At 44.6% G+C, this 116,888-nt stretch overlaps 2 protein-coding genes across 2 annotated transcripts; one reads left to right on the forward strand and one right to left on the reverse strand.

The window, feature by feature from the left end:
• Positions 1 to 33,052: 33,052 nt before the first annotated feature.
• Positions 33,053 to 42,618, reverse strand: CKAP4 (cytoskeleton associated protein 4). Its single transcript, XM_082849972.1, has 2 exons — positions 42,032 to 42,618; positions 33,053 to 35,534 (listed from the first exon to the last, which is right to left on the reverse strand). The coding sequence occupies exons 1-2, from the start codon at positions 42,479 to 42,481 to the stop codon at positions 34,203 to 34,205; spliced, it is 1,782 nt and encodes a 593-aa protein (XP_082706098.1). The 5' UTR covers positions 42,482 to 42,618; the 3' UTR covers positions 33,053 to 34,202.
• Positions 42,619 to 73,904: 31,286 nt separating this feature from the next.
• TCP11L2 (t-complex 11 like 2) lies at positions 73,905 to 115,338 on the forward strand. The gene is made up of 10 exons (XM_082850914.1): positions 73,905 to 74,048; positions 82,453 to 82,644; positions 85,993 to 86,128; positions 90,616 to 90,736; positions 91,747 to 91,967; positions 93,852 to 93,988; positions 105,168 to 105,355; positions 105,570 to 105,751; positions 108,040 to 108,212; positions 112,988 to 115,338. The coding sequence occupies exons 2-10, from the start codon at positions 82,488 to 82,490 to the stop codon at positions 113,230 to 113,232; spliced, it is 1,560 nt and encodes a 519-aa protein (XP_082707040.1). The 5' UTR covers positions 73,905 to 74,048; positions 82,453 to 82,487; the 3' UTR covers positions 113,233 to 115,338.
• Positions 115,339 to 116,888: the final 1,550 nt, after the last annotated feature.

Consider the following 116,888-nt stretch of genomic DNA (forward strand, 5'->3'; position numbering starts at 1 on the left):
AATATTGCACCTCTGGGTAAAGCAGGGCCAAATTTATCCTGGACTTCTTAGTTAAATAAACTTTCAACTCCTTTCTCTCTTTTTTTTTTTTTTTTTTTTTTTGGTCTTTTGCCTGTTGAGTTGGGTTTTCTTGAACTTGCAGCCAAAAGAGCCCTAATGGATACAATCAGATCTAGTTTTAGAATGGGCATGCCATCTGTTCGGAGGGGAACGACCAAGAGGCCCTGGAGGCAGGAAGACCCGGAACTTCAAAGCTAGAGACTATACTAACAACCCACTTTCTCTAAGAAAGGCTTGCATAACAGACAGCTGCAAGCTTCCGATGGTCTACAGCAACCAAAATTCATTTCTCATTCATGTTGCTTGTTGGCTGCGGGTGGACTGTGGCCCTGTGGTTCCACTCCAGATGTCTTCCCCATTCCAGGATCCCCAGAATTATAATTTCTTAGACTTTGTTTGATCACCCCTAACCTGCTCTCTCTTCTCACTAAATGCCTGGGAGAAACCAGCTCAGATAATGATTCTGGAGAATGTTCTCTTTTTCCCTGACCATCATCCAGCAATCAGTGCAGGGAAACATACTGTGCGAGTGAGCGGAAGGGAGCAGAGGACTGTGAACATCTCACCTCACTCACCAAAGTGGAACTTCAAGGAAGCAGCCGGGGCGCAGAGAAGAGCTCTAGACTGGGACACAAGAGACCTGGGTCCTCGCCCTCACTCTGCCACTGGTGACCCACGTGACTGCAAGCAAGTTACTTTAATCCGGGACTCAGTTTCTCTATGTGTCAAGTGAAGTGCTTGAATCAAATCACCTCCAAAGTCTTTTTTTTTTTAAGGTTTTTTTAAAATTTATTTATTTTTTGGCTGCGTTGGGTCTTCTTTGCTGCACGCAGGCTTTCTCTAGTTGTGGCGAGTGGGGGCTACTCTTCGTTGTGGTGCACGGGCTTCTCATTGCGGTGGCTTCTCTTGTTACGGAGCACGGGCTCTAGGCACGTGGGCTTCAGTAGTTGTGGCTCACGGGCTCTAGAGCACAGGCTCAGTAGTTGTGGCGCATGGGCTTAGTTGCTCCGCAGCATGTGGGATCTTCCCGGGCCAGGGATCAAACCTGTGTCCCCTGCATTGGCAGGCGGATTCTTAACCACTGCACCACCAGAGAAGTGCTACGTTTTTTTGGTTTGGTTTGGTTTGGTTTTTAATGTGGACCATTTTTAAAGTCTTTACTGAATTTGTTACAATATTGCTTCTGTTTTATGTTTTGGTTTTTCGGCTGCAAGGCATGTGGGATCTTAGCTCCCTGACCAGGGATCAAACCCGCACCCCTTGCATTGGAAGGCGAAGTCTTAATCACTAGACCGTCAGGAAAGTCCCACCTCCAAAGTCTTGACAGTGGATCCTGTTACTGTTCCAATCAGTCGCTGCCTTTCTCGTAAGCGGATTAAACATCCCTGCCCATTGCCACACAGCTTTTCGTGCTTCCACTGATGTTGGGCTTGGGCAGATGTGACAGAGCCACCATTGAGCAGAAGCTTTTAGAGCCATCGTGTAGTTTAGTTACTGCTCTGTTATTTTCTGCCATGAGACTAATAGGAACTGTTCCTCAGTTATAATTCTGCAACATTTAAAAAAAATGGATTTAGATTTGGAATTGGGGGTTGGGGGCTCCTTCCTTTTATTGTGACTTGATTTTTTTTTTACCACCTTTTAATGCCACAGAGGAGAAGAAAAAGTAATAGTTCTTGAATATCTAGAAGGTGTTAGACACTGATAGATTTGATATATGTGTTAACTTTGTTGTATTAGCTTTCCTGGGTAATTAGGAATTTTAAAAAATATTTCTGAAGTGACATGCTTCTCTCCCCTCCCTAATTCCTTTTTGTAGAACCTCTGAGGTTACACAAAATATAAGAGAAGCCCTACCGTCGCATGGTACTACCATCTTAGACTTCTGAACAGCCAAATATTCCATATAACATATTTCAAACACTAACCACAGACATTAAGAATTTTGGAGAAGTCACAGTCTGAAAAACTCATTTACCTTGGTGCCACCAGGACTGATCTTCCAGATCTGGGCAGGGCATTCGGGGTTGTGCTCAGCTTCCCAGTGTCCTGGGATTCCACTGGACCCAGTGACCTGCATCCTGTCCCAGAATCACTTCCAGCAGGGACTCCCTCAGTGGAGTCAGGCAGGAACCTTCTCCAGTCTCCCTAGCTGGACCTCTAAGTCTCTGATCCAGAAAGAGAGGGTAGACCATGCAACCAGTAATGGTTACCAGCTGAGGGAAATGGATACATTCTATACCCTTCACTGGCCCTCACTGTATCTTTGCCTCTCTTCCTACCGTCTCCCCTCCAGCTCTGTTGTCTCTATTTTAATTTCTCCCAGAGTCACCATCAGTTCTAAGGGTCTCTCTCTACCGAATCTTTTCATCAGCTGGTACATTAGCTCATCCAACCCTCAAGATAAGCTCTGTGTGATGGATACTGTTAGCTCCATTATGCAGATAAGGAAGTGAGGCTCAGAAAGGAAACTGATCAATTTTGGCCACACAGCTGTGGAGCCAGCCTTTGAAACCACACCTGGCAGACTCCAAAGCCATAGATGCTGAAATTCATTCATTCAAAGATAGGATAGAGTCCCTACCATCTCCAAATCCTGCGTGAGATGGAAATAAATGGTCGATGAGACCCACTCCTCATGTAGTTTATTCCAAATTCACTCAACAGATATTGCCTGAGTTCCCACCAAGTGCCTGGACCATAGTGGTTTATAAGCTACTAGCAAATCCAGACAAATTCCCAAGCAACTAACAGTACGATTGGCTAAGTGCTACAGTGATGGTAAGTCAAGGGGTGATAACAGAGGGAGTAAGTGAGATCCACCTTCTCCACCACCTGCATTGTACTGGGTTTGACAAACCTTGGAATAAGCCTACCCAGCCCCACTCTCTCCAATTCCAATCGTCCTCTTCCTTAACGGCTCATCAAAAGCAAGGGACCTGCAGGGATTTAGGATATGCTGGCCTTTGGCCTATCCTCTTCAGCTATAGAAAACCATATTGGAGCAGTGCCTTAGGCCAGGATTAATTTCCGTCCAAGAAGTCAGGCAGTGTACTTGCAGCTCAGTCGTGGGAGGGTGCAGGGAGTAAGTCTGAGATGGTTCTGGAGAAATCCAGAGGTGGTTCTGCAGTCAATTACTAATGGTGAGTGAAAAATGAGGTCAGGTCCCTGACAGCAAGGCCCAGGAGAAGCAGCAAAATACCACAGAACCCCCATTCTCTGTGGCCCTGAGGACACAGCGTCTAAAAATAGACACACAATACCACTGGATCTGCTGTGGATTTCACAACTGCTGGCCCAGCACAAAATGTTTGGCTTGGGCCAAGTCAGGATGCAATGAAAACCAGCCGGGAAGCTGAGCATGACCAAGATCAACATTCACCAGGACAACAGCAGCCCCTCCGTCCATCAGGACTGGACCGTGAAAGCAAAGTTACCCACTGCCCTCGGTTCTTGTTCAACTTACAGAAAACTTGCCTCGCGTGCCAGGGACTTTCTAAGACATTGCATTTCAGGGACACTGGGGTGGAGGTACTGGTGGGAGTTTGCCCTGAGAACTGGAAAATTAGTGAGCAATGTCCATAATTTCAGTGTAAGGCGAAACACACTACAAGCGTGGGATGTGGCTGGATGGGATAAGAAAACATTTTAAAGAGAAAATAATTACAAACACATGAGAGGGAGAAAGGGGATTGCCCAGGCTAGAAATGTGTAAGAAAATAAAAGGAAAACAGGAAAAGATTTGGCATTATACTTGTGGGCTTAAAACCCATTTTAAAGTTGACAGCTGTACTCTACTGGCAAACCTCTATTTTTATACTTCGTGAGATATTATTTACTAAGTAGGTAGCATGTGCCAGAAGCTGCTCTCAACTCTTTCCATGTATTATTTCATCTAAACCTCATACCAACCTTGGGGCAGATGCTGAGAATATTCCCATTTTTCAGATAAGGTAAGCGATTTGGACCCTTTAAAGCCTGAAAAGACCTTAGCAATCATCTTACCCAGTGGTTCCAAAGCTGACTGGTATATCAGAATTATCCAGGAAACCCTTCAGAATCTGGAACCCTATTCTAGATACCACCACCCTCAGTTGGAACAAGGATAGGAGAGGGTCCAGGAATCTGTGTTTACAGAGCACCCCAAATGATCCTCATGTACAGCCTTGTTTGGAATCTGCTTGCCAATCCAACCGACCTCTTCATTTTCCAGATCAGAAAACTGAAGCCCGGAGAGTTCTAGTGACATGCTCAAGGTAATCAGCCTGCTGGCAGCAGAATCAGGCCTAGAACCCAGGGCTTGCAATATGGCGCTCTTGCCATCCTATCATACATTCCTCACTGGATCCTAAATGGGGGAAAGGTGGCTTCTTTCTCTCCCACTGAATCACTAGATTTGGCATCACATTCACCCAACTCTTGCCCACACCCTGAGTTCAACTCAATTCAGTGCAATTAAACAAAATTTTGCTGAACACCTGCTGTGAGCTACACACTGTCCTTGGTGCTAGGAATCCCACAGTGAAGGAGACTAACATGCACTCTTGCCCTCATAGAGCTTAAAGAGCAGCAGAAAAGAACCATCTTTTAAAAGGTAACCAGATTCCTGAATGAACTGAAATCAGTCGAAAGCAACTTTATTTTCTCATCGCTGCCTCTTCAAACCTGCTCTATCTTCCTATTCCTTGGAAATCTTAGGTATCTTCAATGGATCCTATATTTATTCTGGCCACTGTTAGATATTAAAGAATAATCTCACGTTCTGGGTAATTTATAAAGTCCCACTTAGTCTAATGGCAAAGTTCCAATCTTTCATCCAGTTAAAAAGTCCTTCCCCAGCCTCATCTTGGTACTGGCTCAGGCTGGGAAGCTGCAATAGGGAAAGGGATTGTATGGGCTCCTTTGCTGACCCTTGCCCTTCTTCCCCACCCACTGTTTCGCTGGCAGGAAGGAGAGGTGAGAGAGGTAAAGAAGGTGAGACGGTCGTATGGAGCCAGGGTCATCTGTACTGGTCGAATGTCCTCATTAATGCAGATGAGCAAACACTGGTTCTTTCTCCCACAGGGACTCCCTCTCCACTCCCTTCTGCCATTGATGGAATTGGTCTCCTGTAATTCCCTGATATGGGCCATGCCTTCCCCAGCTGACCTCTCAACCCCTCACTTCCAGCCATCTGTCCTATTCAGACACTCTATTGGAGTCACCTTGTGCCTCACAAGGGATCTCTTGGATGGAGACCCCTCTCAAGATAACTCAAGTTTGGCTCCTCCTTCTTGGGACAATACTCAGGCTCCCATTGCCATTGGGAGGACTGTTCATACCAGCGTGGCCCTTCTTCCTCTTTCTTTTTTATTTATTTGTTTTTGGCTGCATTGGGTCTTCGTTGCTGTACGCAGGCCTTCTCTAGTTGCGGCGAGCGGGGGCTACTCTTCGTTGCAGTGCATGGGCTTCTCATTGCAGTGGCTTCTCTTGTTGCGGAGCACAGGCTCTAGGCACGTGGGCTTCAGTAGTTGTGGCTCGCGGGCTCAGTAGTTGTGGCTCACGGGCTCTAGAGCGCAGGCTCAGTAATTGTGGCGCACAGGCTTAGCTGCTCCGCGGCATGTGGGACCTTCCCGGACCAGGGCTCGAACCTGTGTCCCCTGCATTGGCAGGCAGATCCCTAACCACGTAGCCACCAGGGAAGTCCCTTTCTTTCTCTTTCTCATCAAGGCAATTCCAGTCTGACTCTCTCTTTAGACACTCCAGGCGTAGTTGTGCACCAGTCACTAAGTCCCTTCAAGGCCAGGGACTTTTCCAAGTGATTCTCAGAAGTCCTCCACATCTGGTTCCAAGGAAGGAGAGAGAAGCATGCCCCTTCCTCTCCCCACTCTGACTACTCACTCTCCAGTCTCTCTTCCTTGATCCCCACTCCCACCCCATTGTTTGTCTTCCATGTGTCTTAGCTCATGTGGGTGATGAGCTAAGAATTTTTTTAAACAAGAACTGATTTCACAATCTCTTAGCATGTACTACACAGATGGTCTCAACCTTGGGTACTTTGCCAAAACACCAAAAGTCAAATGTGACATCCTGTTACACGAGAAATTACAAATTCAGCGTGCCAAGGGAACATACAGCAAGGGCATCTGGGGCCAGCCCACTTTGGTTTACTGAGATATTTCCCTCACAGCCCTCAGCTGAGGAACCGAGTCCCTCCTTTTCTAGGCCTCAGTAGAGACTGGCTTTCCAAAAGGCAAATGAGTAGGTCTTGCTAGAGCGCACAATTCACCCATCCCACTCCACCAAAATAACAGCTGCTTTGCATTCTACAGTATAGATTTAACTTTATACACGTGTGGACTCTATATACATCTGTCCCTATCTTCACAATCATAGATTGTAAATACCTGCGAAGGTGGTCGAGGACGTCTCTAGAATGATGATGACGCTGCTGCTGCTGATAATGATGACAGTAATACTGACGATATCCATTAACCATGACGATAATGATTAGGGGTGAAGAAGCAAAGAGAAATGATTGACTCATACTTCCTATCACTTCTAACTATTAACATATTGCCCAGCCTTCTAGATCCAACTCAAAAATCTAACACTTCCATCGATACCGTTCCAAAGATGTGAAATATCTTACTGAGTACCTTCTCTGTGTCAAAGAGCACATTGTAGTAGCCAGCCTCCAAGATGGTCCCCAATGACCTTCATATTCTGATATTCACACCTTTGTGCAGTTCCTGTCCACACTGAGTAGGGCTGACCTATGTTACCAAAAGAATTTTGTGGAAATGGTGTGTGACTTTTTTGAGTCTAGGCCGTTTTTTTTAAACTGCAATTTCTACCTTGATCTCTCTTTGAACATTCACTCAGTAGAAAGTCAGCTACCACGTTGAGAGGACATAAGCAACCTTCTGGAGAGGTCCACATGGTGAGGAACTGAGGTCTCCTGCCAACAGCCAGCTCAGACCTGTTAGCCATATGCATAAGCCATCTGAGAACAGGGTCCTCCAGCTTCAAGTAAGCCTTCAGACAACTGCAGCCCCAGCTGACACTTTGATTTTAACCTCATGAGATAACTTTAGCACCCAAGGTAAACAGCTCCTGAGTTCCTTACTTAGAGAAACTGTGTGAGATAATAAATATTCCTTGTTGTTTTAAGCTGATAACTTTTGGGATAATTTATGACATAGCAATAGAAAACTAATATATTACGATGGTTAAAAGCATGGCTCTATAATTACAGTGCCTGGATTCAAATTTCATCTCGATCACTGATTACTGTGTGATTTGGACAAATTATTTAATGTCTCTGAATCTAAGTTTCCTCATCTGAAAAATGAGGAAACAAGAATACTTGCTTCATCGACTCAGAGAAGATTCAATTAAATGAGATGAGCCAGTAAGGCACTTAGCACAGGATGTGGCATAAAGAAGGCACCAGATAAATATTAGTTATTATTGTCGAGCCCTGCAGCAGCTTTCCTGATATCCCACATGAAATGAACCCTTCCTTCTCTGAATTCTGAGAGTGTTTGCTACTGTTTTGTCAAAACAGAAAGGGAATGGGAATGGAATTGACATTATCTGACCATGAGTTACTTACTATACTGGGGACTTGACATATATTATCACATTTGATCTTTGCATAGTCCTAGGAATGTAAGGGAGTTGCAACAAAGGCACTTAAGTCTTGTTCAATCTAATATGTTGACGTGTGTGGCTTGTTCAGCAGATCTATGGGACTAGCCTGGCAGAAGTTGATTTGCGTGAGGGACCGGGGAGACCCCTAGGAAACGGACCGCTTAAGAAGCAAAGATTTTTAAAAAGCAAACATTTTACTGTCACCTGATATGACAGATGAAAGATAACCATAAATTCTTTGACACTTCACCCATTGAGAGGTGGGCTCTATTTCACCTCCCCTGACTCTGGGAAGGCCTGTGACTATTTGACAGTAGAGTACAGTGAAAGTGATGCCATGCCAGTTCTTGGTCTAGCCTTCGAAGAGGACTCATAACTTCTTCTTAAAAGCTCTCGGAGCCTCCAGATCAGATTAGTCATAAGACAAATGTCACCACTAAGTGATTCTAGTTCATACCATGTGGAGCAGCAGAATAAAACAGTATTGCTTGAAGCCACTAAGTTTTGAGGTAGCTTATTATGCAGCATAATACATATCTGGAACATCTGGGGTCCACATATCCCGAAGTACCTATAAATAGAACTCAGAGACTCCAAAAAGTTGGAGAAGGAAAACATGCATCTTTATTTTCACTAACCTAGAACTGAAATGTAACATATTTGTCATTTAGAGCGTAGGCAGCAAACCACAGTAGTATTAGCTGCATCTATGACTTTGACACTGAGAAGGGATTTATGGGCTTTTCCAAACCACCAAATGGGTTCAGAATGTGTGTACATGTGAATGTGTGCGTGCACAGACACACACACACAGCTTAAGAACAATGGAAGAGAGTGAAAGCACGGCAGAGAGGGTCCAGAGTGATAGGCCAGTGTTATGGGGGGAGGGTTGATTCTGGGCACGAGGTCCTGTCCCCAAACTGTCTCTGACTCATGCCTGAGACCCGGAAACAAGGGGGCTGCATTGCAAGTCATTAAGGAAGCTGTTTATTGACATAACTGCAAGACTTTAAGAGTCTACAGAGGCACAGATGCAGCAGTGCAAACAGAAGCAGACAACTCAACAAGAGCCAGAGAGAAAAGGAGAACGTGGCCAACATCTCTGGGTGACTACAAGGACTCTGTGAACACAGGATTGATTTGAGGGGAGCTATTTGGAAATCATGGAGGAGAACTCTGAACTGGTCTGTAGTTCCACAAAATTCAAGACAGAAAGAATAGACAGAGATTCTTTGGGACAATTTAGTGACACCATTTTTCTCTCATGGGTTATATGACACAGGCAAAAGTATTACCCTTTTGCAGGGACACAAAAAGTTTCAATCACTTAACAGAAGGCATCCAGGCAGTAAGTAGCAGAATTAGGATTCGAACTCAGGTCTGCCTGACTCCAGAGTGCAGGTTATTTCCACAAGGTTGGTCCAGCCTCACCTCCTATGATTCCTTCTCAAATATTCTTGATCTCCTTAGGCACATCATGAGTTCCCAAACATCTGTGTCTTTGCTCAGTTTGTTCCCCTTGCTGAGGGTTCCACCCCACTCCCTCCTAACCCAACTTCCCCCTCTGAAAATCCCCTTTCGTATGAAACTTTTTCTCAGTCCATCAGAATGTATTGTTCTCTATGTTTCCTTAACCCTTCATTCATTATAGATTGTATCACATTGTAAGATTTGACCTATTTGTCTCCCTGATTAGATAAACAATAGAATTATTGCTAATAATAATAGCTAACATTTACTGAACACTTGCTAGAAACTATTCCAAAGACCTAACAGTTAGGTCATTTTAATAACAACAACCCTATAAGATAGGTCCTACTATTATCCCTACTTTACAGACATGGAAACTAAAACACTGAGTTGGATCAACTTGCCCAAGGTCACCCAGCTATGGAGAGGGCAGATCTGGGATTTGAACTCCCCAGTTCATGTTCTTATCCACTAGGTTATAAGGCAGAGACTGTGTCTTATCAATCTCTGCTTTCCCTGCACCCAAGCCAGGGTCTGGTCCTCTGTGTACACTCAGTAAATAATCATTGAAGGAATGACGGCAGAAATATGTCATCTCTATTTGTGCACTGCTGCACCCCAGTTCCAGGTCTGGTGCCTGGATGAGTGGAAGATGCCATTTGTTGATTCGATTGACTAAATAATTTCATTTTTAGCTCTGATGCCCTGTGATGGTGGGGCAGGAACACAGAAATGAAATCACCTTCCCAGATAAGAGTTGCTATAGCTCTTGATTCCAAAGCCTCTATTCTCTTCTGGAGCCATCACGTCACCACCAGTGATTTCTTTTTTTTTTTTTTTTTTCTGGCCACACTGTGCAGCAGGATCTTAGTTCCCCGACCAGGGATTGAACCCAGGCCATGGCAGTGAAAGCACCAAGTCCTAACCACTGGACTGCCGGGGAATTCAACAATAATTTTTAAAAGCCTAACAGAACCCAAACCCTATCAAGTTTTTGGACTGACTCCCTGATACACTGGGGAGTCCAGTGAGCAAATCCAGGAGGAACTGAGTGTGTAGTCTGTGAAGTTCACGCTCAAGTTCTTTTCCAAGCCAGACCCGGAGGCCTGGTCTTGAAGCAAGTCAGTGTTCATAAAGAACAGACTTAGCATTCTCAAGTCACTACTTCAATAAAACAATCGTAATAATGAGTTGAAAGAATAAGCGCTCTAGGCCATTATGTATGAACCCCTGGGCCAGCCAGGCAGCTTCAGTATAAAATCTTCTAGGTGTCACATGTGACAGGGAAAGATGAGGTGTGAATACAGACAGAAAAGGAGGCCCACTTGGCCCTCTTGGTGTTGTCTTTTCTGGTTTTGCCAGAGGTGCTGGTCCCAGCCAGACCCACATAACAGCCCATTTTTCCTAACCTGGTTTTCATCAAACACCAATGTCCCAGGAGCACCTTTTTACCTGTCAGGTGCACTGCTAAAGTGGGTGCAGAGAGAGGAAAGGGGAGGCCAGGAGGAAAAAGAGTGTTGGGGTATGCAATTTGGGATTATTTTGAAATAAAACAACATAAACCATAAAGTTAAATAATAGGCCCAGCCCAGGACTGGCACCAGGTGAAATACTCAGGAGGTGTGAGTTCCCCTTCCTTCAGCTAATTACAGAGAATTAGCCCTGGCAATGCCTGTTCCCAGAACATGCCTATTTCACTGCAAAAGGGAGAGTATAAGATTCTCAGATGCTGCATTTAGTGTCCCAGCCAGGGCTAATGTTCAGCCAGAATGCCCAGTAGGACTGTGCTGGTTGTTTATAGCAAATATCTACCCCAAGTGGATCAGGCCTCTACTTTCTACTTAGGACATATTTTGAATATTACATCTGGTTCCAAACCTTCATTTATTGAATACACATGCATGAATGCCTACTGTATACCAGAAACTGATCAAACAGCAATGAAGCCTGGACCAAAAAAAAAAAAAAATTGAAAATGCTCTCCCTCTTTATGAAGCTTATATTCCAATGGTTGAGACAAAGCAGCACAATACATAGTTGGTTATATGGTGATAAAAGCTGTGGAGAAGAAGGAGGAAAGAAGACAGCAAGGACAGGAGTACAGTTTTTGAACTTTTTACTGAAATATCATACATGTATGGAAAAGTGAACAAATCATACGTGTTCAGCTCAACAAACTTTCTCCAAGTGCACATACTCAGGTAGCCAGTTGAAGACACAGAACATGACCTGTGCCTATGGGGTTCCAGTTCACAGCCAAGTTCCCCAAGATGTAGGAGTCTCTGGGGATGTTGACCAAATATTTCCGGCTCTCTGCCTCTTGGACCTGAAGACTGCACTGCTCTGCTCCCCGCTACGTGCGGCCATTTATTTGCTCTGGCCTCTGTTGTGTGAGCAGAAGTGGCGAGGGTCACTCCCCATGGTCCATACCAGGCTGTGGTGATTGTGGAATCCATGTGGCCGTGGAACCTCCATCAGCCTGGGTCCCGGGGGCCTCTGATGAGCAAAACACCCCTGCTAAACCCCAGGAGGCATGTGGCATGGGGACAAGTAAGTCTTCCTTGGTTAAGTCACTGAGATAAGCAGCTTGTTACCTCAGCATAACTAACCCATCCTGACTGATAATGAAGGTGATATCTCAGGAGAGATCTGAGGAGGTAAAGGAGTGAGCCTTCTGGAAACCTGGGGGAAGAACAATCCAGAGACAGAAAATGCCAAGGCGGGTGTGAGGTGTGAGGAACAGTGTCTCAGGATGGAACCCCCAGAAGCACTCCCTGAGACAAGGATTTGGATGTGAGTGATTTAGTTGGTAGTCAACCCCAGAAACACTAAGACGAGAATGACGAAGAGAGCCAGGGAAAGGAGGAAGCCATTAGAGGGAGGGTTCTTTCGTGAGCAGGTTACCCCTGGGGCTCAGTCCCACTGGGGGCATCGGGAGATGGTGCAGAAGAGGCCTCAGAGCTGTTCCCCTGGGGTACCAGGAGGCTGGGGGGTTTGTCCTCCAACATCGACTGCTGGCTGAGGCTGCTCCCCGCGTGTTAACTCCAAGGCAGGCCAAGAGCTGTGGGTACCTGTCCCTACCGGGAGGGACAGAGCCATGAACAGAGCACAAACAGCACCCGCTACAAAGAGCAAGAACAGAGGGGCTAGAGGACCAACTGTACGTGTAACATGTATACATTACATCCAAAACCCATGCGCAACATCCCCAGATGTTATTCAGGTTCTCACCCGCTCATCCGGACCATGCAACTCCAATCCTACCTGTTTATCCCTGCTCCAGCCTTTCCCTGATCGAATCCATGCTTCCTACTCAGCCAGAGTGGTCAGTAGAACATGAGAATCTGACAATGACACATCCCTGCCTAAACTCCTTCGTGGTTTTCCATCTCTGTCAGGATAAGCTCTGAGCTATTTGGGTTGGCAGACGAGACCCTGCGTCAGCCTGCCCCACCCAACTCAACACCCCATCTCCTCCACTCACCATCTCAACATTGATGGTCCAGCCACACCAGATGGCTGACTACCCACTGCCCCTTGTTCTCTCAAAGCCCTCGACCTTCACAAACGCTCTTCCCTCTGTCTAGAGTTCTAGTATGTCTCTCCACCACCTGTATTCACCTGGTTGACTTTTATTTGTCATTCAACAAACATTTATTCAGGGCATACCATCTACCAGGCATTAGGAGACACAGCTGTAAATAATCAAACCAACCCTCCTGCACTTAATGAAGCTTACGGGGTGGGGGGGGTGGGGAACGGGACAGGGTAGAGACCAATTATAATGGACTTGAGGACACGGGGAGGGGGAAGGGTAAGCTGGGATGAAGTGAGAGAGTGGCATGGACATATATACATTACCAAATGTAAAATAGATAGCTAGTGGGAAGCAGCTGCATAGCACAGGGAGATCAGCTCAGTGCTTTGTGACCACCTGGAGGGGTGGGTATGGGAGGGTGGGTGGGAGACGCAAAAGGGAGGAGATATGGGGATATATGTATATGTATAGCTGATTCACTTTGTTATACAGCAGAAACTAACACAACAATGTAAAGCAATTATACTCCAATAAAGATGTTAAAAAAAAAGTAAGTAGGAAAATCAAATAGTAGTAGGGACTTCCCTGGTGACTCAGTGGTTAAGAATTCACCTGCCAGTGTGGGGGACACAGATTCAATCCCTGGTCTGGGAAGATCCCACATGCCGCAGAGCAACTAAGCCTGTGTGCCACAACTACTGAGCCTGCGCTCTAGAGCCCACAAGCCACAACTACTGAGCCCGCGGACCACAACTACTGAAGCCGCACGCCTAGAGCCTGTACTCCGCAACAAGAGAAGCCACCACAATGAGAAGCCCACGCAGCGCAATGAAGAGTAGCCCACACTCGCTGCAACTAGAGAAAGCCCGTGCCCAGCAACGAAGACCCAATGCAGCCAAAAAAAAATAAATTAATTAAAAAAAAATCAAATAGTAGTAAATGCAGTGAAGCGAAAAATAACAATGTTCCATGACAGAGAGTGATGGTTAAGGTTGGGAAGTGTTGTGATAATTTTGATTGGGTGATCAGGGAGGGCCTCCTGAGGAGGTGATATTTGAGATGACTGGTTGGAATGAGAAGAGGTTGTCAGCCATGTAAGAACTGGGCCAGTGTGCCCTAGGCAGAGGGGTAATGAGTGCAAAGGCTCTAAATTAGCAAGAATTTTGGAGCGTTGGCATAACTGAAAGAAGGCCAGTGTGATGGGGTATGGCAAGCCAGGGGAGAGAGGCAGGACACGTGCTTGGCAGGTAGAAGCCAGGCCATCATGGAGGGCTTTGCTGGCCATGGCAATGGTGATGCACTTTATCCTACCATCTTCATCCAGGTGACGCCTCTCTGTGCCTCCTTCTCTATCCTGCAGAGAAGGTTGAGGGAGGGAGGAGCCAGTTCTCCTAGTGTCCCTTTCATACCATGAATAATCTTTGACACAGTGGTCTCCACAGAGGCTTCAGGCATCTATTCTTGGCCTGGCCTCTGCCTGGCTGTGTGAATTTTGACAAGTTATTCACCTCTCTGTACCGCGACTTTCTCCATAAATTTCTGTTCTATCCTCTGAGTGGTACTGAATTAACTCAGCCTTGCAGGTAAATTAGGAGGAACAGCAAAATTTTCTCCTGGCAGGAGAGTGTTTCATGAGTCCTCCCTTTGTACCACAGTCATTGAGAACCTGGGTGTGTTTTTTTTTTTAAAGGTAATTTTAATAAAGTTTAATTAATGAAATGGGAGCTTCATAAAGACAGGATTTTATGGGTCCATATATGAGAGACACCTGAGTAGGAAAACCAGGGATTATTTTAATTATTTATTTAGTTAGTTCTTTCTTTATGGCTGTCTTGGGTCTTCGTTACTTTGTGCAGGCTTTCTCTGTTGTGGTAAGCAGGGGCTACTCTTCACTGGGGTGTGAGGGCTTCTCATTGCAGTGGTTTCTCTTGCTGCAGAGCATGGGCCCTAAGAGTGCGGGCTTCAGTAGTTGTGGCACATGGGCTCAGTAGTTGTGGCTTGCTGGCTCTAGAGCACAGGCTCAGTAGTTGTGGCACAGGGGCTTATGTGCTCTGCAGCATGTGGGATCTTCCCGGACCAGGGCTCGAACTCTCGTCCCCTGCATTGGCAGGCAGATTCCTAACCACTGAACCACCAGGGAAGTCCAAGAACCTGGGCTTTGAAGTCAGACAGACCTGATATTGCATCCTGGCTTCACTGCTTTCTTGAGCAAATTCTTTAGTCTCCCTTAGCCTTGGTCTTCTTAGTTGTAGCATGGAGCTTATAATTATCCCTACTGCAGTGTTTTGTCAATGATTTTGTGAAGTAAGGCCTTTAATCACTTACCATAATCTCTGCACAAAGTGAAGTCCAATTATAATTTTTTAACAAACCCTTCCAACGCCATCTGGGCCGTCTCATTGCTTCCTCTCTATGAAGGCTAAGATTTGCTTGGCAAGGATCCCCACCCATCCTCAAAAGGTTACTGTCAAATCCAAATGCCGTGGAAAGACAGGGGTCCTAAACTAGGATTCGAGTCCCATCTCAGTCAATGACAGGCTGTCTGACTTAAAGCCAGTCCCCTCTGTCCTCTGAGTCTCACCACATGACTTAAGGCAAATGCCTTTCCAAGAAGCCTGTGGCAGACAGAATAATGGTCCCCCAAAGATACCCACACCCTAATCCCTGAAGCCTGTGAACATGTTACCCAACAGGGCAAAAAGGATTTTGCAGAGGTAATTAGGTTCAAGACCTTGAGATGGGATGGGGAGATTATTCTGGATCATCTCAGTGAGTCCAATGTCATTACAGGGGTCCTTAATAGAGTTAGAGATGCCGTGATGAAGCAGGGTATCAGAGTGATGCCATGATGATTCGAAGATGCTACGCTGCTGACTGTGAAGACAGATGATGGGCCCATGAGCCTCTAGAAACTGGAAAAGGCAAAGGAAACAGAGGCTCCTCCAGAGCCTCCAGAAGAAACACAGCCCTGCTGATACCTTGATTTCAGCCCAGTGAAACCAATTTACACTCCGACTTCCAGCACCGTGGGAGAAGAGATTGGTGTTGTTTTCAAGCGCTACATTTGCAGTCATTTGTTACAGCAGCCGTGGGGAACCAATACAAAGCCCCTCTGTGCATGTTCTCTAGAAGTGCCTCTGCCTGCTGGCTTTCCTGCCCCTAATTCCCCACCACTAACATCTAAGGTGAGTGACCTGGCAGGTCAGCAGGTAGTTCAAGCTCTCGTAGAGGGGAGAAGTATAAACACAGAGCTTTATTACCCAGAAGCCAGGGGTCACTGAACCTTCATTAGACCAGAGCCAGATGGCACAGAACTGAACCGGGAGCTTCAGAATCTCATCTCCCCAGAGCCCCAGAGCCTGGAGAAGGTCAAGGAATTTATGATCTTTCCAACAAACACTCATTATGCTTTCCACCCTTACTCAGAACAAAAAGAGTTTGCCCCAACCAGATCCATCCTGGCAAAAAAACAGGACCGTCCACAGGAATGTAGCAGAGCCGTGGCTCTTTTGCCTCCAAAGTGAAAAGTGCTAAGGAAAAAAGAAACGACAGCCTGCTTTCACATCACTGACAGCGTTTCCCTCATCCCCCGTCATTACCCTGTGCTGTTGTTGGTTCCATGTGGTTTTCTTTTTTTCTCTATAAAAAATGTAATTTGCCTTTGCTTTTGAGAAAGTTCTTGGAGAAAGTGCAAAAAAAAGTTGTTTTTCGGGATCCCTCCCCGTGGTTTAAAAGTGTCAGGTGCCAGATTTTTCTGCGGAGAAGTTCCATAAGCATTCTGCCACGCGGAGCGCTCTCGCCCGGCACCAGGAGCATTGTTTTTGGCAGCCAGGCGGTTCACCAGGGGCACACCTGCTAAAGGCAGCCGCCCCTGTGCTCAGCCAGAGCTGAGGCTGATAGAGAAAAGGAGTGGGCAGGGCAGCTGGGCAGGGCGGAAATGAGAGCTGGGGGCCGGGGCTGGGCTGGTGGGGTGGGGTGCCCTGGGCTTAATGGGACACACCTGTTGGAAACAGCCTCGCAAGGGAGCCCTCGAGTCAGCCGGGCACTTTTTAAGACCATGTACTTGGAAACTACAAACCAAGAAATAGTGATGATAAAGAAAACAAGAGTCTCCTGTAAGGAGAGAAGGGTGCGTTGGTGGAAGTGGATGGAGCAGGAAAAGGAGTGGGAAAGAGAGACCGTCAAAGGAAGGAGGGAAGGAAGGATGGAAGGGAGGATGGAAGGGAGGAAGGGAGGGAGGAGACAGAAACCATTAATGTTGGGATATACAGATTATTTTTCAGAATGTATAGCTGGGAAAAGTATTCACCCCCCAGCTCTGACATATTCTGAGAGATACAGCGGTCTGTGTAGCTCACATCATTTCAAGATTTTCTCTTTTCTGGGACACTTGAGACATGGGGGGAGGAAGGCAGCCAGTCCCCCTCTTCCTGACTCACCCACCACTGCCGAGGCACTGGGCTCTGCTGGGAGCTGATGCATTGGGGGTGGGGAAGTGGCTCCCAGCCTCTGGGTTTTCCTTCCCTCCACAGGGTTTGCAGTGGATGAAAAATGCTGCCCTGGAGGATGGAAACCCAAATTCCAGGCAAGCCCCTAACTACCAAAATGTGCCCACTGGAATAGGCTAACCAGACCCCATCTAGAAAGATGCTAGGTTAACTGCTGGCGCTAAATGCCCAGCAGAGGATTCGGGACCTCATTAAATTATAGATGATGGGGAGCTGGAGAGAGAGATGCCTTTTAAGGGAATGAAGCTGGTGATCCTTGGCTGGATGGATTACAGAAAAGGTAAAGGAAAAAGTATGGAAAACAGGAGAATTTCATGAATTTTCAAAAGGAGAAGAAAGATACAGAGGCTTTACAAAAACAGATTCATGGGCTTTCTCTTTCCCATCTTCATTCTGGAAAACTTAGAGAAGGATAATGAGGAAAATAAAAGAGATTCATAACCTTACCATCAAGAGATATCGTTTTCTAAAAAAATTTATTTATTTTATTTATTTATTTTTGGCTGTGTTGGGTCTTCGCTGCTGCGCACAGGATTTCCCTAGTTGTGGCGAGCAGGGGCTACTCTTCGGCGCAGTGCGCGGGCTTCTCATTGTGGTGGCTTCTCTTGTTGTGGAGCACGGGCTCTAGGCGCATGGGCTTCAGTAGTTGTAGCACGTCGGCTCAGTAGTTGTGGCTTGTGGGCTCTAGAGTGCCGGCTCAGTAGTTGTGGCGCACGGGCTTGTTTGCTCTGCAGCATGTGCGATCTTCCCAGACCAAGGCTTGAACCCATGTCCCCTGCATTGGCAGGTGTATTCTTAACCACTGTGCCACCAGGGAAGCCCCAAGAGGTATCCTTTTTAATAGCTTTATTGAGTATAACAAAGGGCATATGTTTAAAATGTGCAGCATAGTAAGTTTTGATATATATGTATATACCCGTGAAATCATCACCACGATAATGTAATGATCATATTCATCACCCCCGCCCCAAAGTGTTCTCCTACCCTTTTGGAATCCCTCCTTTCTATCCCTTCACATTTTGTCTCCTCTGTTAGCTTATTAGCTATAATTTAACTCTTTGTATTGTAATTTAGTGGATGCTCTAGGGTTTATAATAATCATCTTTAACTTACCACAGTCTCCCGCCAAGTGATACAACGCCACTTCACATATTCTGTAAGAACCTTACAACAATATCCTTTTATTTCACCCTCCTCCTTTTGGTATACATTTTGCTTCTACATGTTATGAATCCCACAATACATTGTTATTCCTTTTTAAGCAGTCAGTTATATTTTAGAGGGATTTAAATAATATCTATCCATGTAATTAACATTTCTGGGGCTCTTCATTCTTTGTGTAGATCCAGATTTCAACCTGGTATCGTTTTCCTTCTTCCTGAAGGACTTCCCTTAATATTTTTTATAGTGCAAGTTGGCTAATGATAAATTCTTTCAGCTTTTCTGTCCCCTCCTCTTTCAGAGATTCCGATTACATTTACATCAGGTCACTTGTAGTTTTACCACAGCTCACTGAAGCTCTATTTATTTTTTTCAGTCTTTTTTTCTATGTTTTTTGGAATAGTTTTCATTGTTATATCTTCAAGTTCATTCATCTTTCTTCTCAAAATTTAATCTGCTATTAGTTCCCTTTGGGACGTTGTCACTCTCATCTCTAGAAGTTCAATTTCAGCCTTTTTTTTTATAACTTCCGTATCTCTACTTAATATGTTCAATCTTTCCTCTAGCTTTTTAAAAAACATAGAATACAATTAAAATAATTACTCTAATATCCTTGTCTAAAACTTCTAATATCTGAGGCATTTCTAGGTCACTTTCAATTGATTGATTTTTCTTCTAATTATGGTTATATTTTCCTGCTTTTTCAGATACCTCCTAGTGTTTTATAAAATGCCAGACGTTGTGGGTTTTACCTTTTTGGGTGCTGGATGTTTTTGTAGTCTTATAAATACTCTTGAACTTTGTTCTTGAACATAGTTAAGTCACCCAGAAACAGTATGGTATTTTCGAGTCTTGCTTTTAAATTTTGTTAGGCAGGACTCAAGGAGAGTTTAATGTTTAACCTAGGGCTAATTTCTCCTACTACTGAGGCAAAACTCTACTGAGTACTCTACCCAATGCCCTGTGAATTATGAGGTTTTCACTTTGACTGGTGGGAACAGAGACTATTCCCTGCCCTGAGCGAGCTCCCATCTATTTGAGGAGTTCTTTCCCCAACTTTGGGTATTTCCTCAAACATATGAGCTGAAGGCTGTTCACCTGAAGACTTAAGGAGGACTATCTGCAAAATCCCATAGCTCTCTCTCATCCCCGGTACTGTGTCCTGTAAATGCTAGCCACTCCGGACTCCACAGAAGGAGACCTCTGTCTCCTCAACTCGGGGAGACTGCCAAGATCCACCTGGGGTTCCTCTCCCTACACCACAGCCTGGAAACTCTCTTCAGGCTGCAAATTAGGGTAGGTCCAGGGCTCACTTCACTTGTTTCCTTTCTCTCAGGGCTCACTGTCCTTTGTTGTCTGATATCCAATGTCTTGAAAATCGTTGTTTCACACATTTGGTTCAGTTTTTTAGTTGTCTTAGATGGCTGGGTAAATCCAATACTGTTACTCTACCTTGGCCCAGAAGCAGAAGTCGAGATGATGAGGGGTTTTGTTTATTTTCTTGTGGAATTATTTTCCTTGCAAATATTAGTCTCTGTAATGTATACATGTGTGTGTATATTCAACAAATCTTTATCCAGTGCCTACTATGTGCCAGGTACTATAGTAGTATTGAGGATACAGTGCTAATCAAGACAGACATGACTTGCAGTCTAGGAGATACATCAGGCAAACCAATGAATGTATAATTACCGTAGTTCATCAGCTCTAAGATGGCACTGCTTGTAAGTTGCACCATTATTTTATATACAACTAAAAAACAAAAACACTACCAATGATACTTCTGAGGCACGTCCAATTGTAAGATGCATCCTGATTTCAGAGACATTAAAGTGCTTAGAAATATAAGTATTGAAAAATCAAGGAACTAGAGCAATAATTAATAACAATTATGACAAGAGCTGAGACAGAGAAAGCCAGAATGCCAGAAGACCATATATCAGAAGGATCTGACTTAGCCTTGAGAATCAAGGAAGACTTCCATGAAGATGCAGCATTTGAGCTGGGGTCAAAAAGATGACCAAGTGTTGGCCTGGTGAAGGTGGGTAGTGGGAAGAGTATTCTAGACAGAGGGACCAGATTGTGCCAAGTTGCTGAGGTGATAAGGAGTTTTGCATTGGCAGGAAACTGAAAGGTTCATGTGCTTCTAGTGTGAATTTAGGGACTCCAGTGTAATCTTGGACTTTACCCTCAAAGCAACACAGACACTGTAGGTTTGAAGCAAAGGAGTTATAAAATTAGATTTGTCTTGTTAAAATGTCACTCTGGCTTCTGGGGGAAGGATGGACTGGGGAAAGCAAGGACATCAGGCAGGAGGCAATCACAAGAGTCTGGGCAAGAAATGACAGTGGTTTGGACCATAGTCATGGCAGTGGAGAGCAGGAAATGTTCTCGAGAAATGTTTAGAAAGATGTATGAGTGAGATCTGGTGACTGGAGGTAGACAGTGAGGGAGAGGGAGGTGTAGGACTCGTGTTTCTGACCTAAGAAACCAGATAGATGGAGAAGACATTTACTCTGATACAGTTCACTGGAGGAGGAGAGGGTTTCAGAGGAGTAGATAATGGGCTCGTTTGAGGCACAATGAATTTAGTAAGCTTGTACATTTCATGGTCTTGGCTACAATCACCACAAAACAGCCCTGGGTTGGAAGGATAGCTGGTGGCTCACTGGTGCAAAAGAAAGGCTAGAGACCCCGTCACCAAAAACATTCAAACAAGAGAGAAGCAAAGTTCAAGTGAAAACAGCATGTTGTGGACGCTGCCAGGGACATCGCCACCCCTGGATACTTTCCATCTGAGCCCTAGACACTCGATGTCTTCAGTATCACTGTAAATGACCTCTGATTATCTCTGCACCTCAAAGGCTGAGCTGAGAGTTCAACGCTCTAGGCTGAGAGTTTGTAATTTGCTGAGAACTAGAAAAGAGAATATCTGTGCCTCTTCCCCCAAATAGAAAGTGTGTTCCAAAGACAGTCTGCTGTGAGGTCTTTAAATGCCAAGTATGTACTTAAGCAGAGCTGGTCCAGAGCTCAGGAGAGAGGTCTGGGCTTGAGAGAAAACCTTGGTGTCCTCAGCCTATGGAGGTGGCATGCTGAGCCCAGGAGCAGGTGGCAGCACCCAAGAAAAGAGGATAGAGCAAGGAGAAAGGACTGTCCATGACCAAGCCCTTAGGTCTGGGCAAGGAAGAGAAGCAGGCACACATCCCCAGAGGGAGCGGCCAAGGAAGTGAGAAGAAAACCAGAAGCATGAAGTAACTCGGCCACCAGGGGAGGGAGTGGGCACTTGTAGTGAACACAGCTATGAGACGAAGATGAGGATGAGAAGATCTTGGACTTGGAACCCACTGGTGGCTTCCACAGGAACCATGTGACAGCACAGAGGGGAACTCAGATAGCAGGACTGAGGGACGATAAAGAGACAAAAACTGGTGACGCCTTCAAGAAGTTTGCCTGTGGGCAGAGGCAAGAGGTGGAATGGGCACTGGAGGTTTTCTTTTCTTTTCTTTTCTTTGTTTTTCCTGAATAGGAGAGAGAGGAATGTGTTCAAGACTTGACTGGGTAGAGTCAGAGGAGAAGAGGCTGAGGATACGGGAGAGGAGTGGGAGGATGGAGAGTGTCTCATTCCAGGTTGTTGGGGTCATTCATTCAACAAATATCACTGAACACTTGGCTACACACTCAGACATGATAGCACAGTGGTCCGGAACACAGCCTCTAGAATGTTCAGGTCTTGATTCTGCCTCTGACTGACTAGCTAATGGACCTTGGTCAAGTCATGGAAACTCTTGGTTTCCATGGTGGTGCAGTGGTTAAGAATCTGCCTGCCAATGCAGCGGACATGGGTTCGAGCCCTGGTCTGGGAAGATCCCACATGCCATGGAGCAACTAAGCCCGTGCGCCACAACTACTGAGCCTGCGTGCCGCAACTACTGAAGCCTGCGCGCCTAGAGCCCGTGCTCCGCAATAAGAGAAGCCACCGCGATGAGAAGCACATGCAGCACAACAAAGATTAGCCCAGCTCGCTGCAACTAGAGAAAGCCCGCGTGCCGCAACGAAGACCAAACACAGCCAAATAAATAAATAGAAAAACAATTTTAATAAATAAAAAAAATTAAAATGCTTCACACACTTGTGACGAATAAGTGAGTTAAGGCATGAAAACAATAATATTAGCAAATATTTAATAAGCACTTATTATATGTTAGTATTTAGTTGTTTCAGGCAGATGGGCAAATGCAGTCCCCGTATCCACCTCAGCCTGATGTGGAAGTGGAGATAATGGTTTTTTTAATGTGTTTTCTTCTAGGATTTTTTTTCTCTGCATACTTTAGAGTCTGCAATGTAGACATGAATATATATGTTCAACAAATCTTTATCAGGTTCCTACTTATACTGTGCTAAGCACTTGCAACCTCACAAATACTCTGTGAGGCAGGTACTATTATAATCACCCCCATTTTACAGGTGAGGAACTGGGGCAATAAGTTAGGTAACTTGCCCCGAGTCACACACCCAGACAGCTGAGCTCCAGAGCCTGTGTTCCTAGCTACTAGGCTATCCTGTTCCCACTAGCTCCAAGAAGTCCAAGGGTAATAAGAGGAAGTGAGGTAAGAGGTCCACAGCCAACAGATGTAGGAACAGGCTGGGAAATGCGAAGCTTGGTAGGAAGCTCCTGAACAAGGCTCCCTGCCCAGAGTTTATACTTTTACGGCTGGCTTTTGGGTGAGTCTGGCAGAATTAGAGGCCAATGGAGATGCGTAGACACCAAACCACCAGAAATGCCCCTTCATCTCCTAATGACAAGCTAGACCCTTAGTGCTCTCTTAAGATACAACCTCACTGTCCCTGACTTCTGGGGCACCTGACCAGGGCACCTGATCAAGTGAATTCAGTGGAAAAAGACCCTGCCCAAAATTAGCAGGATGGGGTTTCTAAAGCATAGCAAGGCACTTTTAGTGGAGCTGCTGAGCCAGAAAGGGTTTTGCCTGCTGACTTCACTTTTTATCTCTGCCTAGGGGTACCTGAGGCCACCACAGGCTCTGCATCAGCCATTTCTGGAAGGAATTTCCATCAAGAAAAAAAATAGGCTCTGCTGTTACACAATGCAGAGATGGGCAAACCAGCAGCATGTGGTACTTGTAACTGTAAATGTTTTTTCAGGATTAAACAGTGACACCAGCAAGGGCAGAAGCAGGCTACAATGCTGGATTCCAGACGCCTTGGGGTGGTTCGACATGCCTCCCAGCATGAGCATGTGACCCTAAAAGAGCCGTTTTAAGCCTTTGCCCCCTGCTGGATTCACGTAAAGAGGTTTGAACCCTCACAAAAGAAACTTCTCAGCTGCACATACCACCACCCCATTCTCACCCGTCCCCCCACTCCCCTCGTCCATTTCTGGTTTCTTACTTACACAGGCCGACTTGAGTTCTTGGCTAATTCATCCCAATTCTCTCCTGACAGGATCGCAGAACCTTAGAGCTGTACATCAGGAAAAATGAGGCCAAGCTTATTGTGCAGATCACAGCGATGTCCTTCCAAGCAGACTCTGGACTTGAACCTGTGTCTCCCAGACCTAATCTTCTCTGTCCTCTGCACTGCCCTCTTCTGGCAGTGGAGGGAAATTGCCTTTTTGGTCTGCGTGTAGTTTTCAAGACTCTTGGGGCTCTGACACCTCCTCAGGGCAGCCTTTCTCTGCAGAGCGACTGCAGGGATTGGGGCTCTCGGCTGTGTCTGCAAATCTCACTCACTTTCTCTTGTACCCCTTCTTACCTCCGGAGCCTGGTTCTTCCCTGAGAAGGGTGGGAGGAAAGTAGACATCTGTGGAAGGAGGTAAGGTGGAGCTGGAGCTGGCCCTAGTTCGTGGCTAGCAGAGCCCCTGTTCTTGGCAGGAGAAACCATATTGCACGACAGAAGAACCCAAAGGTCTTCTCTGATGTACAGAGCTGTGAATTTGCAGGCCTTGAAAGAGATTTACAAAGAGCCCAAAGTTTCCATTTCTCGGGGTTGGGAGTTTCCATTAATTCATCTCATACACTGCAAGGATCAAAATCCCAAATGCCTTTGAGAGCCAGACAAGGGTCCTAAATGGATGGAGAAGCAGAAGTGAGTTAGTGATGGGAACCGTGAGGATCTAGAGGACACAGGCCCACCTAGAGGTGCTCGGACCCAAAATTCTCAGCCTGTATTTTGTCGGCCAACAACAGGCGAGCTCGTTTCACAGGACTCATATTTTCAACTCCCTGCCTTACAGTCAATTTTGAAGTAATATTTACTGAACACCTTATTGTGTGAAGGGCACTGTTCTCAGCACCTGAGATGTAGTGACTATGTTAAGGGTCACAAAACCCTATGAGGTAGGTGTTATTAGCATCATCCCCATTTATAATGGGAAACTGATGCATGGAGCCCTTGAGTAGCTTTCCCTATGTCCGACAGATAGACATTGTTATGGCTAGGATCTGAACTCAGAGAGTCTGGCTCCAGAGCCCAATCCCTTAACTATCAGTACTATATAAACAATACAAGTATGTAAAGTTGTATCCTTGGACATTATGGGATGCCAGTTATATCACTAAGGCAAAAAGAACGTGATTTTTAGTAGGCGGAGAACAGTCGTTAGAGACAGACCAATGCGAGTCTGAATCCTGGCCCTAACGATTACTGTGTGATGTCAGGGCAAATTAATAAAACTTTCTTAGCTGCTGTGAATGACCAGCAAATCAGAGACTGCCGTTCTCACTTTCTGGGATAATCTCTAGGATTAAGTGAGATAAACGTGTTCTACCTAATGCATGACATAAAACACAGATACACAATTATGAGTGACTGCTACTTATGTTAATGACTAAGCATTCAGCATTGGACTGCTCTAAGGGTCAGCGCCTGCCCTTCTGAACTAGCTGGACGTGGGAAGGTTAAGTCCTTTAGGACTTACTAAGCCTCAACTAACAAAAGATTCCTATTAACAAAACCCTTTATCATTACCTAAGTTTTCAGAGGGAGCTCATTTGGGGGAGAGTATACATATTTTAAAAAGTGTTCATGTCACATAACAATACACTCATGAGTCTTTTAAATAGTGGGTTTTCTGGGTACATTTTAATGGTACAACTGGATTTATCCCTCCTTTCTGAAACACAATACCTAAAAAACTGAAGAAATCATTTCTATGATCCCCAACTTAGACACTAGATGGCGCTAAATTCTCGCTTCAAGTGGCACCTCTGGTTCCTACAGCCATCAGCCCTACAGATTTGGGGTGTGCTGAAAGTTCAAGAGTTTGAGTTCCTGGTGCACCCGGGTATCTTCTAAAAGTTAACAGACTTCGGATAAGGTTATACAAGCTGTCAGCCCAGCCTGGAGGCTATCGCCGATAACAAATCTAACAAATCACTAGCCCCACCCCAGTAAGAAAGACAATATTTGAGCATCCACTGTATGCCAGACACTGATGGAAGCTAGGACCACAGCCTCGGTTAAGACAGAAGTTATCCTTGACCTCCAGGGCTTTCCCACCCTCTAGTTCTTTTTCCCTCAGACCTCCTGCTGCCCACAAGATGCTCCCAAAGAATCATATAAGACGATAAAGTCAAGGAAAGTTGGAGCTGGAACAGAACTTGGAGATCATTTTGTATTTATCACCCACCTCACTTCACACACAGCACGGCAGACAGGGGCCCAGAGAGTGATGAGTTATCCAAAGAAACACTGGCCAGCAGACCAGAACTAAGACCAGCATCCTGACCCCAGGTCCTTTTCTGCCCTGCCTCCTGTCCTTAAAAGTTCAGCCGGGGGTACTTCCCTGGTGGTCCAGTGGTTAGGACTCTGCACTTCCACTGCAGGGGGCACAGGTTCGATCCCTGGTAGGCGAAATATGATCCCACATGCGGGCATGGCCCAAAAAAAAAACTTCAGCTGGGGACTCCCCTAAGGAGAGCAAACCAAGACAATACCAGCTCATGAGAAATGTAGACCTGTGTTCCTGAGTTTCTAAGAGTGACTCCATAGGACAGTAAGCATCTTAATACCAGGCAGCTACACCCGATTGATAACAGGCACTTCAACAGAACATTATCAGGTATTTATACGCACATAGGCTGAGGTTTCCCCACAGCCCATTGCCCAACATGTATTGCTCCTGGCTGTTCATGACCAATACGCTCAGCACGGCCAAGGGGCCACTCGCTTTCCTGCGCAGAATGCAGTTCGCTGCCTGCAGCAACTCAGCTGCCTTGATCCTTTGCTTGCTTCTGGGCATTTCAGAAATTTGCTTAGGCCTGGGATGGAGCCAAAACAACTAGTGGAAGAGAAGAGAAGGAACTAGGCCCTGTCTCCTAAACAGCTAGTCTGTGACTTTGCGGGAGCAACTTCCTCTCTCTGAGACTCAGTCCCCCCTCCCCTGATCTATAAAATAAGGGACATTGGAACCCCTTTTCAGCCTTAGCTCTCTAAGGCCTGCCACATGGCTATTTAGCTTGGCTATCATGAAAAGTAGTTACGTTTAAATATAGCATCTCATGAAGTAGAGAGAGATGATCATTTGTTTTCTGATCTACACTATTTTAAATGATAAAAGTGTGGTTTACGGGCTTCCCTGGTGGCACAGTGGTTGGGAGTATGCCTGCCGATGCAGGGGACACGGGTTCGTGCCCCGGTCCGGGAAGATCCCACATGCCGCGGAGCGGCTAGGCCCGTGAGCCATGGTCGCTGAGCCTGCGCGTCTGGAGCCTGTGCTCCGCAACGGGAGAGGCCACAGCAGTGAGAGGCCCGCGTACCGCAAAAAAAAAAAAAAGTGTGGTTTACCACCTCACACCATCAGAATGACTATCATCAAAAAGACAAGAAACAACAAGTGGCGAGGATGTGGAGAAAAGGGAACGCCTTCCACCGTTGGTGGAAATATAAAGTGGTGAGGCCACTATGGAAAACAGTATGGAGGTTCCTCAAAAAACCAGAAATAGAGCTACCAGATGATCCAGCAATTTCACTTCTGGGTATTTACCTGAAGAAAACAAAAACACTAATTTGAAAAGATATGTGTACCCCTATGTTCACTGCAGCATTATTTACAATAGCCAAGATATGGAACCAACCTAAGTAGATGAATGGATAAAGAAGATGTATATATATGTGTGTATATATATATATATATATATATATACACACACACACAATGAAATATTACTCAGCCATAAAAAAGAATGAAATCTTGCCATTTGTGGCAAGACAAATGTGGATGGGCCTGGAGGGCATTATGCTAAGTGAAATGAGTCAGACAGAGAAAGACAAATAGGATCTCACTATATGTGGAATCTAAAAAACAAAACAAACAAAACAAAGCAGAAACAGAGTCATAGATACAGGGAACAAACTGGTGGTTGCCAGAGGGACAGGGGATGGAGGGAAGAGATGAAACAGGTAAAGGGGAATAAGAGGTACAAACTTCCAGTTATTAAATAAAGAAGTCATGGGGATGTAATGTACAGCATAGGGAATATAATCAATAACATTGTAACAACGTTGGACAGTGATGGATGGTCATTAGACTTGTGGCGATCATTTCATAATGTATAACAATACCAAATCACTGTTGTACACCTGAAACTAATATAATGTTTTATGTTAATTATAATTTAATTTTTTAAAGTATGAGTGTTTCCCTATGTGTTTCATGCCCCTTTTTAAAAATTTTTCATTACAAAACATTTCTGACATGCAAAAAGTATCAAGAATATGAAGAGATTGGGAGTTCCCTGGTGGCCGAGTGGTTAGCTTTCCAGGCTTTTACTGCCATGGCCCAGGTTCAATCCCTGGTCAGGGAACTGAGATCCTTTAAGCCACAGGGCATGATCAAAAAAATATATATGTATGGGGAGATGGATATATATGTGATAGTAAAATGTTCATTGCAGTATCTCAGTGGTAAATGTATGTGTTCACTGCTCAATTCTTCCTATTTTTTGTCTGAATTTTCATAATAAATTGCTGAGAGAAGAAAAAAGATATTAAGAATAATATAATGAATGCCCAGGTAGCCCCCACGTAGCCGAAGAGATCGACATGAATGTGGATAGTCAGTATCCTAGCCATTTCTTGATCCTTTTACTATAATATATAGTATTACTTTGTATGCTTCCTTAATTTTATATACAAGTTTTCATACTATGTATTTTCTTCTGCAGCTTTTTTTTTCATTCAGCATTTAGTTGAGCAATCCATCCACACTGATACACAGGATTCTAGTTTAATTCATTTTTATTATTGTTTTGAGATCCATTGTATGAACAAGTGACAAAGTAGTTATTGATCAGGTTACCAGACTTTTTAGGTGTTCACAATTTTTTTAGTCTTAAGCAGTTGCCACTATGCCCGTCGTTTACATGGTTCCATGTCACCTTGTGTCCATATGAAAGGCACGATGGTGTACAATTCTGTGTGGTAAAGAACATGGCCTGTGGAGCTTCAGGCACAGCTGGATCCAGGTGCTCATACTATGTCATCAGGAATCTGTCTAGTACCATCTCTTGGCTTTGCTTTCCTCTATGCTGGCTTCATTCTCAGTGGTCTCTCCACATAGCGTGGCCCCTAGCAGCTCTGGGCTTATATCCTGCCAGTGGACAGAGGTCACTCCTTTCTAGAAAGTTCCAGCAGCAATGAATAAGATTGGGCTATGTGTTCATCTTGAACAAATCAGACCAGGAGAATGGGATTTCTCACTGGCCGATCCTGGGTCATGTGCTTATTCCAGCCAGTCTCATCAAAGCGCAGTAGACTGAGAATGGGGAAGGGGTGATGTTCTGAAGAAAAACAGAGGAGTTGTTGCCAAACAAGGGAGGACTGATGCTGGGCAGGCAAAAACAGAGGTCCAGGACCTCATTAGTCCCTCCTGTATGCACCCCTTTACCGCAGCACATGTCACACTACATGTGCCATTTACATATCTGTGTCCCTTTTTCAGCTGGGAATCTCTCGAGGAAAGGAGACCTCATCCTTCGTCTCATCTCCCAGAGCGAATGCAATTCTGCCTGGTTCATAATAAACAGCCACTTGTGGAATCCACACTTTAACCAAACACAGCCTGAGGAGGGGGAAGGACTGTCAAAGCCCCTGCCCCTGTAGTTTTCACCTCCTTCCCTGTGGACCCAGCCAGAGAGGCGAGAGGAAGAACATTTCCACCACACCTCACCCTCTTTTTTCATCTCAGAGTCATTGACCAGTAAGATGGAGACCCCAAAATGTGTTATCCAGCTCAAAAATCCTTATGCACTCAAACAGATGCTGTTTATTGAGCACCTACTATGTGCCACATTTTTTTAAATAAGTGACAGAGGCAAGATTTATCAAATAAGAATGTGTCCAGCCTTCTGTAAATATACTAAGAACAATTGTACATTTTAATAGGGTAGATTTTGTAGTATGTGAATTATAACTCTTCGTTGTGGTGCGCAGGCTTCTCATTGCGGTGGTTTCTCTTGTTGTGGAGCACGGGCTCTAGGCGCACGTGCTTCAGTAATTGTGGCATGTGGGCTCAGTAGTTGTGGCTCACAGGCTCTAGAGCACAGGCTCAGTAGTTGTGGCACATGGGCTTAGTTGCTCCACGGCATGTGGGATCTTCACAGACCAGGGATCGAACCCGTGTCCCCTGCATTGGCAGGCAGATTCTTAAACACTGTGCCACCAGTAGAGTCCCAGGACTAGGTATTTTTAAGTGAAGAAAATAAATCAGTTATAGAGTAATTCAGAGCACAGGTTTTTAACTGGGATTTTCTTCTGAAACCAAAGGGGAGACACTGAAGGATTTAGTGGGGAAAGGACCCAGGCTAACTTTTGAGAAAGTCTCTTTCTCAGAGCTTTTGAGAAAGATCACACCAGTTACCCATGGAGGATTCCCTGAATGGGAACCAGGCTGGGGACAGGGGAGGCCAAATAGGGGCTGTTCGAATCCTTCAAGACACGGACTGCAGTTTGTACATTTAGCTCTGTTTCTTTCCACATTTACTGCTGGTCTCCTCCCACCTGGACTGAGCATCGTGAAGGCAGGAGCCCGATCTGTCTTGTTCCTTGTCATCTCCTCCTTGTCCAGCAAAGAGAGGTGCTCTCCGAGTATTGTTGAATGAATATTGAGTGCACAAACCACGTTTCTGTGTTAACAGGCAGGGGGTGCAGTCAGGGGTTGCTGCTGGAATTCAGGCACCATCTGGTGATGGAGTGAAGGCTGCAAGGAATGGGATGGAAGTGGCTGTGTCTGGGCTTCAACCTGAGTGGATGTGGAGGGACAGGAAAAGAGAGAGGTGGGGAGACATGGGTGACTCCTGACCTTCTGGTTCAAGCAATGAGGGAGCAGTGTTTCCACTGACTCCAGGGGAAAGTGATAACTTCGGTTTCGAACCCTGTGAGATGTTAGGCAGTGGGGGCAGGGTGTCCAGATGTTACTGGAAAGAGATCAGTAGCTCAGAATCATGTTTTGAGGAAGACATAGGGTGATTGCAAAATATTTAACCCCTGGCAAAGCATGGGTGCCCACCCATGAGAACTAATGCTTCCATGAGGGTGGAGCACAGTCCTGGAGACCTCACTACACCAAGGTTTTAGCCTATTAGTTGTTGGACTGTAAGGAGGTTAGTGGTCCCGAGGGAGGGCACTCAGGGGGCTCAGGGCTGCAGCTATTTACCAAGCAGCACAGAAGTATTGCAATCTTTCACCCTCTGGTGTGGCTGCACATGAATGAGCACTGGAGCTCTTACTATGTGCCAGATGCTGTGACAAGCTAGACCCTCTCCATCCATGGCCTCATTCAACCCTCACAATCATCCTGTGAGGTGTCATCATCACCATCACCATCATCATCACTATTCTAAGTGACATGGGATGTGGTGGAGCAGTCTCCTTACCAGCGTGCTGCCAGTCTTGCTTGGGGAATTTCACCGCAGCCTATTATCCTGGTGCTGGACCATCTGCAGTTTAATCAATACCTTCAATTACTTGTGCCTATCGCCTGTTCAAAGGCCGGGGCAAACTCATGTTTCCTGAGGGTTCCCATTACTCATGGACACATTCCAAGAGACTTCCCATAGGCCTTTGCAAACCTCTTCTAACCACCCCAGCCCAAGCCTGGCAGAACTGGCCACTCCCTATTCTGTACCCCATTACACCTGGCTATAGCATCTATAATTCCTTATGATATCTACCAGCTTACATGACTGTCACTCCCACTTGGTTACAGGTCCTTTAAGGATAAGGATCCTGTCGAGTGCATCTTGAATTCACTGATACCTAGCAAAATGTCTGGCTATGGGCTCAATAAATGTCCACTGAATGAATGAGTGAGCAGACACGAGCAAGACTGAATTGTGATTGTTATTTGGGGTGAGATCTATCTCATAATGCATTCCTTTTATTTTCACCACTTGAATTTATATCTGACTACTTCTCTGACCCTTGTTTTCAACTATTAATATTAAATGAGAATATATTAAACTACTCCACAGTCTGAGGTTAGACTGCAGAAATGATGGTAAAAGAGCAAGAACATGCCTGATGCAACCAACCAAGCTGAGAAGAAACAAGAATTTAATTGGCTCCACACATGGGAGTTTATGCTGTTCAGCACCTTCCCCCAAAGAGGGCAAAACAAGCTGTTAAAACATAAACTCTTTGACCTCAAAATAAAAATACAGATGATTTCTAACACCTATAAAGGGCCCATCCTGATTGCAAACTGCTTTGGGAGAAAGAGCTGTGAAGCCTTAAGGATCTGCCTCCCTCCAGGACGCAGATGACTGGCAGAGAAGTTCAAAGATGAGGGACCCTCCAGCCAGAAAGGAGGCTTAAAGCTCCGTATGCACTCAGGTCTTGGCCTCCCTCTACTCCCTGAGTGGGAGAGAAAAGAGCTCCTGTAGCCTCTGGCTCTGAAACAATGGACGGCAGGTACTGCACAGGTCAATGTGACCCTGTACTTGTGCTGCTGGAAGCTGGAGGATGCTGTCACAGCTAAGAGCAGGGACTGGGCTCAAACCTCAGTCCTGCCACTTCCTAGCTAGTGATCACACATGATGCTTCTCAGCCTGCTGCCCCTCTGTAAAATGGGGAATGATGCTGCCTACCTCCTGGGAAATATTAGGATTAATAAACAGAGGCCTATGAACTGCTAAGCACCACGCCTGGCATACAGGTACTCAATTCAGTAAACAGTGTCCCTTATTAAGTGGCAGGTGGATGGCAACCTGGCAAGTAAAGGAAACATGCCCAGGTTTACACGGGGGCCAAAGGTCACCAAGATAGTCCAAGACCGTGGTCCTTAAACCTGGCTGTGCATTAGAATCAGCAAGGGAGCCTTTAAAATGCTAGTGCCAGCCCTCTGTACACCCACTGAATCTGAATCCATGGGGATGGGCCCCAGGCATTTCTAAAAGCTCCTATAAGATTCTAACAGGTAGCCAGGGTTGAGACCCTCTGCTATAGCTAAGAGTTGGGGTCAAGCAATGACCTATAAATAAACCTGCTAATAATCAATCAAAACTATGCCCCCAGGCCTAAGAGGGAGTCCGTCTTGGTTTTAGAATTGGAAAAAAATAGTCTTAAAATTGAACACTTACCCATCTTTCTAATCCTGAATACTGCATGTTAATAACATACATCGTTCAAAGTTACTAAATTCTCAGAAAGCAACCACTCTGGAAAAGTCATAACAAAGCTCAAGTGTTTATTAAGAATTAAAAATACTGTAAATAAGCCATACAGTTCATTTCACAGTAAACTAAACAAACCTTTTTTTTCCTTTTTCTTTTCCTTTTTTTTTTTCTTTTTTCTTTTTTAAAGGGCAAGACAGCCATTAAAGGACAGTACAGCTCAAAGGAGAAGGGAAACAGCAAACAGCTACAGAAAATGCACGTGTTCCTCACTGATGGATGGGGTCTGCTGACAGCAAACCTCTTCAGGGACATCGCGGTAAAATGAAGATGTGGCCTCCATTCCCCAGGGAGGCAGCCCATGCCTTTATGAGCAGCTCTCATAATACATTTCTTTAACGAATCCAAGGATTCCCTTTTCAGGAATTCTAAACGCTTACTCTAAACACATTATTTGGGGACCCTACCAAGAGGCGACATAGGTCAGCCACAGGGGACTCTGGGCGGGTTGTGCCTTCACATTCTGAACCGTCTGGATTCTTTTGCATAGTTATCACTGAGATGGAGAAATGGTTCAGGAATGGAAAAGACACGTACCCCACAGACCACCAAGCAGCTGATTCTTTTCAAATAAAGATGGAGGGGCTTGTCCCCCTCCCAATTCAGAGCTGCCATTTATGAACTGTAACCAGTTTAAAGTGGAAGACAAGAAGTGAGTGACATCTCATGAAAACCTTGGCCAAAAGGACTAAAAAAAAAAAAAAAAGTGAAATGAATTTTCCTTAAAGACAATTAGGAAAAAAAATACCTCCTCCCCCTTTTTTTGTTACTTGAAATCCTCCAGCCAGGCAGGGTTTTTGAGGTTAATCTGCTTCCGTTTATCCTCGGTTGCAGCCACTACGGTTCTTCCCTGACACTAGGGAGAAACATCCCTTCTAGAAGGCACCTCTGATGCACAGGGGCTGGGCCTTCGGGAAACCCAACCAAAGCAGAAGCAGAAGGCCTGCGCAACCGATAGCGCGTGGTAACCATCGTAAATAAATTAAACGGGCACAGAAACACAGAAAGCCCCAGTGATCCTGGTGGTGTGGCCGGCTCTTCGGGAGGGACCAGGCCCTGGGGGGAGGGGCGCGGGAGCGAACAACACATTTTTTGGTCGTGAGAAACTGGACTCGCCATCCGCGCCCTGCCCACGCAATCCATTTAGACTTTCTCGTGAATCTTTTCCACTTTCACAAACAACCTATCCAGGTCATTCCTCAGGTCCTCTAGCAAACTTTTGGCTGACTCCAAGTTGTTCTCGTTGGTCTCAATCTTCACTGAGTACGCGACCAAACTGTCCACGGCAGTCCTGAGCATTTTCAAGTCCGACTCCACCTGGCCCACGGAAGCTCTGAGGTTGTCCAGAGAGGAGAGTCTGTCCAGCAGGTCCTGGGGGGGCGCGGCGGCAGCGTCGCGGGTGAGCAGTGTGCGGACCTGCTCCTGCACCTTCTGCAGCGCCTCCACGGCGCCGGGAAGCTCAGCCATGCGACGCTTCAGTTCGTCCACGTCTCCGACCAGGGAGAGCTGGGCCTCACCGAGGTCGCGCACCCTGCCCGCCAGGCCACCGGCGTCGGCGTCAACGTCTGCGTCGTGGGCGGGGCCCAGGCTGGCCACGCGCTCCTGCAGGTCCGCCAGGTGCCGCGCCTGCTCCTCGCTCTGCGAGCGCAGCGCCTCCACCGTCTCGCGGTGGTGCTCCCAGGCCGCCCGCGCCGCCTGCACCCCATCTTCCACGCTCTGCAGCCTTGAGTCCAAGCCCTGGCTCTCCTTCTGAAGCGTTTCGAAGGCCTCGGAGGGTCTGAAGACCCCGTCTTCTTCCGGCCTGAGGGGTGCGGCCTTCAGCTGGCCGAGCTCCTCCTCGAGTCTCCGGATCTCCTCGGGCAGGCGGGCGGCCGACTCCTCCGCCCGGAGGACCTTCTCCATGAGCGCCTGCAGGGTGTGGTGCTCCGAATCGGCCGCCTCCTTGAACCTCTGCTGCTCCTGTTTGAGGCTCACCAGCTCTTTGACCTCCGTGTAGACATCAGACTCCATGGTCTGGACTGTGCTTCTCAGGGCCTCAATGTCCTTCTCTTTGGACTTAACCGAGGTTTGTATTTCCTTCACTGCTTCCCTCAAGGCTTTCAAATCCTGCTTGTATCCCTCCGAGTCTTCCAGAGAGGTGACCTTGGCCTTCACGTCGTTTATTTCCTTCTGGCTCCTCTTCTGGACCTCGGTGAAGATGGCGATGTTGTCGTTGATGGACTTGGTGAGCTCGGTCAGCCTTTCCTCCACCGTGTTCTCCAGGGACGTGAAGTCCCGCTCCCGGGCGTCCTTGACCACGTGGATCCCATCCGAGAGGTCTTTGAGGATCTCATTCTGGAGTTTTTGCAGAACTTCACTGATGCGGTTGATCTCGCTCTCCCCTTGCTTCACGGCTTTCTCTGTGAGATCTTGTTTATGTTGGGAGCTTCTCACGAAGGACTCAAAAGTCCCGAACGTGGCTTGCAGAGACTGCACCTGTAACCAAAATCCAGATGTTAACCATGGAGAAGAGCTGATGGGTTTTATGCAATTCAGCTGTATTTCTTTTCATTTGCCCAGCTTACAGGTCCCTCCTCTTCCAGAATAGTACCATAATTTTTCCTTTAGGGAACCATCCTTGCACATAGCCCATGTGGTTTGGGGGACCAACCCCAAGGCCAGCTCCAAGTGCTCCAGGCCTGACCAATCAATGCTTTCTGTCCACCCACTTCCCACCCGCTCCTGGAACCATAGTGATTAGCCCTTGGATGGGCATGTGGCCTAAACCAGACCAACAAATCGATTCCAAAACTTCTCTTAAAACTATTGGGAAGGGAAACCTCTTTCTACTGGGATTGCTACCTATAGGATGAGGGAGGCCTGGAACAGCTCAGACCAGCACATGACCAATGCCTGCCTACAAATCCAGCCAGCACAGAGGGAAGCAGAACTAAGAGATGGCAAGGTCAAGTTCTGAAGACACAATTTAAATCTCTGTATACAGCTATACTGAAGGAACCTACTCTGGAACTTTTTTGTTTGAGCCAATAAATTCTTTCCCTTCCTCCATCTCTGTTTATGCCAGTTTAAGCTGAATTTTTAGCTCTTGCAACTGAAAGAGTCTCAAGTTTTTGTAGAAACAAAGCTGAGGCACATGGGAGACACTGGGCAGGGAGGCAAGAGACAAGGTTCAGGTCTCTGCTCACTGCCTATAGCTGTGTGGCCCCGAACAAATCACTGTCCTCACCTGAAAATGTGACCAGTGGACCGGTGACCCTTAGCATTTTCTGGCTTTGTGAACACACTATGATCCTATTTGCCACTACACCTTCATTCTAAATAAATTCTACCCTAAACAGGGTCTGACCTGGAAACCACCCCCGGGAGCAGGTTTAATGTACTGAGAGGCTGAGTATGATGATTAATGGTCTGGGCTTCATCCTGATGTGGCACATGGTACCACCTAAAATGCTTTCTTGCCAAAAGAAAGAGAGAGAAGAAAAAAGAATCCAAATCTGTCAAGTTTCTAGCTCTAACCACCAATTCACAGAAAAAATATAAGAGTAGAACATGCCATGAGGATACAGTCAAATCCACAATGTAGAAAATTCTGCAGGACAAATAATCAGGATCTTCAACAAATAAATGGCATATTTAAAGGAGGAAATATAAGAAACTATTACAGATTAAAAGAAACTTAAGAGATTTCTCAATTAAATGCAATGTGTGGACTTATATGGATCCTGCTTCAAACAAACCAACTGTAAAAGAGACATATTTTTGAGAAAGTCAGGGAATCTGATTTTGGACTGGGTATCAGGTGATAATCAAGAACTACTGTTAACTTTGTTAGGTGTAATATACTGTGTTTTGCCAAAAGAAACAAGCAAAGGAGAGGGAAAGGAAAGAACAGAAAGGAACTCTTTATTTGTTAGAAATAAATCCCAGAATACTTTGGGTCAACTAATGTGTCAGTCAAAATTAAAATTAGATCACTATCCACGGGGTCTGCCAGGGCAACAAGGGCCCTTCAGAGGGTCTAGAATTGAACTGACGGTATTTTCTGAAGCCCTGCACCCACCTGTGCCCACTGAATCTTCCAGGGAAGGACAGGCCAGCTTCTCTGCCCATGCTCACGCCGTTCAGCAGACCTGGGCCATTTCCCAATACTGAGAGCATCAGAGCATCTGAGAACAAGACAACCAGGTGTGCATCCAACACGGTGGTGGAATAGAGTGCTTCAGACCCATACTGCTCCACCTCCAGCCCAAAAAGAGCACAACAAAATGGGAGGAGGAAGGGCTGGTGAGGGGATGAAATTAAAATAGCAAAAAATTGATAATTATTGAAAATAGTGTTCCCTATATTGATCTCTTCTTTTGTTTATGCTTGAACATTTCCATGATGGACAGCTAAAAAAATAAAATAGCATGGGTTCTGGAACCAGACTGCCCATGTTCAAATCCTAGCTTGGACACTTCCTATCTGTGTGATCTCGGGCAAGTTATTTAGCATATCTGTGCCTTGGTTTCCTAACCCACAGGATGGAAACAAAGATAGTACTGTTACCTAAGTCATAGGCTTGTCTTGTGAGGATTAAGTGAGCTTAATCCACTTTACGTATTAATATGTAAAGTGCTTAAATTGTGCCTAACACATAATGATCAATAAACAGTAACTGTCACCTTCGTTATCATTTAATCTTTCTTCTGGAGTAGCTCAGAAGTCTGGAGATTCCTAGCCCACCCTTGGCCCAATGCCAAAGGGCAAATGCTATAGGTATGTGAACAGGACCCCGGGCTCTAGTTCCAGCACCAGCTCTGTGAGCACAAGTAAGTCACACTCATATTCCAAGTCCCGAGCTCCTCATCTATTAACAAATAGGTTTCTAAAGTCCTTTCTGGCTTCCACCGGTCTGTGATTTTAAGATAGATTAGAATAAGATTCTCAAGGACTCCAGAATACTAGACGATTTCCCTGCTTAACCAAATATAACCTAGAGCTCAACTCTGAAATTAGGTTATTCAATCACAGAACCTGCCTGTTCTGAGCACAGCATTCAGAACAAAGGTTTGAACAGGTAGGCACACTACCTGCAACATGGCAGGCGTTCATCACTGTTTCCTGAATGAATCAAAGAATGAACGCGTTTACAGAGAAAGGCCTGACGAAGACGGAGCTGGTCCATTTCCCCCGACCCCGGACTGTCACTCCTAACCTGGGCTGGCTCTTTACAAATGGCTAGGAAGGGGACTAGATCAGAAATTATGGATGAAACCAAACAAATCAACCCGTGACACTGAAAAGAGCACAAAAAGTGTCTCCCTATGATGGTGTGAGCTGTTCACCTTCACATGCAAAGACCTCATTATAATCAATATGCAGGGAACTTCCCTGGTGGCACAGTGTATAAGACTCCACGCTCCCAATGCAGGGGGCCCAGGTTCGATCCCTGGCCAGGGAACTAGATCCCACATGCAGGCCACAACTATGGAGCCAGCGAGCCACAACTATGGAGCCAGCGAGCCACAACTAAGGAGCTGGCAAGCTGCAACTAAGGCGCCCACGAGCCACAACTAACACCCAGCGCAACCAAATAAATATTAAAAAAAATAATTATCAATATGCAGTGGATACATGTTTCCCCAACATATGGGGGATACCCACTAAGTAGTGGACAAGATGCCAGAGCAAAGTAATGCTAAGACAGGTTCCCTGTCATCAAGGAGTTCACAGCAGGGGGTAGGAGAAGAGAACAGTGGTGGCTCACATTCAACAGGACACTTGATGTACACCAATGATTATGCAGAGCACTTCAGAGACATCATCCCAATCCACCCTGATAATAATCTCATGAGTTGGTAGCTCCTATTAATCCCCATCTTACAAAGCAGAAGCCTGGGAAGTGGTAGAGCTGAGCATCAAAATCCAAGAATGTCTGCCTTTAGAACCTGCGCTCAGCCTCCAGTGATACGCTCAGGCAGAAGCATGTCCAGAGTGCACTGAGTGCCTGGAGGAGATGCTGCCTCAGCCTCAAGCCTTGACTCCTAGCCCAGAGTCAAGATGAGAAAACAGAAATACGACCAGAGAACTCACTCGTCCACAAATAGCTTTTAGTCTCATTAAACTGTCCCCACCAGGCCTAAGCCTACTCCTATACTCTACGCCACCCTGGATCTGCCAGAGCAACCCAGGCCCTTCAGAGGGCCTACAGCTGAACTACCAACATCTTCTGAAGCCCTGCACCCACGTCTGCCTGCTTAATCTTCAGGATAAGAACAGACCAGGCTCTTGGCCCATTCAGCAGACCTGGGCCGTGTCCCAATACCGAGAGCATCTGAGAACAAGAGAGACCAGGTGGGCACCCAAAAGGGCAGTGGAGTAGCATGTTTCAGAGTCACACTGCTCTGACTCCAGCCCCATCTCCACCGCTGAGGGTCTGCACGTCCCTGAATGAGTAACACAACCACTCCAGGCTCAACTGGCCCATCTACGAAATGGTGCTAACGCCTCAGAGGGTGGCTGGGAATGCCTGACCCACAGTGAAGACTAATTATGAACAAAATAATACAGTAAGAATATGTCCCTGTGAAGAAGCAAACCCCAGCCCCCAACAAACCTCACAGAGAGGGCTGTGAGAGGCTCAAACTTAGGTTGTCAGAGGGCCCATCCATCACTACTCACTCCTCAATGCAGAATAACATTTCCTGGCCACCCCGGAGGTGCAGAGGGAAGTGGCCACACACTGTGGAAGATCCTGTGTGCCAAATGCCCCCGTTCTGGGCATGTTCTGAGTTCCAAGTCAATGAAGTAAGCATTAATTGAACACCTACTAGGTAGCGGGCATGGGAAAGACAGCACAATAAGCAAGCGACTAGTTAAGAGTGTTCTAGGAGTTCACTGCGGTTTGAGTCCTAGCCCTGCCACTTGCTGGGTGTGTAACCACGCAGAGTTCCTTAGCCTCCTTGTAGCTCACTTTTCTCATCTGTGAAAGGGGGATCATAACAGTCTGTACCTGTTGGGCTTGTGACAGTCAAAAGAGATGAGCGCACAGTAAATATGAGGCATTAATTATTAGCTTGATTACGCCACTAAATTAAAAGAAAGGTCATGATTTCAATGGTTTACAGCCAGGTGGACTCTTAAAAATCTGGACAGAGCCCTCCCCTTAATGTGGACATGGGAAAACTGAGTCCCCGAAAGGAAAGGAATCTGTACAAAGCTGTGATGGAGGAGGGGTGGGAACCTGAAAGGAGAATAAGGGAGGGGCAGGGAGGAAGCAGAGAGAATAAAGTTCAATTTCTTCCACCTCAGTTCAAGACCTCCACCATCTTGGCCTCGACCTCCCCCTCCTCCTCACAGCTTCCTACATGTTCCTCTGCTACAGGCAAGGTAGCCACGTGCTGTCCCCCAAACAAACCTGTCTGTTCTTCACTCCTTCTCTCAACAGTTATCCATTACCATCTAGATCTAGACTGGCACTACCCTGGCCACCAGGATACAGGCCTGGGCAAACTCTACCCTCTCTCTCTTCTGAACTCGCACAGCAGTTACCCTCAACTGAAACCCACCTGTGCGCTGCTTCACAAATAGGATTTGTCTTCTGCACCTTCGCACCCTCCACAGGGCCTACGAGGAGCCATATGACCATCAGACTTCACCAAATATTATGACTGATTGGTAAGTGGGTGGATCGAAGAGAGGAAACTGAGAGGCTAGTGATTATACTCCAGCAGTATGTCTACTTTTTAAGAATGATTTGACATTCAGGATAGGCAAAGCAGCACTGCCTACTTAATTCCCTTCGAAAAAGTCACCTCCCTTGGCCTGCAGCATGGAGATGACTCACTCCAGTCGCTCTGCCAGTCTTAAGAGGAAATTCCTAGTCCTGCATATTCCACACAAGTCGATAGAAACTTGGCAGGGCAGGCAGCATGCTGGGAAAAGAAGGCAGCAGTTCCGGGCTCAGAAGTGGTGGCGGGATTTTTTGTTTCGATCATGCAACCACCTTTCATTGAGCAATGACATTAGGGGAGGACGCAGGAATGAGGCTGAGGGAGCTGCACTTGGTGTAGGAAAAAAACAGAAAGGGTGGAACCTAAGCAACTTCGTGTGGAAAGGGAGGTCCATCCATACCTGAAATAGGCCCCTGTGGACCCTGCACTCCGCAGTGGCCTAGACACTGTCATGCAGTCTGCCATTCAAGAGCTGGGGTCTTTATCAATTCACTTGATCTCTAAACCTCAATTTTCTGATCTGGAAAATGGAGTCAAAACTGCCAGTCCTCCCTCCCAGGGCTGCCATGAGAATTAGATAATAAGTGAGTAAGCCCTCTAAACACCATATAAATGTGGTATTATTCACCAGTATGACCTAGTATTTTTGGCTTTTCCTTTCCTCTAAAGCTGAAATATGCTACTTCCAAGGCCCACATAGGTACACTGGTCCAATAAAGGGCAAGGAGCCTAAAGAGATGAGCTATTTCATTAGAACTACACAAATGAGTAAGACTACTAGCTTTTCTTTCCCCAGGCTCCAGGTCTATTGAAATCTGGCTCAGATGTCTCCCACTGGGAGAGGAGAGGTTCGGCCTTGCCCGAGGCTTCCAGGGATGCGCTGGCTTCCCTTCCAACCTCCTCTTCAGACAACTCTGCCCATTCAGCGATTCCTAATCCAAAAAGAATGGGCTTCCCAGAGCCTGCCGGCTTCCTTACAGGTCACCGCTAATGTCCTGTGACAGGCCCTTGGCCCACCCTCCCGGACCGGCCAGACCATCCTCGAAGCGGTCCATCCCTCGGGGCCGATACCTCCGCGGCCATTAACAAAGAGGGTCTGGGGACTGCTTTGGAACTAGGGGGCCGGGGAGGGGGCACCCCGGGCCGCTGGCGGGCCTAGGCCAGAAAGGGGCCCGGCCGGGAGGGCACGAGGGAGCCGGCCGTGGGTGCGTGGGCAAGACGCCGGGCGCACGGCGTTTGGGGGGCCGGGGTACCCACCTTCTGCTCGACGCCCTGCAAGCCCTGACCCAGCTCCTCCCTCTGCCGGGAGAAGTCCTGGTGGCTTCGCTGGACCTGCTGGACCTCCTCCAGGACGTTGTGGACACACCAGCCCGAGAAGGCGGCCGCCGCCACCAAGGCGAGGTAGAAGAGAAAGTTGAGCACCCGGCCGAGCCTGCGCGAGCAGGACGCGGAGGACGAGGCGGCGGCGGCGGCAGCGGCGGAGGACTTGCCTCCGCGGTGGCCGCCCTTGCCGTGCGCTTGGTTCTGCGGAAGCTGCTGCGGGTGCTGCTGCGGGTGCGGCGCGGGCGGCGGCGGCGGGTGTTGCTGCGGCGCCGGCGGCGGCTTCTTCGCCACGTCATCCGCGCCGCCCGACGGGTGGGCGCCCTTCTCCGAGGGACTTGCGGCACCGTGGCCGCCCTTGGAGCCCCTTTGTTTGGCCGAGGGCATGGCGGGCGCGGCGGCGAGTGAAACCGCGGGCTGCGAGGCGAGCGAGCGGGGCGCGCGGCCCAGGAAACTTCCTCGGGTTCCCCCGGGGCTGGGCGAGCGGCACGCGGGCGCTGCTGGCGTCGGAGCGGCAGGGAGAGAGAGAGCGAACGGGCGGGCGAGGAAGGAGGCCGGGCGAGCGAGGAAGGAGGAGGGGGCCTGACTCCGCCGCCGCCGCCGCCGCCGCGGCGCCGACCCCGCCTCCCGGGAAGGGAGGCCGGCAGAGCAGAGCCGGGAGGGCCTGCCACGCACGCTGGGGCCGGCGGGCGGCCCCTCCCCCTGCCGCCACGACCCCAAAGAGGGAGGGCCGAGCGCGGGGCGGCTCCGCAGGGCCTAGGGGGCTGGACCAAGTCGGGGGGAGGGGACGGTCGAGGGAAAGGTGGCGGCCCGGCGGGGTCTACGGGAGCCGGGGTGGGATGGGGGTGGCCGAAGGGAGAGGGACGGCCCAGCAGGGTCCGGGGGTCGGGGGTTGGGGGTTCGGCGGAGGGGAGGGTAGTGGCCGAGCGCGGTCTACTGGGGCCCGGTGGGGGCGGGGGGGCGAGGGTGGTGTCCCAGCAGGGTCACCGGAGGTCGGGGCAGGCGGCTGAGGTGGGGGGGGGGCAGGAGGCAGCCGAGGTGGGGAGCGACCGGGCTGGGTCAACGGAGGCGGGAACCGGCGCCGAGTGACCGAAGGGAGTGGGCGGAGGGCTGGGTCGACTGGGACCGGGACTGGCGACTGAGCTGAGGCCACGGGGGCCCCGGGGATAGGCGGCCGAGATGGGGGTGGCCAGGCGGAGCGGAGAGCCGGGGAAGACCCGGTGCAGTGGGCCACGTGGGAGCCCCGCTCCTTTATGGACCTGTGCGGAGAGAGGAAATGAAGGGGGGCGCCCCAGGAGCCTTGCCCCTGGGAGTGGGAGCAAAGGGGCGGGAACACCCCCCCATTCCTTTCTGCGGGGAGTTGGGGAAATCCCCACCCCCCTTCCCCCATCCCACCCGCCAAGCCTCCGGTGGTTGGACCTTGTCCCTTTCCTGGGGTTTGAAGGCGGAGGCAGAAAGGGCTTTCTGAAAACCAGTTGGCTCCAGGGGCATGTTTAAGGGAAGTTACCAAAGATTCTCGGACTGCGTGAAGACTGTTGAAGAGAAGACTTGAGCGGCCCACTTAGCCCAGCCAGTCCGCCGTCGACGCTGTTGACTTTTTTCTGAAGGCCTTTCAGCTCAATTTTCTCTTTGGGGGCCCACGCTCTGGCGTTAGCCCCTACCACGGACAGGCTCTGGGCTGTACGCTGGGAAACCAGCAGCCTCTGCAATGAGAGGGAAGCAGATCAGGGTCACCCCTCCTTTGGTAGAAGGAAATATAATAATGCCAGGCTCTGTGCTTAGCAACTTACATATATATTCTCCAGACTTCACTGATAGCTTCTAAGGTAGGAATTATTTTACCCACTTTATAGGAAGGAAACTGAGGCTGAGCCCCGCCCCAACTGATTGGCGCAAGGTCTCACACACCGTGATTTAAACCTTGCTCTGCTCCTTTCAGAGCCTGTGCCCTTTAATGGGCCCCAGAGAAATTAAGCAATTTGCCCACTCTCAATAAGGCTAGTTAGTGCTGTGGCAGGGACAGAGCTCCACTCTACAAGCTGCTTTACCCCTGAATCTGGTGTCTGTGTGTGCTTGTGCGTTAGGAACCTTGTTTCTTCTGCCTGGAAACTTCTCCCAATTCCTTCTTTTTAAAAACATATTCCCGGGGTTCCCTGGTGGCACAGTGGTTAAGAATCTGCCTGCCAATGCAGGGGACACGGGTTCGAGCCTTGGTCCGGGAAGATCCCACATGCCAAGGAGCTACTAAGCCCATGCGCCACAACTACTGAGCCTGCGCTCTAGGGCCCGTGCTCCGCAACAAGAGAAGCCACCACAACGAGAAACCCACTCGCCGCAACTAGAGAAAGCCCACTCGCAGTAACGACCCACTGCAGTCAAAGTATAAATAAATAATTTTTTTTTTAAAAAGACGCTTTTAAAAATCACTCGTGAATGAATGAACACATGTGCCTGCCCTCAAGGGGCCTGCATTACATTTGGAGAAATGTGCGAAAACATTTCGAAGACTAAATTGTGTAGTTGAGAATATAAATGTAAAGGGAACTTGGAAAGCAAACCACTGGGCAGCATGTGGGGAAGTCTTCTGAGGCGGAAAGTTCTTGAGCAAAGCCTTGAAGAATGGATTTGCATAGGAGGAGCAGGGGGGATATTTCTGTGGCGGAAATGGGGTGAGCCCAGGACACCTGTCTGACACAAAGGGTGTGAGCTGCGATTAGGAAAGAGAGAGTTGAGCTGGGTGGAGTGGGTCCAGATTGCAGAGGTTCACAGAAGCCAGCCAGCCAGGCGAAGAGTCGCTATTCGTGTGGGAGGCCAGAGTAGATTATAGCAGGTTCTAGACTAGAACTATAATCATTTGCCCCAGACAGAGAGGAACGTTCCCACTCCTGCTAAATACCAGGAGCTCTTGTAGAAAACGCCTAGCTCTGGGCCTACAGCTCTGACCTAGGAGGGGGGAAAGGAGATGGCAGAGGAAATCAGAAAACTAACTCATCCATGAAGCTGCTAGAAGAACCTTGTTTAAAAACTTCAGCTAGGGCTTCCCTGGTGGTGCAGTGGTTGAGAATCCACCTGCCAGTGCGGGGGACACGGGTTCGAGCCCTGGTCCCGGAAGATCCCACATGCCGCAAAGCAAGTAAGCCCATGCACCACAAGTACTGAGCCTGTGCTCCAGAGCCCGCAAGCCACAACTACTGAAGCCCGCGAGCCTGGAGCCCGTGCTCCACAGCAAGAGAAGCCACTGCAATGAGAAGCCCGCGCACCGCAACGAAGAGTAGACCCCCACCCACCGCAACTAGAGAAAGCCTGTGCACAGAAACAAAGACCCAGTGCAGCCAAAAATAAATAAATAAAAATTAAAAAAAAAAAAAACAATTTCAGCTGAATTCAGATTGTGTTTCAAAATCTCTAGTGCAAAAAAAGTAACCATCCTCCTTCAAGCAGTCATCCGTGTTAGGGCAGAGGTAGTGATAACTTGCAAAGCAGCTTTGGGGGCCCAGACAAGCTCTGGCCTGGGAAGCAGGTGCCCTGCTTTTTAGCCTTAGTTCTGCCACCAAACTAACTCTGTGACCTTGAGAAGTGTACTTAACCTCCTCTCTGGATTTCAAGGTCACCACTTCTGTATCTCTAAAGGCCTTTCTTATTATTAATCTATTTCTTAGAGAAAATAGTCATCTGATTACTATGAGAAATAACTAAATTTTTAAAAGTTGATTCAGAACATAGGCCAGATATAAGAATGACAGGTTTCTCAACTTTCTGCCTCTACTGAGCCCTGGAAGAATGAAGGGAGGGGGGAACGCACTGTGACTATCATTAGTGTTTCCCTCTTGCCCTTTTCCTTTGGGAGGTAGTGAAATATAATGGTTAAGACACAGGCTCTGGGATAGACTGACACGTTCAAATTCAGCTCCATGACTGACTGGGGAATGTGACCTCTCTGAACCTCTGTGTCTTCATCTGTGAGATGGGGGTAATAAAACCTACTTCACCTGGTTGTTGTGAGGGTTAAATGAGAGATACCATATGATACTGGGCCCATAGCAGTGCTCAGTGAATAAAGGGTAGTTAATACAATTTGCAGAGTCACTGAAAGTCTAGCTGTACAGAGCTTCTATGTCTAGATTCCAACGATTTTCTTTCATCATTATTTCTTGGCGCTCCCAGCACCATATGCGGCTCATAGACCACAGGCTTTACGTGTTTAACTTGAAAAAGCAGCACTGTTTCCCCCTGGAGTGTGGTTCCACTGTGGTGTTCGGCTACACCCAGAGAAGGAGGTTGGTAAGTAGTCGTGGAAGCGCACCTTCTAGGGCAGGAAGGCTCCAACGGTTCTTCTTGGAGATTACCATTCTTCTACCCCATTTTCTGAGTGAGCACAACAAGCATTTAGAGGAAGTTCCCTTCTTTTCCTCCTGATTTCTTCTCTTCTGTCCCTTTTCCATTTCATCCTCCCTAAAGTGTGTTCGATGGTCAGGAATGCAGGTGGAAAAGAGAAGGAGCCAGAGACATCTCTTCCTTTCCCCCAGCTTATGCAAAGATGCTTCTGAACACCCTTGAACGACATGGATCTTAAACTACATGGAGCTTTGTAAGCCTGCAGCCCTCTTGGTTATCTGCATTTCAGTTAGAAGGTCTAAATAGAAAGCCCCTATTACTTCAATTGCTTCTTCTCTGTTCCAGGTTAACAAGACCCCCAGAGGCCAAGGCATGAGCCCAAATGCCCCACAAACAGGACCTGTGTTAGCCTCAGTGGTTCCCAGTCCCAGGAGTCCCCCAGCTCCAAACCCTGAGCTCCATGCAGTAGGGGAATTCTTTCTTGGAACTCCCAGCACCATACAAGGCTTTATCTCACTGAGCCCCAGTTTTTATGGCAGAAAACCATAGTCCCTACCTTACAGAGGCAATGTGAATACTCACTTGATTTTCTCCTCCACTCATGGTCTTTCTCATCCCAGCACATGCCAATAACATCTGTCCAGTTGCTGAGGAATCATCCTCAACTCCTCTCCTTCTCTCACCCATCCCCCCACACCCAATACAATATGTTAGCAAATCTTGTTGACTTTACCTTCAAAATATATCCAGCATCTCTGACTTCTTGTGACCTGCACCATTATCCCACAGATCCAAGTCACCACCCAGCTCACACTTGAGTTACTGAAATAATTTCATACTGGCCTCCCTGCTTAAGCACTTGCTGCTGCGCTGTGGTCTTTTTTCAATACAAGAACCAGAGCAATCCCTGAAAATATGTCAGATCATGTCACACCTCTTTCCAAAACCCTCCAATGACTTTTCAAGATAGTCGGAGTCAAAGGCAGTTTCTACAATGACCTCCATGGTCCCCGTGTCCTGGCTCCCTACTGCCTCCCTGATCTCATCCCTTCTCACTTGCCCCCTTGATGACTGTTGTCCAGCCACACTGTCCTCCTATTGCTCCTCCATATGCCAGGTATGTTCCTACCTTGGGGGCCTTTGTAATTTTGTCCCCTGTGCCCAGTGAACTTTACCCCCAGGTATCCACAAGGTGGTGTTCTTCATTTCCTCAATTCAAATGTCACCTCTAGGCAAGCTCTTCCCTGACCATCTTATATAAAATAACAACTGCCCAACCTGAGACACTGTCGATCTCCCTTTCCCTGATTTTTTCCTCTGACCTACTATATATTTGCTTATTTAATTATTACTGCCTGTTTCTTCTCATTAGACTGTATGTTCCATGATTGGGAACTTTATTTAACTCACTATTATATCCCCAGTACCTAGAACAATGTCTGGCACATAGTAGGAGCTCAATGAATATTATGAATCTCACATTATTTAGAATTTATCTATGTAGGGCCTTCTCTTTCATGAGATAACCACAGTGTCTTATGAAAGGAAGGACAGTGGAGGGGAGGAACCCAGTGAGAAATGATCTCCTAGAACTTCGATATCAAGATGATGGGGATGATGATGATGATAATAATGATGATGACGCCAACCATGGTGGGGAAGGGGATGACCCAGAGAGGATGGCTGCTGACACTGTGAGGCTGTGGGGGACCTGCAGTGTCACAGTCAGCTGACATTTACCGCTCGCTCACCGCAGGCACTATGCCAGGAATCTCACATGCTTCCCCCCGTCCATGCTCAGCGAGTCTTTGATGTAGGCACCACAGTGGTACTGATCCAGTTTACCGACAAGGGGGAACCACTCTTACACAAGGTGACGCATCTTGAGAATGGTGGGAGTCGGGCTAGAATCCAGGCGATTGATCCTGGAGCTCATACCCTCAACCAACACATGAATGTGTAGACCAGTAAGAAGACAAAGCCTAGTATGATGAGATAATTTATCCAAGGCTAGCCAGCCTTCTGATGAAATCCAGACTCTTAATAAGCACCATGAATCTCAGACCGGGAAGGACGGGGAGGGCTGTATCTCAACCTGACACTGGTGATTTACCTCCACAACTGCTTCTTCTCACCATGCTGCTGACGGACCTATTGTTCACCCCTCAGGAGTGCTGTAGGAGAAAAAGAATTATGAGAACCACTGCCTTAGCATGACATTAAAAAATCCTTCATAATCTGGGCCCTGCTTCTCTCTCTCCTCTAGCCTCATGTCTTCCTCAAATCTCTTCCTACCCTACGTTTAGCCAGGCTCAGCTTTCCTATAGTTGCCCCAGTTTGCCATATTCTCTCAGGAACTCAGCTTCCTTGACCCTTTTCCTGCCCCACCCCCAGTCTGGATAAGATGTCCCTCCCTGGGGCTATCCCAGCTCCCAGATGGGTCATAGCACTTACTATGATGTACTATAATTGGCTGTTTGCTTACTGTCATTCACACTGAACCTTTCAGGGAAGAGGCTGTCATCTGTTCCTTTTTCTCATCCCTGGTGCCAGGCAGTTTGCCTGGATTGAGGAGGTGCTCAGTCCACAATGGATTGGTCATTGAATGGCTACAACACTGTGTGACTTAGAATGCCAGACTTCTGATTCTCAGCATCCCCCCTTTCAGGGTACCCACTCTTTAGTGGGTGGGGGTGTTGGGAAAGTCTCAAAGTTTTGAAAGTTTAGAAGTGGGTACTATGTGGAAATGCAATGTTTTGTGATAGGCTCAGATAATTTGTTAATTTAACCAAAAAACCGGAAGAGGTGTGTGGAGATGATGGATTCCTCAGTGAATGGAATGGAGAGGTAGCTGCAAAAACCGTACTCTTCAGAGACCATTTTCATCCTGCCCTGCCTTGCTCAAGAATCTCCCAAGTCTCCTTATTAGAGTCAAACCACAATGGCCAGGAGTGTGTTGGGGGGATGGGGCTGTGAGAACTAAGCCTCCCCACTCACCAAGGATTCTGCTCAACCTACCTCTCCCTGACCTACAGCCGCCTGCAAGCCTTCATTCTTTGTTCCAGCTCTTCTCCCCAGCCCTTCCGCCTGGAAGTTCCAACTGCCTCCTTCTCTAGGAAAATCTAGTCCCTGACCACCTCCTCCCACCACCCCAGTTAGTCCCTCCATCATGTGGGTTGTTCAGAATGAGGAAGGGTGGTAAGGATACAGATTGGGTTTGATGCTATGTGGTTGTGTCCCTCTGGAAAGTTGTTTAACTTCTCTAGTCCTCATTTATAGTGTAGGATGAATACTTCACAGGATTCATGGGAAGTAATGAGTATGAAAAAGACCATTATAACTGTAAGTTACATGTACATAATTATCACTAATGTGTGTCAACTAGATAAATCCAGCCCCTCTATAATTCAGAGCCTATCTGTGTATTTTCAGCTAGAAAAAAAAAAAAAAACATCCATAAGCTGTGGCTTATAGTACCAATGGCCTAAGGTTGTGGTGAGGTTTCAGTGAAATAATATCAGTAAAGCACCCAGCATACCCTATTTCAGCAGAATGGAGATTATTATGTGATTAGTGTGATATCTTATCCCCACTAGGCCATGGACCTCCAGAGGGCAAAAACTTTGCCTCATTCACTGCATTATCCTTAGTGCTTATTGTTGTGTGGATAATTGACACTAAGAAAGCATTTCATGTGATTCATGCATTGGGCAAATTTGAGCATCTGACCTAGGCAAGGGGGCCAGAGCAGTGAACAAAGCCATCCAAAGTCCCTGCCCTCATGGAGCTTTCATGCCAGCAAGGGAGACCAGACACATAACACATGAATAACTACAGCATGCTGGATAGTACTAAGTGCTAAGGGCAAAAAGTGTAGCGAGGAAAGGGGAACAGGATAGCCATGGGATTGGGAGGGGGGTTGCAACTTTAGATTAGGTGGTCAAGGAGGTCTCACTGAGAAGGTGACATTTGAGTCAAGACCTGAAGGAAGCGAGGGGGCCAGCCATGCAGACATCTGGAAGAAGAGTCTCAAGTAGAGAAAAGAGTGAATGCAAAGTCCCTGAGATGAATCTGGGGAGCAGAGAGGAGGTCAGTGTAGCTGGAGCAAGTGACTAGTTCAGTCAACAAGTATTTATGTAGCCCCTACTTTTTTTGTTTTGTTTTGTTTTGTTTTTTGCGGTACGCGGGCCTCTCACTGCTGTGGCCTCTCCCGTTGTGGAGCACAGGCTCCGGACGCGCAGGCTCAGCGGCCATGGCTCACGGGCCCAGCCACTCCACGGCACGTGGGATCTTCCCGGACCGGGGCACGAACCCGTGTCCCCTGCATCGGCAGGTGACCTCTCAACCACTGCACCACCAGGGAAGCCCGAGCCCCTACTATTTATTGAATAAATGAATGCATGAGCACAATGCCTGGGACGTGGTCAGCTGTGTTGCTGTTATTATCATCACTGTCATCATCACTCTTATCTCTAGGTCACTCCCACCACCACCCAGTACCCAGCCCACAACCCGGCACCTAGTTAGAGCTCAGTGAACTGAATCTCACTATGTCCCTAACCATTAACACCTGGTTATCCCTTGAAGTTTGGCTTCATTGGAGATATCATTTCCTGACGGCTGACCTTTTGCTCTGAAAATCCTTAGGTTTTAAAGTAATACCAGAATTGTATGTAAGTGCAGTATTGTATCACTTGGGTTGAATTCCTCAACCTTCAGAAAGGTAGACAGGGCAAACTCTACAGTTCAGATTCTGTGACTTCTGATTAGTCCTGGGCTTCTTCGTTTTATAGGGACAAACAGCAAGTGTCTGGGCTCTAGGCCCAGCATCCCCATCAGATCTGGGATATCACCTGGAACCCAGTGGCCAGAACGAGCAGCCTGCTGTCCGCAACTCAGATTAGCCTCTGAAAAGGTTTCTGCCTAAAAGGGGGTGGATGAGAGTGAGGGAACTAGGAGCTCACCAGGAAACTTTCAAACACAGCGATCCTCACGGTGATTTGGGAGGCCTGTCCAGTGATGTGGAAACGATGTGGAAGAGCTTAAGAGTCACTAATGAACAAACGAACTCCTCTCTGAGTCTCTGCCAGCCAGGAGATTTCAGGTCACTTAGGAAGGAGACTCCTTGGTGAGGTAGGATAATCTCGTACTTTTCTCACAGCCAGGAAGTCAGTATTACTAATTTAAGCCCCCCTTGCTTCAATAAGCCTAGGTCCCCTTGTTCTCTCTTCAACTGAAAAAAATACCACCCCTCTCTTGGTCTATTTCTCTGACGTCCAATGAAGGCAAAGCAGACTTCTAATTATAGGAAGCTGGCAATTCAGTTGCAATGTCAGTCTTAATGCATTCATCCCTTCTGCAGCTCAAGCCCCTCCAGGGCCTTCCAAGACCCCTGTTCTAAAGTGGACTGTGACCAGGGGGCAGAAGAGCCCTTCTTTTGCTGTCCCAATGTTTTCTCTCGTTGTTCCCAAACACACCCACCCCATAGGCAGCTGAGCTCTTTCTCTCTCCTCTGTGGTACCACACAAGTTCCTGCCTTCTAGAATGAATGAATTCATTCCTCCTCTCCACCCAAGAAAATACAGTTCTTCCAAGAAGAGAGCACGGGCTTTAGAACAAAGAAGACATTCTCATTTTAAAGAAAAATAAGGATGGGGCCCAGAATGTTTTAGCGATTGGCCTAAAGTCACACAGCTTGTCCCTATAGTGTCAGGGTTTGAACCACGTGTGTCTTATTCCAAACCCCTCTCCCTTTCCACCAGTCCCCACTGCCTCTTGGATGAATGACCTCCAAGGAATACTGATTAGCACCCAATCCCAAAATAAATATTTGGTGTCAATTTGAAATGCAGGGAAGCATGGAAAACTGGTTTAAATGAGTACTATGTAGAGAACAGAAGTGATATCAAACAGAAGTGATATCAATAAATATTTGTCAAACCACTGAATGAATATCAGTGAAATGAAGTTAAGGCAGGTGGATCTTCTGAGAAGGAATGGCGTTTTCCATCCGCGAGAAAGGAGATTCTTTGCACTGTAAACAGATCTGCATGAGAAGGTTTTTTTTAATGACTACGCCTGTGTTATTTTCACAACAGCTGTCCTTGGTTTACAGGCTAAGCTGCCCAGGGGCTGGGATTATCTGTGCCACTGGGTAGAGGTGGGCTGCAGTGGAGCCAGATTTTGCCTTTGCCTAGTTTATGAAGGCAAGGCCTTGGTAAAGTTCAAAGCGTCTCTCCATTTCTCTAAAGGAGAAGGGTTCCTTTCCTAAAAGGTACAGCATCTCTGAAGGTTTCTGAAATCTCTGGGATTAAAGGACGACCTGGACCTCTTTCCGTTTCTCATCCTGACATGTATTTGCATGTTTTCTCTGGAAATGTCTTACATCAGTTCATCCTGAAGCAGCCCTGTGCAAGCCAAAGATTCATTCAAGAGGAAGAGGGGAGAATTGTTTAATGTGTCAGGTGCTGAGCCAGGCATTTTATACCTAATTTCCCATTGAATCATCACAACCCTATTAGGTAAATGTTATTAAGTCTGTTTAGGGCAGAAAAATAAGAAGACTCGGTGCGGACAAGCGATCTGCCTAGATAACAAAGCCTGCAAGTGGCAAAAATAGGATTGAAACCTACATCTGCCTGAGTCCAAAGTCCACCCAGCTCTTTCTACTTCTTCCCCAGAGGCTTCCTGGACGTGCAACTGAATTCAGCTTGGCATTGACAACTCTCTCCATCAGCTCCCTACTTATCCAATTAGCTTTATTCTCCACAGTTTTCTACATCATCAGTGCCCAGGGAGTTTTTAAAAACTAGACGAACCCTGACCCCATATCAAAACTGCTAATGGGGGCTTCCCTGGTGGCGCAGTGGTTGAGAGTCCGCCTGCCGATGCCGGGGGACACGGGTTCGTGCCCCGGTCTGGGAGGATCCTACATGCTGCGGAGCGGCTGGGCCCGTGAGCCATGGCCGCTGAGCCTGCGCGTCCGGAGCCTGTGCTCCGCAATGGGAGAGGCCACAACAGTGAGAGGCCCGCGTACCGCAAAAAAAAAAACAAAACAAAAAACACTGCTAATGGTCTTGGACTTCTCAGCCTCCAGAACAGTGAGGAATTTCTGTTTACAAGGCACCCAGATTATGGTATTCTGTTAGAGCAGTCTGAGTGGATTAAGGCACTCTTCATATTCTTCCTCAGTTTTCACAAAGAGAAAACATTTATTATTTGAAGGGAGATTTACTCCAAGTGTGCAGACGTATATTAAGATGTGGTTACAAGGCAGAAGACTTGACTTTCTCCATGTCCAGGGCAAAAAAAAGCTATTCATTTCTTACTGCATTGGCTTGTTCCCAAAGAACATCCTTGCAACCTGCAAGATTCAAGATTTCCGTACAAATACCTAGATTCAGAAAATCTCTCACGCGTACTTGAGAGTTGCAATATTAAGCATGAAAGTTATATGTAAATGTTAATCATGTTTGTCACTGTAAAATAAGAGTGGGGATTTGCGTGATTTGCTATATCGGATGTACAATAGAGGCAAAATCTTTGGGCAATGCATCTTTTTAAAATAAATTTATTTATTTATTTTTGGCTGTGTTGGGTCTTTGTTGCAGTGCGCGGGCTTCTCATTGCGGTGGCTTCTCTTGTTGTGGAGCACGGGCTCTAGGCGTGCAGGCTTCAGGAGCTGCAGAGCACGGGCTCTAGGCGCGTGGGCTTCAGTATTGGTGGCTCACAGGCTCAGTAGTTGTGGCTTGCGAGCTCTGGAGCACAGGCTCAGTAGTTGTGGCGCACGGGCTTAGTTGCTCCTTGGCATGTGGGATCTTCCCGGACCAGGGCTCGAACCCATGTCCCCTGCATTGGCAGGCAGATTCTTAACCACTGTGCCACCAGGGAAGTCCCTGGATGATGCACTTTGAATTAACACAGTTGAAAAGAAAGAAGCTGACCTGTTGAAGGTTAGTAAGAAATTATTTTTTTAAATGTTTCCACTTCTTATCTTCTAAAAATAATCCAAAAAAAAAAAAAAAAACCCATAAAGCTGCTAAGGACCAAGGCATGAGTACTTCTTTAAATCTTCACAGTCAATAGATATGTCCATCCCTGGTTAAGAATCACTACAACATATGGACCCTTTATTCCAGACAAACCCTCATTAGTGCCTTATATTTCCTCCCTTCCTCACCATTTCCCATGCAAGTTCCCTAAACTGAGCAATTCCAGTTGTCCTTCAACAACCCCTACCTCACCTCTCCATCGATGACAATTCTGTCTGTCATTTTTACAAATCAGTAAAGAAGACTTCAGTAAGTGTTAAATATTTGGAAAAAAATGACCAATTTTGATGCTCAGATCACCCATACACTGTGACAAGCTACAAATGAATTAAATCATTAAATACAAAAGTTTCAACTTTAGGCAAATAGAAAATAAAGTGAATCATATCTTAAGATTTTGGTGAGGAAATGGAATTTAAACATGGAAGAAAAAGGTTTTATTAAAAGGGGGGAGTAGATCCGATTTAACTACACGAATACATAAGACTACTATATTAAAGAATAAGGAAAAAATATAGGAAAAATATTTGTTGTAAATATGGCAAGCAAATGTTAGTATATTATTATCTAAAAAGGTCATACAAATAGGGTGAGTGCTCTGAAGACTGGAACCCTATCTTGTTTGCTATTGTATTTCCTAAATCTATAGATGCTTGCCCTATAATAACAGATCAGTAAATATTTGTCGAATGAAGAGATTTTTTTAGAAACCTTAAAACCCCAGGTGGTAAGTGAGAAAGACATGAAAATAATTCACAAAAGAAATACGATTACTCAACACATAGGAGCATATTGCTAACCTCACTTGCGATATAAGAAATAGAAGTATTTAAAATACCAGTGGGTTATTATTTTTGCCTATGAAATTAGCTGAGTTTTTTTTTTTTTTTTTTTTTTTTTTTGCGTTACGCGGGCCTCTCACTGTTGTGGCCTCTCCTGTTGCGGAGCACAGGCTCCGGGCGCGCAGGCTCAGCGGCCATGGCTCATGGGCCCAGCCGCTCCGTTGCATGTGGCATCTTCCCAGACCGGGAGCACGAACCCGTGTCCCCCTGCATCGGCAGGCGGACTCTCAACAACTGCGCCACCAGGGAAGCCCTGAGATTTTTTTTTAAACCATGACATAAAATGCCAAGGCAGGCTCCTTCATGCTGTCATTGATTCGGCCACTTTGGAGGCTAGTAGAAATGGGCTCCAAGTTCTAATGGTATCGAGATGATCACTGTAACGGGAATCATTGGTTGTATATGACCGCAACCCTCCATCCCCCTCTTCTGACAGATCCTACGATGCTCAGGCAGTGCACCTACCTTCTGAGTCAAGGGGAAAGGACAAGATTAAAAGCTGCTTGACCCTTTGCTGGGACTTTCACACCAGCGCTGGCTGGAAGAGAAGCCCTTCCTTTTCTCTGGTTGTGATTCAGTAAAGATGTGACTCTGGAAGCTGCCAGCAGTCATCTCTGTTGAAGCATCACGAGAGTATATCTGTAGTAGAAAAAAACCCAAAGATTGGTTTGCAGAAAGAATCGGATTGGCACTAGATTCTCTGGTTCCCATCATTCCTGAGGTCATTTTCTGTGTCCCTGCCCTCCCCACGTGTTGTTGACATGAGCCAATCAACCCCCTCCCTAAGTGTACACCAGAGTAGGCTCCTTCTGGCTTGCAAGAGCCTATTGTTAAATTTTTAGGAATTTTGCCAACAGGTTGTTAAACAGTTAGAACTTGAAATCAGCCCTGTTAGAAGTATTTACTCTATAGCCACAGGGGAGTTTCCAGCCCATGGAAATCTGTAAACACTGCAAGTCAGGATTCTTTTTTTTTTTTTTCTGGAGAGGCAGTTGTTAAACATTTACCAGCACACCACTCTCTGTAAGCTACCTGAGCTGGATTTCTTTAGCAATCCAGAGAACTTCGGGCAATGCAGCCAGAGATGCTGACAGCACCCAAATCCCACCTGAAACTTTTATTATCCCCAGTTTACAAATAAAGAAACCTCCCCAGGCAGTCCGCAAAGGAGGCAAAACTCCAAGGGGGAGTTTTATTTTTAGCTGGGCTCTAGGATCTGCACCTCAGAGCAGAACTCTGATGCATGACTGTTTAGCAAGGTCACAGCTAGACACCTAAGTGGGCAGCCTTCTCCCCTGACCTGAATTCTGGGTCAGCCATTTGCAAGGAAAGGTGATACAGTGCACATCCATCAGTCCTGGGTGAGATGGAACCACAGAGAAAGAGATCTCAAGAAAATGTGCATTTGCCTCTGAGCCTAGCAGGGAGCCCTGGCAGGACCAGGGTGGGTCCCAGGCCTCTTGCCATATGAGAGTTTGGGGAGCAAACAAAATTCCCGGGCATCCTTTGGGAGTTCATGCTGTGGGTCACCTGTTCTCTCAGACTGCATTCAACAGATCTGGCAGGAAAAAAAGAAACTGTACCCATCTCCGGACTTCGTTCTGCCTGGTGATTCTGCCCACTGGCAAAGATGACCCAATGAGTGCCTGGGCATCTGGTTAATCACTTCCCTCCTCTTCCACCTCCTCTTGGAAAAGAGGCAAAAAAGAGGGCTGTAAGGAAAGAATCTGGAGATAGGAGCCCCTTCTCCAAATGCCCTCAGAATTCTCTTGACAAGTAGGAACATTAAAACTAGTCATACCTTCTACAGCAGGGATTTCATTTCTAAAGAAACAATACAAAATAACAGAAAAGGCTTGTGCACAGACTTGTTTATTATTGAGTTATTTTGAATAGGGAAAAAAACCCTGGAATCCACACAAATATCTAACAATAGGAGAATGATTTAGTAAATCACAATACATCAATTCAATTTAATGTATCGCAGTCATTAAAAATGCTTTGAAGAGATTATAATAAGATGGAAAAAATTCTTATGTTAACTAAATAAAAATTAGGGCTTAAATTTTATATTCGGAATGACTGGCAATATAAAAAGAAAAGAAAAAAGCTATCTAAACTATGCATTAATTGAAAACTGGAAAGGCATACTCCAAAATGTTAACTGGAGTTTTCTCCTTTGGGTGGTGGAACTATTGATGGTTTTCAGTTCTGCTTTCCTCTGTATTTTCCAAATTGCATTCAATAAACGTACATAAAAATGGATACCATATATTGAGTATTACTGAGTATTTACCTTGTGCCAGGCCCTATGCTAAGTACTTTTCATAGATTATTTTATTTAAATCTCCCAGCAAGCCTATGAGGCGGGTACTTTTAGTGTCTCCAGTTTACAAACTGAGGCTCAGAGAGCTTAAGTAACTTGCCCAGAGTCACACAGCTGATAGCCAGGATTTAGAGCCTGGTCTGTTTGATTTCAGAACCAAAGCCCTCTATGCACCCCACCTGCCCCAATAAGAGAAGAAAATAGATAAATACTTTATATATAACCATATATATAAAGTAAGCTTCTTTTAAGCAGTAGATCCATCCTCCAAGGCTAGTCCAAGGCCTACCTCTTTTGTGAGAACTTCTGTTCCTGTCCCTAACTCTGGCACTGATGTTTGCTCCCTTCTTTGACCCTTACATTGCTGGCTATCTTTTCTTCTCACTCTTATTCTTTCCTTCTTTTCTTCATCTCCTCCCTTTTGCATCCTAGATATCGGCTACAGTGTCTCTGTACCATAAGGTAAAATGAGTTAGGTGCTCCCAAATTCATGTTCTAAGGGAAGTTTAAAAGCCTTACCCAAATATATGTGTTCTAAAAAAAAAAAGTGGTTCTGACGAACCTAGGGGCAGGGCAGGAATAAAGACACAGATGTAGAGAATGGACTTGAGGACACGGGGAGGAGGAAGGGTAAGCTGGGACGAAGTGAGAGTAGCATGGACATATATACACTATCAAATGTAAAATAGATAGCTAGTGGGAAGCAGCTGCATAGCACAGGGAGATCAGCTCAGTGCTTTGTGACCACGTAGAGGGGTGGGATAGGGAGGGTGGGAGGGAGACGCGAGAGGGAGGGGATATGGGGATATATGTATATGTATAGCTGATTCACTTTGTTAAAAAGCAGAAACTAACACAACAATGTAAAGCAATTATACTCCAATAAAGATGTTAGGAAAAAAAAAGAATTAAAAAAAAGCTTTACCCAAGATTTCTGCAAATTCCCCGGGAGCCTCCTTTCTTAAGATTATTTTCTTAAGGCTGTTTCTGCCTCTAACTTCTGACTCCATTGAACTAGTTCATTCAGGAAATGGTCTCACCTTTCTGTCCCTGACCCAGATGGAAACTCAGCTCCTTCCTCGGTTTCTATAGAAAACCTACTCTACTAGGTGATCTGAACATGTAGACTTTATCAAAGGCATTGGAGGGCGAGGAGAGGTTTACACAGCGGAAACTCAAACAACTTCAACGGGAATATTTTTCCTGTGAAAACAAAACAAAACAGAACAAAACAAAACACAACACTCTGGCTCCCAGGCCCTGGAGAGAATGTATTATTTATTGGCTGCTTTGCTCTCTGACTATCTTATTGGATCATCCCTCCCTGCCTCCCTCCCATTGCCCTCCTGTCCCGCCCACACCCCACAGCCAACCCTAACTCTCTCTCCAGCATGCACAGCACAGGCAAGCCCCAACCCCCAGACTCAGCTCCTGACCCTTCCAGGTGCCCAACTGAACAAAAGGACCTTTCATCGAAGCCGAATCCACTCCTTACAAAGCAGTTGTATTGGTGACTTCTTCTGTTACTCTTAAATATGTAAATATAATTGAGAACGTGCTTTGTGCCAGATGCTGGAGATATACAAAATTGGAAAAATACGCAAGCAACAGTTCTAAGAATTTAATCATTAAGTTCCTTAGAACTCACAGCTTATGGAACAAGTAATCCCCATACCAGGTCATTAGTGCTATAACAGAGATGGGGGCCGTGGGACGTCAGGGGATGGAGCAGCCTGTAGATTGGGGCCCCTTAGAGACTCAACGCCGAGACCCACAGGAGTCTTGAATTCTGAGTTCCTTTCTCAAGCCATGGGTTCAGCTGGTGTTCCTCACATTTCTCTTCTAAAAGCTGCTCTTTGGCTGTGGCTGGCAAGGTTCTTTCCATTGCATTACACGATATACAGCATTTATGACTGACAATCACCCCAATTTGAAACGCGCAGAACATTAGCTCTGCACTAGTGCTGTGCCACCCTGCAGGGTGCTGTGAACATCTGCAAGTGTATTTGGTGGGTTGAGCAACAGAGGATATTGAGGGTTCTCCAAGGAAGTCAACGTGTGCTAAGATACTCAATAAAGTCCATTTTCAACCTAAGTTTCCTGTTTTTTTCCGCTCCCCCCCCTCCCCCCCGCTTTCAAAACCAAGTGCAAACCAGAGCTCTTTTGTCAGATTCTTTCCAAATAAATGGGGGCGAGGGAGGGCTGGTGATCTCTGTTATCACAAAGGATGTTGCCTGTCTCGACACTGGTTTCGACAGTTCCTTTACAAAACACTGTGACTGTGCTTTATTTAGTTTTAGCTTGAATTTTAAGCATGGAACCATTGGTTGTCAAGACACTCAAACTGCTTGTCTTAGAAGTTCTAATATTTGTGAAACACGTTACACGCTAGTTATTGTGCTAAATATAATATCAAATTTAATCCCTAAAATGAGCCTATGGGGTGAAGGATATGTCAGATTTAAAAAAAAAAAAAAAGAAAGAAAACCGAAGCTCTGAGAATTTGCCCCAAATCACACAGCTGATAAGTAGAAGAGCTGGAGTTTGAAGCCAGGTTCATTTGAGTCTAAACTCAGGGTATCTCTCAAATGCAATAATCTAGTGAAATAAAAATATTGGTTTTGAGGTCATTTCCCAGTAATTTGAGATTGGAAACCAAATATTTTACCTTTTAAGGATATAATCAGGATTTGCCTTCAGTATCATCATATACTACTATTAAGTTTGAAGTGCAAATTGTAATTATTATTGTACTCCGGATTGAGATGTTTTAAATTCATTTTATTATAAAAGAGATATACGGTTGCCGTAAAAATTTTAAACATTATGAAATATAAAGCGAAATAGAAATGTCAATAGCCCACAAAATTTGAATAGACACATCACCAAAGAAGAGCTACAAATGGCAAATAAGTATAGAAAAACACACATCATTAATCATTAAAGAAATGAAATTTTAAACCACCCATTAGAAGAGCTAAAAGTCTCAAAAGTCTGATCCTGCCAAATGCTGGCAAAGATATAGAGCAACTAGAACACTCATACAGGGCTGTTGGGATGTAAAGTGGTACAACCACTTTGAAAAACCAAATTTGCAGTTTCTTAAAAAGTTAAACATACACCTAACATACGATCTAGCTATTCCATTCCTAGGTACTTACAAGAGAGAAATGAAAGCACATGCAAGTACAAAGAGTGGTCCATGAATGCTCATAGGAGCTTTATTTGTAATATCCCCAAACTATTTTTTTTAACAAATAATTTTTTTTAATTAATTTATTTTTATTTTTGGCTGCCTTGGGTCTTTGTTGCTGCATGCGGGCTTTTCTCTAGTTGCGGCAAGTGGGAGCTACTCTTCTTTGCGGTTCACAGGCTTCTCACTGGGTGGCTTCTCTTGTTGCAGAGCACGGGCTCTAGGCGCGGAGGCTTCAGTAGTTGTGGCGCACGGGCTTAGTTGCTCCGCAGCATGTGGGATCTTCCTGGACCAGGGCTCGAACCCGTGTCCCCTGAACTGGCAGGCGGATTCTTAACCACTGCGCCACCAGAGAAGTCTCTCCCCAAACTATTAACACTCCAAATGTCAATCAGAAGAATGGATAAGCAAATTGTGGTACAACGATACAACGTAATGCTATTTAGCAATTAAAAGGAATTAATTACTGATACACTTAACAATATGGATGAATCTTACATTAATTTCATTAAATGAAAGAAGCAAGACCAAAAATTAAGACATATTGTCTGATTCCATTTATGTAAAATTCTAGAAAATTGAAATCTTTAGTGACAGAAAGCAGATCAGTGGTTGCCTGGAGATGGGGGCGGGGCAGGACGGGATGGTGGAGAGCGAATACCAACAGGTGTGAGGAAAATTTTGAGGGTGATGGATATGTTCACTATTGTGATTGTGGTAACAGTTCCATAGGGGTTCATATAGGTCAAATTTTATCAAATTGTACACTTTAAATACATGCAGCTTATTGTATGCCAATTACACCTCAATAAAACTGTTAGACACACACAGTGAGTAAGCCCAAAACCCTCTCTTGAATTTACCACTGATACCAATTTTATGATCATCTTTCTGAACATTTGCACAACAGGGATCATATTATACACTATGCTAACAACTTGCTTTTTTCACTTGGATATTTTTTATGTGGTACCCACAAATCCACCTCATTCCTCTAAATGGCTTACTGGTAATCCAGTGCGTGAATGTTTTGTGATATTTAACATATCCTCCATGTGAGGACATTTAAGTGACTTCCAGTTTTTGCTAGAGAATTTTTTTAATCAGTACAGTTCTTTCCTGAGTTATGGGCACCTGACTTAAGAAACTTCCTGCCTGTGAAAACAACCCCTTGCTGGTGCTTTCTCCTCTTCTTCGCCAGCAACCAAGCTGTTCTGGCTTACTTACTCCACCTGGTGGGCAGTGTGGGAAACCACCAAAGATTTGTTATTTTTCCTGTGTGAGTGGCTCTTCTTGACACCAATTTGCCCTTGTCAAATCCATCTTGTCCCTGGATACCAGAGTGACGTTTCTAAACATAAATCTGATCCTCTCACTCTCCTGATGAAAACTCATCACCTAAAATAAACACAGAACCCCTTATCAGAACATACAAAGTATTAATACTCTGGCCCTTGCCCAGCTCTCCAGCCTCAATTTTGGTAACTCCCTTCCCGGCACTTTGTACTCCAGAAGTACATAACCAGTTATAATTCTCTAAACACACAGTGCTGCTTCATACAGCCACATCTTTGAATCTGCTATTTGCCCTCCCTGGAGTGTCACTCTGCCCTCTCCTATTCCATGTTTTCCTAGTAAACCCCTATTCAGCCTTCACAACCCTACTGAAGAGTACCCTTCTCTCTGCAATGGGGTTTGGTTTGCAGTTTACAGTCTTGTCCGTTTGGAGGCTACAAGGAAACTATCCTAGCAAATGGAGAGTTTCCTGACTTCTTCCCTATTTCCTCAGGAGAGAAATTGTGGAGTCATCATGACTCTCCTTTTGCTTCATTTGGGATCCAAAGGAAGGTATTTCATCCCTTTACTCATTCACTCAGCAAATATTTATTTGTTTCACTGTTTCAGGCACCAATATAGGCACATAGGATACATAAGTGAACAAAACAATGAACCCTGCAGTAATGGAGGTTAATTCTAATGGAGAAAGAAAAACAATACTAATAAACATAAGTAAGCACATTTTGTAGTATGCTAGAAGATGTTAGGGAGAAAAGAAAAAGTCAAGCAAATCAGAGGGTTCTGTCTATAAAGATATGCATATCAAAATGTACAAGTAGGCTTCCCTGGTGGCGCAGTGGTTGAGGGTCCGCCTGCCGATGCAGGGGACGCGGGTTCGTACCCCGGTCCGGGAAGATCCCACATGCCGCGGAGCGTCTGGGCCCTTGAGCCATGGCCGCTGAGCCTGCGTGTCCGGAGCCTGTGCTCCGCAACGGGAGGGGCCGCAACAGTGAGAGGCCTGCGTACCGCAAAAAAAAAAAAAAAAAAAAAAATGTACAAGCAAACAGAATATTGCTGCTATGGGAGATGATTTCCCCTCTGTTTAAGCCAGTTTGAATTGGATTTCTGTTCCTCAAAAGCATCTGAACTAAGCCAAGGCACCCGCCTTGGCATGCCTTCCTTAAGAGCAATGGTTGACATCCACTAGTTCCATCTGCTCCTTTGACAAAGAAAAATTAATTACAAGGAGATGCCATAGTCTCAGATTCCACTTGGGGATTTTCCTGAGGGCCTTTGATGACACTATGTTCTTACTCACGTACCATTCAGTTATACCCATCCCAGGTAATCTCCTTCTCGCTCTCAGGCATGGAATTAAGACAGCTTCACCTCAAAGGGAACTCCCAGGTCAGGATTCCAAAGGAGCACAGCCAACTGCTATTCATAGGCATGATCTATGCAAGGGTCAAGGCCACCAGCACAACCCCAGACAACCAGCATCATCTCCAGCCTGAATCGCAACCTCAGCCTCCCAACAGTTCTCCCTGCTTCCTTCTTGCTCTGCTAGGCTGTTACCTTCACGCAGTCAGGGTGACTCTTTTAAAACATCTATCACATCCTGTCCTTTCTCTCCAATCGCTTTTCATCACTTACAGGCCTTGTGTGATCTGGCCCTGGGTTACTTCCAACCTCCCACCCCCAACCCCTTCCCCACCACATTCCAGCCATGCTTGCTGCCTAGCTGTTTTTTTAAGTATGTCAATGTGCTCCCACCCCCTTTGCACTTCTTCCCTAACATCTCTTTTTTTCTCCATTTTCCACAGGATTAAAAAAAAATGTAGATTGGCGAGTCTAACAAAGAGAAAACAACTAAATAATGTGGGATGTAGCCATTTGCCCTTGCTTTTAAAGTCTGCACACATTCCTATTTCTCACCTCTGTGCCTTTGGTCATGCTGTCTTCTTATTCAGAACACTGATTCCCTTTCTTCTTCCAGCTAACGCACTGATTCACCCATCAAGACAGCCCTAGGGCAGCTCATTCATTCATTCACAAAATATTTATGAGGAAACAAACAATGCACCAGATATTACACCAGGCACCGGAGAGACAGCCATGAAGAGTGATGCAGCCCTTACCTGCATGGGGTCCAAGTGGAAGGAAGAGATTTAATAGGATATTTAATGAGACAGCGATGGTATCCGTTTCATCTGCAGCCACAAGAAAGTGGCCGACAACTACTCCCCTGTCTCTAAGAGAGACGTCAGACTACTTGGATAGGACCTACAAATGAGGCAGTCAAAAACAAGTTTTGTGACTGGTGGCTCCTCATCCACTCAAAGGTAGAGAGGGTTAGACTTAGAGAGTCCAGGAGAGACACAACACATAAATAGGGAAATCACGGAAGGGGACGAGGGTACCTGTGGAAGAGATGTGGGCAGGTCGAGAACAAGAGGGACAAGTCATCTAAAGGGCTCATCAGGGGAAGAAGAACCTGCAAAGACTGGGAAGGAATAGACAGAGAGGTGGGAGAGTCTGATGCACAGAAACAAAGCAAAGAATGTGCTTGAAGATGGGGAGAGTGTTGAAACTGCGACATTTGCTATACAGAGGTCAAGTAGCTTGAGGACTGAGAATTCACCATTGGATTTGGCACATGGAGGTTTTCCAGGAACCTCCCTCACAATTCTCAAACTAGCCTAAATGCACTTCTTCTGTGCTCCCTTGGCATCCCGGGTGCTTTTAAAAAACCATACTCCCCTGAAATTATCTGTGTTACTCTCTCCCATCAGACCATAGCTATTTAAATTTAAATTAGTTAAAAGGAAATAAAATTCAACATTGTGTTCCTCAGTTGCACTAGCCACATTTTAAGTTCTCGATAGCCACCTGTGGCTTGAGTACACTGAGATGAAAGAATAGTTCCATCATTGCTGAAAGTTCTATCGGACAGTGTTGCTCCAATCTCGGCCACTGACCACAACAGTAGCATTTCCGAAGTATCACATCAAGTGACATTCTTAGGTCACTACTTCCCATCTTCCTTCTTCCTCCAGTGTCCCCGTCCTGAGGGATATTCATTCCCACAGAACCTCAAGCCCCTTGACTTTATCCGCAGAGCTGAGCCTCAGACCTCAGCTGGGGCACCCATGGAGGGGCTTAACATATCCCTTCCAGCCTCATTGTCTCCCTCTAGCGCACAACCCCACCCCAATTGTCATAGCCTTAACAGGGAGCCCCTAGCAAAGGAGAAATGTAATCTGTAGGGTCTCAGCCTCAGCCTTTTCATGCATTACAAATCAGAGCACAGAAGGTGGGTTAGGGGTGAGAGTCAATCATTTAATAACTGGCTGACACCCTAACAAACCTTCCCTGACCCATTCTCCCATCCACCTCCCCCATCATTTCAGTCCCCTTTCTGGGCATTATTTTTTCCATAGCTTATTGATACCTAAAGTCATAGTATATATTTGTGATTTGTTATCCACCTTCCTTCCTAAGTTGTAAGCGCTTGGAGGCCTGGGCCCTTCCTTGACTATCTTGTATCTCGAATGCCTAGGATAGAGCTTGATACATGGTAATTGCTCTATAAAAGCATGCTCTATATTTATCATATGTTATGTAAATGCTATATGTCATGTATGTTATTATTAAAAGTTATATTTAATAAAGGTATATAATACAGCTATATTTTATATAGTTTATATATATTTATTACATGTCATAATAAATGAAATGTTATACATTTATTTTATATATTGTATATATAATAAATGAAGGTATATATAATTATAATCTATTATTATATATGTATATTATGTATTGATTATATTAATATACTTTTAAATTTTATATATATATATGTATATACTAAATGAAGTTAAAGCCAACTGTTCCAAATCTAAATAACAGCTTACTTCTCACTCTCATAAAGTCCGAATGGAATTTCCCGACTAGCAGGAATCCAGAGACCCAGGTTCCTTCCATCCTATGACTTTTATCTTCTTGGGGAGAGTGGTGTCTAAGGGCCATCCTGGAAAGGTGCACCCATCCCTCCCCTCCCCTTCCATTGGCCAGAACTCGGTCACATGTTAACATCTAACCTCTGGGAGGCAGTGCACCAGAAGGAAAAGGAAACACAGGTATGAGTGGCTAGACAATCTCGGCACATATTCACATATACATACATTTCATTTTATTTTCATGGGATTTCCAAGTAGTTGGGCATTATTCTTCTCATTTTATAGATAAGATTGTTCAGACTCTGTAAGGTTAAACTGCTTGCCTAAAATTATATAGCTAATAGGTGGTAAGGCTGGGATTCAAATCTAGACTCATTTTAATAAACTCACCTTCTTTTATGCTAATTTAATTTTTGCTAATTTCTCCCACTCCAGCTACTATCCCCCAAAGAAAATGCTTACATTGTTATGTGTCTTCATAAATAGCTTTAGAATCGTTTGAAACACTGGTTGATCAAACACCAATTTTCATGAAGTTCTGGGTGGTCCTAACTGATCTTTAATCTTTCTTGGCTTGCCTGGGGCTTATTTCAGCTTATCGTAGGTCCAGAAAATCTACATAGATTTTCCTCAAGAACCTCTCTGGTCAGCTCCCATGTAGTTCTGATCTTATTTAGAGAGATAGAGAGATATGTTTCCCATTTAAACAGAGATAGGGGAATGTATTTCCTTCCTACTTTCACAGCTAGCTCCCTAATCCCTCTGACTACCTTGTATATTTCCTGGTTTTCAATCAAAGCAAAAAGGAAAAGGGGGAAAAGAGTTATATTTAAAGTTGTCAGAGTTATTTCTCTTCCGTTCCCCTCTCTGCTCTGGGTTCTTGGGGACTACATTTCCCAGCCTCCTTTGCCAACCGGCTTCAGGGTTTGGCACTGGAGGGAGACAGGAGGGTAGGAAGAGGGGAGACTCACCCACTCTTGTCCCTCCTCCTCCCCTCTTCCACCCTCCACCTTTAGAGAGCCTCTCGAGCAAGGCTTATCTCCTCTATGGTTTCACCTCCTACTCCTCAGTCCCTCCTTCTCTGACCTCACTTCCCACTGGACAGTCCTGACACCCAGGCTCTGCTTTTGTCCTTTTATTCCTTTAGCTCTAGAGATGGAAGTAGCTTTCCACTGATTCTATTATCTGGATTGTTTCACCAGCCCGTAACAGGACTTTTAGCTCTTCCTTCCTGTCTATAATTTCTTCTCCCGATTGAATTCCCTGTATTTAACTATATGGAACAGACTCTTGTTTTCCTGAATGGATCTTGAGTTATTGGCCTAATGGATAGAGAATAGTAATATTCACATTGATATGTCAATACTGGCTGCTCTGTCAGGCTCATTCATTAGCTAAGTAAATGGCTCCTGTAACACCAACTTGATGGATTCAGATTTGTTCCTTGGCAGAATTTTAAATTATCACATGTCAAAGATCTTTAAGTCACTCAGGAAACTGTTGCCCAGTTGAAACTATAAATATTAAATCAGTATATAACGAGCATAATAATAGTAGCTATAGTTTATTGATCCATACAATGTACGTGGCAATCTGCTCAACTCCTTATATACGTTATCTCTGAGTTCTCTGACGAACTATGGGGTATTTGTTCTAGTCAACATTCTTAGTGGCAAATTATAGACACCTACTTTGAATAGATACTAGAATGCTCTTGGTTACTTCATGGAATTAACAGGAAGGCTGAAGATCCAGGCTTGGGAAAGAACAAAAGGAAGTCAGGCATAGCTATCTTGTCACAGGGATGATCTGCTTAGGACTCCATGCATTGGGACACCACCACTGCAGGCTCTGTGAATCATCCCTACCTGCCCGTGGTGGGCAGCATCTAATAGGTATGCTTGGGTCCCATGCCCATGGCCCAGTGAGGGTCTGGGAAGAATGTCTTCTCTCCTTTCAGCTTCGGTAGTAAAGTATTAATGGGATTACCATATTACCCCCTTTTTGGCTTCTATAGTAAATAGTAATAATGGGACTACCATTTGGGAAGCTGGACCACCAAAATGACAAATGGCCCCCACAATATCACTATCCATATTTTATACCTATGAAGGTAAAGCATGTGTATCAATATAATGAGTGGTACATATGAGCCCTCTGGTATGTATGAATCCAAGGCATTCCCTCTTTCCACCAGAATACATTTGTTCTTTATATACAGGTAGTTGGTACCTGAATTGATTTTCTCTTTAAAAACTTCGATCTACATATATCTATAAAATTTTAAAAATTATTTTTAATTTACAAGTATAATCACAATAGCCTTCTATTAAATAAAGAAGTCAGCTTGAGCATTAAAATTCATTTGACCACAATTATGTTGTACTCAGATTTTCAGGATTTGCTGATTATGTAGTTAGAGGTATACTCTTAACATGAACAATCCCTATCAGGGAATCGGCCAGAGACACCTTGCTGTTTACTTGCTTCTTTACTCCAGATTTTCTTAGCAGAATTTACTTTCTTTTCTTTTTCTGACTGCTTCATATATACATATGAGAGATGCATGGACAGCTTCATATTTTAAGAGAGTTGGCACCATTTCATTCTCCTTGCTACCTGGAAGGCACAGCCACCCCGGTACCTGGTCCAAGCACCCTTCTAGAGTAATGCAATGTGATTATAAATACTTTGGGCACTTAGTTGATACAGTGCTGGTATGCTTGTTGGCATGTTGTTATGGAAATTAAATAATAATGCCAATAGGTAATACTTTGCATGTGACTGTGTGTGTGTGTGTGTGTGTGTGTGTGTGTGTGTGTGTGTGTGTGTATGTAGAGAAGGCACGAAATGAGCTTTGTTTTCTATTCTTGACCAGCCACTTCAGTGAGTCACTCAGTATCCCTTTGCTCAGTCATAAACCCTGTAATACCTTCTACTCGAACCCTCTGGAACTTAAGTAAAAACTATTGTACAGACACCTGAATGTTCGGGGCTCTCAATTTTTTATCCTCAAAAAGTAATATAATTACTTAAGTCCCATACCACTTTGGTTTATCATCAAAGGAAAGAAACCCTTAGAGGCTGCAGGTGGGGCAAAACATGTTTTTAAAATCAAAGGAAACTCCATGCACCTTGACTGTCTAAGAATTGGGCTTGAAGGGAACAACTTAAAAAGTAAAGTTGAGTATTCCACCCCCCAGCATAAATAATTTTGACATACCTTAGTGAAAGGCCTTTTGCAAATCTATTCCTTTCCAGAGTTTACATAAAAAGCTCCTTTTCTTATCATGACTTTAAAAAAATATGAATACAAAGGAGATGGGAAAACTATTGTGTAGTGTTAATAGCCCTCCATCACTAAGGCATATTGAGGAGGACATTCAATGATAATAGTAGTATCATTGTGAGGCCATGTGAAATTACATTAATAATGTATGAATGAATACAATCTCATTGTAAAAAGCACAAGCCATTTGTATGTATATAGAATAAAGGAGGAACATCTCCCAACTTCCTTCCTTTACAGTTGGGAGGCTAACTTTTTAGTCCATTTCTATGCATGTCATGTATACAAAATACATACATGTGCTCTCTAGTGCCAGCTCTCTCTCAAGCATAAATGGTATCACCGCACAGTGACTGTTCTATAATTCATGTTTTTATGTTGAACGCTGTATCTGAAAAGTCACATTTCTTAATCTTTTCCTTTATGTCTTCTGGGTTTTGCCTTTAATTTTAGAAGCTCTTCCCCCACCCCGCTGGGTGTTCCAATTGATTTTTAAATTGAGGGCCCAAATCTTCATCCATGGTTGAAGGACTATGAAGACATTTAGAAAACAGCTGCCTGCTGGCCCAGAGGTGGGATAGAGAGCATGGCTGTCTTGGCTGAGCTCTGAGCCATCATCTCTTTGGCCTCGCATAGGTGTTCCTTTGAGCTTCATCTCTCCTGGGCCCCTCCCACTTCCTGCCCAGAGCTGTCCTCATTGCTGGCCCTCGCTCTCTTTTTTGGCTTTCCGAGGGACAACCGTGGTTGCCAGGTAAGTGGAGGGGGCCCATGGAGGGTGAAGGGGGGTACTAATTAAGAACTGTTTTCTTTTTAGTATGGTAGGTGTGAGGCAATTGGAATGAGAAATAATCTCCAATTTTACACCAATTCAGTTGAGTAGAGTCAGGGGAAAAACTGGTTTTGGTGAGTTGGAAACTTGATCAAGAATCAACATTTTGATTCTCTCTCAGAACTGGTAAATGATCTAAATCTGCCTTATATTCAAGACCAAAAGAAAAAAAAAAAAAAAAGACAAATCTGCCAAGAAGGTGTGGCTAAATTTTGAACATTTAGTAACGGATCATCTTGTTCATATATTAGCCAAATTATTTTTCTTCCTTCTACTTTCTATTGCCCTTTCCCCCCACCTTTATTGCTTTTTAGTCCTTCCTAGCACGTTAAGATGGACAGGGGAGAGAAAAAGAGATGGGATTCCATTTAATCAATTTTTCTACTTACAGTGGAGTCATATATTATGTGAGGGGTTAGGTTCTAAAGAGAGATCATAAGGTCAAAATCATGTGCAATCAAAGTTATCCTTGAAAATTCCTTAAGTGGACCATAAGACCTTGGAAACACCTTTTTTCTTTTCTTTTCCTTTTCCGGCTGTTCAGCTTTCAGGATCTTAGTTCCCCTACCAGGGATTGAACCCCGGCCCCGGCAGTGAAAGCACCGAGTCCTAACCACTGAACCACCAGGGGATTCCTGGAAACATATATGTTTCTTCACCTGAGCACTAGATATAGTAATTGTCTTGTATTTGAGGACAGATAAAGGGAAAATAAGCACCTTAAACACTAGACTCATATTCTGTGTGGTGAGATCAGAACCAGCGACATGATTTTCGAGGTCTTGTGCAAAATGAAAATGCAGAGCTTCTTGTTTAAAAAACATTGAGAATTTCAAGTTGGCAGCATCAGAACATTAAACCTAGTATGGGGCTCTTCCAAGGTCAGGGTCTTGAGCCACTGCATGCTCACGAAACCAGCCTTGGATAAGAAGTTTGGAACATAATTGAGAAGCTTGGAAACTGAGATCAACTCAGGAAAGCGAAGCCTCACAACTCCCACAGAGAGAAGGGGTTAAAATCATTGGCAGAGTTCCAGTTATGCTGCTGTGCTCCACACTCCCTGTCCTATCTCTGTCTAGTTGAATTTGCATTACGCTAGATCAGCACAAGATGCAGCCCTGCTATAAAAGTTAAATGGCTGAGAGGTTGCAAATCCATATTAAAATTGCATTTTGGGATTTTATGATTTATACAAGGCTTCACTGTAATTTAAAACTCAGATTTAAGATGTGTCAAAAGAAAAGTAGTATTTACATTTCTTTACCAAGCAAAAATTTTGATCTGTCCTTTGTTATTTGCCAAAGGTAACAGATCAAATTTAATCTATTGTGTTAATTTAAACAAACTGCATTACCATGAGTTCTCTAAGTGATTCAAAACAGAAAAGTTAGAAAAATTAGGTGTGATGTCTTCTTCAAATAAAAAGCTAATTATTTTACTTACTAAAGAGGTTGTCTTTTCAGACAGTTTTTTTGGAAGGTCATGAACATAATCTGAGCAAGGAGGACTTTATTCTACGACGGCCTGAGCTCTCTGAGTAAGAATATGATACAAGGCTCTTTTTTTTTTAAGGAAACTACCTAATGTTTTACAGTACTGTATTTCTTCAAAGTGATTTTATATACAAGCCAGGCTAAGGACAATTAGTCAGGTAATTGACCCAAAGGTTTCCAGATAGCAAGTTATTTCACGTTGATGTAATAGAAGATTGTTTTTCCAGGAGACTTTTTCTCCTTAGCATGGGTCTCTGGTTTTACCCTAACCTCTTCTGCCTCAAGGTTCTCACCCCAGCATAGGCTGAAACTTGACTCATCTGCTTTGATAAAAATTTCTTCCTCGTGGCTTTGAGAGTTACATATTTGAGCTTTAAAATAAGTGTCATGCCCAGGGTCAGGCAGCTGGTGACCCAGGTAGACTGGACAATTCTCCCGACTAATGCTTACCTGCTTCACGTTATGTAATACGGCAAAACAATACTTAAGCTCCTGCAAAGCTAACAAAGGAAGCAAAGCTGCGATGTGTCATTGTCACAGTGTCCAGAAGTCTGGGGGATATTTTTAGTTAATCTTTCTATTGTGGAATCTTTAGGGTGGTGATGGCAGTTGTGTGGTGGTTGTTATTTGGCAAGAATTGAAATTAGAGGCTTCTGTCAACCTGACTTCTGATTCCAACAAACGGTATAAACAAGGTTCATAGGAAAGAACCTGGGTGGCAATAGCATTTTCTCTTTAATCTCTTGATTTGTAACAAGTTGTGTATTTTAGGAGAAGGGAGGAGAGAGTGGCATAAGGAGACACAAGTACTACAAATTTATACAGATCACCAGCTAAGGTTGTTCAGAGTGGTTTGCCAAATAGTTTCAACAACACTGACTGAGTGCTTACTGTGTACAGCTCTAAGCACTGCTTTATCTCATTTCATCCTCACAAAAACCCAATGAGACAGTTATCATGTTTCCCCATTGACCAAGATCTCATAGTAGTATGAGCCCATGTTGTGACACTGAATGATTCCATCTAGGTTAACTGGCTTTCTGCCCTCCTGTAAAATGTTGCTTGTCTGGTTCTTCTTCTAGAACCAATTTTGCCTTCACAATCCAGACATGATTTCAGCACTAAATGGAAGTACTTGAGCCTATACAAAAGTCACTTACATTCTTGCATGAAACTGTCTCTCAAATAACACCAATGTACACCTGACAGAAGATACAGTGGCTTTCGTGTGTGCGGTTGGGGGAAGGGTGTTTCTGTACACTCTGAAGCACACCCACAGCAAAGCCGAACAGTAGGCCTGACCGCACCGAGCTCCCTGGGACTGCTTATTTACATTAACCGCTGTCGAAACTTCTCCGGGAGATAGATGCCCAAGAACCCTAGGGGAAGTAAGATGCTTTATCTTTTGCGTCCACACGAAGTTTACGTCTTCAGAGAGCCTGGGTGGGCGTGACTTCCAGGAGCTAATCGTTCTGTCCAGCCATATGCAAATCTGGACTCCTGCTTCTGTGGAGGTGCAGACACAAACATAGGTGACAAGTTGGTTGCTGACGTGAGTGGGAATGCACTTGCCCGTTTGTGGGTTGGGTTGTCTCAGTTTAGACCGTGTGATAGTGGGCACTTAACTTGGATCGCCCGGTCTAGATGAGGGGTGTTCGGGCTGTAAAAGTTCCACGCGCGGCCGGGGACCTAGCAGCATTGCTTACGGTGGTGCGCCCCGGGAGCCCGGGGTCGGGGGGGGGGGGTCAATCCAGCGCTCCACAAGCACCTCCGCCGGTGGCTCCGCCCTGTCCCCAGAATCCCCGCTCCGCCCCAAGAATCCCCGCTCCGCCCCGTCCCCAGCGTCCCGACAGGCCCCGCCTCCAACACTGAGAGCTGGGGATGGCACCGCTGCCCCAGTTCCGTAAACACTTCTCTCCCCGCCCCTAGCAGTCCCCGGACCGCACCACTCTCAGCCCACGGGGGGGAAACCGTTCCCTCTCGCACCCAGAACACACCCAATCCGAGCTCTCCTTGGCCTCTTTCATCCGAAGTTGAGGGAAATGTCCTGTATTAGGTCAGATCTGTCAGAGTTCGGACATGGAAGCTGAAGTGCCCTAGATTTCCCCTTCTCCCCGATGCCGTCTTCCCCCCTCTCTCCGGTTACGTGATGGCCACGCCGTGGCTGCCTCTCTAGAGTCCCTCCCGGCCCTTTAAATGCCGCGTGGGGGTGGGAGGGGGCCGGGGAGGTTGAGGGTTGCTGGACTCGTGGGCTTCTGAGGTGTTTATGCCGTGCTGGGCGAGGGAACACGCAGAGACGCCCGAACCGGGCTCAGTCAGTCGCCTTTCTCCTCCGCCTGTCGCCGCGTCGGAGCCGGTGCGTACCATCCCGGGGAAGGGGGTCGCGGGCTCTGAGGCGATGGGCCCGGGTCGGCGGAGAGGGACACGTCGCCCCCGGGCAGCCTGAGGGTCTCCCCCACCCCACCTTGGAGCGCCGTCCTGGGACCCGGGGGCAGGGGCGGTAAAGGCCCGCTCCTTGCTCCCCCAACCCGACACATCACCTTGTTTGACCTCGAACCGCTGTCCCGCGTGGGAGCGGGACGCGGGCGCCGGGTGGCCACGGTGGGTGTTGGAGCGGCCGCGGGCTTCGGGCCGTGGAGGCGCCAGGGTCGGGGCCGCTTGGCCTCTGCTTACATCCCCCTGGGTCCGTGCCAGCGACCGCGCCGCGAGCGGCTTCCCACCATCGGGGCTCCGGGAGCGGGCATCCTGTCGCCTGCAACCCCTGGCCCGGGTGGGCGAACTGAGTCGCTGTCGGGGCCGGGAGGGGCCCCACCTGTGTGTTTGGGGTTTGTTGCCCGGGTTTCCTCGGTGCTCGGCTCGGCCTACGCCGTCCCCTCCCCCAAGAGTTTGTTTTGACAGGAAACGTGCTGCTGGAGGGGAGGGGCGCCCAGAGGACGTGGGCGAGGGGTGTGCCGATGCGTCCCCACGACTGTACCCTCAGTTGCGGGGAAGAGGCGGGACATGCCCACCAGGCCCGGGCTCGAACCCCTGGGGCGGTCAGGGTTGGCTTGTGCTTCCCAAGGCTGCTACTCTGTGTGGTGCCACTTCGGGTCACAGCGATGATTTGAGGTGGCACGTGGACGAACGTGGTTAAGTGTTTTCGTTAGTATTAAGAAAAACTGTTACCTTAAGCCGAGCGACTTCACAATGATATAAAGTTTTCTTTCAAACTAAGTGTATCTAAATGCAAAAATCTAGTTCAGATAATGAGAAGTGTTTGATAGAGCACAGGTGAGGATGGAAATGTGGAAACAGGCGTGAAGAGTGGCCCTCAAGTGACTAAAGTTTATGCTGTCTTCGATGGTTATCCTGTTACTTTCACCTTGAAGAAACTAGACAAGCTGTCCTTGTCCCCGGTCGGCCCCTCGGCCCCCAAGATCCTCTTGGTCCCGTGGGTCTCCAGCCCGGTCAGAGACCTTGCTCTGTCCCACCTGCAAACTTAATGAGGTTATGACAGTGGTTCCCACTGCAGGAGGCGCTCGGCCTGCCTTTTCCTCTTGCCTCCAGGGATTTCATCTATCACCCTGGCAGCCCGTGGAGTTTGCCTGACTTGAAGTGGCCCAGAGCTGAAGATACCCAGTCGTGTGTGGAAGCAGCTTCAATGCCATTTTGTGGAGGGTTGAGGGCCCAGAGGGGGAAACAGGTACTAAAACAGGCCAACCAGGGGTGGGAGAAGAAGTGTTTTCAAGTGTGAAAAGTGCCTAGAAATCCTTCTCCCTGACGTTGTAATGTTATGTGTGGCGTGAACATCTGCTTTTTTAGACAATGACTGGCTTTGTTGGCTTTTATCTAGCTCTTTGTTGGCTCTAATTTGATGAAGACCAGTATTCTCTAGCTGAATGGAGCAGGCACCTACCCCTCTGGCCTGTGGTTTTTGCTTTGCTGCGTGTGAATAACTTTTTAAGCGCTGCTGCTGTTTAGGACTGGTTCTAAAGCAGCACTTCGCAGAAGATGAAGATTTTTCCTTATCATCTGCAGTGTTTTCTTCAGAGCCCAGTCCTACTCCTCTGACTCCCTGCCCTTTACTACAAATATATGAATGCTTGTCTTTGCAGGTGACCTTGATCTGGTCTTGAAGAATGATACCCGCTAGATATTTCTTGAAATTTTCTCTTTTCATGACTTAACCTTAATTGAATGGGTTCCATTCCTCAGGTCCCTGCTGGATAATCTGAATAATTCACTTCAAAATGCTTTTGACTCAGGCTAGCTATAAGCAATTAACCCTTTTGATAATATTTGGGTTTTAAGGAGGGATTTTGCAGTGCATAAAGAATGGCTCCCTGATAGAGGATTTTCAGTCAATCTAGTGGGGTGGTTGAGAATAAGTTTGGTCAATGGACTCTTTCAGTGATGCCCTTCACGGTGTAGCACTTAAGCAGACACCCCGGGGGTAAGGTCAGCTTGTTACCACATGTGCAAGTGTCCACATGGTAGTGCGTAGATCGATGGCAGAGTGGGAGAGGAAAGAATGAGCAGTACACCAAATTTTCTGCAGCCATCCTAGAGTGGTAAAGAGCACAGGCTTTAAGGATCCACTGCCTGGATTAGAGTTGTGCCTCTGCCGCTGCTATGAACCCTCGAGCAAATAACTTAACCTCTCTGAGCCTCAGGTTCTTATCTATAAAACAGGGATAATGATGATACCTTAGTTAACAAGGTTATGATGAAGATTCAAGAAGATAAAACATTTTAAGCACTTATCATGGGGGCCGAGCCATGGTACGTATTCAATAACTGTTAACTCCAATTGTTATTATTTGCTATCAGTTAGCATCAGGAGGTTGGAAAGGCACAATGTAAAAGTTTCTCTAAGCTCTGGGACTGTGAGTCTTTGCTAATTTGCACTGGGAATTGGAGAAGGGAGGTGTAGCTTCTTCCCACAAGGAGCTTAAGATTTAGTGGCGAGGCAGATTTGCAGAAAACAACTATCGTACTTTAAATGACTGCATAATGGGAATATGAGCAGTGTGAGTGAGGCAGAGGAGAAGGGCGGCCCAAGTTGTCTTTTGAATAGAACGTGGCTTAATTTGTTCATCAGTGATGCTCACTGAGCTCCTTCTCTATCCCATGCGGTGTTCTAAGCTCTAAGATGACAAATTTAAATGGAATTAGTGGAGATATTAAGGAAGGTCACTTTGAAGTTGTAACATTTGCTTTCAAATCTGAATGACAACAAGGCTCCAACCACACAGAGATCAGGGAGAAAAACATCCCATTGGAACAGAAAAGCAGGTGCAAGTGCTCCAAAGGAGGAAGTTTGGCATGTCTGAGGAGCCCAAAGAAGGCCATTGTGTCCAGAGCATGAAGGATTAGGGGGAGAGTGGTAACAGAATGAAGTGGGCAGAGGCCAGATCACAGAGGGGTTATAAACCACTGCCAGGAGACTTCTTAAGAAAAGGAAACCCACCTGGAGAAGAACTCTTAAAAAGGATGATTTCTTTTGCCTTTTCAGAAGGACTCTGGACGATTTCCTGTTTTATTCACTAGGCACTGTTCAAGAAGGACATTGGGATGGGTTTGACTGTCTAGAAGAGTTTCTGTAATAGAGTGGATCTAAGCTATTGTAGTGGTGTGAACAATCAAGATCTGAAAACTACAGGAGACTGGGCTGGTCTGAATTAGACTTGAACTTTTGGTTCAGTACTTCTTCCCTTTTAACCTTTTGCTTGGAAATAATTTCAAACTTACAGAAAAAGTTGCAAGAACAGTACAAAGAACTCCCTGTTGTCTACCTTTTACTCATATTCACCTATTAACCTTTTGCTCCATAGGCTTTATTGTTTTGTCTTTTTCTCTCTCGTTGGAGAGAAAGTTGCATATATCGCCGGCCTTTTTTCCTAAATGCACAATCACAGCACATTTATCAACTTCAGTAAATTTAACATGTAATACAGACAGTAGATTCAAGTATTGTAACCATGTTGTCAATTGATGTAATAATGTTCTTTTTTTTTTTTTTTTTTTGCGGTACGTATGCGGGCTTCTCACTGCTGTGGCCTCTCCCGTTGCAGAGCACAGGCTCTGGACGCGCAGGCTCAGCAGCCATGGCTCACAGGCCCAGCCGCTCCGCGGCCTGTGGGATCTTCTCGGACCGGGGCACGAACCCGTGTCCTCTGCATCGGCAGGCGGACTCTCAACCACTGCGCCACCAGGGAAGCCCTAATAATGTTCTTTATAGCATTTTTTTCTTTGGTACAGGAAGCAATCTAGGATCATCTATTGCAGTCGGTTGTCAAGTCCTCTTTCATCTGGAATGTATCCTCAACCTTTCTTTGTTTTTTATGACATTGATATATTTTTTTAATTCATGACTTACTCTAATAAGAATAAAATAATAATTGATATCTGTCAAGCACTTAGTAGGTGTTTAAGTACTTGACATAGACTACTTCAATTAATCTTCACAACAATTCTACAAGGTAGATAATAGTATTGTCCCCAATTCATAAATGGTAAGTTCCCTGTCTCCAGTCAGTAAATATCTCGAGTCGAGATCAAGGAACCAGTCCATCTGGCTCCGGAGCCAGTGTTCTAACTGCTTCGGTGACATGTGCATTGTCACTGGTGGATCTTTGCAATCCTGAACCAGTGCAGGATCATTTGCAGATAGAGTTTGCTGCAGAAAGGAAACAGGAAGTAAAGTCGGTAATCTGGATGCAGCCTGAGGATCACTGGCAAATTAAAAACTGATCTCTGCTCCATACGTGCTAGAACACAGGACTAGCCCCTTCAGGTCTCTGTACTTGTTCCCTCCTCTCTAAAATGTCAGTGGTCATACTGCCATTCATTCAACAATAAGTATTCAAGTGCCTGCTGCCTCCCAGTCATTGACCTTGGAAAGAATGACATAATACTGCCTTTATTATTATAAAATGTGGAACGGTACAATGAAAAATGTGATTATTCTCTTTGAATAGTGACTCACTGGAGTGTTGGAGGCTTTGTTTTGGCGTTATCTTCTCTCTTCACATTGACTTTACATTTGGCCAGTGAGTAAATCCTCCCAGGTAGGATGAGAAGTGGTGTTCCTGGAAAGTTGTTTGGTTTGTTTGTGAGTCGCAATGGTGAAGGTTAAGTAAATCTAGGTTTGTCAGTATGAGAAACATTACCTTTCTTAAAGAAACAACCTGTTTTCGTTATCACTATTCTAAGAGAGAATCCAAAATAGCTTTAAAAACAGTCTAATTACCGTCAGTGTCTTTGAGTCAAGTAGCTTTGTCCCCAGATGACCTGTATGGAAACCAGAGACCAAGAAAGGTAAGAGCAAGTGTGAAGGGACTTACAGAAAACTGTTTACACCATGATGGGCCATTTGCTTTTGATTTTTGTATTTCAAACAAATGCAAGAATTCTGTCCTAGGTTAAATACCGGTCTTTGTTATCTGTAGGGTAACATGCTTTTATCATCATGGAATAGAGTTGTTCTTCCCTCTAGAGTTTTTAATGACTGAAATGATGATAATAACAACTACTAAAGCAAATAATACTAACAATAGCAAACATCTGTATCCTGTTTACTCTGTGTCAGACACTGTTCCAAGCACTCTACATAGATTGACTGAATGAAATCTCACACCAACCCTGTGAGTTAGGTATTATTAATATGAGGACACAGGCGATTTCTTGATAGAGTAATAGTGTGCATTTTGGCCTCAAAGAAAAGTTTCTGCTTGGATCCACTAAAAAACCCAGATGTAATGTGGAGGCTTAACTAAACAAGAGTTTCTAAACATTTTGATGCTTTTACATTTTCTGTTACATCCCCTATGCCAGAAGCTCTACCTCCAGTGAATTGTTGGAAGAAAGCGTAGTTGCATGTTATTAAGTATGTCTGCCATGAGTGCATTTAATTTCTCAGAGCTTCTGGTGATGCCTCATGGAACTCTGGGTTTATAGCATGTTAGCAATTCCTCACTAAAAGGCACCTGGTAGCTGGCCCAGCCCCCTCAGAAAAATGAGGTGAAGAGAGCAGACTTGATGTGGATAAAGTCATGCAGCAAATCAACAACAGACCCAGGCCTTACACCCAGGACTTCTACCTCCTAACCTAGAGCTTTTTATTTTTTTTAATCTTTGTACTTAGCTGCCTTGTTAGACACAGTTAAGAAACCTATGAAGTGTGCTGTTCAGCTGGAGTAGAAAAGTGAAATGGAGAGTTATAGCTATTAACCCAGTTCATAAATTCCAATGGATGGAAGCTCTTATTCACTCTTACTTGGAAAAATAGCCAAAGTGAAGAGGAATTGAGGGCAGAGCATCACAGCACAGTTGTTACAGTTGAATGAATGAAAGAAATAATAAAATGGAAACAGAGTTTAAGATATTCTAGTAAGAGTGTGACAGGACCAGGGAATATTGAGTCTTAAGCCTAATAAAGCAGGTTGAGGTGGTAGGTACTCTGCTCCAGGCCTTGAACTTTGACAGCAGCAGGGCTGTAGATGTGAAGTGATAATCAGTTTGCAAATGTTCTGGCTGCAGCTGTACCAGATGGGATTCAGTGATTCCCATTCAGCTAACACCAAATGAATATTTGTCACATACTTGACACTGATGATGGTGGGACGAGACACAGTTCCTGCCTATTAAGGAGAGTCGGAAGTAGCCACAGGAGGAAAATAGCGACAAGGGTCTAAGTGCTATTGTGCAGATACAAGAAATGTGCTGCAGGTGTACAAAGAAGAGTGCCCTTAGCTCTGGCCACGGCGTAGAGGGAAGGCTTCCTGGAGAAGCTAGCATTTTCGAGAAATGCCATCAGTGAGAAGTAAAATGTTGGCAAAGAGAGAAGCCTAGAGGGAAGGGTAAGCGCACCAGTTGGGATCTGGGGTTCGGTGGAATTGAAAGGGTTGGAGCAGACCCCTTTCTTCTGTCCTCTATCCTCACCCCCATCTGTCCCCCTTCCAGCAGATGGGAGTTAACGCTCAAGGAGAATCTAGTTTGCCTGTGGTAAAGGAGGTGAGTTCACTGCCGAGGATGCCAGGGGTCGGCCCTCAGTCTGTGTCCGAGATGGTTGGCTTCTGGGCTTTAGGAGAAGGCGAGTGTATCTACTGGGGAGCTTCCTGGCAGCTCGTCCCCACTCCCTGCCCTTCGGTTTGCAGATGCAGCCTCCAAGTTGGTGGTTTTCTGTTTGCGAAAGTGGTAGGCTGAGCACGGGTGCGTTTCTACAAGTGGCAGGACTGGAGAGGTTGTTTAGGTGAGGCCAGGGGCAAGTGCCCTTGGCTTTTCACCTTTAGTAAGTCCCTCTCAGGCCCATCCATTTCTCTGTCATCACCCGAAGGATAAAGAATAGCACTGTTTCTCTCAGCAAAGGCTCGAACCCCCTACCTTGGTCCCAACCCTGCCTCTCCTTTCGCGTGCTTCCTCAGCAATGCCTTGGTTTCCCGTTCCTTGTCCTCTAGCATCTGGCACACGCAATTTTAGGTAACTGGACTTGAGAGCCATGAGAGGATGGCCCTGTGTATTTTGTTCACTGTTGCTTTTCCCAGTGCCTGGTGCATAGTAGGCACTTAATACACATCAAAGGAATCATTGAAGAAACTGCAGGCATTTCCAGGCATTCCATGGGTAGTTGTGGTTTCCCGTTCTGATAGCTTTAAAAGCTCTGAGTATCTCATTGCTGGCTCAGGTTTAAAGAGATTCAGTGAACCCTTACTATCATTACCATCTGTTCAGGATTTGAGGTGCCTTTCTCCTCGGGCCCAGGTTTCCCCTCAGTGTCAGCTATCACCACACTCATATCAGGGCCAGCTTCCTCCCAGGCCTGGCTGAGGATCCTGGGATCAGGCCTGAGCGTCCTGGGTACCCAGGATCTCCTTTCCAGTGGCTGACTGGGCCCAACTGCCCTGCCCTTCCCTGGGAAGCAATCTGATGTCCCAGAAACAGCCGTGGATATAGAGTCCAGGGACTGGTTTTATGGCACAGTATGTCTCCTGGTGTCTGTTCTCCCCCCAACCTGTGAATCAGGATCTTTTGTGCCTGTTTGTTTATTGGATGGCGGTAGGTACTGTCTAAAGCACAAACGAAATACCAGGCCTTACTCTTCATAGCGTGACAGTTCATGGGAAAATGGAGGAGAAAAACCTATATACTTGCTGGCCAGAAATTTTAATTAGTCTTCCTCTTTCCCTAGGAGGCTCACAGACAACTAAAAAGGCTGATTTCAAAAATATTTTATTTAAAACAAAGACAGAGGAACAATAATAATAGCAAACATTTGAATGCTGTGCTAAGCACTTTAATAAGATTAATCTGTTTCATCTTCAAGCAACCCTATGAGGTTAGTCTTTCAGCCCAGCTTGACTCATGAGGTAGGCAGTTAAGTGACTTCTCCAAGGTCACATGTCAAAAGACAGAACAAGCTTCAAACCCAGAGCCCCACACTCTCACTCTTACCCTCCCACGCTCTAGCACCCTCAGGAGGAGAGAGTGTGTGCTCTGCGCATTGTTTTTTGAGGATGCTTTATTGCTGGGGGCTGCTCCACGTTCACACCAAGTATGTCCTGTGTGAGCTCACACCTTGGCTGTGGAATCCTTTTCTGGAAGGCAGTCTTGCAGGCCTAGTGATAGCCTGGTCCGGGTGCCATGGGAGGAAGGAGGTCATCTTCTGGGGGCCTTTCCAGTGCTGTGACACATGCGACACGGCTTTCTACATTGAACGAAGCACCAGCACCACTGGAGGGAGTACTGCAGAACATTGACACAGGGTCTGTTTGTCTGTGCAGGTGCTGTCTCTTTACCCACACTTCAGTGACACAAAATGCCCTTCAATGGTGAGAAGCAGTGTGTGGGCGAGGACCAGCCAAGTGATTCAGACTCTTCCCGGTTTTCCGAAAGCATGGCTTCGCTCAGTGACTATGAGTGCTCCAGGCAGAGCTTTACAAGTGACTCTTCTAGCAAATCCAGCTCTCCTGCTTGTAAGCCAATGGGGAGTGGAGGTGGTTCTAGACACACATGTTGGATTTTAAAACTCGGAAATGAATGAGAGCAAAGTACTGACTTTTCCCCTCTAGATGTACTGGAATGGCACTGCCAGGGCCCTGCAGCTGCCTTGTACATGCTCTCAGCAATAAATTGCCACTGATGTTTACAATCTGCCCATTTTTATTTTCATCGTTGTCTCTGATCTGCTTTGGTTTGGCTATAAATCAGGTCTCCCAACCCCACCCGTCTTCTCTCTCAATTAGCAGAAAGCTACTCCTTCTTGAGATCATTTTTGAGCCACATTCAAGGGTAAATTCAAATCGGTCCTTTCTTGCTTACATGGAACGAAACTTGCCCCAACTCAAGGGTCAGGCAGGAAATGAAATAATCTAAAGGGTTTCCTACTGATTTCAAAAACTGTTGTGCAAATCACCCCAGAAAAGTGCCCACGAGGAGCATTACTGCACCAGGAGTACGAGAAGGAATGAAAAGAGTGCCATGGTGAAGGGAGATGTCTTTTTTCTTTTTTGTGTGTGGAAGCTAGAAATGCGTGAAGCCATGTGTTTGTCTTTTTTTTTTTTTTAGCTTTTTAATTGACATTTTGTATGGGAAATATAACTCCTTAAGCTGCCCAAGCAAATGCAGAGAGAAGCAACTAGCATTTAATATGATCAAATGCCCACTTCAGAAAAAGTTTGTTCATTTGTATTTATTTATTTATTTATTTTAACATCTTTATTGGAGTATAACTGCATTACAATGGTGTGTTAGTTTCTGCTTTATAACAAAGTAAATCAGTTATACATATACATATATCCCCATATCTCTTCCCTCTTGCGTCTCCCTCCCTCCCACCTTCCCTATCCCACCCCTCCAGGCGGTCACAAAGCACGGAGCTGATTTCCCTGTGCTATGCAGCTGCTTCCCACTAGCTATCTGTTTTACATTTGATAGTGTATATATGTCCATGCCACTCTCTCACTTTGTCCCAGCTTACCCTTTCCCCTCCCAGTGTCCTCAAGTCTGTTCTCTAGTAGGTCTGCATCTTTATTCCTGTCTTGCCCCTAGGTTCCTCATGACCATTTTTTTTTTTTTAGATTCCATATATATGTGTTAGCATACGGTATTTGTTCTTCTCTTTCTGACTTACTTCACGCTGTATGACAGACTATATATAGGTCCATCCACCTTACTACAAATAACTCAATTTCATTTCTTTTTATGGCTAAGTAATATTCCATTGCATATATGTGCCATATCTTCTTTATCCATTCATCTGTCGTGTATTTATTCTAAATTAGTACATTCTCATTTAAAAAAATGGAAAGGTAGATAAGTAGAAAGAAAAGAAATTATCGCCTATAATGTCACCCAAAGATGACAGGTGATAGTGCTTTGTCATATCTTCATACTGCACATAGATATACATTTGTATATGTATGTGGACTTTTTTCACTTACTATTATAACTAAAATATTTACTCATGATAATGTTTTTTTTAAAACGTTTTTATGACTGCTTACTACTTTACCAAGTGAAAATACCATCAATTTATTTAACCTCTGATTTATCATTGGGCATTTAGTTCATTTCCTTTTTTATTTTTATTTTTTTGCTGTTACAAATAGTGCTTTATGAACATCGTGGTGCGTAAAGCCTTTCTAGGAATTCCTTTGGATATAATTGGATTGCTGGACCAAAGGATACAGACAGTTTTAAGGAGAATCTTAATGGGAAAGAGAATTGGCAAAAGAATTTATTAGCAGCCCCCCAGCTTTCAGTGCTTTTTCTCACTCTTTATTACTATACATGGAGTTGATGTCTCCAGCAGGGTACCTAGGTGTCCTGAAGAAGGGTTTTACTAATTGTATATCAGCATTCCTTCCTCCTCCTCTTCTTCCTCTTCCATCTCAACCTTCTCCACTACCTCCTCCTCTTCTTATTTCTAAAATTATTTTAAGGACTTCCCTGGCAGTCCAGTGGTTAAGGCTCCGTGCTTCCAATGCAGGGGGTACAGTTTCAATCCCTGGTCTGGGAATTAAGATCTTATATGCTGCGTGGCGCAGCCAAAAATTTTTTTTAAAATAAATTATTTTAGGTAGCAAAGTATTGCCAGTCAGGATTGTTGTTTGAGGGAATGACTTTTAATTAACAGAAGCCAAGAGTTCCAACAACGATTTCAAAAAGACATGACTTGTTAGAGTAATTTTTTGAATAATCTTTACAGATAACTAAAATAATTCTTTACCCACTATTTCCTACTGAGAAGTAGATTATCAGCTTATCAGATTTATTTTATTTTAATTATCTACATTTATTGAGTTCTTACCATGTTCTTTACTTAAATTATCTTGTTTAGTCACCTCAGGACAGTCCTACGAGGAGGTAAGTTATGCTTCAGCGAAGTCAAATGATAACTACCAATTAGCAAAACAGAATTGTGCTATACGGCATAATACTTTTCAAAATTATAGTTTTAAAAAATCAGTTCATTTTGAGTCTGCTTAAATTAATGGGAGTTATGAATTACAGAATAAAAAGTAGTCATCAGTTTCCTGTAGAGTACATGTAATAAATGCAGATATCAATATTCGCTAAAAAATGAGGTGATTTAATTTTTAAAATAACTTATAATAGGCTATATTAATAAAATTTTCTCAGAAACATTTGACAATTTATTTTCTTTCTTTTTCTTTGAAGTTGTAAAGAATAGTTTTATTGCTTTGCCAAGCAAAGGGGCCACAGAGGGCTAATGCTCTCAAAACTGAGTGTCCTGACCTGGAGGGGTTAGTGAGGAGTTTTATAGTAATGGTTCAAAGAGGAGGACGTGATCAGCTCATGGGCTTTCTTCTGATTGGCTGGTGGTGAGGTACGTGGGAGTCAGCAGCATCAACCTTCTGGTTCCAACTGGTCCTGGGTCTGAGCGTTGTGGCAACATATAGTTAACTTCTCCCACCTGGCGGGGGTTTCAGTATCTGGTTTCAGGATTTAATGAAGCTCAGGTTCTTGATGTCTCATGGCAGAAAGAATTCAGTGAGAGACAAAGTGATAGGTAAGAAGTGGATTTATTTAGAGAGAAACACACTCCACAGACAGAGCGTGGGCTATCTCAGAAGGCGAGAGCGGCCAACAATTTATTTTCAATACAGTAACTGAAGCTATCAAAGGAGTTCTTAAATTTTTGGAGCCTTAAGTATTAAGCGGGGGAATCGATCTATTTTGATATATATTCTTCTTACTGAAAATATATGTTGGAGTAACTTAAACCCTGTGTGCATCAGGAGGCTTCATTGGATGACAACTCCTTCCAGAGCATTAACTGGTTTTTGTCTTCCTTTCAGCAACAAGCCCTCCCAGAGTTGTAACATTTGATGAAGTGATGGCTGCAGCAAGGAACTTATCAAACATGACTCTTGCTCATGAGATTGCTGTAAATGAGAACTTTCAATTGAAACAAGATGCCCTCCCTGAGAACAGGTAACCTGGAGGCATGTGTTGTGCATAACCTGTGCTGCAGACGTGTGTGTGTGTGTGTGTGTGTGTGTGTGTGTGTGTGTGTGTGTGTACTGCAAACACAGATTTTCACACTGATGCCTGGACAGTCTCATATAATATCCACTGGGAGTTAACAGTATTTAGTTCTCTAACAAGGTCTTATAGTTGTTTTTAAAACCACTCCTCTAGGGTATATGTTACTCATAATCTTTAGAATTCAGCCTATATGTCTCTTCCTGAAGGAAGCTTTTCCTGACATTCCTGAGCTCACTAGACTACATTAAATCCCCTTCTAAAGACTCCTATAGCCCCCTCTACCTCCCTCTTGTTAAGATGTTTTATAATTTTAGGTTCAAAGTCTGTCTTTCCCACTTGACCAAAAGCCCCATTAACGGAGAAACTATGTCTATATTGTTTGCTCTGTCCTTATTGCCTAGCAGAGTGCCTGACGTGTAGTACCTGCTCAAGAAATATTTGCAGCCTGACTTATTAAAAACTAATATTCAGGTTATGAAAGATAAGTAAATGCAGCTAAGCTGCCAAAGTGGTAAGAGGTGATCCAGAAGCCTCTGGAGGGAGGAATCACAGCTGCATAGGCACCCCTGGTTAACCTCATGCCCAAGGGATCTCTAGTTAGAGCCGTGCCCTTATATCCTACCTCAGTCTTTCTGGTTTTAGTGGCTCACAGGTCCCCTGGGACAAAAAGGAGAAAAGTCTTGCAGCCATTACTGCAGGTAAATAGTCTTTAGAGGGAAAATTGGCTCATGGGGGCTTCCCTGGTGGCGCAGTGGTTGAGAGTCCGCCTGCCGATGCGGGGGACGCAGATTCGTGCCCCGGTCGAGGAGGATCCCATGTGCCGCGGAGCGACTGGGCCCGTGAGCCATGGCCGCGCTGAGCCTGCGCGTCCGGAGCCTGTGCTCCGCAACGGGAGAGGCCACAGCAGTGAGAGGCCCGTGTACCGCAAAAAAAAAAAAAAAAAAAAAAAAAATTGGCTCATGGATAACGGCACTGAATCTTAAAACTCACAGTGCCATTCATAAATTGGGAGGCATTCTCTCTGTCAATTAAGACAACATATAATATTTGATTCCATTCAGAACTTTTTTTGTTTTAAAGCAGGAAAATAGTAAACACAGTAATTTTCCTTCTTTAAAATATGGATCATAGTCTTCCTCCTGGGGATGTTGTTTATAATAATCACTAATACATTTTAGGATTACTGGCCAAAGTAGGTTTATCTGTTTGGTTTTCTATGGTGACTGCATTTCACCATGATCCTTTATATCAGCTGTGCTGCTTACACCCCCAGGCCAGGCCACCATCGTCTCTGACCTGTACTCTTTGTGTCCTAACTAGTTGCCCAGTCTCCATCCTTAGCTCCTGCATTGTCCATCCTCCACATCCACAGGTAGCCACAGTGATCTTTCTAATGGGTAAATCAGATTAGATCATGTCTTTGCTTATAGAACCCTTCAATGGTTCTATTACACTTAGAATAAAAATGCAAACTCTTTAGTATGGTGAGCAAGGCCCCCCTTCACTGACCATGTCTCTTCCTCCTTTTCCTCCTGCCTGCTGTGCTTCAGCCACACTGAAGCTTCCTTGCTGATCCTGGAGTACACCAGCTTGATCCCGTCCCAGGGACTTGGACCTTCTTCCTTCCTTTTTTTTTTTTTTTTTTTGCGGTATGCGGGCCTCTCACTGTTGTGGCCTCTCCCGTTGTGGAGCACAGGCTCCGGACGCACAGGCTCAGCGGCCATGGCTCACGGGCCCAGCCGCTCCGTGGCATGCGGGATCTTCCCGGACCGGGGCACGAACCCGCGTCCCCTGCATCGGCAGGCGGACTCTCAACCACTGCGCCACCAGGGAAGCCCCTTCCTTCTTTTTTAATGTTTTTCCCATAGATCTTCACCAGCTGCTTTCTTTTCCCCATTTGGGTCTCAGCTCTAAGGTCGCTTACTGTCTTAGAGAAGCTTTCTTCAACCACCCCGCCAAATCGGCACCTCTTCATCACTGTGGACCACATTGTCTTCCTCTGCCTTCCTTGTGGCTCTGAAATTGTCTTACTCCCTTTCAGTGTGTTTTTCTTCTGTCTCTGCTAACATGTAAGCTTTTTGAGAGCAGAGGCTTTCTTTTCACTACACCCAAGCACCTGAAACAGGGCCTACCACATATTGAATTTTGAGTAAACATTTATTGACTAATAAAAATGAATTTTTGAAGTTAAAATAAGTATGTTTTGTGAAGTACAGAAAAGACAAATTGGGAGTGTTTGTGCTTTAAATTCAAAAGTTGCAAATACAGGCTGAATGAAGGCCCTTTAGGATCAGACAGACCCCGGGGTTTGAATCCTGGCTCTGCTGTGACCATATCTGAGCCTCGCATTCCCCACAACACTCACTCTAAATGCATGCTCCTGGGCATATAAGTGCCTTGCATGTGAGTACTTTGATACTGTGGAAGGTACGAATTCCCCTTCTCTTCATTTTCTGCCATGGCTAGAAAACGTGAGCAAGGGAAACAACACGTAGAGTTGGGACACATTACCTTTGTTTAAAAGTGAAATAGCGTATCATTAGCTGCTGATTTTTCAGATGACCCTCCACAATGACCAAGTCGTTACTTTTTTTTCTTTTTTTTATCAAAGCATAAGCGTTTATTATTTGTGACAAATAAGGAGACAGGGTGATAGCTCTCAAAGCACTGTCTCTTGTTACTCTTTAAAATATGGCCGACTCTCATATTTTACCAAGTGGGGGGAAACACTTGGTAGAATAAGTCAGATTTCTGATACCAGGTAGGAATGCTTATAAATGATTTGACTGATTTCCTCTCCACCCCTTCCTCCCTACCTCTTCCACTCCCCAAAATTAAAAAGCTTGTAGCCTTTGGGAAAACTTAAACTCCGACACCCCTCAAGGAGCTATGACGTCGTTTTAGCCCACTCCTGGTTGGTGCCTTCAAGCCAAGTACATGAGGCTTGTAAAGTTCAGAGCGAAGTCTGTCCCAGCAACGTTTGTCCTTCTCATTGTTCTGTAATCGCTCGAGAGAGTCTCAGACATTGGAAATGGCATTTATGTTGAATAAATCTATTCAGGCAACTAGAATAAGTTTTCACATTTAAAGTGGCTGAGTAGAATATAGTATTTGCAGTTACGGAAACCGTTTTAACTCATACTCCTCAGAAAGCTAATTTTCACTTCTCATAGCATTTTTGTATATTTAGCTATTTGTACTTTAAAAGAAAAATTAGGAGATATGCTTAACTATCAAATTATTGATTCATTCACCATGCATTCAGTGAACCCTCAGTAAATGACAAGTGTTATGCTAGGTACAGTGGCAGGTACCTAGAAGAAATAACCTCTACCTGAGAGAGGTGTATAGCCCTGTGTGGGATAGAGACTTGCAGGTAATTACAGTTCAGGGAAATATGCGCTTTTCTAAAAGCTGTTGCAAAATGGTGTAGGAGTTCAGTAGGAATGTGTGTTTTATTTATTTATTTATTTTAAAATTTATTTATTTATTTTTATGGCTGCGTCAGGTCTTAGTTGTGGCACGCAGGATCTTCGTTGAGGCATGCAGGATCTTTTGTTGCGGTGCACGGGCTTCTCTTTAGTTGTGGCGGGTGGGCTCTGTAGTTTGTGGCTCACGGGCTCTAGTTGAGGCACGCAAGCCCAGTAGCTGTGGCGTGTGGGCTGAGCTGCCCCGCGGCCTGTGGCATCTTAGTTCCCCGACCAGGGATTGAACCTGCGTCCCCTGCACTGGAAGGCGGATTCTTTACCATTGGATCACCAGAGAGGTCCCTGTGTGTTTTAACATACACCTATTTTAGGGCATTGACGTACAGGGTAAAGCAAGGTGGCCACCTACTCTATTGTTAGCTTTTCCTAGGAAGGCTCCTATTTCAGCAGTTTTGGTCTGGCCAACTTTAAATGGGACATCTAAGCTGAAGCTGGCAGGCAATCAAATGCATGTCTCCATGGGCCAATCTGTTCTGTTCCATGCCATGAAACTTCAGCTGTTAAGGAAAGAGCAATTTTGCCATCTCATCCCCAAAATCAGCTGTTAAGGAAAGAGCAATTTTGCCATTTCATCCCCAAAATCTAGACCAAGTCTAAAAGTCTGTGTAGAAGAGTAGCTAGGTAAATTATGGTATCTCCTTAGGATGAAATTTTATGAACATATCAAAAGCTATAAGGAGGAAGCATTTAAAAAATCTAGGGGAGGCACTTAAGACAGAGTATTAAATGAAATAATATTGTACAGACTCAGTATTAAAACAATTATATTAAAACAATGCATTCATTGAACATATGTCAAATACGTCAAAAGATTAATAACAGGATTATGAGCAATTTTTATTCTCTGTTTTTCTGCATTTTCTAAGATTTCTACAATAAGCATCTTTCTTTTATAATCAGGAGAAATAGTGCTTATTTTAAAATCGATCCATTTCATTCCTGTAGCTTGGCCGGTAGAGTGAGGCACGTTGTCCACCAGGCCTTCTGGGACGTCTTGGAATCAGAACTGAACGCTGAGCCCCCTGAGTATGAACACGCCATCAAACTGTTTGAAGAAATCAGAGAGGCAAGTTGATGTTGTCTGTATTAATTAGTAATTTTCCCCCCAAAGGCTGTTTTCATGTCCTGCAGAGAGTATTGGAGACTCTTTTGAAACACTGAGCCAGTTCAGTCACCGAAAGGGTTTTTTCCTGCACCTCCTGGAATGGGGTGCAGGCTGGGAAAACAGGGCAGCGGCAGGAACTCAAGCCAATGCTTAGCATGTAGGGCAGTGGCTGTGGTGCTTCAGAGCACAGAGCCTGAGTTAGATAGACCTGCTATAGTGACAGGCTCTCTCTTCTTAAGTCTGTCTCCGGAGTAGTTGTGAGAATTAAATCAGATGACAGTCATAGCTAACTTTTACAAGACACTTGCTCTGTGCCAAGCACTAGATTATTCATCTATCCTTACTATAATGCTGTGAGGTAGTTATGCCTGTTATTATCTTATATAAAGAAACCAAGTTCCCTGACTCACCCAAGGTCATGCAGCTTTGAGGGGTGGAAGGGATTTGAATTGAGGCACTCCGGCTCAGAGCTTGTTCTCCTAACCACGTGCTGTGTCTATAAGTACAGTGTCTGCTGTGTAGTGAATACACAATATAGGTTGCTCATATAATATGTAATATTTCACATGTAAATATATTATACTAATAGAGCCCATGGGGATGTTTCTATTCGCCCTTCTTTAAAGGGTTCTTTTGGAGCCATGATCTGCAACTTGTCTTTGCACAGTTTCTCTGTAAACTTTTTGAAGTTCTTTCAATAGTATTGCTTCCTTGCCAGTTGTTTTCATTCCTATAGTGTTAGTAACTTCCCATGGGAGGGGAGGGGAGGCTTTCATTCAGAAGACAGAGCTTTCTTTTTAGAGTCAGGACCCTGGAGTGCTCCTCTGATCCACCACTTGATGCAAACTTCTGTGGCATCCGGGGCATTAAAATATGGACAGGGAGCTTGGTCATCTAGACATTGAAATTAGAAATGACAACCTTTATTCATGTAAGGATGCTGTTAATTTTTCTTTCCTTTCCCTGTATAGGTTCTCCTCTCTTTTCTGACTCCTGGTGGCAACCGGCTTCGCAACCAGATCTGTGAAGTTTTGGACACAGACCTCATTAGGCAGCAGGCTGAGCACAGTGCTGTCGACATCCAAGGCCTAGCCAACTATGTCATCAGTACGATGGGAAAGCTGTGCGCTCCTGTGCGAGATGATGATATCAGAGAGTTAAAGGCTACCTGCAACATCGTGGATGTGCTGAGGTTAGCGGTTCTGCTGCTTGCATTTTCTTAGAGTACCTTTGAGTTCATTCAGAAGGGAAGTGTGGGAATTGAGGAACACAGAATAAGGGTTCCTCCTCTCCCAAAGGAACCCTTGACCCTAGGAAGAAACCACCTAAGCAAGGGACAAGTCAATCATTTATTGTGTGCATGGAGTTTTCACACTGAGTGACCCAACAAGGTTGTTAGCTGGCAGTGCTGGGCCCTAGAGGTGCAGTGATGAAAAAGGCAGATGCAATCTCTGATGCAATCTCTGATTACAGTCTAATGGGGAGACAGCTCTTGAACAAGGAATTACAGTTGTGATAAGTGCTATGAAAAGGGAAGTAGAGGGGATTAATAGAGCCTTCAGCAGGGGGACCTAACCTAGTTAAGAATCCAGGAAGGCTTCTTCATTAGTTAGGGTATTGCTAGCTGCTATGACATGTAAACCCTGAGTTCTCAGTGATTTAACCAATAAACGTTTGTTTCTCACTCATGTCAGAGTCCGAGTCAGGGATTCTTGGTCAGGCAGCCTTCCATGTGTCATTCAGGGACCCAGGGTCCTTCTCTCCTTGGCTCCATCCTCGCCCAGCTCCTTGGAGTCCTTTACATTTAGCTGGTGAATGGGAAAGAGATCATAAGGAAGGCATATCCAGTGTTTAACCACCTAGGCCCAGAAGCAATGCATTACATTGACTATACCTAGTCCCATGGTACCACCTACATTGAAGGTGGCCTGGGAAACGTGGCTGCTGTCTGGGAACACATTTCCCAGCCACAAATCCACACTGCAGGAAGGCAACATGGACCTTTGGTGGTCGTCTAGCTATCTGTGCTGCAGCTTCCCTCAGGAAGTGATGTGTACAGTAAGATCGTAAGACTCTAATCTGGCTGTGTAGACAGTAATTTCTTTGTGATCCCAGAGGAGAGAGAAGTCTGCAGTACTTTTTGCCATTGAGGGGAATTCTTCTCCTTTTTTTGAGAATACAGCCACATTGAGAACTATGTTTCACCTAATAGTATAGGAAAGGGAAGGGGAAAGGAAGCTGGTTTGCATATAATGGGTTACTTACTTTATGACTCTGGGAAAGTTGACAACCTCTCAAAGTCACACTTTCCCCATCTGTAAAATAGGCTGTAAGTATCCTTAGAGTTGCACTCAGCTCTGGCAGATTGAGATTCTCCAGTTGTAGAATCCTTGCTTTGAAGGATTTTCTGTGGTGTTCATCTTCCTCGTGTATTGAGCACCTACTGGTTGTCACTCTCCCCTGCATTTTGTGTTCACTATCTCATTGACTCTCACAACATCCCTCCAAGGTTGATCTTGTCCCTTTCTTTCACAGATGAAGAAACTAAGGCTCAGAGAGATTGAGTAACTTGTTCCTGGCCACAGAGCTGGTCAGTTGTAAAGCTGCAATTGAATACAGGGCTGCCTAACTCTAAAATGCAGTGTTTTCCCCCCTGTGCTTTACTGCCCTGTCCTTTCTTTCCTTTTCTTTTTCTTCTTTCCTTAGGAACAGAAACAATGTACACTATGTTCAGACTCCATAAAATTTCAAATGAAGATTCCTTTTTGAATCTTTTTTGTCTCATTGTTAAGACTCATTGTTTATGCTTCTTAGTGTCTATCAGTTTATGGCTGAATGTAATGGATCAGCTGGAGGTGTATTTGCTAAAGCAAATACTCTTGAGATCTCTGGAAGAATACATTTGGAATGCATGTATAATGCCTTTTGTGAAAAGTGACCTTGTCAAAGTGATTGGAATTTTAAAACCGTTTCGTGGATGTTTATATTTTCCAGCCTGTAAAATTAGTAATAGTTAATGAATTTCAGATTGATTTCTTAATCACCTCTCTAACTATTTTAACTCTAAAATTTTTAGACAAATATTTCATGTCCTGGATCTCATGAAAATGGACATGGTCAATTTTACAATTAGGAGTCTGAGACCACATCTCCAACGCCAGTTGGTAGATTATGAGAGAACCAAGTTCCAAGAAATTTTAGAAGAAACTCCGAGTAAGTACAATATAAGTGTGTATATATATTGAAATTGGGTGAAAATATGATACTTTTATTTTTGACATCTTAAATAGTATCACTAAAGACTTTTGGCATTTCTGTTCAACACTTTTTTAACTTCTAAAATTGACATCATAAACTTATAGCTATTGACTCTGACCCAGGAACTGTGCTAAGCACGAGTCACTTTTTTTTTTTTTAATTTATTTATTTTTGGCTGCATTGGGTCTTCGTTGTGGTGCACGGGCTTCTCACTGCGGTGGCTTCTCTTGTTGCGGAGCATGGGCTCTAGGTGCACGGGCTTCAGTAGTTGTGGCATGCAGGCTCAGTAGTTGTGGTGCACGGGCTTAGTTGCTCTGCGGCATGTGGGATCTTCCCGGACCAGGGCTCGAACCCATGTCCCCTGCACTGGCAGGCAGATTCTTAACCACTGCTGCACCAGGGAAGCCCTTCATACATTTACAAAACAAACAAACATTTATTAAGCACCTCCTGTGTCCCAGACACACCTTGGGTGCTATGGATAGAGCAAAACAGAAAAAAGCTGCTGCCCCCAAGGAGCTGACCTTCTAGTGGGCGTGACAAACAAAAAACATGTATTGTCGGATGTGTTATTAAGTGCTATGAAGAAAAATAGGATAAAGGGACAGATAGTAACGGGACAGCAGTGAGGGTAGGGGGTGTTTTTTTAGATGCGGTGGACTGGGAAGGCCTCTCTAATAAGTAACTATTTGAATGAGGAAGGAATGAGGAATTAAAGGAATGAGGAAGGGTCATAGGAAGATGTGAGAGAATAACATTCCAGGTAGAGAGAACTGCACATACAAAGGCCCTGCAGCAGGAACTTGCTTGTGAAATTGGACAAACACAAGGCAGACTGTGTGGCTGGAGTGGAGTAGGCAGGAGAGAGTGGTAGCAGATGAGGCCAAGAGGTAGGCAAAGGCAGGTCACAAAGAGCCTTGTTAGGAAATGAGAGTAATTTAGGTTTCATTCCAAGTGTGATGGGAAGTCACTGGAGCGTTTGAGCAGGGGAGCGACATCTGATTTTGATTTTTTAGGTATACGCTGGCTCCTGGGTAGAGAACAGATTGTACAGGAGCAAGAAGGGAAACGGGTACCAATTAGGTGGTATCGCAGATGGTGGACTGGTCCAGGTTGTAGTGGTGGAAGTAATGATAAGAGGTCAGGTTCTGGTTGTATTTTGAAAATGGAGTAACAAGTTTTGCTGAAAGTTGGATGAGAGAAAAAAGAGTTGAGGGTGACTCTAAGCAACTGGGTGAAGAGTGATGCCTGTTAGAGAGATGGGAGAGGCCAGGGAAAGGTGGGAGATGGTATGGAGTCAGCATTCAGTTTTAGATGTGTGAACTTTGAGATCTTGTTTGACATCAACATGAAGATGCCAGGAGGCATTTAGATATGAGACTAGAGTTCAGAGGAATGATGGGCACTGGGGATATACATCTGGGCATCATCAATATCTTTATAGTGGATAAAGCCATGGAACTGGATAGTAGCTAACATGTATAGAATGCTTACCACATTCTAAACACCTTATCTGTTTTAACTGATTTAATCTTTACCAAAACTTGAGGAAATTACTCCCCATTTTATGGATGTGGAAACTGAGGCATAGAGAGGTTAAATCACTTCCCTCCACAACACAACCTGTGAATTACAGAGCTGGGACTCACCCCAAGCAGTTTGACTCCACACTCTTATCCACTCCATGCTCTTATCCACAGTATTACACTGGATGAGGTTACCTAGGGAGTGAGTGTAGATACTGAATGGGCCTGACCTGGGACCTCTAGAGCATCTAGAGCTTGAGAAGAGGAAAAGGATCCAGCAACAGAGACTGGGAAAGGGTAGCCAGAGAGGTGAGGACAGCCAGGAGAGGGTGGTGTCCTGTAAGACAAGCGAAGAAAGTGTTTGAAGAGGGAAAACACGATCAGCTGCGACAAGTGCTGCTAAATGGTCAAGAAAGATGAAGGCCAAGGCTTGACCATTGGATATGACCGTGTGAGGATCCTTGGTAACTGTGATGGGAGCAGTTTCAGTGGACTAGTGGGCATTAAAACTGGACTGGAAGAGACGTCAAGAAAGAATGGGAGTAAAGGAAGTGTTACCTCATTGAATCCCCACAATTACTCAGTGAGAGAGGTACTGTTATTCCCTTTGTTTCACAGGTGAGGAAGCTGAGAGGCCAGATGTTGGACAGCTGGCAAGAGGCTGGTTAGCTGGTTCCCTCATTGGCAAACCCTTGACAGCAGCCTCTGGGCTTCGGTTAACCACAGCCTAAGGCTGAGTTAGGTGATGCACCCACCCCACCCTACCCCTCGTGGACTGAGCTTTTCTGTCAAGATGGTCAATATGATAGCCTCATGTAAACAAAACCAAACAGATGCCACTTTAAAAGGGGCTCCAGCAGGCTGGAGCCTGTCCAGGGAAGAGGGCATGGGCCATGGAGGGTGACAGGAGGAACAATCAGTGAAGCTGGGCCCATTCTGCTTGATAACAGGGAGACTCAGGTGGGCCATGAGCACTGCCTTCCCTGTCGATAGTGATTCAGGGCTTTGGTTAAGCTCTGTAGGGCAGACTAGGACCCATGGGAGGGAAGCAGCAGACAGCCAATTTTGGCCTTCCTAGCAGCTGGAGCTGCTGTTTTAACTTTGGAATGGGCCTCTCTATTACTGATAGTAGCCCATGCTAGCTAACATTTTGTTTGAGCACTTATTGTGTGCCAAGTCCTTACTATGTGCCAAACACCATACGTTTATTAGCTTATTCAAGCTACACAAGTCACCCTATGAGGCTGGTGCTGTTATCACCTACTGTTTATAAAAGAAGAAACTGAGGTTAAGGTATTTACCCTAGGTGACTGCTAGTAAGTGGTAAAGCCTGGATAACCCAGCTATGTCTGCCCCAAAGCGTGTGCATTCAACCACTATGCAAAACTGACTCTCTCCAGACAATATATCGACTATCTTGGGGGGATTTGCAGAGAGAGCTCTAGCGTCAAGTGACAGATATGACTAGATGACTTCTAAGGATCCTTCTACAACAAAAATTCTGTGACTTCAGAGCTATATTGTTTTGGCTTCAAAGGCAGAGAGGGATTATGGGACATAGGACCTGGATCTGAAACCTGAACTATGATAACCACATTCTTAGCAGCATTTTCCTGAGATTCATTGGTTGGTTCCATTTGTGTCCCTGTATATGTGTATGTACACATGTGTGCAAATGCCTTCATGTCGTGAGTCAAGATAGCCTGTAATCTTGAACAAATTCCTTACTGTAGGGTTGAACTACAGTTTCATTCATCTCAAATGATTTGTTTCTCTCCTTAAAACCCAGGCTTAGTGACTTATATTTCATTTGCACCTTTCACATTGACTTGGATATTTCCAGAGATTTAAGAATAGAATAAATCCAGCTGTACAAGTAGGTCATTGTTGCCCAGATCTAAATATGTTCCCAGAGAAATCAAGAGTCCAGGAAGCAGAGTGTATGTCAACTATTAATTATATCCTCAAGTCACTCTGCCAAAAGTCGGCCACTGTGCCCTAGTATCAAAATAAGAGTCTTACAGTATTGCACAGAAGGACAAAAGTGTTGGATTTTTGTGTGTACATGATTTTTATAAAATAATTATTCAGAAAATTAATACAGAGAAGTACTCTGGGTTTCTTAATTGACTCCCCCCAAAATTGTATTTTGCCGACAGAGAGATTTTATATAATTGCCCTATTAAAATATACCCAAGAAAGCCTTAGGCAGTGATTGGGTGGATGTATTAAATGTCAACAAAGTAACCACATTAGATCCAACAACTAAATTATCTGTAGAAAGAATGGCACATTACCCCTGGGGGGCTGGGCCACAAGTAATTTTTCAGATACTGAGAAAGAAAAGGTTTTATTTATTTAGATAATCTCTTATATCTGATAAAATGTTCTCAGGAACTTCATTTCATGTGGTTCAGAAATCCTTATGGGACATAAATATTTTTCAGAAATATATAAAACTGCATTATGATTGTCTTTGCCTGGCACCCAAGGCATTCAGGAAATATTTATGAACATTTTAGAGATGAGCAAGCTGATGCTTAGCAACGACCTGCCCAGAGACAGAGCCACACAGCTGAGAAGTAGCGGAGCTGGGACTGGAAGCCAGGTCTCTCATGGCCAAGTCAGGAGTAAACCAAGCTGCTGCTTTGGCTCCTTTCTTTGGATTTTTAAATTTGGTGTTATATCAGCTGGGGTATATCGCAGGCAACAGAAACTAACTGGCTGATTTAGCAGAAAAGGAAGTGAATGGAAGGAGTGGGGCAGTTTACAGAAAAGCGAAAATACCTGAGTCTGCGCAAGGCCAGAAACTGAGAGGGCATCAGGAATCTGGGGAGGAAGAAACAAGGGAAAGTTCCGAGCTCCGTCCTCAGATGGTTAATGTGCACTTCAACATGGGCCATCCTTGAACGCTGTGGTCATCATTCAGAGTCCTAGGAAGGAGTCTGATGGGCATATGACTCAGCGAGGCCAACCCCTGGTCAGGGAGATTGCCTAGTCATGGGACCTCTAATTGATGTTCACAAAAAGAAAGCATGGAGTGAGGGAAAATGATTTCTCAAAATCAGTACCAAAAAAAGGGAAGGTGAGGTGTTGCTAGGCATAAAAGAGTGGATGTCATGGATAAGAGAACTACATTCTTCTAACTGAAAATTGGGGTATTTGCTCTGAATATTTTCCAGAATATTGAAAATAGAGGCCATCTAAAGCTTTGGACAACATCAGGGACTCCCATCCATGTATTCTGCACCATTCTCCTAGTTTATTGAGTGGTGCCTGTTCAGAATTGTACAGACCAAGAGCTAGCCTGGCCATCCCCCAAGTCCAGGATGTAGAGTCATTGCCTTTTTAAGGGTCACTCAGGTTTCATGCTTAGGTACCATATTAGAAGTCGGGTAGAGATGGGAATTGTATTCCTTGATGAATCAATACAGGCATACCCTTGATGCATTCATCTCAGAAAGCTCAAATACTAAACTCATTCATACCAAACTGGCAGAGTTCACAGAGCATTCCCTGGACTGAATTCTCTGAAGCACTAAATAGCACAATCAATGGCTTTTACGTAATGTAAATATTTACATGTGTGTTTTGTGTTGATAAAGCTTTATGTGACCTTATCACATAGGTTGTTTGCTAGGTTTTTGCCTTAGACTCAGTGACTTAGTTGGCCAACCCATAACCCATATCTTTTTAAAAAAACTTTATTGAAGCATTCAATACATAGAATAAAAACACGCCAACTCTAAGTGTATAGTTCTGTGAGTTTTGACTAAAGAATATGCCCATGTAACCACCACTAGAAACAAGAAATAAAGCATTTCTGTCACTCCAAAAAGAATCCTCAGGCCCCTTGCAACCAACCTCCCCCCATCAAGGTAAAACTGATATAATTTTTATCAATGTAGATTAGTTTTGCTTCTTTTAGAACGTCATATTAAATGGAATCATACTGTGTGTTCACTTTTCTGTCTAGCTTCTGTCACTCAACATAAGGTTTTTGCTATTCATCCATGTTGTTGTGAGTATCCATAGTTTATATTATTGAAAGTTATCCTATTATATTGTAATCCTATATGATTACATACCTCATTTATCCATTTACCTGTTGATGGACATCTGTGTTGTTTCTGGTTTTAGGCTACTATGAATAAAGCTTCTGTGAACATTTGTGTACCAGTCTTTGTGTGGGCATGTGTTTTCATTTTCTTGGATAAACACCTAGGAGTGGAATGGCTGAGTCATATGGTAAATATATGGTTGATTTTAGAAAAAACGGCCAATTATTTTCCAATGTAGTTTGCATTTTATACTCACCATCAGTGTATGAGAGTTCCAACTGCTTTACATTTTCACCAACACTAGGTATTATCAGTCTTTTAAATTTTACCCTATATATATTTATAGAGAATGTGAAAGTATCTCATGTGGTTTTAATATACATTTCCCTGATGACTAATGATGTTTAGCATCTTTTTATATGCTAAATGGCCATTTATTTATCTTCTTACGTGAAGTGTCTGTTCAAATCTTTTGCCCATTTTTAAATTGGGTTGTCTTATTATTGATTTGAAGAGCTCTTTATATATTGTGGAGGCAAGTCCCTTGTCATATTTTTGTGTTGTGAAACTTTCTTCCCATCTGTGGCTTGCATTTTTCATTCTCTTAACCCTATCCTTTGAAAAGAAGAAGTTTTTTATTTTGATGAAGTGCAAATAATAAAATTTTCTTCTATGGTTTGTGTATTTAGTGAATTGTTTACAAAATCTTTGTATGTCCTAAGGTCATGAAAATTTTTTTTGTATGTTCTAGAAGTTTCAGACTTTTAGGCTTATGAATCATTTCAAGGCAGTATATTTCAAGGTTCAGAATTTTCCATTCATATATCCAATTCTAGAACTATTTGTTGAAAAAGACTATCTTTTCTCCTGTGAATTGCTTTGGCATTTTTGTTGAAAATCAATTGACCATACATTTGTGATTCTATTTCTGAACTCTTTATTCTTTTTTTAAATTGAGATATAATTTACATACCATAAAATTAAATTTTAAATGTGTATAATTCAGTGTTTTTTAGTATTTTCACAAGGTTATGCAACCATCACCAGTATTTAATTCCATAAGATTTTCATGCTTCCAGAATAAACCCCAAACTCATTAGCAGTATCTCCTCATTCCTCCCTTCCCTTAGCCCTTGACAACCACAGTTCTACTTTCTGTCTCTATGGATTTGACGGTTCAGGACATTTCATATAAATGGAATCATATAATATGTAGCTTTTTGTGTCTGGTTTCTTACACTTAGTATTGTGTTTTAAAGATTTACCCATGTTGTAGCACATATCAGTACTTCATTCCTTTTTATTAGACTCTCTAGTCTTTTCCATTGATCTATATTTCTACTCTTAGCTGATACAACACTATCCTGGTTACTGAGGCTAAGTCTTGAAGTCAGATAGTGTTAGCTTCCAACTTAATTCTTTTTCAAAATTGTTTTGCCTATTTTAGGTCCTTTGAATTTCCATATGCATTTTTTAATTAGTTTATCTCGTTCTGCAAAAAAGCCAGCTGGGATGGTGATTGGAATTATGTTGAACTGACATCTTAATAATGTTGAGTCTACTGATATGTGAACTCAATATCTCTACTTAAATCTTTATTTCAGCAATATTGTTTTAGTTTTGGTGTACTGGTCTTGTAATTTTTTTAAATTTATTTAATTAATTTATTTTTGGCTGCATTGGATCTTCGTTGCTGCGCGCGGGGTTTCTATAGTTGCAGTGAGTGGGGGCTACTCTTCGTTGTGGTGCACAGGCTTCTGATTACAGTGGCTTCTCGTTGCGTGCAGAGCACGGGCTCTAGGTGCACGGACTTCAGTAGTTGGGGCATGTGGGCTCAGTAGTTGTGGCTCACGGGCTCTAGAGCCCAGGCTCAGTAGTTGTGGCACATGGGCTTAGTTGCTCCACGGCATGTGGGATCTTCCCAGACCGGGGATCGAACCTGTGTCCCCTGCATTGGCAGGCAGATTCTTAACCACTGCGCCACCAGGGAAGCTCCTATTTTGTTAAATTTAATCTCATTTTATGTTCTTCTGGTGTTATAAATGCTATTTTATAAAACTTTTTGTTTTCTAGCATATAGAAATATAATTGATTTTTGAGGATCGACTTTGCATCCTGAGACCTTGCTAAATTAACTTATTAATTCTAATAGCTTTTTGGAGTATTCCTTAGGTTTTTCTATAGTATATACAATCATGTTGCCTTTTATTTCTTTGGATTATCTTATTGCACTGACTGGGACCTCCAATCAGATGTTGAATAGAAGTCATGAGAAAGGGCATCCTTGCTTTTCTAGTAGAAGAATGTTTATTGTTTGAGCATTAAATATGATGTTAGCCACAGCTTCTCATAGATGTCATTTTTGGGGGTTAAGGAAGTTTTCTTCTATTTCTAGATTGTTGAGGATTTTTTTTTTTTTTTTTTTTTTTTGCGGTACGCGGGCCTCTCACTGTTGTGGCCTCTCCCATTGCGGAGCACAGGCTCCGGACGCGCAGGCTCAGCGGCCATGGCTCATGGGCCCAGCCGTTCTGCGGCATGTGGGATCTTCCCAGACCAGGGCATGAACCCATGTCCCCTGCATCGGCAGGTGGACTCTCAACCACTGTGCCACCAGGGAAGCCCTGTTGAGAATTTTTATCTAAATAGGTCACATATTAAATTTGTTCCCATGCTTTTTCTGCATTTACTCAATTGGTCATATTTTTCTTCTCCTTGATTGTGTTAATGTGGCGAATTAGAGTGACTGATTTTTTTTCTAGTGTTAAACCAAGCTTGCAATCCTGAGATTTTTATCCAATCACTTGGCCCCAGTGTATTATCTTTATCTTATTGTCTTTCTAATGCTTCCTTAAGGATTTTTACATCTGTATTTATGAAAGATGTCCCCCTGTAATTTTCTTTTCTTATAATGCCATTGCTTGGTTTTGGTGTCAGAGCAAAGCTGCCCTCATAAGATAAATTAGGAAGTGTTCCCTCCTCTGCTTTCTGAAAGAGTTAAAACACCCTGTGTCTTCTAGTTTGATTTGCATGCACAGTGTGTATTAGTAAACATTTTACTGCATGACAGTTGAGGGAAAGATATCTTCAGGCATATAGGACCAAATCAATTTGTCAGTCTAAAGGAGACTATTTGAGTCAGTACTTAAGCCCATGGTTACCTCCAGAGATGGTGAATTAAATAGGAAACCTACCAGGTCTCTCATGCCAGGTATAGAGAGCAGAGGTTCTTTGAGAACCTACCAAGTGACAAGTACCACTGGAAAAACGTTTGATTAGTTTCCAACGCAAAGGGGTCTGCCAAGACAAGGCCAGATATCTCACACACCTATCAGGTTGTGCTGTGAGCTAAGTCAAGGGAAAACTATATAAAAAATAAACGTCATAGGCTTGGACTCTCAAGGAGTCTCATTTTCATATCACTAGTAATATTAAAGGCACATGAACTATTTAATAACTTTTTTTTAGTAAATAGAGAAGCTGTTTTTCAGGTCAGCTATTTAAGAGAAATGACAGCCAGATCAAAAATCCAAAGGCAGATGTGCCTCAAGAAGGCAGTGATAGGGCTTCCCTGGTGGCGCAGTGGTTAAGAATCCGCCTGCCAGTGCAGGGGACACGGGTTCGTGCCCCAGTCTGGGAGGATCCCACATGCCGCGGAGCGGCTGGGCCCGTGAGCCGTGGCCACCGAGCCTGCGCGTCCGGAGCCTGTGCTCCGCAACGGGAGAGGCCACAACAGTGATAGGCCCGCGTACCGCAAAAAAAAAAAAAAAAAAGAAAGAAAGGCTTCCCACAGGAAGAGGCTGGACCACTGAGGACTGGCAGGATATGGACTGAGAGAACCAGAGATAGTTTTGGCGGGGTTAGTCCAAGACTTCCTGGCAGGAAACAGGAGCATATATTGGTGGGGAAGTGCTCTTGGGCCTCCACTGCCCCTGAGAAATTCTTAGGTAAATGCACCTGTAAAACCATTGCCTATTGTTCTGTTTCTCTCTCCTGGTAGATAAGGAGGTTTTTGAGTATAGGGACTGTGTTTACTCATCTGTGAATTCTCTGCACTTGGTATAGTATCTGGTGTATAGTAGGTGCTCAGTTGTCATTGAAGAAATGAATGGAGAGGCTCTTTTCCATATGAAAAACCAAGGGGTACCAGTGCCTCATAGGGTTGACCTCGATTTTGGAGCCACATAGAACAGTCAGTGTACTAGCTTGTGGGAGTGAAATCTCAGCGGATCCCTTAGAGAAAATCCCATGTTTCCCCCTAAACTCATGCTCTTTCTGCTTTACCAGTTGTACTCAATTCTGGCTACATATTAGGATCACCTAGGGTGTTTAAACACAGATGCCTGAGCCCCATCTCAGACTGATTAAATCAAAATCTCCAAGAGCCAGTGCCCAAGATCACATTTCTTTCTTTTTAAAGTTCCCCAGGTGATTCTACAATCAGCCAGGATTGAGAACCTCTGCTACACGGTTGCTTTTGTTTGAGATAAAGAAATGGGCTTTTAAATCTGTCAGCTGTAAATGATTAAGCTTGCAGCATAAATGCTTATTACCGCCATATTGTAATTATATCCATGATGGTTTCCACTGTTTCTGTCTGTTGGGTACCTTTTAAATAAAAGACTGCAAGTCTTTTATATCTTTATAAACAGAACTGGGAAAACCAAGAACAACATTTGCCAACTGAGGAGAAACAAAGTTGTGAAATTCTGGAGGTGGTGTTGCTTAAGTGTGGCAAACTGAGCTGCTCATAAATTACCCCTGTTTCCAGGGTGACTATTTATTTTGTTCTCTGGGTCTTTTTAAAAAATCTGCACCTGTGTTCAGTCTGCATTTTTAAGCAATCTCCACCTTATAAATTCTACCAAATACATAATTTTATAAGAAATGTGGTATAAAAAGCAATTTATTTCTAGGGGGAAACCTTAGAACTGGGTCTGAAGTAAAATAAAGTGTGCACACCAGCATGCTGGGAAAGGCATAGCTCTATTCAGACACTCCGAGGAGGGGTCTGGAACCCAAAAATGTTTAATTAATCATCAATGCCTTTAATCTAAATACCTTCTCTGCACAAGACTCAAGGTCATGTGTGAGCTGGCCTGTCTATCCATCTGATGCCGTCTGCTGCCACTCTCTCTCCCTCCTAGTTCTTTATAGACCAGCAGTACAGATTTGCTTGTAGCATCCAAATTACCATATTTTCTCACTATTCCGGGTCTTTGTGTGGGCTATTCTCCTATCCTGGCGTGACAGCTCTTTCCTCTGTTTGCCTTGTATCCTGAAGTGTCACTTATTGAGTTCCTCTTACAGCCTGTCCTGGACAGCCTCTCCTCCCTCCACTCCTGCTGTGTCTTCTAGTATTCACTGTATTCTGCTGTAATTGTGAGCTTACAGGTCTGTCTGCCCATCTGGACTCTAAGCTCAGCTCCTTGAGGGCCATGGCTGTTTTGTCATTCATGCCCAGCACCTAACCTGACATGTGTCATGTAGAATGCACAAATGAAGGAATCCATCAGCTGTAGGACAAATATGTGGCCTTTGTACTTGCAGGTGCTCTTGATCAAACTACAGAATGGATAAAAGAATCTGTACATGAAGAATTACTTTCTCTTTCTGAGACTGCTTTAACTCCCGGGGCCAAAAACAGCTCCAAGCCAAGCCTGAGCCCTACATTGGTGCTAAATAATAGTTATTTGAAATTGTTACAGTGGGATTATCAGAAAAAAGAATTACCAGAGGTGAGTGATTTTTTTTTTTCCTTCACTCAAGTTTTCCAGTATTCTAATTCTTAAGTTCAAACTGTGAATCCGCTGGTCTGTCTGTGTTGCATGTGATTTAATGACTTTACTGAAATCAGATAAAAATGGGAGTTTGGATGTACCATTGCTTATTTTACAAGTTCATGGTATTGAGCTTCCCTTACTATTTTTACATTTTAAATAAACATGCTAGACACTCATGACAGATGGAGCACGTCTTCAGGAACTGACAGAAAAGCTGAATCAACTGAAAATGATTGCCTGCCTGTCCCTAATCACCAGCAACATGGTGGGTGCTATGACAGACGGCCTACCTGAGCTTGCAATCAGGGTAAAAAAGATTTCAGCTGTTCTACTTGAAGGCATGAACAAAGAGTAAGTTCCAAGCATTTTTATCTGCTTTGCCTTGTATTCAGGGTCTGCATGTGTTTCAGAGAATGTAAATAACCTTGACATCTGGATGTGATATTCAGGACTGTGCTTTTGAGAAGCTTAGCTCACACCTTCTTCTTTTAGAATTTCTTTTAATATCACTGAAGGCTTAGATGTCCCATCATAGGAAAGGAGAGGTCTTTTCCATAACAAGTGCCAGGGTGAGTATAGTGTTTCCGCTTAGGATGGGTGTGTGCAAAAGCTCTTCTTTGACAGTGTTGTGGAAAAAAACAACAAAATGCAGAAATCCACCATGCTCAGTGTTTAGAATGCCCTATCAAAGAGGCTTTCCGATTCAGTTGTTCCAACTCCATAGGTTTTCTGCCATGAAATGTTTACCAGCTTCACTGACCCAGCCTCTGTGAAATCTTCAGAGTGGTGACATCTCTGTCCTTCAGAGATGCTCTGCAAGTCCAGTGTAAGTTTTGTTTTTGCCAAATTCATTTCCCAGTATCAAACCTTCATTGAATAGTAGAATCCCATTTCAATTTTGCATTTAGATCATCCTATTGGGAATCCTGTCCAAGTTAGAAAATTCCTAGTCTTAGCCAATGGCCAGATGATTCCATGGGTCTCATATGGGTCAGCTCCTCTTGCTGGTTCCCCTTTCAGGTGTTTTCAGGGACTTTATTCCTCTCTTTGAAGGGAGATACACCCAACCTCCCATCCTCCTGCCCATTACTTAGAGAGCACATAAATGACTTGATAAAATCCTAGAATATTAAAAGCCCAAAGAAGCCCAAGTGGTTATAGCATCCAAAGTTCTCATTTTGACCTGAAGCTCAGAGAGAGAATAGGATTTGCCTTGGGTTGCACACCAAGAAAAGGACAAGGCAAGGCCTGAACCCTGGCCTATGTCAAGGCCCTGCCCTTTCTACTGATCCTGGTGCTAACTTGCCAGGCTCTTTTATTTCACGTTCCAGGACCCAAGACCTGTAATAAAAAGAAACCTGCTCTGGCTCTGGTTTTGCAATAGGTCTTATTTTAGCATTTTCCCACACTGGGTAACCATTATTTTCCAGGAATTCTAATTTATTAAGCCTTTAGTGAACCCCCCAGTACTGCTTAAGTATTAATATAAAGCACACAGCAAAATGGTTACTAAGAGGACAGGCTTTGGGGTCAGGCAAACCAGGGTTTAAATCCTAGCTATGCTACTGACTTGTTATATACCATTGAATAAGATCCTGAATCACTCTGAGTCTCACCTCCTCATTTGTAAAAAGGGAATAATTGTACCTACCTTAGGGTTAATGGAAACTTAAGATGACTGTGTGAAGCACTTAGGGCAGGTGTCTGGCACATGGTAAGTGCTTGATAAACGTTAGCTTTTAATAACTACTTAGTTGTTAAGTCATCTTCTTTATAGTTGTTTTGCCTATCTGATTATATTATTGTTTTGTCTAATTCCCCCCACCCCATCCCCCCAACTCTTATCCTTTAATTCCCATTTTGCACAAAGTTGTCTTAAAGACCCTTTCTGACTAGTGAGCAGCAATTTTCCATCATCATTCCCCAATAGTGCGGATCCAACAAATGCTGTTTCTAATTACACCTTTTTCCTTACCTGTTAAATAACCCACCACTAACTACTTTTTACAGTTTTCTGGACTGTATATATTTGGGATTACTGATCAGTTACTTGAAAGTAACAATGCGAAGGAGTTTCTTACCTTCCATCATGATAGGTCAAGAGTTTTAGGTAACTTGTCTTCATGGTATTGGCTTCTGAATATCTTCATTTCTTGTGTTTGATTGGTGTTAGAGATTTACTGCTCAGGCGTGGATATAGGAATTGATCGTACCTCATTTTCCAAGCACATTAAAAAAAAAAATCTATGACTGAATCCACTCAGACCAGAGGGTTTATTTTAAAAAGTAAATAGGTTACTTTTTAAAGAACCTACTCTTTCCCTTTCTGATAGCCCTGCCTGAGGATGGGGTTGCAGACTTATTTTCAGGGACCACATTTTTCTGTCTGTGCTTTCCTATTTAAACATTACCCACAGAATTGAGTGGTTTTAAGCATTTACAAATCTGCTACATATAAAGGATGGTTGGGAGGAGTTACTATTTTCTAAGCTCATTCTTATAGAGGTAATTATTGTCTGTATAGGGAAAAATTGGTAGACATTTGAAATAAGTTGGTATACTTTTAAAACAACAACAACAACAAAAATCCTGCTAAATAAAAACTATCCCTGATGGGATTTTTGTTTCACGTTTTGTAGGACCTTTAACTTGAAGGAAGTCCTAAATTCTATCGGTGTTCAGACTTGTGTCGAGGTAAACAAGACCCTGATGGAGAGAGGTTTACCTGCTCTAGATGCTGAGGTTCAAGCTAATCTTGTAGGTCAATTCTCAAGCATCGAAGAGGAGGACAATCCTATCTGGTCCTTGATTGGTGAGTCTTCATGTTTTTATTGGTTTCTGCTTCAATTCCAATTTGCTTAACCATGCTGGTTTTGGCTAATGTTAAGTGTCAGTCAAATTTTAGTCTTAAACAGATTACCTGCTTCTTTTGGTGAGTGAATAAATATTGAAAATATGAAGAAAGCATTAATATTTTCAAAGGTTTGGGACTCATTGCTGCTTCTGTGTGTATATGTAGCAGAGTGGGAGGATGTTTCAGAGCCTTCTACCTTACTACCCAGCCGATAGGTTTCTATGAAGAAAATAACATCATGCTGCCAGTAATGTTAAATTCCTAGATCAATAGAGCAATCCAAACCAGCTGGCAGTATGTTCACAGAAAGTAGACACGGGCTCTGCTGGAAGCAAACCTGTGTGAGCTGAGGCCCCTATGTTGGTCAGGCTTAGAGAGACAAAGAGTTAAAAAGACCCTGCAACTGAGAGGCATAGTGGGTAGACTTTTTTTTGTACCTGATTGCTAGGAAAATGAATATCTTAAGGTCAAGTTGTATTGGTGAGTTGGGGAGAATGTATCAGTTCGGACTTTTTCTATTACTTGTGACAGAGAACCTAAGCTTCTAAAGTGGCTTAAGCAAAAAGGGAATGTATTTGCTCATATAACAGAAAACAGCAAGGTGGGATTGGCTGCTGGTACAGCTTAATCAGAGCTTAAACTATGTCCTGGGTGCTGGTTTCCCCACTTTGGTCCCTCAGCACTGCCTTCCTCTGGGCTGGCTGTCTCCATGGAGAGTCTCTTCCCAACACAGCAAGATGACTTCAGCTCCAGCCTACATCTTTCTGTGTTTAAGTCAAGCCAAAAAAAAAAAAAAAAGGAGTCAGTTTCCCTCCCCTCTTAGCTCAGACGGTGACCCCAGAATTGAGTCTCATTGACTCCAGACGGTGGTCATGTCCCATTGTTGACTCATTCATGGTGGCCAGAGGGGAAGAAACTTAAACTTGAGACGTGTTCAATTCCTGGTGAGTCAGCTTTACCTGTGACACCTGGTCTGAAACTAGGGAAGAGATTGTTTTCCCCCAAACAAGATCAAGGTGCTGTGGCCTTAAGAAGGGAAGAGGGTGATGTGGGACACAAAGCAAGTGTCTACTGCAGAGGGTGAGGAATGGACCAGACAGAGGAAAGAGTGTGGCATTCGAATATACTAACATTCCAGGACTAATCTGCAAGTTTTCAAAGTACAGCACTGACTTCCCTAAGAATACAAGTACTTGCTATTATTTAGTTGAGGCTCTTAAATAGTTTCTCTCATTCTTATCCCTGGGGACACGGGATGCTGGAGATCTAGGCCACCCAGGCCACTTAATAGCTCTAGGCTTCAACCCCACCCCCAAGAAAAGAGCCGTCTGGTGTGTAGCATGTGGGCTGCTGAGGGGTGACGGGTGAAAACAGTAACACACACAGCATACCCGCAGCTGCCTGTGGCTGAGCCCTTCCCTGCGTAACCTTCACTGCTGACATGCATCTCATGGCCCGTAGTCTCCAGCTGAACGCCAACAACAGGGAGACGGTGTTCCCCGGAGAAAGAGGGGCAGGCCGTCTGCAGTCTGCCACGTACCAAGAGACCCCCCACTAGTGCACAGGCCTCACGAGGACGGGGTGCATATTTGCTCACTGCTATTTCCCCATACCATGCTGGGCCCAGAGACGACCTTTAATAAATATCTGTGGAATGGGTGAATGCATGGAGACTTAGAGCAGTTAAGTAACTCTCACCTGAGGTCGCATAACTAGCAGGTTGCAGAGTATGGCTTCTTCCTGAGCCTCTCTGACTCATATTCTTTTTTGTTTTGTTTTTTTTTAAACAGAAGAAATTTATTTTCTTACAGTTCTAGAGGCTGGAAGTCTGGGGTCAAGGTGCCAGCATGGTTGGGCTCTGGTGAGAGCTCTCTTCTTGGCTGGCAGATGGTTGCTTTCTTGTTGTGTCCTCACATAGCAGAGAAAGAGAAAGAGGAAGAGGAAGAGGAAGAGGAAGAAGTGTAAGAGAGAAAAAGAGAGAGAGAGGCTGGGGTGGGGCGGGGAGAGTGACTCATATTCTTAACTGCTCTAATGGGCACTACAGTCAAAGCTGGAGCCCTGCTGCTCATTGGCAGTGTGGCCAGAGCATTGGGTGTCCTCCATGCCCTTGCTTTAGATCAGGGAAGTACTTGCAATGTCAAGGGAGAGGGAAGCTGGGGTCCAGGAGATGCCCCACCCCGAGGTGGCCTCTTAAAATCCAGTCAAGCAACTTTTTTCCACCCAGCTCTCCCCAGTCCAAGTTCCCTGTTCTTTTGCAAACTGGAAGTATTTTGTAACCTCATTCAAAGTATTGTTGCCTAGCAACATGAATGACTCACTTGAGCGTCCCTCCCTGAGCTCTGGAAGCCAAGGGCACGTCTTTGGCAGGGGCTCCATTTGGCTGCTCCTAAATGGACAGACGCTTCTGTCACCTTAGTCTTGGCCTAAAAACTGTGACTCATCCACAGAGGAGATAGAACCACTTGTCAGCATAATAACAGTTTTGAAAAAGTTTCATTCTTTAAACAGCCTTGTGAAAAGTGTTTGGACCGTATCTGTGATGAAAATAGACCCAGCTTCTGAGAGTCGACCAGCCAGCCTAACGGGGAATTTAGCAGACAGTTTCCTCTTAATTCTCTGCCTGCAGAGGAGCTGGAATACATTAAGCACTTAGAGGGATCCCTGGGACAGAAGAAGGGCTCCAATTTACCCCTGCCTTTCCTCCCCTGTAGTTCATGGTACCCACAGTCTGCCTTCTTTTGTTCTTAGTTGATGTGCTATTTGTCTACAATGGAATTACAACTCCCACTGTGTTCTTAGCCATTAAAAAAGGTAAATAGAGAGGGAGTTTGCCTTCAAACCATTTTTTTTTCAAATATATACCAAAACCATGTAAAAATGATTTATGGATTACCTGCTGTGTAAATTATTTGCATGCTAATAGCCACCTACATTTTTAAAAAGTAATTTTCAATTATACAAGTGATAACATCCATGAATAATTTCCTCTTGTTGACAAATTATGGATAAGGCCCAAGTCATCTTTGACTGCCTTCTCCAGCCCCCATTCCTCTCTGGCTCCCATTGCTTTCAGTTTGGGGTTTATCTTTATGGACCTTTTTCATTCCAATCTCACTTTAATTCAAGCGGCATTTATGACGTGCCTGCCACATGCCAGACCAGGGATATTATAAGACAAAAAGTAGCCCTGACCCTTAGAAAGCCCACTGTCTAAGAAGGGAGAGATAAATTCTCAAGTAACAGTAATATGGGGTGATAGTGTAACAGCTGCTAGGAAAAGCCACAGAAAGGAGGTGACTTTAGCATCAGCACTGAAGTATGCTCTCGACTTGTGCAGAGATGACGTGAGGTGGAAAGGCATTCTAGTAAGAGGAAACAATTTGGGCTAAGATATGGACATGGGACACTGGGGACTTTGAGTTCTAGGTCAGGTCTGGCTGAAATGTGTGATTTTTGGGAGAAGTGTTTAGAGATAAGTTTCAGCAATATAGTTATCTGTATTCGATGGAGTGTATTTTCCTTAGTAAACTTCCTTATTTGTGAGTTTTCTGTTTCCAAAGCCAGAGAACATCCTTGGAGCAGCATGGGCTGGGGCATGTCAGGCTTGTCCAGTACCATTTGTCCAATACCACTGCAGCTTCACTTATTTATGCATTTGCGTGCTTTTATGAAGTCGTCTCAAATGCAGATACACTGAGGCACTGAAGCAGGAAGAATGGAGAAGGTGGCAGTGCCAGTGGGGTGGCCCTTCCTTAGTGACTCCAGATTGTTGCCCACATGGGGGGTGATCATATAATTTATTTTCCACCCCAGGACACTTTTGGGAGTGCTCTTTTTAATTATGCCAGGACAGCAGGTGTCAACTTTAACTGTCCTGTGAAAACTTGGATGCGTGCTCACCCTTGCCATGTGGCAGTTTGGGCCCCCAAGTTTGCCAGATCTGTAGATTTTTCAAGAAGAACCAAAACTTTGATTTTCTATGTGAAATCCCCTCGTTTTAAATGACTTCTATTTTTAAAAAACACTACGTGGACCAAACTGGCAGTGCCAGTTTACAAACTCAGCTTTAGGATACATAACTAAAATTATGGACGTTGAGTTTTTGTAAAAGATTCCCCACCCCACCCTGAAAATGCTATGCATGTTTTGTTAGCTAGCTATTACTGCAAAACAAATCACCCCAAAACTCCATCTGTCATTGCTTACAAGTCTGTGGGGCAACTGGGTAGTTCTTTTGATCTTGCTGGACGCACGCGTGCCTTTGTGGTCACCTGTGGCTTCGGTGGGTAGCTCTGCTGATCTTGCCTGGGCTCTCTCAGGTGCTTGGGAGTTGGTTGGCTACAGGTTGGTCTAGGATGGCCTAAGATGGAACAACTGGGCTTCCCTCAACATGGTCCCTCATCAGGCCCAGGCTTGTTTACATGGTGGTGGTAGGCAGAGAGAGTGGGTTCAAACAATGCCTCTTGAGCATGGAACTCACATACCAGCACGTCTGCCACATTCTGCATTGGCCAAAGCAAGTCGTAAGGCCATCCCTGCTCCAAGGCATGGGGAAACAGACTCCAGTCTTTGATGGGAAGAGCTGCAAGGCTGCTTTGGAAAGGGCACGAATATAGGGAGAGGTCAAGAACTGAGAATGTTGCCGCAATCCACATACCACAATTACTGTTCTCATTTTTCAAAATCACGTGCTTTAATAATGGGACAGATAAAGATGCCTTCTTTTTCCCCAGAAAAACGAATCCAGCTATACATGAAAAGCCTACTTTGTCTGCCAAACCCTCCAAAATGCATGCCTGCCGTGCCAGGAGGCCTCACTGTCGTTCAGCAGGAGCTAGAGGTGCTAGGCTCGCAATATGCAAGCATTGTGAATCTCAACAAACAAGTGTATGGACCATTTTATGCAAATATACTTCGAAAGCTGCTCTTTAGTGAGGAAGCCACGGGGAAGGCGGAAGCTTCATCATCTACTAACTAAAGAGGAACTGACATTGGATAAGAGATTGGAAGCCCAGCACTTAGGTACCCAGTCTGTTTCCATCAATGGCATTTCAGATGCGGCACGTTCTCAGTCCTGTCTGTGGCACAGCGTTAGCCCGAATCTGTATAATTCAGTAATATTAGCATTGCAAAGACACGCACGTTGTAATGACCCTGTTTGTGCACTATCTACAAGTCCAAAAGAGATGTTTTTAATGAACAGCAAGCAATTTGTAATTAATTATATTACCTATATAATACTTGTAAATGTTTTCTTAAGCATATATATCTGGCTTATTCATTCAACCTGTAAGGAGTTGTATTTCACATCAAATCTAATGATTTTTTTAACTTTGGTACAGCTTCTTAAAGGGTTGAAAGTTGTGAACATAACCAAGGGGATTGATGTTCTGAATAAATGATATGAAGTAAGGGATAATCGTATTTTAAATGTACAATTAAATTTCATTAATGTGTAATAGAAGCTTATGTAGTATAAGTCCTCAAATTCTACAAATATACCAAATCACACTTTGTGATACCAATTGTCAGTATTTGTTTAGAATTTCAATGTATTAAATACATTTTAAAGCTACATACAAATTTTAGATAAAACCTCCCTTGTTCATTTAGTGAAAATAGAAACAAACCCCTTCTAAAATTTTATTCTAGAGGGTGGATTCTTCTCACTTATCCTGCTCTCTGAGGGAAACAGTTTTTGCACACATCTCTTCGTGAATGTCCCTGCATTTCTCAGGCCACTGATAAGGTTTATATAAGATTTTAATATTTTTACATAAGGCAGGAGTGGTTTGAATTGTTTTACTTGTAAGAAAAAAAATTGATAAAACAAGATCCCCATTCTCAGTGAAATTCATGTCTGAAAAAGAAACAGTTGAACTCTGGAATTTTTAACCATATAATGTGCTAGCAAACGCCTTCTGCGCTGTTTAAATTCTTACCTGCTGTGACCAAGATGCTCTTCTAAGTATCATCATCATTTGCCACTCTTATGCATTTAATTAAACTTTGCCAAGCTGGCACTGGTTGTCAGGATTCTAGAGAAATCTGCATACTGTCCTGGAATTACATACTTCTTCCGAAATGTTAAGTGAAGCACTACCTTTTGGACGGACTCAGCCTGGAAAGTGCTTTATTTGCATGAAATGCATTTTGATTGTTTGGTTTTCTGAGGACTCATTGAACCTTAGTAATTTGATGGGGAAGAGTGGGTAGGAAGTAAAAAATAATGCTCCTTTCTTCCTCTCTTCCTCACCACGACCTTCACCATTATGGTGCTACCTAATTATTTGATAAAGTTCTAGGAAATGATTGTGTGAGTAAATTATCTCCGGTCTTTACATTTTGGAGGGATCTGCCAGAATTGGAGGAAATTTTGAAAGTCAGGTTTTTTTTCTCATGTGACCAACACATAAATCAGCCATCCTGTCCATTTGAGCAGCTGTGTATAAATGGAATTTTACTGAAGAGCACATCATTGGTCTCACCCATTGTTTCCCTCTTCCTGTATTTCCATTCTGCCTGTTTCCTATGCTTAGAAACCAAAAGGTGCTGTAGATTTTTGTTTTCATTTTCTCTTACGTTGAAGTAGTTTTCAACTGTGTTCACTTTGGGGCCTGGACAGCAGGGAGGGTGTGACATAGAAATGTAATGTGTAGCATAACTTTTTGTTGCTTTCTGAGGTGAACTGTATATTTAACCAGAAGACCAGGTGATACACTTTTTTATTATCAGATTGGAATCCATCTGGTATTCTTATATACTTGATTATACTGAGTTGCCAGCAGGAAAACAATGTGCAAACATTTTTTTAAAATGCATTTAAAATGAAGGGCATTCTGCCTTTTTTTTTTTTTTTTTAAGTGACAAAGTAAATCTCAATGTCTGAAGTCTGGATTTAGGCAACTACATTTATTAGGATTTTAAAATCCTATCCCTTAGCGTGTTGTTTACTTGGTTTTTACTGAAATGTTTACTTCTACTTTTGAGAATTTTCTTAACATGGTCTTGTTTTGTAATGTCAATTTTATTAAACACCATACACACATTTTCATTCTTCTTCTGCTAAAACATATATTGTGTGCGCTAGTCAAATTTTAAAGCATTAAAAATTATTTCAAGATAGCTGGTGTCTCTTTGTTTTCTAAACCACCTTTGGGTAACTCAGGGCTGGAATACTGCACAGTCTTTATTGCAGTTGTTTTAGAAGGATTCTTCTGCTGATCATCAGAGCCTCACAGACATCAGGTCATGTTCATTCGTTCATTCAGTCAACAGATAGCTATTGAGCATCTACGGTGTGCCAAGAAGTATCCTAGATCTTTGATACACAGATGACTAGACAGACACTGTCCTAAAGAAGTTTGTAACCTAATAAGAAGGATAAACTTGTGAACAATTGCAATAAAGTGTAATTCGGGCAATAAAACACATACACGTGGTGTTAGAGGAAATACTGCCAGACTGTGTTTCGTGGAGGTCACCCTTGAGCTAAAGCATGAAGGGTAGGCAGGAACTTGCCAAGAAAGGGAAAGGCACAAGAGGCCAAGTGCACAGTGGGTCCGACGGTGTGGAGAAATGGTAAGCCAAGGGTCCAGCCTATAGAAGAGGGGAAGTGATGAGAGGGGAAACAAGCAAGGTAAAAGGCTTCTGGGATGTCATGCTCAAAAGGGAGGGTTTTGTCCTGAAAGAGATAACCATTGAATCTTTTGAAACAGGAGAAGGTTACAAGCAATTTATGTTTTGGAAGGATTGCCCTGGCAAAGAACACTTGCTGTTGGTGCTAGAATATTCTGTGTTGTGTGCGTATGTGTATACGCATGAACACATGAACACATGGCACAAGAGTCCATGTAGAAATGGACTCTAGCTAACAGAAGCAGAAAGAGAGTTTATTGGAGAGGTTTAAGTACCTCATGGAATCTGTTTTACCTGGGGAATTAAGCTTGGAAGATGGGAAGAACCAAGGCAATGCAAGCATAGGACCTCAGCCAAGCTGGATTCAGAGATTGGTTTCTCAATTGTCCTTGCTGCTTTGCCTCATTTGCTCAAGATTTAAAGTCTCAGATATCAACATTCAGTTGGAAGAATCTCTATCAAGGGCCCAGGCTCTAATTTGCAGGGGATGGAACAAGACAGTAGCTGCCCCTTAGACTCCTGTGTTCCCACCAAGGTCACCCAACTAGGGATTTCTTCCAAAAAGGAAGGATCAGAAAGAGAAAAACAAATCCACTACCATGTGCACTCATGAGGTCTTTAAAACTTGAATGGGAGAAATGTGTGAAGACGTCCCCCAATCCAGTATCGCCTCTAAGAATGACACGAAAAGATGATTCCAGGAAGGGCATAGTCATTGAAGTCAACCTTTATTGGTGTGTGTAGATGAACTGCTGAGCAAAGCCTCAGAATAACCTTATTTCTCAAATTGTAGTTCAAAGTTTAGGGAAGGTTGGTGTGTGTGTCGCGGACCCTACTCCATTCAGCCACTTAGAGACCCAACTTCCATCCATCTTGTAACTCAATAGTCCCTGAAACCTTCAGCGTCTCCTTAATCACTCAGAAGATAAGGGAAAGAAAAGGATCACCCACTTCTACTCATGGTACATTGGGCAGAACTAACTAGATCGTTAGTTG

Source organism: Leucopleurus acutus (assembly GCF_964270905.1).
Source record: "Leucopleurus acutus genome assembly, chromosome: 11".
In the NCBI taxonomy this organism is placed as follows: domain Eukaryota; kingdom Metazoa; phylum Chordata; class Mammalia; order Artiodactyla; family Delphinidae; genus Leucopleurus; species Leucopleurus acutus.

What these genes read in the sequence shown, in the direction of transcription:
- CKAP4 (XM_082849972.1), bottom strand. Translation starts at nt 42,481, where the DNA reads ATGCCCTCGGCCAAACAAAGGGGCTCCAAGGGCGGCCACGGTGCCGCA. An exon ending in TGCAGGGCGTCGAGCAGAAG is followed by an intron (nt 35,535 to 42,031) that starts GTGGGTACCCCG and finishes TTTTGGTTACAG; the next exon opens with GTGCAGTCTCTGCAAGCCAC.
- TCP11L2 (XM_082850914.1), top strand. Translation starts at nt 82,488, where the DNA reads ATGCCCTTCAATGGTGAGAAGCAGTGTGTGGGCGAGGACCAGCCAAGT. An exon ending in AACATCGTGGATGTGCTGAG is followed by an intron (nt 91,968 to 93,851) that starts GTTAGCGGTTCT and finishes TAAAATTTTTAG; the next exon opens with ACAAATATTTCATGTCCTGG. An exon ending in AATTTTAGAAGAAACTCCGA is followed by an intron (nt 93,989 to 105,167) that starts GTAAGTACAATA and finishes TTGTACTTGCAG; the next exon opens with GTGCTCTTGATCAAACTACA.